Below are 144,179 nucleotides of genomic sequence, written 5' to 3'. Positions count from 1 at the left end.
ACCCCTCCGCTCCCCTAATGTCCCCCCCGCCACACCCCCAACTCTCTGCACCTCTCCCCCACCCCTCCGCTCCCCTAATGTCCCTGCCCCCACACCCCCCCAACTCTCTGCACCTCTCTCCCACCCCTCCGCTCCCCTAATGACCCCGCCCCCACCCCCCAACTCTCTGCACCTCTCCCCCACCCCTCCGCTCCCCTAATGTCCCCGCCCCCACACCCCCCAGCTCTCTGCACCTCTCCCCCACCCCTCCGCTCCCCTAATGTCCCCACCCCCACACCCCCAACTCTCTGCACCTCTCCCCCACCCCTCCGCTCCCCTAATGACCCCGCCCCCACCCCCAACTCTCTGCACCTCTCCCCCACCCCTCCGCTCCCCTAATGTCCCCGCCCCCACACCCCCCAGCTCTCTGCACCTCTCCCCCACCCCTCCGCTCCCCTAATGTCCCCACCCCCACACCCCCAACTCTCTGCACCTCTCCCCCACCCCTCCGCTCCCCTAATGTCCCCACCCCCACACCCCCCAACTCTCTGCACCTCTCCCCCACCCCTCCGCTCCCCTAATGTCCCCACCCCCACACCCCCCAACTCTCTGCACCTCTCCCCACCCCTCCGCTCCCCTAATGTCCCCACCCCCACACCCCCCAACTCTCTGCACCTCTCCCCCACCCCTCCGCTCCCCTAATGTCCCCGCCCCCACACACCCAACTCTCTGCACCTCTCCCCCACCCCTCTGCTCCCCTAATGTCCCCACCCCCACACCCCCAACTCTCTGCACCTCTCCCCCACCCCTCCGCTCCCCTAATGTCCCCACCCCCACACCCCCAACTCTCTGCACCTCTCCCCCACCCCTCCGCTCCCCTAATGTCCCCACCCCCACACCCCCAACTCTCTGCACCTCTCCCCCACCCCTCCGCTCCCCTAATGTCCCCACCCCCACACCCCCCAACTCTCTGCACCTCTCCCCCACCCCTCCGCTCCCCTAATGTCCCCACCCCCACACCCCCAACTCTCTGCACCTCTCCCCCACCCCTCCGCTCCCCTAATGTCCCCACCCCCACACCCCCAACTCTCTGCACCTCTCCCCCACCCCTCCGCTCCCCTAATGTCCCCACCCCCACACCCCCAACTCTCTGCACCTCTCCCCCACCCCTCCGCTCCCCTAATGCCCTCCACTGCACCCCTCCGCACCACTCCCCTACCATACCCTCCCCCTCAGGTGAAGCAGAAAATGTGAACAATGTTTACTCCAAGGCATCTGTAACCAGCAGTTTTTAAGAAAGAAAAGAACTTGCCTTTATATAGCAACTCACAACCTCAGGAAGTCCCAAAGTGCTTCACAGCCAATGAAGTACTTTTGAAGTGTAGTCACTGTTATAACGTAGGAAACACGGCAGCCAATTTTTGCACAGCAAGGTCCCACAAAGAGCAATGAGATACTGAACTGAGCAGATAACCTGTTTTTAGGTGTTACTTGAGGGGTAAATATTGGCTAGCACAACACGGGAAGCTGCCCTGCTCTTCTTCAAATAGTGCCATGCGATCTTCGGGCCTCGGTTTAACATCTCATCTGAAATACGGCACCTCCTACAGTGCAACATTCCCTCCATACCACACTGATGTGTCAGGCTAGATTCTATGCTCAAATCTCTGGAGTGGGCCTTGAACCCATAACCTTCTGACTTCGAGATGAGAATGATACCAAATGAGTCACAGCTGAGGAGAAACAAAATGTGATTCAGAGATAATAAATGAAAATGCTAGAAATACTCAGCTGGTCAGGTGAGAGAAACTGAGTTAACATTTCAGGTCAATTACCTTTTCTCAGAACTGGAAAAAGTTAGATATGCAAGAGATTTTATGCAAGTGTAGGGGGCAGGGGAAGGGGGAGGGGAGGAAAGAACAAAAGGAAAGGTCTGTGATAGGGTGGAAGGCAGGAGTGATTAAATGTTGAAAAGTACAAAGCAAAATGAGATGGTAATGGGACAACTAAAGAAACAAAACATGAGTGTAGAAGAGGTGTAAATGGGAATGGCAGAATCATCAACAGCTGCCATGGGAAAAAATAGGGGCGGAGGTTATGGTCAAAATTGTTCAAATCTATTTTGAGTCCAGAAGGCTGTAAAGTTACTAATCGAAAGGTGAGGTGCTATTCCTCGAGCTTACGTTGAACTTCGTTGGAATAGTGTAAGAGGCCGAGGACCAAGAGGTCAGAGCAGGAGTGGAGCGGAGAATTAAAGTGACAGGCGACTGGAAACTTGGGGTCATGCTTACAGACTGAATGGAGGTGTTCTGCAAATCAGTCACCCAATCTGCGTTTGGTCTCCCCAGTGTAGAGGAGACCGCATCGTGAGCAGCGAATACAGTATACTAAATGGCAAGAAGTACAAGTAAATCGCTGTTTCACCTGGGAGGTGTGTTTGGGGCGCTGGACAGTGGGCAGGGAGGAGGTAAAAGGGCAGGTGTTGCATCTCCTGCGCTTGCACCAGAAGGTGCCGTGGAAAGGGGAGGGGGTATTGGGGGTGACTGAGCAGTGGACCAGGGTGTCGTGGAGGGAGTGGTACCTTCAGAATGCTGAAAGGGGAGGGATGGGGAAGATGTGTTTGGTGGTGGAGATGGCGGAGGCTGGTGGGGTGAAAGGTGAGGACAAGGGGAACCCTATCATGGTTCTGGGAGGGAGGGGAAGGGGTGAGGGCAGAAGTGCGGGAAATGGAACGGACACGGCCGAGGGCCATGTCAACCACAGTAGAGGGGAATCCTTGTTTGAGGAAAAAGGAAGACATGTCGGAAGCACTAATATGGAAAGTGGCATCGTCAGAACAGATGCGGCTGAGATGAAGAAACTGGGAAAATGGAATAGAGTCCTTACAGGAAGCGAGGTGGGAGGAAGTGTAGTCTAGGTAGCTGTGGGAGTCAGTGGGCTTATAGTGAATATTTGTCAATAGCCTATCCCCAGAAATGGAAACAGAGAAGTCGAGGAAGGGAAGGGAAGAGTCGGAGATTGACCATGTGAAGGTAAGGGAAGGGTGGAAATTGGAAGCAAAGTGAATTAAATTTTCTAGTTCAGGGCAAGAGCAGGAGACAGCACCGATACAGTCATCAATGTACCGGAAAAAGAGGTGAGGGAGGGGACCTGAGTAGGACTGAAACAAAGAATGTTCCATGTATCGCACGAAAAGGCAGGCGTTGCTAGGATCCATGCAGGTTCCCATAGCAACAGCTTTAATTTGGAGGAAGTGAGTGGAGTCAAAGGAGAAGTTCAATGTGAGAACAAGCTCGGCCAGGCAGAGGAGGGTGGCGGTGGTGGATGGGGACTGGATGGGCCTCTGTTCAATTAAGAAGCGGAGCGCCCTCAGGCCATCCTGGTGGGGGATGGAGGTGTAGAGGGATTGGACGTCCATAGTGAAAAAATAGACAACCAGTAAACTAAGAAAAGAATATATATAAACAATGCGAAGGTATATTTATACACTCAGGGATATACCTGTTTATACAATGTATGAATAGAACTGCGTTTATGTGCTAAACCATAAATGTATTTTGATGCTTTGGCAACATAAGATGTAACTTATCATGCCAATAAAGCGATTTGAATTGTGAATTGTGAATTGTGAAAGGGAGATGGGGCCAGGAAACTGGAAACTGTTAAAGTGGCGGAGGGCGTCGGCAGAATCGCGGATGTAGGTGCGACAAGACTGGACAAGGGGAGGAAAAATAGATTTCAGATAGGAAGAAATAGGAACACTCAGAGATGCTGTTAAGTAAACAAGGAGCGTTTAACCAATTATTAACCATTTTAGCAACTTAAGAATTCCAGACCCATTGCCAATGATCTGGGAGGAGATTCCAGGGTAGATCTTCTGCTTCTGCACTCTCTGTATACGGCGGAAGCAGATATAGTGAGAGAGGAAGTATTAAGGGGTTCAGCAGCTTTAAAAGTGGATAAATCCCCAGGCCTGGATGAAATGTATCCCAGGCTGTTAAGCGAAGCAAAAGAGGAAATAGTAGAGGCCCTGACCATCATTTTTCAATCCTCTCTGGCTTCAGGTGTGGTGCCGGAGGACTGCTAATGTGGTACCCTTGTTTAAAAAGGGAGAACAAGATAGACCGAGTAATTACAGGTCAGTCAGCCTAACCTCGGTGGTAGGAAAATTATTGGAAAGAATCCTGAAGGACAGGATAAATCTTCATTTAGAAAGACACGGATTAATCAAGGATAGTCAGGACGGATTTGTTAAGGGAAGGTCGTGTCTGACAAACTTGATTGAATTTTTTGAGGAGGTAATAAGGAGGGTAGATGAGGGTAGTGCGTTTGATGTAGTGTATATGGACTTTAGCAAGGCTTTTGATAAGGTTCCACATGGCAGACTGGTCACGAAGTTAAAAGCCCATGGGATCCAGGGATGGAGATGGATTCAAAACTGGCTCAGAGACAGGAAGCAGAGGGAATGGTTGATGGGTGTTTTTGTGACTGGAAGGCTGTTTCCAGTGGGGTTCTGCAGGGCTCAGTACTAGGTCCCTTGCTTTTTGTGGAATATATCAACGATCTTGACTTGAATATAGGGGGTATGATTAAGAAGTTTGCAGATAATACTAAAATCAGCTGTGTGGTTGATACTGAAGAAGGAAGCTGTAGACTGCAGGAAGATATCAATAAATTGGTCAGGTGGGCAGAACAGTGGCAAATGGAATTCAATCTGGAAAAGTGTGAGGTAATGCATTTGGAAAGGGCTAACAAGGAAAGGGAATACACATTAAATGGTAGGTCACTGAGTAGTGTAGAGCAACAAAGGGACCTTGGAGTGCATGTCCACAGATCCCTGAAGGTAGCAGGCCAAGTAGATAAGGTGGTTAAGAAGGCGTACAGAATGCTTAACTTTATTAGCCGTGGCATAGAATACAAGAGCAGGGGGGTTATGCTTCAACTGTATAAAACACTAGTTAGGCCTCAGCTAGAGTACTACGTGCAGTTCTGGTCACCACATTACAGGAAAGATGTGATTGCACTAGAGAGGATACAGATGTTGCCGGAAGTAGAGAATCTTAGCTATGAGGAAAGACTGGATAGGCTGGGTTTGTTTTCCTTGGAACAGAGGAGGCTAGGGGGAGACCTTATTGAGGTGTATAAAATTATGAGGGGCATAGATAAAGTGGATAGATAGGACCTATTTCCCTCAGCAGAGGGGTCAAAAACCAGGGGGCACAGATTTAAAGTAATTGGTGGAAGGTTTAGAGGGGATTTGAGGGGAAATTTCTTCACCCGGAGGGTTGTGGGGGTCTGGAACTCACTGCCTGAAAGAGTGGCAGAGGCAGAAACCCTAACCACATTTAAAAAGTACTTGGATGTGCACTTGGGATGCTCTAACCTGCAGGGCTACGGACCAAGAGCTGGGAAGTGGGATTAGGCTGGGTAGCGCTTTGTTGGCCGACGCGGACACGATGGGCCGAAATGGCCTCCTTCTGTGCTGTAACTTTCTATGATTCTATGCTATCGGAATATCGTGCACCTTTTTCCATCCATTAATATTAATAAAAAATATATATGAACCAATGAAAAAGGACAGGAATCGACCAGCTGGTCCACCAAGTCTGCCCCATCCCACGTGGTGCAACCTACGCACACCATTAAACTCACCTCCAAACCCCCCACGCCCACTCCACCTCTCCCTCCGCAGCCCTCCTGGAGTGGCAAAAAAGAAACAATGAGACCAATTTAGGAAAAAGAAAATTCCGCTCCGACCCCCACAGCTAATCAAGCAAATATTAAGCGATCAATTCATCCTTAAATCTGGAAGTAAGTTTAGGGTTGGTTCAGTGAAAAAAGAAAGAATTTGCATTTATACGGCATCTTTCACGACCTCAGGACATCTCAAAGTGCTTTACAGCCAATGTAGTACTTTTGACGTGTTAGTCACTGTTGTAATGTAGGAAACATTCTGAACATTTCTGGTAAGCTGTGGCTTAGTTGGCAGCGCACTCGCCTCTGAGTCAGAAGGTTGTGGATTAATAGTCCCACTCCAGGGACTTGAGCACAAAAAGCTAGGCTGACACCCCAGTGCAGTGCTGAGGGAGTGCTGCCCTGTCGGAGGTGCCGTCTTTCGGATGAGACTTTAAACCGAGGCCCCATCTGCTGTCTCATAGTGGACATAAAAGATCCCAAGGCACTATTTCGAAGAAGAGCAGGAGAGTTCTCCCCGGTCTCCTGGGCCAATATTTATCCCTCAATCGACATAACAAAAACAGATTATCTGGTCTTTATCACATTGCTTTTTGTGGGAGCTTGCTGTGCGCAAATTAGCTGCTGCGTTTCCCACATTACAAAAGTGACTCCACTTCAAAAGTGCTTCATTGGCTGTAAAGCGCTTTGAGACGTTCGGTGGTTGTGAAAGGCGCTATATAAATGCAATTTCTTTCTTTTTAAAAGGAAGTTGCAAAGTCAGCCAAAAAATGAGGAACTGTGTAAGGAGCAATGTGGAAAAGCAACATTTTAGCTAAGTCTGTCGGAATATGTATGATGAGATTCATAAGGGTTTTAGCTGCAGAAGATGCAAGAGGATTATCTAAAAGGAGAATTATTTAAGGAGCAAATTGAAAACAGGATTGTGGGCAAGATTTGAAGTGCGCATCAGTAAAAATGTTTTTACACAGACTGTATCACAAGAGTTGCCACAACTGCACCTCAAGGTACTACATCAATACAGGAAATGCCAGCAGCAAAAACTGACTTATCTCTTCTAATCTTCTCACAGACAGTGTTGGGAAATTCTGTCTCTTGTCACAGCGCGCCGAGTATAGACTTAGCCATCAGTTGTGAAACGAGGGCTGTCTCTGCCGCGCCTCAGCTCGTCCGCTGCTGAAACACTCATCCATGCTTTCGTTACCTCTAGACCCAACTATTCCAAGCTCTCCTGGCTGGCCTCCCACCTTGCACCCTCTATAACCTTCAGTTCATCCACAACACTGCTGCCCGTATCCGAACTCGCACCATCCCCTTCACTCATCACCCCCTGTGCTCACTGACCTACATTGGCTCCCGGTTAAGCAACGCCTCGATTTTAAAATTCTCATCCTTGTTTTCAAATCCCTCCATGTGCTCGCTCCTCTCTATCTCTGTAATCTCCTCCAGCCCCACTACTCTGCGCTCCTCCAAATCTGGCCACTTGAGCATCCCCGATTTTAATGGCTCCACCATTGGAAGCCGTGCCTTCAGCTGCCGAGGCCCTCAGCTCTGGAATTCCCTCCCTAAACCTCCCCACCTCTCTACCTCTCTTCCCTTAAGACACTCACAGAATCACAGAAACCCCACAGTGCAGATAGAGGCCATTTCGGCCCATCGAGCCAGCACCGACACATATCCCACCCGATCCCTGTAACCCCTACACCAACACATATCCCACCCTATCCCTGTAACCCCACGTATTTAATCCCCCTAACACTAAGGGTTAATTTATCATAACCAATCAACCTAACCCGCACATCTTTGGACTGTGGGAGGAAACCGGAGCACCCGGAGGAAACCCACGCAAACATGGGGAGAATGTGCAAACTCCACACAGACAGTCACCCGAGGCCGGATTCGAACCCGGGTCCCTGGCGCTGTGAGGCAACAGTGCTAACCACTATGCCACCCTGCTGCCCTCCTTAAAACCCACCTCTTCATCTGCCCTAATATGTGGCTCAGTGTCAAATTTTGTTTGATACCGCTCCTGTGAAGCGCTTTGTTACATTTTACTATGTTAAAGGCTCTATATAAATGCAAGTTGTTGTTGTTCCAGCATGTATTCAGTTCCTCTCTTCCATTTCACTGCACGTTCTCCAGGTCTTTCTGTGATCCCAGCAACAAACAAGGTGGATTTTGTGGGGCGTATGCAAAACAATACAAATCAATCAGACTAATGAAAGAATGATCCCATTTATAGGGGAAGGATGGGTTGGGTATGTTATGTTACACAAGATATTTACAGGACAAAAGGAGGCCGGCTTTTTACTAGAGCAATTCAAAGCTAATCCCACTGCCCTGCTCTCTCCCCATAGCCCTGTATCTTCCTCTGTTTCAAATATTTATCCAACTTTCCTTTGAAAGGTGTAATCGTTTCTGCCTCAGCCCCTCCCTGTGGCAAAACATTCCAAGCTCCATTTTTAAAAAATGCTTATTCATTCTCGGGATGTGGCCGTTGCTAATAATATTTTATTGCCCGTCTCTAGTTTCCTTGACAAGGTGGTGGTGGGCCTTCTTCTTGGGACTGCTGTAGCCTGTATGGTGAAAGTGCTCACACGGTACTGTTTGGTAGGGAGTTCCAGGATTTAAAACCATCATTGCACCCGACCCCGTCAGTTTCCCGATGGGCGGGTTAAGCTAAATTTTGCCCCCTCAATGCAAGGTGCAGACAAACATAGAGAACAAAAGGTTCAAACAGATAATTCCCTGAAAGTGCAGGCAGATCAAGTCATAAAAGAAGCCAAGAGGACTTTATAAAAAAGGGCATAGAATATAAGCGTAAAGAAGTTTTTAAAAATTCATTCACGGGATGCGGGCGTCGCTGGCCAGCCCAGCATTTATTGACCCTCCCTAATTGCCTTTGAGTGGTTTGTTCGGCCATTTCAGAGGGCAGTTAAGAGCCAACCACATTGCTGTGGGTCTGGAGTCACATATAGGCCAAACCGGGTAAGGACGGCAGATTTCTTTCCCTAAAGGACATCAGTGAACCAGATGGGTTTTTCTGACAATCCGGTAGTTTCATGGTCACCATTATTGATACTAACTTTTTATTCCAGATTTATTTAACTAACAGAATTTAAATTCCCCAGCTGCTGTGGTGGGATTTAAACTCACATTTCCGGATCATTAGTCCAGGTTTCTGGATTACTCCAGTAACATAACCACTATGCTACCGTTCCCGATAAATATGTACAAAAGGCTGGTTAGGCCACAGTTAGAGTACCGGGTGCTGTTTCAGGCATGCTATTACAGAAAGGACATTAAAGTCACAGGCAGCTTACAGCGTAGATTCACCAGGGTGATGCCAAGTCTGGAAAACCATATGAGGACAAAACTTGAGATACTGCGACTGAGAGAAGGTTTGATAGAGCTCTTTAAAATGATGAAGGGTCTGACAGAGTTAACAGGGAGAAATCTATTTCCTCTGCTTGGGGAGTCAATGATCAGGGGTCATCAATTAAACATTGTCACTAAGACAATGAGGAGGAGGTCAGGAGAAATTTCTTCATGCAGATGTTTGTTGGAGTTCAGAATGTGTTGCCACAGGGAGCAGCTGAGGCAAAAACAATGACATCTTTCAAGGGAAAATTGGATAAATCTTTGAAACAGAGGAAGATATGGGAAGAGAGCAGGGCAGTGGGGTTAGTTTTGGATTGCCCTGGTAACCGGCCTCCTTCTGTACTGTAAACATCTGGGAGGTCTACAACTAAATTCAAGCAAAGTATTTGGGAGTTTCTGATCCAATAACTAGTCTTGACTATTTCAACGCACTCCTGGCTGGCTTCCCACATTCTACCCTCCGTAAACTTGAGGTCATCCAAAACTCTGCTGCCCGTATCCCAACTCACACAAGTCCTGTTCACCCTTTTTTTCAAATCCCTCCATGGCCTCGCCCCTCCCTATCACTGTAATCTCCTCCAGCCCCACAACGCCACCCCACCCCACCCCCCACCCCCCGAGATATCTGCACTCTTCCAATTCTGGCCTCTTGAGCATCCCTGATTCTAATCGCTCCACCATTGGCGGCCGTGCCTTCAGTTGCCAAGGCTCTAAGCTCTGGAATTCCCTCCCTGAACTACTCCGCCTCTCTACCTCTCGTTCCTCCTTTAAGACGCTCCTTAAAACCTACATCTTTGACCTATCTGCCCTTATGTGGCTCGGTGCTAAATTTTGTTTGATAACTGGTGACTGGTTGGTGAGTACTTTCACAAACTTATTCTAAGTAGAATTCAATAATTAAGCTAAATCGTTGTAAATAAAAGGGTATTGTAAGGGTTAAGTCATGGAAGGGCAGCTCGGACCCGTGTCATGCTCCTCCTGTGCCATGTGGGAAATCAGGGACACTGTCCCTGACAACTATGTGTGCAGGAAGTGTGTCCAGCTGCAGCTCCTAGCGGACCGCATGGCGGCGCTGGAGCTGGGAATGGACTCACTCTGGAGCATACGCGATGCTGAGGATGTTGTGGATAGCACATTCAGTGAGTTGGTCACACCGCAGGTAAAGGCTAGCTCAGACAGTAAATGGGTGACCAAAAGGCAGGGTAAAGGCAGGAAGGTAGTGCAGGAGTCACCTGCGGTCATCTCCCTCCAAAACAGGTTTACCGTTTTGGGTACTGTTGGGGGAGATGACTTATCAGGGGAAGGCACCAGCAGCCAGGTTCAGGGCACCATGACTGGCTCTGCTGCACAGAAGGGCGGGAAAAAGAGGGATAGGGCTATAGTGATAGGGGATTCAATTGTAAGGGGGATAGATAGGAGTTTCTGTGGCCGAGACCGAGACTCCAAGATGGTATGTTGCCTCCCTGGTGCAAGGGTCAAGGATGTCTCGGAGCGGGTGCAGAGCATTCTGAAGGGGAGTGGGGGATCAGTCAGTTGTCATGGTACATGTAGGTACCAGACGATGTAGTAAAAGAGGGAGGAGGTCCTACAAGCTGAATTTAGGGAGTTAGGAGCTAAATTGAAAGTAGGACCTCAAAGGTAGTAATCTCTGGATTGCTACCAGTGCCACGAGCTAATAAGTTTAGAGAGAGTAAGATAGATAAGCTAAATACGTGGCTTGAGCAGTGGTGCAAGGGAGAGGGATTTAAATTATTGAGGCATTGGAACCAGTTCTTGGGGAGGAGTGACCTGTACCAAGGGGACGGTCTACACCTGAACTGTGAGGGAGCCGATGTCCTCGGGGCTAATAATTTCTAGGGCGGTTCGGGAGGATTTAAACTAATTTGGCAGGGGGATGGGAACCTAGGTAGTGGAAAAGAGGGAAGTCATATGAAGTCAGAAATAGATGGTAGAAAGGTGAGAAGCAATAAGCAAAGGAGAGAAACACAAAGGGCCAAACTAATTCATAATGAGAGTGTGAAAAAAGCAAGCCTGAAGGCTTTGTATCTTAATGCTAGAAGCATTAGGAACAAGGTGGATGAATTAGTTGTGGAAATAGAGGTAAACAAGTATGATTTGATTGGGATTACAGAAACGTGGCTGCAGGGTGGGCAAGGCTGGGAACTTAACATCCAGGGATATACAATATTTAGGAAGGATCGGCAAAAAGGTAGGGGAGGTGGGGTAGCATTGCTGGTAAAGGAGGGGATTAATGCAATGGAAAGGAAGGATATTAACTCGGATGAAACGGAATCTGTATGGGTAGAAATGAGAAATAGCAAGGGGAGGAAAACGTTAGTGGGTGTGATATATAGGCCTCCAAATAGTAATATGAGGTGAGGGAAGGCATAAAAAGGGAAATTAGAGAAGCGTGCGATAAGAGCACAGCTGTCATCATGGGTGACTTTAATTTACATATTGATTGGACTACCCAAATTAGTAAAAATTCTGAGGAGGAGGAATTCCTGGAATGTTTTCGGGACGGTTATCTGGACCAATATGTCGAGGAGCCGACTCGAGATCAGGCCATTTTAGACTGGGTATTGTGCAATGAGAAGGGACTTATCAGCAATCTTCTTGTACGAGGCCCCTTGGGTCAGAGCGATCATAATATGATCGAGCTCTCAGTCGAGATGGAGAGTGAGGAAATTGAATCAGAGACTAAGGTCCAGAACTTAAATAAAGGGAATTACGAGGGTATGAGACGGGAATTGGGTAAGATTGATTGGGTGGTGTTTCTGGGGGGATTGACAGTGGATAGACAATGGCAAGCATTCAAAGATAGAATGGAAGAATTCCAGAACATGTTTATACCAGTTTGGCATAAAAATAAACCTAAAAAGGTGACTCAACCGTGGATAACGAGGGAAATTAGGGACAGCATAAAATCAAAAAAAAGGGCATATCAACTGGCAAAAAAAAGCACCAGACCGGAAGATTGGGGGCAGTACAGGATACAGCAAAAGAGGACAAAGGGATTAATCAGGAAGGGGAAAATAGAATACGAAAGTAAACTTGCAGCAAACATAAAGACAGACTGCAAAAGCTTTTATCGGTATATCAGGAGGAAAAGACTGGTAAAATCCCAAGTCGGTCCCTTGCAGTCCGATTCGGGAGAATATATAATGGAGAATAAGGAAATGGCAGACCAATTAAACTCATACTTTGGTTCTGTATTCACAAAGGAGGACACAAATAACCTCCCAGGAATATCGGCAAACATAGGGACTAATGAGAGGGAGGAGCTGACAGAAATTAGTATCTCTAGGGATATGGTGTTGGGTAAGTTGAGGGGACTGAAGGCCGACAAATCCCCGGGGCCTGATAAACTACATCCTAGGGTACTTAAGGCGGTGGCCCTGGAGATAGCAGATGCTCTAAGGATCATCTTCCGGAACTCCATTGACTCGGGAACAGTACCCGTGGATTGGAGGGTAGCTAATGTTACCCCAATATTTAAAAAGGGGGGTAGAGAGAAAGCAGGGAATTATAGACCAGTAAGCCTTACATCGGTTGTGGGCAAAATGCTAGAGTCCATTATTAAGGATAAAATAGCGGAGCACTTGACAAATGGGGAAAGGATCGGACAGAGTCAACATGGATTTACAAAGGGTAAATCGTGTTTGACTAATCTGCTGGAATTTTTTGAGGAAGTAACTGGTAAAATAGATGGGGGAGAGCCAGTGGATGTGGTGTACCTTGACTTCCAGAAAGCCTTCGATAAGGTTCCACACAAAAGATTATCATGCAAAATTAAGGCTCATGGGATTGGGGGCAAAGTATTAACGTGGATAGAGAACTGGCTGGCGGATAGAAAACAGAGAGTTGGAATAAACGGCTCGTTTTCGGAGTGGCAGGCAGTGACCAGCGGGGTGCCGCAAGGATCTGTCCTGGGACCCCAGCTGTTCACAATATATATAAATGATCTGGATCAGGGAATTGGATGCAATATTTCCAAATTCGCTGACGACACTAAACTAGGAGGAGGGGTGGGCTCTGATGAGGATGTCAGGAGGCTACAGTGCGATTTGGACAGGTTGGGGGAATGGGCGGATACGTGGCAGATGCACTATAATGTGGATAAATGCGAGGTTATCCACTTTGGGGGTAAAAACAGGAGGGTAGATTATTATCTAAATGGCAATAGATTGGGAGATGGGGAAGTGCAGAGGGACCTGGGTGTTCTTCTGCACCAGTCACTGAAGGAGAGCATGCAGGTGCAACAGGCGATTAAGAAGGCAAATGGTATGTTGGCCTTCATATCAAGGGGGTTCGAGTATAGGAATAGGGATACCTTACTACAGCTGTACAAGGTGCTGGTGAGACCGCATCTGGAGTATTGTGTACAGTTTTGGTCGCCCCATCTGCGGAAGGATGTTCTTGCCATGGAAAGAGTGCAACGGCGATTCACCAGGCTGATACCTGGAATGGCAGGAATGACCTACGAAGAGAGATTAAATAGTTTGGGCTTGTACTCACTGGAGTTTAGAAGATTGAGAGGGGATCTCATCGAAACATATAAAATTATGGCAGGCCTGGACAGGCTGAATTCAGAGAGAATGTTTCCAATGGCCGGGGAGCACAGAACCAGGGGCCACAGTCTAAAAATAGCGGGCAAATCATTTAAAACAGAGATGAGGAAGAATTTCTTCACTCAAAGAGTGGTGAGCCTGTGGAATTCCCTGCCACAGAGGGCTGTGAAGGCTAATTCAATAAATATTTTCAAGAGAGAATTGGATATATTTCTGAAGGCTAAGGGGATTAAGGGTTACGGGGAAAAGGCGGGGACGGGGTACTGAACTGGTAAGATCAGCTATGATCTCAGACGAAGATCAGCCATGATCTCATTGAATGGCGGAGCAGGCTCGAAGGGCCGAATGGCCTACTCCTGTTCCTATCTCTATGTTTCTATGTTTCTATAACGCTCCTGTGAAGCGCCTCGGGACTGTTTACTACATTAACGGCTCTATATGAATACAAGTTGTTATTGTTTTAATGATTAATCATGTTATACAAATAAGCAAGTATGATGAAGAGTAAATGAGTAATCAGACACCAATGCAGACATGACATTGTTTTGGATATACCCCCTGTAGTAAAACACAAAGGGAAACTGCAAATGTTGGAAATCTAAAATAAAACCAGACGAGAAAGATAGGTGGTTGGGTGTAACCCTTCATCGGAACTCAAAACTGAAAGACAGAAAGCATTTTAGTAAGGTTAGAGACGTTCGGTGGTTGTGAAAGGCGCTATATAAATGCAATTTCTTTCTTTTTAAAAGGAAGTTGCAAAGTCAGCCAAAAAATGAGGAACTGTGTAAGGAGCAATGTGGAAAAGCAACATTTTAGCTAAGTCTGTCGGAATATGTATGTGGTAAACCACTGTATTGTATATTGCCACCTCTGGGTGGCGCTGTGTATGGAGGCATGCCTCAGCTGACTCCACCCACCACTGTGTGGGTTTCGTTCAGACTTGTTCAGTCACTCACGAAGAAGCATGGTCTCTTCTTAGCTAATAAAAGCCTTATTCATCTCTTCTTTCGACTCATCATCTCTTCTTCGACTCATCACCTTTTATGAAGTAATTGATAAGCGTATCAATTTTATTAGCTAAAAGTTAAATGGCGACACCTGAGGAGCAACAACAGCAACGGATACAGCAGACATTGCTGAGAGCCCTCAGACCACCACGCCTGGACCTCGACCCTCAAGATGTGGGTGCATCAGCCAAGTTTGAACACTGGCTGAGCTGCTTTGAATCCTTCCTCGCAATCTCACAGGTTACAGAGGAGGATCACAAACTGAAAATTTTGACCGCCCAGGTGAGCCATCAAGTATATATGCTAATCCGGGACTCTAATACGTACGTGGCGGCCCTCGAGCTACTAAAAGGGCAATATACGCGCCCAGTGAACACAATTTACGCCCGACACCTCTTGGGATCCCGCAGGCAGCAACCGGGAGAATCGGTAGGGGCATTTGCACGGGCGCTACTGGCACTCTGCAGAGACTGCGATTGTAAAGCGGTAACGGCTGTGGAGCACGCGCAGGGACTCGCCTGTGATGCCTTCGTCAGGGGCCTCCAGTCAGACCACACCCGGCAGAGACTGCTAGAAAGCAAGGAACCCGACCTGAAGATGGCCATTGCCCTTGCGCTCTCGTTAGAGGAGGACCACCGAAACCTCGAGGCATACCCCCGTAACGGCGCCGAGACATGGCAATCGAAACCGTGGGACACGGGACCGCCGCCCCCGGCACCAACCGCTGCAGCGACCCAACCGAGACAGCAGCCTCCGGTAAGAACTGCTTCGATGCCCAGTAACCAGGCCCAAAACTGCTATTTCTGTGGCCAGTTAAAACATCCCAGAGCGCACTGCCCAGCTAAGACAGCTACCTGCTCGGGCTGCGGGAAGAAAGGCCATTACGCTAACGCCTGCAAGGGGAAGCCAGCCAGCAGCGCAGCGTGCGGGCCGTGGGAGCAGCCATCTTATCCGCCATTTTGTGTACCCCCGGCCGCATGGCATCCGCCGCCATCGTATCCAACGCACTCAACCGCCATTTCGTCACCGGAACCGACCACCGTCTCGGCGGATGACTATAGTGACTCACTAAGCCACATACTGGCCTCCGTGACGCTGGATCAAGGCCACCCTCACCATCTATCCAGCTCCATGATGGATATCGCGGTAAACGGCCGCGCCACCAGTTGCCTGATCGACAGCGGGAGCACAGAGAGTTTCGTCCACCCCGACACGGTACGTAGCCACTCCCTCACGATTCTGCCAACGCACCATCGCATTTCTATGGCGTCCAAGTCCCAGTCAATGGACATCAGCGGCTACTGTGTGGTGACCCTGTCAGTAGGGGGCACTGAATATCAAAAATTTAAACTGCTAGTCCTGCCCCGTCTTTGCGCTGCCGTCCTGCTAGGGTTGGATTTTCAGTGCCACCTTAAGAGTGTCACACTAGCATACGGTGGACCCCTCCCCCCACTCACAGTCTGCAACCAACAACTTTTAAATCGCCCGCTGCAAACCACCTGCAGCCTTTCCACATTAAAAGTCCCCCCCCCTCCCCTGTTCGCTAACCTCACCCGCGACTGTAAACCCATCGCTACCAAAAGCAGGCGGTACAGTGCCGGGGACAGAGCTTTTATCAGCTCTGAGGTGGAGCGGCTCTTGAAGGAGGGCATTATCGAAGGTAGCACTAGCCCCTGGCGAGCCCAGGTTGTAGTCGTTAAAACCACTGCAAAACGCCGCATGGTAATCGACTACAGCCAAACCATAAACCGGTACACCCAGCTGGACGCGTACCCCCTCCCTCGCATATCTGATATGGTCAATCAGATTGCGCAATACAAAGTATTCTCCACCATCGACCTTAAGTCAGCGTACCACCAGCTGCCCATCCGCCATGAGGACCGCCAGTATACTGCCTTCGAGGCAAACGGCCGCCTCTACCACTTCCTTAGGGTCCCCTTCGGCGTCACCAACGGGGTTTCGGTCTTCCAAAGGGAGATGGACCGAATGGTTGACCAGAACGCGCTGCGGGCAACCTTCCCCTATTTGGATAACGTCACCATCTGCGGCCACGACCAGCAGGACCACGACGTTAATCTAGCAAATTTCCTCCGTACGGCCCAACGGCTGAACCTAACGTACAATAAGGAAAAATGTATGTTTCACACCAAGCGCCTGGCCATCCTCGGCTGCGTGGTGGAGAACGGAGTCATCGGGCCCGACCCCGACAGAATGCGCCCCCTAATGGAGCTACCCCTTCCCCACTGCCAAAAAGCACTGAAGAGATGCCTGGGGTTTTTCTCCTACTACGCCCAGTGGGTGCCCCTCTATGCAGACAAAGCCAGGCCCCTCATCAAAGCCACCTCCTTCCCCCTGACACCAGAGGCGTGTGCAGCCTTCACTCTTATCAAGAACGATATCGCGAAGGCCGCAATGCACGCGGTGGATGAGTCCATCCCCTTCCAAGTGGAGAGCGATGCCTCCGACTTCGCCCTAGCCGCGACCCTTAACCAGGCGGGCAGACCCGTGGCCTTTTTCTCAAGGACCCTCCAGGGCCCCGAGACGAGACACTCCTCCGTCGAAAAGGAGGCCCAGGCTATTGTAGAAGCGGTGCGTCACTGGAGGCATTACCTGGCCGGGAAATGATTTACCCTGCTCACTGACCAGCGTTCAGTAGCTTTTATGTTTAATAATAAGCAGAGGGGTAAAATCAAGAATGACAAGATCTTGAGGTGGAGAATCGAACTCTCCACCTACAATTATGATATCTTGTATCGGCCAGGGAAACTCAATGAGCCCCCAGATGCCCTATCACGTGGTACATGCGCCAACGCGCAGAGTGATAGGCTGCAGTCCCTCCACAATGACCTCTGCCACCCGGGGGTCACCAGGTTTTTCCATTTTATCAAATCCCGTAACCTGCCCTACTCCATCGAGGAGGTCAGGACCATGACCAAGAGCTGCCAAATCTGCGCCGAGTGCAAACCGCACTTCTATAGGCCGGACAGAGCAAGCCTGATCAAGGCCACCCGCCCCTTCGAACGCCTGAGCGTCGATTTTAAAGGGCCCCTCCCCTCCGCTGACCGCAATGTGTACTTCCTCAACATAGTTGATGAGTACTCCCGTTTCCCCTTTGCCATCCCTTGCCCAGACATGACCAGTACCACGGTCATCAAGTGTCTGAATGACATCTTCGCTCTGTTCGGGTTCCCCAGCTATATACATAGCGACAGGGGCTCATCGTTCATGAGCGACGAACTTCGGCAGTACCTGCTAACAAGAGGTATCGCCACGAGCAGGACCACCAGTTACAACCCCCGGGGGAACGGCCAGGTGGAAAGGGAGAACGCGACGGTTTGGAAGGCAGTCCTCTTAGCACTAAAATCTAAGGGCCTTCCGACCTCCCGCTGGCAGGAGGTCCTCCCTGCAGCGCTTCACTCCATTCGGTCACTGCTTTGTACTGCCACTAATGCGACCCCTCATGAGAAAATGTTCGTTTTCCCCCGGAAGTCTACATCGGGAACCTCGCTACCGGCATGGTTGACTTCTCCTGGGCCCGTCCTACTGCGGAGGCACGTGAGGACGCATAAAACGGACCCCCTGGTCGAGCGGGTGCACCTCCTACACGCCAACCCCCAGTATGCCTGGGTGACATACCCAGACGGGCGGGAGGACACGGTCTCCATACGAGATCTCGCACCCTCGGGTACCCCTGAATTACCACCGTTATCCCCCTTACCACCGTTATCCCCCTTACCACTGTTATCCCCCACCACCCCTCCCAACCCAACCCCTGCAGACGGCATGCCAAAGCCCCAGGAATCTTCGCCAACCACCCAGACACCAGACCCGACGTCGGATGCTGCAACACCACCGCCGCACCACGACGATCAGGACGTCAGACAAGGCCTCCTGATAGACTTAACTTGTAGTACCCTTCACCCCGCCGGACTTCACATTAAACAAGGGGTGAATGTGGTAAACCACTGTATTGTATATTGCCACCTCTGGGTGGCGCTGTGTATGGAGGCATGCCTCAGCTGACTCCACCCACCACTGTGTGGGTTTCGTTCAGACTTGTTCAGTCACTCACGAAGAAGCATGGTCTCTTCTTAGCTAATAAAAGCCTTATTCATCTCTTCTTTCGACTCATCATCTCTTCTTCGACTCATCACCTTTTATGAAGTAATTGATAAGCGTATCAATGTATGATGAGATTCATAAGGGTTTTAGCTGCAGAAGATGCAAGAGGATTATCTAAAAGGAGAATTATTTAAGGAGCAAATTGAAAACAGGATTGTGGGCAAGATTTGAAGTGCGCATCAGTAAAAATGTTTTTACACAGACTGGCCTAGAAATTCAGTTGCGTTTGCGCCCACTTATTGGCTATAAAGTGGTTTGCGCCTAAAGTTTGTTATCGCCCGAAATTCAGATGGACCCTAACATCGGTGTTAGCCGGTAGCGCCGCTCCGGCATCGATGACGTCATCGGTGTGCGCAGTGCCCCGGTTGCAATGCTATTCCGGCCCGATGGCCAAATTCAGTTGCAGCCGCCTCGCCCGTGGCAGCCGCAAACAGCGTTTGTGAAACGGGGTCTTGCAGCTCCGAAAGGCCGGCGCATAAAGGTGGAGCGGCGGCCGGCCGCTTTCCCGGCGGCCGCCTGCCCGCACCTCCCTCCCCGGACTCCTGCACCACCCCCCCGCGGCATTGATGTCTGAGTCCCGCGAGCCCGGCACTTCTCCGTGGTGCCGGGCTCATTTGCCGGGGGAATCCACCGGCGATCAGACGGCTGCAGGCAGCTCCTCCTTAAGAGAAGGAGGAGGCCTGCAGTACCCCAGCCTGCCGCACCGCATCGGGTGCCGCAGCGGGAGCTGGACGCCTGAAAGTGACATTCATCGCCCCTAGCGAGGCGGCCAAACCCTGCAGTAGCGCCCGCCGCCGTCTTGGCCCGTCGCAACTGAATTTTAGGCGGGCGCTACGGGAATCCTGGCGAGTGCTAAATTTCGGGCGCAAAACACCTGGCGGGGCCATACCGAATTTCTAGGCCACTGTATCACAAGAGTTGCCGCAACTGCACCTCAAGGTACTACATCAATACAGGAAATGCCAGCAGCAAAAACTGACTTCTTATCTCTTCTAATCTTCTCACAGACAGTGTTGGGAAATTCTGTCTCTTGTCACAGTGCTCCGAGTATAGACTTAGCCATCAGTTGTGAAACCAGGGCTGTCTCTGCCGCGCCTCAGCTTGTCTGCTGCTGAAACACTCATCCATGTTTCGTTACCTCTAGACCCAACTATTCCAAGCTCTCCTGGCTGGCCTCCCACCTTGCACCCTCTATAACCTTCAGTTCATCCACAACACTGCTGCCCGTATCCGAACTCGCACCACCCCGTTCACTCATCACCCCCTGTGCTCACTGACCTACATTGGCTCCCGGTTAAGCAACGCCTCGATTTTAAAATTCTCATCCTTGTTTTCAAATCCCTCCATGTGCTCGCTCCTCTCTATCTCTGTAATCTCCTCCAGCCCCACTACTCTGCGCTCCTCCAAATCTGGCCACTTGAGCATCCCCGATTTTAATGGCTCCACCATTGGAAGCCATGCCTTCAGCTGCCGAGGCCCTCAGCTCTGGAATTCCCTCCCTAAACCTCCCCGCCTCGCTACCTCTCTTCCCTTAAGACACTCACAGAATCACAGAATCACAGAAACTCCACAGTGCAGATAGAGGCCATTTCGGCCCATCGAGCCAGCACCGACACATATCCCACCCGATCCCTGTAACCCCTACACCAACACATATCCCACCCTATCCCTGTAACCCCACGTATTTAATCCCCCTAACACTAAGGGTTAATTTATCATAACCAATCAACCTAACCCGCACATCTTTGGACTGTGGGAGGAAACCGGAGCACCTGGAGGAAACCCACGCAAACACGGGGAGAATGTGCAAACTCCACACAGACAGTCACCCGAGGCCGGATTCGAACCCGGGTCCCTGGCGCTGTGAGGCAACAGTGCTAACCACTATGCCACCCTGCTGCCCTCCTTAAAACCCACCTCTTCATCTGCCCTAATATGTGGCTCAGTGTCAAATTTTGTTTGATACCGCTCCTGTGAAGCGCTTTGTTACATTTTACTATGTTAAAGGCTCTATATAAATGCAAGTTGTTGTTGTTCCAGCATGTATTCAGTTCCTCTCTTCCATTTCACTGCACGTTCTCCAGGTCTTTCTGTGATCCCAGCAACAAACAAGGTGGATTTTGTGGGGCGTATGCAAAACAATACAAATTAATCAGACTAATGAAAGAATGATCCCATTTATAGGGGAAGGATGGGTTGGGTATGTTATGTTACACAAGATATTTACAGGACAAAAGGAGGCCGGCTTTTTACTAGAGCAATTCAAAGCTAATCCCACTGCCCTGCTCTCTCCCCATAGCCCTGTATCTTCCTCTGTTTCAAATATTTATCCAACTTTCCTTTGAAAGGTGTAATCGTTTCTGCCTCAGCCCCTCCCTGTGGCAAAACATTCCAAGCTCCATTTTTTAAAAATGCTTATTCATTCTCGGGATGTGGCCGTTGCTAATAATATTTTATTGCCCATCTCTAGTTTCCTTGACAAGGTGGTGGTGGGCCTTCTTCTTGGGACTGCTGTAGCCTGTATGGTGAAAGTGCTCACATGGTACTGTTAGGTAGGGAGTTCCAGGATTTAAAACCATCATTGCACCCGACCCCGTCAGTTTCCCGATGGGCGGGTTAAGCTAAATTTTGCCCCCTCAAAGCAAGGTGCAGACAAACATAGAGAACAAAAGGTTCAAACAGATAATTCCCTGAAAGTGCAGGCAGATCAAGTCATAAAAGAAGCCAAGAGGACTTTATAAAAAAGGGCATAGAATATAAGCGTAAAGAAGTTTTTAAAAATTCATTCACGGGATGCGGGCGTCGCTGGCCAGCCCAGCATTTATTGACCCTCCCTAATTGCCTTTGAGTGGTTTGTTCGGCCATTTCAGAGGGCAGTTAAGAGTCAACCACATTGCTGTGGGTCTGGAGTCACATAAAGGCCAAACCGGGTAAGGACGGCAGATTTCTTTCCCTAAAGGACATCAGTGAACCAGATGGGTTTTTCTGACAATCCAGTAGTTTCATGGTCACCATTATTGATACTAGCTTTTTATTCCAGATTTATTTAACTAACTGCATTTAAATTCCCCAGCTGCTGTGGTGGGATTTAAACTCACATTTCCGGATCATTAGTCCAGGTTTCTGGATTACTCCAGTAACATAACCACTATGCTACCGTTCCCGATAAATATGTACAAAAGGCTGGTTAGGCCACAGTTAGAGTACCGGGTGCTGTTTCAGGCATGCTATTACAGAAAGGACATTAAAGTCACAGGCAGCTTACAGCGTAGATTCACCAGGGTGATGCCAAGTCTGGAAAACCATATGAGGACAAAACTTGAGATACTGCGACTGAGAGAAGGTTTAATAGAGCTCTTTAAAATGATGAAGGGTCTGATAGAGTTAACAGGGAGAAATCTATTTCCTCTGCTTGGGGAGTCAATGATCAGGGGTCATCAATTAAACATTGTCACTAAGACAATGAGGAGGAGGTCAGGAGAAATTTCTTCATGCAGATGTTTGTTGGAGTTTGGAATGTTTTGCCACAGGGAGCAGTTGAGGCAAAAACAATGACATCTTTCAAGGGAAAATTGGATAAATCTTTGAAACAGAGGAAGATATGGGAAGAGAGCAGGGCAGTGGGGTTAGTTTTGGATTGCCCTGGTAACCGCCCTCCTTCTGTACTGTAAACATCTGGGAGGTCTACAACTAAATTCAAGCAAAGTATTTGGGAGTTTCTGATCCAATAACTAGTCTTGACTATTTCAACGCACTCCTGGCTGGCTTCCCACATTCTACCCTCCGTAAACTTGAGGTCATCCAAAACTCTGCTGCCCGTATCCCAACTCACACAAGTCCTGTTCACCCTTTTTTTCAAATCCCTCCATGGCCTCGCCCCTCCCTATCACTGTAATCTCCTCCAGCTCCACAACGCCACCCCAACCCCCCCCCCCCCCACCCCCCGAGATATCTGCACTCTTCCAATTCTGGCCTCTTGAGCATCCCTGATTCTAATCGCTCCACCACTGGCGGCCGTGCCTTCAGTTGCCAAGGCTCTAAGCTCTGGAATTCCCTCCCTGAACTACTACGCCTCTCTACCTCTCTTTCCTCCTTTAAGACGCTCCTTAAAACCTACATCTTTGACCAATCTGCCCTTATGTGGCTCGGTGCTAAATTTTGTTTGATAACGCTCCTGTGAAGCGCCTCAGGACTGTTTACTACATTAACGGCTCTATATGAATACAAGTTGTTATTGTTTTAATGATTAATCATGTTATACAAATAAGCAAGTATGATGAAGAGTAAATGAGTAATCAGACACCAATGCAGACATGACATTGTTTTGGATATACCCCCTGTAGTAAAACACAAAGGGAAACTGCAAATGTTGGAAATCTAAAATAAAACCAGACGAGAAAGATAGGTGGTTGGGTGTAACCCTTCATCGGAACTCAAAACTGAAAGACAGAAAGCATTTTAGTAAGGTTAGATAGAAAGAATTGCATTTATATAGCACCTTTCATGACCACAGGACGTCCAAAGCTTTCCAGCCAACAAAGTACTTTTAAAGTGTAGTCACTGCTGTAATGTAGGAAACACAGCAGCCAATTGTGCACAGCAAGCTCCCACAAGCAGCAATGTGATAATGACCAGATGATCTGTTTTTAGGTGTTGGTTGAGTGATAAATATTAGGGCACTGTGGAGAACTCCCCTGCTCTTCTTCAAAATAGTTCCCTGGGAACTTTTACATCCACCTAAGAGGGAAGTCGGGGCCCCCGTTTAACATTTTATCCGAAAGACAGCACCTAGGACATGTTCAAGTTTCTGGAGTGGGACTTGAACCCACAACTTTCTGACCATGAGGCGAGAGTGCTACCACTGCGCATCGACTGATACTAGTAATAAAATGAAGAGAGAAAAGAGGGGAGGAGGAGAAGGTAAGCAATGACTTCCCCACCCCGGATTGGTTCTCTCCCCCGCCCGCATTATGATATGCAATTTCCCAAGTATGATAAATGAGCATTGGACACCAGTTAAATTGCATATGACAATAATTGCCATGGTGGAAACATAGAAGATAGGAGCAGGAGTAGTCCATTCGGCCCCTCGAGCCTGTTCCGCCATTTAATGAGATCATGGCTGATCATCCAAATTCAGTACCCTGTCCCTGCTTTCTCCCCATATCCCTTGATCCCTTTAGCCTTAAGAAATATATCTAACTCCTTCTTGAATATATTTAATGAATTGTCCTCAATTGCCTTCTGTGGTAGAGAATTCCACAGGTTCACAACCTATGCGTAAAGCATGATGAACCTTGCAGATGCAGTTGCTCATAATCTGTTTCCTCCTTGCAAGTACAATATTGCAGAAGTTGGTCTCACAATCTAAATTCCAGGTTTATAACTAATTGTCACCTTGCATGGCATAAACTCAGTTAATCCCTGACACTAATAGATCCTGCAAATAACTGGTGTTGTTCTGTACAACTGAGCTGAGATAAAGAACAGCATTGTACATGCTGTAACTGAAGTTATAGCTCCCAAGCAAATCATTTTGCTTAATCGCCAAAACTGGATCAGTTTCCAATTTTTTTTCAACTTTCACTTCTTTATAACATATGCATGTTTATTGCAGAAACCGAAGGGCAAATTATGAGCTGAAATAATTACAGGAAAAGAATAACTTGCTCCATTCACCCCCCAGCACATATATGACCCTGGTGTAATGTCAATATTATCAAAGACAAAGGTTGTGCTTGTAATAAGTCAACTTGTCTTCCTTGTAAAGGGTCTTTGATCATTAACAATCTTACCAATCCTCTGTGATGTTTTTCTATGTTTAAGGTGCTGTTGAAAGGTTTGTAATCATGAGGAGTGTCAAATCTGGTGACATGCTAGAGGACTATACCTCACATGTGGCGGCCATTCGTCATGTGTCTGCCATGATCATGGGTGCTGGGAGGCTTTTCAACTGTGGTGGATAATGCAGCCAAGCCCTTATCTAATGTGCAAACATGTGTTTTCTAGCAGGGTAGTCTGGAAGGGTGGAAACAGTGGGCTGGTTGTGCCTTTTCCTAGAGAGAGAGAGAGATAAAGGAAGAAAGAAATAATCTATATAGCGCCTTTTATGACTTCAGGACGCCCCAAAGCTCTTTCCAGCCAATAAGCACTCTCGCCTCTGAAGGTTGTGGGTTCAAATCCCACTCCAGAGACTTGAGCACAAAATCTAGGCTGACACTTCAGTGCTGTACTGAGGGAGTGCTGCACTGTCGGAGTTGCCGTCTTTCGGATGAGACGTTAAACTGAGTCAGCCATCTCGGGAGCACGTAAAAGTTCACATGGCACTACTTTGAAGAACAGGGGCGTTCTGGTCAGTATTTATCCTTCAACCAACATCGCTAAAACAGATTATCTGGTCATTATCACATTGCTGTTTGTGGGAGCTTACTGTGCGCAAATTGGTTGCCGTGATTCTTACAATACAACAATGACTATGCTTCAGAAAGTACTTCATTGACTGTAAAGCGCTTTAGGACATCCTGAAGTCATCAAAACCGTCTCAGTCTTGAAAGCTCCAATTGCCCTCCAGCATCCACAGCCTTTTGGGGGAGAGAATTCCAGATTTCTACCACCCTTTGTGTAAAAAAGTGCTTCCTGCTTTCGCTTCTGAATGGCCTCGCTCTAATTTTAAGTTTATGTCCCATCATTCTGGATTCTCCGGATCTACCCTACCGAGTCCTTTTAACATTTTAAACACCTCAATCAAATCACCCCTCAATCTACTATAATCAAGGGAATACAACCCAAGTTTATGCAACCTGTCCTTATACATTAAACCCCTAAGCACTCGTATAATTCTGGTGAATCTGCACTACACCCCCTCAGAGGCCAACATATCCTTCCTGAGGTGCGTTGCCCAGAACTGAATGCAGTACTCCAGATAGGGTCTGACCAAGGCTCTGTACAACTGAAGCATAACTTCCCTTTGTATTGCAGCCTCCTTGAAATAAAGATGTGTGGGATATGAAGCTACAATTCGGATCGCATTCATAACGCAAATGAGACAGCCTTTGTTTCGTAAGTGCACCCCGGACAACACACTACATCGAGGGACATCCGTGTACTGGGGGTGCACAATATAGACCGTGCTTAATTCTTTTCACCACCAACATGACTGGAGCAGATGAGCTACAGTTGCTTGTAAGTCAAAAAACCAATGATACACTTACATCGACAGAATTAGTGGTCCTAGCCTGTCGACACAAGTGGGTCGGACTGTACATTAAGTGATAAACATCACAGGGTAACTTTTCAGCTTGCACACTACCATTGTGGTGGGGCACCCGACTGGAGCACAGACTGAGAAACCACACTTGCATAACCCATAGTTTCCCAACCTTGAACTTTACCCTCATCTCTTCCAACCCCCTAATGACATAGAGAACATGTTTCCACTTGTGGGCAGAGTCCAAAACTAGGGGCCATAAATACAAGATAGTCACTAATAAATCCAATAACGAATTCAGGAGAAATCTTTTTATTCAGAGAGTGGTGGGAATGTGGAACTCACTATCACAGGGAGTAGTTGAGGCGAATAACATAGATGCATTTAAGGGAAAGCTAGATAAGTATGTGAGGGAGGCAGGAATAGATATGTTGAAAGAATGAGATGAAGTAAATAGAGTGGGAGGAGGCTCATGTGTAGCATAAACACAGGCATAGACAGAATGGCCTGTTTCTGTGCTGTAAATGTTATTCTGTTTAATCTTTTAAGGTCGGCCATTTAAATATGTGGTTTTTTTTGTGTATTGGCAGGAGAACTACCTACAGTGAAGGATAAAGGATCTATTGTACTGTTCTGGTGTTGTAGAAACCCATTGTTGAGTCAGTATCGGCCATGGTAACAAAGGTAAAACATTTTATGAGACTGTAAAATCACAAAACTGCCTCACACCAGCTTGTGACTATCTGTCCAAAAAACGATAAACGGAAAATCCCCGGCTGGGTGGGAGTGGAGGGACCACAGTTTCCAGATTTGAGCTCCCGGTGAGTGCAGGGAGTGAGAAAGCCGAAAACCCCCCTTTCGTGTGGAGCTGTAACGACTCCTAATGTGACCCATAGGCTGTGATATTCCGCTCCACCTCCTGCGACGCATAGCGGGGAATTCCACACCCCACAACCTGCGAATTTGTGACCATTAATTTAAAGAGAGGGATATCCCAGTCATTGGGGTAACTTTGGGCGCTGGTATGAAACTGCTGATATTGAACTAGCCTCCCATTGTACACCATGCCGTTATAATTTAGACGAGCAACCGCTTATACAGCAGTAACCATGTAAAATACATGAAGTGCTTAAATCATAATTATGCACACACTGTACTGCACAGACATATTCAATGAATAAACAAGCCATCTTAAACAATGTTCCATTGGGCTTTATTTTATAAATATTTCATAGAGGTTAAAATCTTGCTGAGCCTGCTTCAGACCACGGCGTGCTGGGATTTCCCAACAGTTTGCAGTGGAATTTTTACCACATTGCTGCATTATTCCTTTAATTTGCAAAAATATTTGTACCTATGGGCACTGCAACCCTGAGCCTGGATTTCCGGGTTAGCGTGTTAACACTGGCATCAAAAGAATGGCCCTGGTAAAATCCAGTCTTTAGCGTGTGCTCTGTTACACGAATGGACCAAGTTTAGGCTTCTCTGCCAATGGTGCTGGAGAGACATTTGCCCAACATTGCGTCCAACTACCTGCTGTATGCAACAGTTATTAGGTTAGTCTCCTACTCAAGGCAGCGTTAGCCTTGTGCCAAGAGCCAACCAAAATAGGGGATATGGAAAATCTTGACAGCAGCTCAAATTTAATGGGATGTGCAGTTACAGGTAAGTGGTTACATAGGTGGACACATTTTGTTGCAGCCTTTATCATGCTTCAAAATGAATTAAATATTTTTGTCAGTCTCTGCCAAATCTGGGGGCAGGGGAGGATAGTGCCCAATAAGAATGGTGTGAAAGGAAGTCTAAGGCAGAGGCATGAAATGGATTCTATGGGTAAGTGATGGAGTGGCCCAGTGTCAATCTCATTGTTTGATGGCTGGCAATGTGAACATGTAGCCACATGTTTTGATGTGAGGCGGGCTGCCAGGAAGGCATATATTCTTTGCAATCTGATTGCATTCACATTATTTTCTGAGCAACACCTGCCCAGTCTTCTATTCACTGTGCCCAGGCGATCCAATTGCCCCGTGCACATTGCAGGAAAATCTACTTCCATATTTCTCACACAGTTTTGTTATTTAATAAGGCACATACCAGCAGCAGAGGAGCAGAAAATCTCCTTCTTTCATCCAAATACAACATATTTACACAGAAACACACGTTTTTTTGTCCCATTCCCGTCATACTAAGCTTCTACCCACACAATGGTCGCAGCATTTTACCAACTGTAGAAGTTGGTAGTGCAAAGCAGGAGTAAGGAATTATTGTCAGTGAAAGGAGGCTGAGATTTATATAAAATGAAGCAGAAACAGAATAGAGGGATGAAAGGATGGTTCCTTCCTGGCGATAGTGTTTCTTTTTGCGATGGTTCCTGCCTGGCGACAGTGCTTCTAGATTTGTGTTGGTTCCTTCCTGGCGCGACTGCTCCTAGGTTTGGGGTTCTTCTTCCTTGGATGTTTCTTCCTGCATTTGAGATGGTTCTTCCTCATCAACAGACTTTCTACAGAAGTAAGATAAAAGTGAAGTGAACAGCTAAAAACACAACAACAACTTGTATTTATATGGCGCCTTTAACGTAGTAAAACGTTCCAAGGCACTGCACGGGAGTAACATAAGGCAAAAAATTTGACACGAGCCATATAAGGAGAAATTAGGGCAGGTGACCAAAAGCTTGGTCAAAGATGTAGGTTTTAAGGAGTGTCTTGAAGGAGGACAGAGAGGTAGCAAGGCGGAGAGGTTTAAGTAGGGAACTCCAGAGCTTAGGGCCTAGGCAAGAGAAGGCACGGCCACCAATGGTTGAGCAATTATAATCAGAGATGCTCAGGATAGCAGAATTAGAGGAGTGCAGATATCTCGGGGGGTTGTGGGGCTGAAGGAGATTACAGAGGTAGGGAGGGGCAAGGCCATGGAGGGATTTGAAAACTAGGATGAAAATTTTGAAATCGAGGCGCTGCTTAACCGGGAGCCAATGTAGGTCAGTGAGCACAGGGGTGATGGGTGAACGGAACTTGGTGCGGGTTAGGAGACAGGCAGCCGAGTTTTGGATTACCACAAGTTTACGTAGGATAGAAAGTGGGAGGCCAGCCAGGACTGCGTTGGAATAGTCAAGTCTAGAGGTAACAAAGGCATGGATGAGGGTTTCAGCAGCGGAAGAGCTGAGGCAAGGGCGGAGACGGGCGATGTTACAGAGGTGGAAGTAGGCGGTCTTTGTTATGCTGCGGATAGGTGGTCGGGTTGCGAACAATGTGGTTCAGCCTCAGACAGATCTTAGGGAGAGGGACGGAGTCGGTGGCTAGGGAACAGTTTGTGGCGGGGACTGAAAACAATGGCTTCAGTCTTCCCAATCTTTAATTGGAGAAAATTTCTGCTCATCCAGAACTGTATGTCAGACAAGCAGTCTGACAATTTAGAGACCGTGGAGGGTCGAGAGAAGAGGTAGTGAGACAAAGCTGGGTGTCGTCCGCGTACATGTGGAAACTAACGCTGTGTTTTCGGATGATGTCGCCAAGGGGCAACATGTAGATGAGAAATAGGAGGGGGCCAAGGATAGATCCTTGGGGGACACCAGAGGTAACGATGCGGGAGCGGGAAGAGAAGCCATTGCAGGTGATTCTCTGGTTACGATTAGATAGATAAGAATGGAACCAGGCGAGTGCAGTCCCACCCAGCTGGAGGATGGTGGAGAGGCGTTTGGAGAAGGATGGAGTGGTCAAAAGTGTCAAAGGCTGCAGACAGGTCAAGAAGGATGAGAAGGGATAGTTTACCTTTGTCACAGTCACAAAGGATGTCCTTTGTGAGTTTGATGAGAGCGTTTTCGGTACTGTGGCAAGGGCAGAAACCTGATTGCAGTGATTCAAACATGGGATTGCGGGAAAGGTGGGCACGGATTTGGGAGGCGACAACACGTTCAAGGACTTTAGCGAGGAAAGGGAGGTTGGAGATGGGGCGGTAGTTTGCAAGGACGGAGGGACCAAGGGTTGGTTTTTTGAGGAGAGGGTTGCAGTACCTGAGGAGAGAGAAATGTTAACAATGTCAGCTAACATGGGAGCCAGAAAAGGAAGTTGGGTGGTCAGCAGTTTGATGGGAATAGGGTCGAGGGAGCAGGAGGTGGGTCTCATGGACAAGATAAGCACAGAGAGGTCATGAGGGGAGATCGGAAAGAAACTAGAAAAAAATGTGAGTTCAGGGCTAGGGCAGGGGGGAACCTTAGAGGAAGTTGGCCCGGTGGGCCACGGGAAGGAAGGGAAGTGGCAGAGGTGAGAGGGGTGGAATAAGGTGAGTTGCTCAAAGGAGGAGAAACTGCCAGAGGAATAGGGGGACAGACCAAGGTGTGATTTGGTGATGAGAGCCACACCGCCACCACAGCGGTCTGAGCAGGGCAAGTGGTGGAAGGTATAGCCAGGCGGGGAGGTTTAATTTAAGGGTAAGGTGTTATCACCCCTCAACCAAGTTTCCGTCAGGGCCATGATGTCGATGCAATCATCCATGATAAGCTTATGGATGGCAAGGGCCTTGTTCACAAGTGAACAGACATTCTGGAGGGAGATGCGGAGAGGGTCGGTGATGGCTGCCCCACTGCCAGCATCCACAGGGTCAGCGCTGGTGGGGCTGAGTTGGATTGGGAGGAGGTTGGTAAGATTTTCCCCCAGTGGGCGCGCTGGGCGGGAAGGTCGGCGAGGGAGTAGGATGGGACAGTTGGGGTTGCTGCTCGTATGGCAGCAGCGACGAGTGCCTCGATGGGCCCTTTGTAGGATGCCAAGAGAGTCACAGAGGGAAGCTGTAGGCTAATCTAAGAGGGTGTCAAGCCTGGGACGGCGACAGGAGAGTAGGAAGGTCGAAGAGTAATGAAGGATTGGGGTAGGGATTTGGGAGGGCAGTGTATCCGAGAGAGGAGCAATGAAAGGAGGCATGACGACAGTAGAGAGCGGTTAGGGGGGGAATAGAGAGAAAAGGAAAATAGGGGGAAAAAGTGGAATGGCTTGGGTTCAGAGTGGCAGCCAAAGTTGCCACGCGAATGGACACGGGAAAACCTCAGGTTACATCGGCATGTTTAAATGTAACAATTAATGGAATACATATTTCCTGGTAGCAGGGAATAGGTTGAGGGCAATAGTAGGGAGACCAAGGTCAAAGTCAGAGGTTCCCTGGAAGGACAAAGCTGATGTAGGCAGGATGGGACCGGTATGAAGCATCGATGAACCACTATCCAAAGCAGGTGAGTGAAGTCCAGAAGCTATTTGAAGAGTAGAGAGTTTGAGGATGGAGGTTGTTGCTGTAGGAATGAGAGTCGGTAGCGATGCAGAAAGATGATGGCTAAATTGACGCAAGTTGGAGGTCACCGTAGATCAATGTGATGGAGAAAAATTAAAACCACAAGCCAGTGACCAGCAAAGCTGAAAACCGGTAGAACGAGTCACCAGACAGCAAGTGGAGCAACAGCTACTAGCTAGAGGCCAGCAAAGCTGAAAGACCAGTAGAACCAGTTCAGCAGAGACACAGCCGCAGTTTAAAGGTAAAAATCTTTTTGCAGCAGAGATAGAGTCACAGCAGGTAAGTCTTACAGTGTAATCCAGTGCAGAAATGTATTGTAATCCAAAATAACAACAGAAAACGCTGGAAAAACTCAGCAGGCCAGGCAACATCCGTGGAGAGAGAAACAGAGTCAACGCTTCGGGTCGAAGACCCTTCGTCAGGACTGAGAAAAAAAGGGCAGGAAATGAAAAGATTAAGAAGCAAGTTTGGGGGCTGGGAAATGGGGGAGGGGATGAAAGAACAAAAGGGAAGGTCTGGGAGAGGTGAAGAGACATTAAGAGATATTCAAGGCGAGACGAGGTGGTAATAGGACAGGTAAAGAGACAAAGGATGGCTCTAGATGAAGTGTGAAATGTGCTGGCAGAGTGAGAGACAGCTGCCATGTGGGAGAGAAAAACAAAAGGAAAAGTCACAAACCAAAGCCCGAGGAACAGCACCTCATCTTCCGATTAGGCACTTTACAGCCTTCCGGACTCAATGTCGAGTTCAACAATTTCAGACCATAACCTCGGCCCCTATTATATTTTTATATATTTTTTATCCACACTTTCAGTCTGTGACTTTTCCTTTATTTTCTCTCCCACATGGCAGCTGTCTCTCACTCTGCCAGCACATTTCACACTTCATCTAGAGCCATCCTTTGTCTCTTTACCTGTCCTATTACCACCTCGTCTCGCCTTGAATATCTCTTAATGTCTCTTCACCTCTCCCAGACCTTCCCTTTTGTTCTTTCATCCCCTCCCCCATTTCCCAGCCCCAAACTTGCTTCTTAATCTTTTCATTTCCTGCTTTTTTCTCAGTCCTGACGAAGGGTCTTCGACCTGAAACGTTGACTCTGTTTCTCTCTCCACGGATGCTAACTTGGCCTGCTGAGTTTTTCCAGCGTTTTCTGTTGTTATTTCAGATTTGCAGCATCCGCAGTATTTTGCTATCATAGTAGTGTAATCCAATGTAGTTCAAAGCAGGGGCCTGGAAATTCCGCAGGGTTTGCCTGGCCTCCAGCCGTGACTTCATTGGGAAGCCAGTGGAATCCCCACGGGAGATTGGGAAAGCCCAGGCTTATTTTTTTTTAAAAGCACAAAAATATAGAATCAATGATCAGTAACAATTGGTACCTTGAAGTTGACCCCTCTTCTGCAGATGCTGCTTGCAGTTGCACCTCTTCCTTCAGATATCAATAAGAAACTTTATTAGTCAAATCTTTCAACAAATATCTCCACCTTTCTGAGTGATGTAATGATGGAAGGGGACTGGGTTCACGAGGAACCTCCCGCCTGTCAGAATTTTCCAACAGACATGAAAGGGGGTGGGGTGGGGAGGGTGGTGGGGAGACCCAGTGGAACTGAGCCCCACCCCGAATCCCAACCCCCACTGGACTTGAGTCTATCACCTGCCCTCGCAGGCTCAGGAATTTCTGGGTTGGACAATGAGGGGCAGATTTTCCTCTTCCTGCGCCTGGTCCTATTGGATTCCCTGGATTCAGCAGATATGGGGAAATCAGCACACATCCGTAATGGTGTCTGCCCGGGTCGCCATCCACTGTGGACATGCGCTCCTCGCGGGATGATTTTCCTGTACAGGTAGACTATCCTTTACCCGAAAACCTCGGGACCAGCCGTGTTTCGGTTTTCGGAAAATTTCGGATTTCGGAAGGTTTTTTATAAGACTGGGAAATTTGGCGGGGGTCCGCAGGGGGGTCGGGGTCGGCGGGGGTCCGCGGGGGGGGGTCGGCGGGAGTCGGGGTTGGCGGGGGGGTCCGCGGGGGGTCGTCGGCGGGGGTCGGGGTCGTGTGCATGACTTACGCTGACCCTCTGCTCAGCGTAAGTCGTGCGCCACTCTGGTCATGTCGTGCGCACGACTTACACTGAACGAAAAAACCTTCGGTTTTTAGAGGGTTTCGGTTTTCGGAAGTTCGGATAAAAGGTAGTCTACCTGTATTCGCTGCACAGGGGCAGGAACAGGAAAATGTGCCCCTAAATGTGTTCACTATGGGCCACACAATAATATATGGACAGTAATTCAAATCATCTCTATATATAGTATTAACACATTCAGTACTCAAATATCTTCTACAGTTCCTGCTCTTTTCAATAGAGCCAACATTTACTGCTGTTTGATAAAGGTTCTTTTTTTTTGTAAATATTCACCCTTATCCTTTTCTGATCGCACCAACGATTTTGATTTGTGATATTTTTAAAAAAGATATGGTTTAATCTCTTTTATTTAGAGGAATATGCTGTTACAAAAAAAGGTAATCTGAAATAGGTCTGAACTCTTAGCCAGGCAAGTTTAGAAGGGAATTGTAAGGTATGAGACTCCTGGTGCCCCGCACCGCTTCCAGAAGTTCAAGGGAGGGGAGAGGGAGTCGGGGTCGGGGGTGGAGCTTCAGGCTGCTAATTTGATCAGATGATGACGGTCTCCCAAAACCTGGGGATGAGGTGATTTGCATGAAAGGGGAGGGCGTCCATGGCATTTACAGGACTGTGCGGGCACTGCCATGTAGGATGATGGGGGCAAAAATATCAGAGCGGCACCATGCCACTTTGTCTAGGGGGTGAAGGACAGGGATGTGGCCATAGTGGAAAAGTACTGCTGCAAATAATGGTAGTTGATCACTCTGCGATGAACAGTTCAGAGCAATGGCTTTATTTCTACCTCCTGACTCCCCAAAGCCCTTCCACCATCTACAAGGCACAAGGAAGGAGTGTGATGGAATACTCTCCACTTGCCTGGATGAGTGCAGCTCCAACAATGCTCAAGAAGCTCGACACCATTCAGGACAAAGCAGCCCACTTGATTGGCACCCCATCCACCACCTTAAACATTCACTCCCTCCACCACTGGCAAGATGCACTGCAGCAACTCACCAAGGCATCTTTGGCAGCATCTCCCAAACCCGCAACCTCTTCCACCTAGAAGGACAAGGGCAGCAGACGCATGGGAACACCACCACCTCCAAGTCACGCACCATCCTGACTTAGAAGTATGTCGCCATTCCTTCATCGTTGCTGGGTCAAAATCCTGGAACTCCCTCCCTAACAGCACTGTGGGAGTTACAGCAGGCAGCGCAAGGAGCGCACGTCAACCCAAGCACCCCACCCATCCGCCCCTTCAACCACCGTCTGCCCCACCTGTGAAAGAGAATGTAGGTCCCGCATTGGACTCATCAGTCACCTGCAAACTCATTTTTAATGTGGAAGCAAGTCATCCTCGGTTCCGAGGGACTGCCTAAGAAGAAGTGGGAGTACCTTCACCACACGGACTGCAGTGGTTCAAGAAGGCAGCTCACCACCACCTTCTCAAGGGCAATTAGGGAAGGGCAATAAATGCTGGCCTTGCCAGCGACACCCACATCCCATGAATGAATAAAAACAAAACTTGTCTCTTTATCCCACTACTTACTGGCCTGAGAGGTTGATCAAGATCTTCTTCACTTTGACATGCAGATGGGGTTCTAGTTGTCTGCTTTTTCCTTTGTTTTATGTCTGTTGATGTGAACACACTTTGAGTTGCATCAATCCACGAATGAGCTGAATAACATTTTGACCACTGAATGATTTGAGTGATCAGTTCAGAAGTAGTTAGGGCAGAATTTCCTGTTCCTACTCCTATTGGATCGCCTGGGAATACACAAAATCGGGTGAGGAGGAGCGTGCGGTTTCGGAGTGGGAGCCCGCCCAACTTTCCTTCTGCTGAAAGGTCATCGACCTGAAACGTTAACTCTGCTTCTCTCTCTCCACAGATGCTGCCTGACCTGCTGAGCATTCCCAGCATTTTTTGTTTTTATTGCAGATTTCCAGCATCTGCAGTGTTTTCAATTTCCCTTGTATTTGCTGCACCCTGAACTGGAAAATCTGCTCCAATTGCTCTTTTCCAATACACTCTGACCTTGAAATCCCACCATACAAAATCATGTACCAAGAGTTAACAGCCTCTTATGAAACTCCCTTGTCCGTTATTTTAACTGGCCTGTTTATATTAATTAGCAGACAAAGCTATTCCATGTTACACTCAGTGGAATTTCAATGCTTTTATCACAAGATAAATACAGATAAGGAGTCATTCATGCATCCAGAGAGACCTGAATGTCCTCTGATTCAACATTGAATCATTTCTTAACTGATTCCAGGGTTGTCACCTCCACTATTCTATCCAGAGTCCATTCCATGTGTTGGTCACTCTTTGTGTGATGGAGACCTTCTGGATATCAGCCTTAAATTTACTGTTTACTAGTTTAAACCAGTGCCCTATTGTCCTACTCTGGTATTGTAAGGCAATGTTCCTGATTTACCTCTTCCATTCCCTTACTATCTATTAGATCACCTCTCAGACCCTTCCTTTCCAGGCTGAAAAGCCCAAGGGGGAGAAATTCAATATCGCCCCATTTGGGGCGCGATTATCGGCCGGGCGCAAGTTTAGCGCGTGGCGCTAATTATCGCCTCCGACTGCAATCTTGGCTTTTATCGCCCCTGGAGGTGATTGGAGCGCTAAATCAGGTGCTGCACACCTGTCTTAAGGCGCAAAGCCTGAGGAGCGAGGCACTAACTCAGAGCGCGGGTGCAGCGCAGGTGATGTCAGTTAGCAATGGAGCACATACAAACTGGCACCGGACAGTTCTTAAAAGGGAGGGTCGATCTTGCTCTCCAGCCACACCCTGCTCATTGGAGCCTTGAATCTCGGCCTGGAGAGACCTGTGACTACATTTTCCAGCCAAGGACTATGGAGTGAGAGAACGAGCTCAGCGCTTCAGCGAGCGGGCCTTGGAGACTCTGGTTGGCGCGGTAGAGCGCAGAAGATCTATACTCTACCCAGAGAGTGGCAGGAGGCCTTTGCCTCGTGACTACAGAAGAGTGTGGAGGGAGGTGGCTCAGCAAGTCTCATCCAGGAGCATGGTGCCCAGGACCCATACTCAATGTCGCAAAAAGTTCAACGACCTCACTCGGGTCGTCAGGGTGAGTGGCTTTTTTTCAATACCTCTGCATCCCACCATCTCAACCTCACTATGGCCAGAGGGTCTTAAAAGCCCCAATGCCCAACACTCATCCAACACCTATGGCCCTCTCATGAAACACACACGCACATTCCACACTTTGCATACAGTAAGGGCTATTCAACTACGGGAGGCACATCAGGCAAGACCATGGCTGCATACATTAAGGGCTATTCAATTATGAGAGGCACATCAGGCAAGACCATGGCTGTATATTTACTCAGACGCCGTCCTTTTTCTTGCAGGCCAAGCTATCTCATAATAGGAGACAGCAGCAATGGACAGGTGGAGGATGGCCTCAGCTGCAACCCCTCAGTGATCTTGAGGTGTGCGTCCACAGGATTATGGCAAGCCAGGTGATCGGTCCCGTCACCCCTGGAGAGGCCGATCCCGTTCGGGACAACAATGGTAAGGTCATCACCTTTTTCTCCCCTCTCATTCCACTTGTCCCTCACAACACCAGCCTTTGACACTTTCAATCCACCTTACTAAATCGCTGCACTCCTTCCTCCCTTACTGCCCCCCTGTCCTCATGCTAAAGCCACTCTTGTACCTCCCTGCTTTCAGATGGTGATTCACCAGCTGAGGAGACGGGCCCTCAAGCAGCCAGTGGGAGCGACGCTGCAGGCGAGGAGGAAGAGGAAGCCGCAGCCTCAGCGCCACCCCCTCCCGAGGAAGCCCATGCCCACATTGGGAACAAGTCTTCCCTGGAGGGGAGCAGGGGGGGAAGGATGTGATGAGGGTGAAGCTCCAGGATCCAGCGCGCTGCAGCAACACGATGTGGCTAGGGAAGCTCGGGGGCCTTCTCCCTGGAGGGAGAGTGGGCCAGTGAGTCCTGCTGCACTGGACGCAAAGGAGGAGTGGCCCATCGCTGAAATGAACACCCAGGCAGTGGACATGCACACTCAGCTCATGGGTGCAGTGGGAAGGGTGCCCGAATGCATTGATGCACTGGCAAGGAGTGTGGAGCACTTTGCAGCAGCACAGGCGGATGCCACGCTAAAGCTTAGTGCTGCAATTCAGTCACTGGCTGCCGTGATCCCTCCAAGCCCAGAGCTGGTTGAGACCATCCTTCAAGGGCATCTGTAGTCTCAGGTTCTGACAATCAGCAGCCTTCCACCAGCCTTGCTGCAGCCACTGAGGCCCCATTACAGAGGAGCAGTAGGGTGGGAAGGGGGGAAGTGCGCAAGGGAAGGAGATCACCCTCGAAGGGCAAAAAGTAGGAGGTGTGACAAAATGTTGGTCAATTTTTTATTAAAGGCTGAGGTTCGTGTTCAAACTTTGGTTTAGTGTTTCGGACATTATCTCCAGGTTGTGAGAACCAGTTATGTTAATAAATGATTTTTTGTGTTTGTTTCTATTAGTTTGTCATGAAGAAATGACACACACAGAGTTTGTAAAATAAAAATGTTTTTGTATTCAAAATGTACAGGTTTGGCCTTTGGAATCATTGCTGCCTTGGCCGGCTTAGGGGTTGCGGGTTAGTTTCATTCATGTTGTTCTCCATGCCAGAAGCCATTTCCTCAGTGGGGGCCTAGAAGCGGCTTGTTATCAGCCGTTGATGGACGGCCCTTGCAGTTTCAACATTGTGGGCCTCCCTCCCGCCTTGGTGCTGCTGCTGATCATCCTCCTCTTCTTCTTCCTCTTCCTCCTCCGGTGATACTCCAAGGCCTGGTGGCATTGGCTGGGTCCTGAGGATTGCCAGGTTATGCAGCATGCAGCACACAACTATGAAGAGGGAGACTCGCGAGTACTGCAGGGCTCCTCCTGAGTGGTCCAGACAGCGGAACCATTGCTTGAGCACGCCGATCATCTGCTCAATGATGTTCCTGGTGGCGAGATGGCTCTCGTTGTACTGCAGCTCTGCAGGGGTGTTGGGGTTATGGAGCAGTGTCATCAGCCAGGTGCACAGCGGATAACCCTTGTCCCTGAGGAGCCAACCACTTGGGTGATGCGGTGCCTGGAAAAGTTCTGCCACAGCAGTCTGGCGCAGGATGAAAGCATCATGGCTGCTGCCAGGATAGCGGGCATTGACAGCGAGTATCAGCTGTCTGTGGTCACACACCAACTGGACGTTTAAGGAGTGGAACTCCTTGCGGTTTCAGAAAACCTCTGCATTCTCATGCGGTGCCCGCAATGCCACATGCATGCAGTCAATGGCACCCTGCGCCATGGGGAAGCCCGCTATCCTCGCAAAGCCCAATGCGCGTTCATGCTGTTTGGCCCGGGTCATCAGGAAAGAGATGTACAGGCGTCTCCTTTTATAGAGGGCATTTATGACCTGACGGATACAGCAATGGACCGCGAACTGGGAGATATTGGCGATGTCCCCAGTAGCTGCTTGAAAGGTGCCGGTGGCATAAAAGTTCAGAGCCACTGTGACCTTCACTGCCTCCGACAGAGACGTCCTGGTCCTCAGTAGAGGCTGCAGATCTGGCTGCAGCAGGTGGCAGAGCTCAGTGATCACCTCCTTGCTGAAGCGCAGCCTGCACAAACACTGCTCCTCAGACAAATTAATGTAGGAGAATTGTTGCCGAAATACCCTGGGAGGCTAAGGTCTCCTGTACAGAGGCCTGTTGGCCCTCCTCCATCTGGCCATGATTGCCACTATCTCTCTGTGTCTCTGTTGCCTCCGATTTTGCAGGCACAGGATGACGCCCCGAATCAGTGCAGCCCCCATAGTCTCTTGGTAATTGAAGTAATAAGGTCAAATCCAAAAGTACCTGCAAAGTGATGCTCAGTAGCCAAAACTACCTCACACAACGTTAACTCTATGCAGAAGTCTCTCCTTCTCTCTCTCAGAATCTCTCTCTCTGTCAGAATGAGTGGTGCAAAAATGTCTACCACAGAAAAAGCCAGGAAGAGGCCGCCTTTAAATAGCGCCCCCACCCCCCCATGGGAAATGTTCCAGTCTCCCTGTCGTTGCTTGCGCCAGGTGGAAAGGAGGGGGGCGCCACTCAATACCCGGTCTGGTGCGCCACAAGGGCGTTGCACGCTCGACTGACGTCAAGATCTGCGGGCACAGGAGATCGGGGCGGTAGTGTTTAGTGCCGCCGCAAAATGTCTGGTCAATTTCGCGAGCGGCGCTGACATCGCCACGCCCGGGCGCTAGTTGCTTTGTGCCCCATTAGCACCCTCTTAAGGCGCTAACAGGAGGCGCAAACCTACTGAATTTTCCCCCCCCGAAGTCTTTCTAGACTTTCCGCGTCACTCAGGCCTCCAGACACTAAATATGAACCTTGTGGCTCCTCGCTGCACTGCCTCCAGTGCTTGAACGTCTCCTTTGTGTCGCAGCGACCAGAACTGGACAAAGTATTCAAGGTGCAGTCTGACCAGAGCCCTGTACAATTTGATCATGACTTCCTCTGACCTGTATCCTATTTTGGCTGTGCAGTCATACGTAGTCTTGTGTTAAGTGGCCATTATATAACTGACTTATTCCCGTTTGTCAGTAAAGCCTGATGATGAGGTAGGAATGGTGCCCAAGTACATTAACGGGCATTGGAAATACTAAGTGAGCTGAAATGCCACTCAGGACATAAAGTAACAGAATGAAGAAATGTATGAAAATTACTGGCATACACCAAGGGAAGGTCATTCAAAGACCCTGCAAGAACTTTTAAACTCATTCATTTTCTCTTTTAGTTTCTGGGAGAAATGAGCATTTAACCAATGGGTCTCAGCAGAGACTAAAGAGAATTCAAACAAGGAAACTGGGGACAGATCAGGAAGTAACTAAAGAGAACTAGGGATCCCAGTGAGGAAGAGAGAATCAGGAACCTGTCAGCCTCAAGTTACACAGGCAGCAGGAAGCTGGCTTGAATGGAAACTCAGACAATGCCACCACAGCACATTGAGCTAATACAGGGAATCAGTGTTATGCTGAATCGTTGAAAGCTTTCGGTGAAATTCAGTATAAAAACAACGCAAATTATGATCATTCTAAACATCAGTCAGCAGTTTTAAATAGAAACCGTGATCTCTCCAACTCGTGCATCAGTTCTGAAATCACTATTCTAAAGGGGATCTGGCAATACAATACAATACAATACAAATCGCTTTATTGGCATGATAAGGTACATCTTATGTTGCCAAAGCATCAAAATACATTTATGGTTGAACACATAAACGCGGTTCCATTCATACAGTGTATAAACAGGTATATCCCTGAGTTTATAAATATATTTTCGCCTTGTTTATATATACTCTTGTCTTAGTTTACTGGTTGTCCCTCTGTTCATGGCAAGCTGTAACATAGTGTGCCGCCAGTGTTACACAGCTTCTCTCCTCCCCCAGTAGGAATGGGAGTTTTTGGTTGTCAGTCAGATTTCTGAATTCAGGGCATATTTGTGAGAATTTTTGATAGAAATTCTCTCTGATGCCCTGATATTTTCCACAGGCTGTGAGGAAGTGCATCTCTGTCTCAACTACTCCCTGACTGCAGTGAGAGCATATCCTGTCTTCTCTTGGCAGCCTGGTCTGCCTGTGTCTGCCTTTTTCGATCGCTAGGCTATGTTCGCTAAGTCTGTACCTTGTCAAGGTTCTTCTCAGTTTGTTATCCTTTACCATGGTCAGGTAATCAGCTATGTTGTATTGTCTGTTTAGGGCCAAGTAGCAATTGAGTTTGCTTTGGGTTTTTGTTGTTTCTGCCCAATATGACAGATATTTTTCCTTTTGCTTAGCGACGATTGTGTTGGGTCGAATTCTTTGTGTTACCCTGTCACTGTCCTGGGGCTGGTTATTGTTAGTATTGTTATTAGTTACTTTATTGAGTCCCAGGACTAGTTGACTGAGGGTATTCTTCTTTATGGTCAGCTCTTGGCATTTCAGGGCGTGGTAGTGATAGCATTGGGGGTTGCTCATTTGTAGGTGATTCCAAAATTTGGTGGCTCTTTTTTGGATAGTGATTATTAATGGGTATTGGCCTAGTTCCCCAGACCTCACTGCCATAGAGTGCAATTGGTTCAATTACTGATTTGAAAATTTTGAGCCAAATGCTAATTGGGATTTCTATTTGGATTGATTTTTTGATGGCATAGAAAGCCCTTCTTGCTTTCTCTTTCAGTTCATTCACAGCCAGTTTGAAGTTTCCCGTAGAACTGATTTTTAAGCCCAAGTATGTGTAGTGAGTGGTTTGTTCAATTTTGGTTGTTCCTACTGTGAAATTTATTGTGGGTCCATGTTGTTTGGATCTTTGCTGGAACACAAGGACTTTGGTTTTTTGGGGATTTATTGTCAGGGCCCAAGTCTGGCAGTACGACTCCAGCAGGTCCAGGTTCTGCTGTAGACCCTCCTTAGTTGGTGACAGCAGAACCAGGTCGTCGGCATAGAGGAGGAATTTAACCTTGGATTCATATAGGGTGAGGCCGGGTGCTGTAGATTGTTCAAGTAGTTTTGCCAATCCATTAATGTAAATATTAAAGAGTGTCGGTGAGATTGGCGAGCCCTGCGTCACCCCCCGCCCCTGTGGGAAGTATTTTGTTTGTTTGTCTCCAATTTTAACTGCACATTTATTGTTTGTATACATTGATTTAATTACATCATATGTTTTACCTCCTACCCCGCTTTCGATAAGTTTCAGGAATAAACCGTCATGCCAGATGGAGTCGAAAGCCTTCTGGAAATCTACAAAGCATGCATAGATTTTGCTTTTGTTATGGTGAACGTGTTTGTCAATTAGGGTCTGTAGGGTGAAGATATGATCGGATGTTCTATAGTTTGGCAGGAATCCAATTTGGCTTTTACTCAAGACATTGTGCTCTTCAAGGAAGTTTATAAGTCTTTTGTTTATGATGCTACAGAATACCTTCCCCAGGTTACTGTTTACACAGATGCCTCGATAGTTGTTTGGGTCGATTTTGTCCCCACTTTTGTATATGGGTGTTATGAGTCCTTTGTTCCAGATGTCAGGGAAATAACCGACACTCAGAACCAAGTTGAAGAGTTTTAGGATAGCCAGTTTCAGTTTGTCGTCTGCGTGTTTAATCATCTCGTTTAGTATGCCGTCTGTCCCGCAAGCTTTTCCTGGTCGCAGGTCCTTGAGTTTTTCAAGAAGTTCTTTTTCTGTTATTATGGCGTCTAGCGGGTTTTGGTTATCTTTTATGGCCATTTCAAGCTTTTCAAGTTTTTTGCGTATTTGGTGTTGCTCTGGTCCTAGTGTGTTTTTCTGGTATAATTTTTCAAAGTGGTTTACCCATGTGTCCCCATTTTGAATGGACAAATCGTCGTGTTGTTTTTTGTGTAGTGTTTTCAAGTTGTCCCAGAAACAATTCGACTCAATGGATTCCTCCATGGAGCTGAGTGTATTCTTAATAAATTGCTCTTTTTTGGTCCTGAGTGTGTTTCTGTATTGTGTTAGCGTCTGACAATAAGTAAGGCGTAATTCCTCGTTTTCTGGATGTCTGTGTTTTTGGTTTGATAGTTTTCTAAGTTTTTTCCTCATGTTATGGCAATCATGGTCAAACCATTTTTCATAGTTTTTTGTTTTGGGTTTGTTCTTGCGAGCTTTCAAGTTTGCATTTGTTGCCAAATTATCAAAAATATTGTTTCGTTTACTAACTGCCCGGTTTACGCTTTCTTTATTGTGAGTGTATATGTTATCCAGAAAGGTGTCTAAGAGAGCTTGAGTTGATGCATTGCTAATTGTTTTCTGGTATTTTTCCGTGTCGTTTTTGGCCCATCTGTACGATTTTTTGGTGTTGTACAGTTTACTGGGTTGTGTTACTGGCTCAGGAGAAAAAGGAAGAAAGACTTGCATTCACACAGTGCCTTTCATGACCTCAGGACATCCCAAAGCACTTTTATGTGGCTTGGTGTCAAATTTTGTTTGATAATGCTCCTGTGAAGCGCCTTGGGACGTCTTACTACATTAAATACAAGTATTTACTACATTAAATACTTGTTATATGAATACAAGTTGTTATTGTTGTAATTGAGTAATCATGTAATAAAAATAAGCAAGTATGAAGAAGAGTAAATGAGTAATCAGACACCAATGCAGACATGACATTGTTTTCCATATAGGTAAATACAAATGGAAACTGCAAATGTTGGAAATCTAAAATAAAACCAGAAGAGAAAGATAGGTGGTGCGGTGTAACCCTTCATCGGAACTCAAAACTGAAAGACAGAAAAGCATTTTTAGTAAGGTTAGATAGAGAGAAAGACTTGTATTTATATAGCACCTTTCGTGACCACAGGACATCCCAAAGCTTTCCAGTCAACAAAGTACTTTTGAAGTGTAGTCACTGAAATGTAGGAAGTGCGGCAGCCAATTTGCGCACAGCATGCTCCCAGACACAGCAATGTGATAATGACCAGATAATCTGTTTTAGTGATGTTGGTTGAGGGATAAATATTGGCCAGGACATCTGGCAGAACTCACTACTCTTCTTCGAGATAGTGCCATGTGAACTTTTCTGACTACCTGAGATGGTTTAATGTCTCATCCAAATAACAGCACCTCCGGCACCGCAGCACTGCCTCAGTACTGCACTGGGGCTGTCAGCCTGGATTTTGTGCTCAAGTCACTGGAGCGGGACTGGAACCCACAATCTTCTAACTCAGAGGTGGGCGTACTACCAATCGAGCCTCAGCTGATATTTAGACCTGGCTTCTGTGAAAGAAATGAGCCGTAAAACACCTATCTTGTAGCATAAGCAACGCTTGAGCTTAGTGAGTGCCCACTAATCCCAAGAACCCAGATTGTGTTGACAGGCGCCTTAATACTCTTGCTCAATGAATATTCCGCTGTGCCTGGTTTGACGATTGCACCTCACACTGTAGTGTATGTACTTTGCAGAAGGAACTATATTCTGCAGCCCCTGTATACTGCAGTACCAGTAGTGACCACCCCTGTATATAAGCCTGTGTAGTAACTTTTGCACAGTAGTTCCAGGTTGTCTCCACTCAGGAAAGACCTGTTATAACCAACTCCTGCAGTCCATGTCTCAATTACACACGGACATAATACTGGCGACGAGCAGATCCGAACTTACCTACAGTCTGCACCACCTCATGGGAATCCATCCCTGAAGCGAAGTTATCAGAGGTCGAGGCCAGAAGAAAGAAGAAAAAACCAAACAAACAGAAGAAACGGGCGTCGACCGTGGGCATCCGCCTCTGATTCATCGGAGTTGAAGAATTGCAGGAGAGGCTGTTGAGAGCGGGGCTTGGTTATCCTGTCGATGGTGTTTCAGCTAATCGGGCTGGTGGCAGGTAGTACACTGATCCTTCCTGGGCTGCAGCGGTCTAGAGCTCGATCGGGTGGCTTTTCAATGGGGCCGAGCAGCGTTGTCGGGAAGAGAGAGAGGGTGGAGCACACAGGGCGCAGCCGGTGCTACGAAGCCGGGCAGCGTACAGACCCGAGAAGAGGGAGGCAAGTGTTCCGCAGGGTTGCTCCGACGACGGGGAAATAATAAAAAAAAACAAAAATTGGAAGCGCAGAAAGCCGCGAGGAGCTGCAGTTTGCTACGGGAACCACGGAGAGCGGTGTTAGCAGCAGCGCGGGGGGAAGTGCGCGAAGACCATAGGGCGTCGCCATCAAGGCATAAAATGCCAGCAACAGTGCTAGCAGCAGCGGAGAAGGCAGAAAGCGCGGGAGGCGCCATCTTAATCCAGCGGGGAAGAAGGCAAAGCGTGGGAGGTGCCATTTTGTAAATCGGGGAAGAAGGCAAAGCGCGGGAGGCGCCATCTTAGATTTCCAAGATGACGAAGACTGGCGATATCACTGCCTTCGATAATGCAATAGAAGACTGGACCACGTATGTGGAAAGAGTCGAGGTATATTGCGAGGCAAACGAAGTAGCCGATGAGAAAAAGGCATCGGTGCTACTAAACTTAATGGGCGCAAGAACGTACGGCCTATTGCGGAACCTGATTACTCCAGCCAAACCGAAGGCGAAGAGTTTTATCAAAATTGTTGATATCCTACAGGAACACCTAAATCCTACGCCGCTGCTGATAGCAGAAAGATTTAAATTCCACAGGAGAAATCAGCATAAAGATGAGAGCAATGCTGATTACCTTACGGAACTACGCAAGCTATCAAAGCACTGCCAGTTCGGAGCAGGACTGGCAGATACCCTACGGGACAAATTTGTCTGTGGACTCCTGAGTGAAGGAACCCAGAAGAGGTTACTCTCAAAGAGCTGACGCTAGACAAGGCTTTCAGCGTGGCAGTATCGTACGAAGCAGCAGCAAGGGGAGCTGCGGAAATACAGCAAAAGCCACAGGAATACGGCACCCACGAAATGGCACGGGGATTTGAAAAATGTTATCGCTGTGGCAGAACAACCCATGACCAGAAGGACTGCTGGTCCAAGGACAAAATATGCAGGCAATGCGGAAAGATGGGACACATTGCACGAGTTTGCAGGTCTGGGAAGAAGACTAACGACAACAAAAAGGCTACTAAGGAACAGTACAGGAAAGTACAAAAGATGACGGACAGTAGTTCCGAAGACCAAATGAGCGACAGTGAATCCGGGAACAAGAGACTAAGCTGTCTCAAACTTCACAACGTAATCGCAAAAGAGGATCACCGAACCATTTGGGTCACCCTCACGATAGCAGGGTCCCAAGTCAAAATGGAATTGGATACAGGATCAGCTCTGACCGTCATGAATCGACGAGACTACGAGCGGCTATTCTCACACATACCCTTGAAAGAGACATCCATTGTCTTGAAGATGTATACGGGGCAAAAAGTATACCCCAGAGGAAAAATAAGGGTGCCTGTCGAATACAACGGCAAGGAAATACAGAAATTGTATCTGTACATACTGCAAGATGGTGGACCACCGTTATTGGGACATGAATGGATCAGAAAGATAAGTTTAGACTGGCACTCCATTCAGGCACTGACGGTGGCTGGTAAAAAGGATGACGACGTCACTCCTGGACGATTGTCAACAATCTTAGCCAAAGCCAAAGAGGTATTTCAACAAGAACTGGGAACTCTTAAAGGCGTAACCGCCTCGATAAAAATAGAAGAGAATGCAATTCCCAAGTTTTTCAAAGCAAGACCGGTACCATATGCAATTCGCCCAGCCGTCGAGGCAGAGCTGGAGAATCTGGAGAATGCAGGCGTGTTATCTAAGGTAGACTGGAGCGAGTGGGCGACACCCATCATTCCTGTCATGAAGAAAACGTTAAACAATAAGTCTGAGGAGCCAAGGAAGGTTCGCATCTGTGGGGACTTCAAGGTGACGGTGAACCCAGTCCTTCACACAGTACAATATCCTCTTCCGAGGATAGAAGATATTTTCGCCTCACTATCTGGAGGGAAGCGTTTTACAAAAATTGACCTAGCACAAGCATATTTGCAGATGGAGGTTGATGAATCCTCTAGGAAGTATCTCACGATAAACACTCACAAAGGTCTTTATCAGTATCATCGACTGGTATTCGGAGTAGCATCAGCTCCGGCGATATGGCAAAGAGTGATGGAACAAGTCCTGCAAGGGATTCCGGGGACTCAGTGTTACTTGGACGACATCCTAGTGACAGGTGAATTTAACAGTGAACACCTTGCCAACCTAGAGCAGGTGCTCACTAGACTAAGAGAACATGGGCTACGAGCCAATCGCCCCAAGTGCGAGTTTTTTAAGAAACAGATATTGTATTGTGGCCACGTGATTGATGAAGAGGAGTTACATAAGTCCCCTGACAAAATTGAAGCGGTAGTTAAGGCTCCAGCGCCTGAAAATGTGTCGCAACTGAGGTCATTCCTCAGATTGGTGAATTACTACCGTAAATTTTTGCCGAATTTGTCCACAATTCTGCACCCACTGAACGCCCTACTACAAACATGGAAATGAAGTGATGAATGTAAGCGGGCCTTTCAGAAGAGTAAGGACCTCATCACTTCAAGGGAAGTATTGGCTCACTACAACCCATCACTACCGATAAGACTGGCGTGTGATGCGTCTCCCTACGGCATTGGAGCGGTACTGTCACATAAATTCCTTGATGGTTCAGAGAGGCTGATAGCTTTTGCGTCACGCTCGTTAACTTCAGCCGAGCGTAACTATGCCCAGATTGACAGAAAGGCCCTCAGCCTGGTGTGGGCGGTGAAGAAGTTCAATCACTTCCTGCACGGTCAGAAATGTACTCTACTAACTGATCGTCAACCTCTTGTCTCCATTTTCAACCCTCAGAAGTGCATGCCGATAATGACAGCACAACGGCTACAGGGGTGGTCCCTTTTCCTAGGGGCACACCAATATGACATCGAGTACAAAGGAACTAAACAGCATGGGAATGCTGATGGATTGTCGCGCCTACCGTTGCCGACGGTGGAAGAAGCACCTGCAGTGGATCCAGTGGAGATATTCCACTCGACCATAGTCGAATGTCTCCCTGTGACGAATGCAAACATAGAAAAGGAAACACGAAATGACCCGACACTCTCCTGGGTCTATGATTTAACGGTGAAGGGATGGCCAGCACATGGCGAACCACTGCTGCCAGCATTCTTGCCGAGAAGAGAACAGCTGTCAGTGTGCAGAGGAACCTTGATGTGTGGATCCAGAGTAGTAATTCCACCCAAATTGAAGGATAGAGTGCTCAATGAGCTTCATGAGGGTCATCTGGGAGGGGTAAAAATGAAGAACTTAGCCAGAGCGTTTGTGTGGTGGCCGGGAATCGATAGAGAAATCAAAGAGATGACCAAGAGCTGTGCAGGATGCCAGAAGGTCCAAAACGCCCCACCACAAGCCCCTCTACATCCTTGGGAGTGGCCCTCATCTCCATGGCAAAGGGTGCAAATTGATTTTGCTGGTATATTTATGGACTCGATGTTTTTTGATTGCGGTGGATGCACAAAGTGGCCAGAGGTAATAAAAATGTCCTCAACCACCACAGAAAAAACTATCACAGTCTTACGAACCATATTCGCCAGAAATGGGCTGCCTGAACAGATTTGCTCCGACAATGGACCACAGTTTGTGTCTGAAGAGTTCCGGAGGTTCTTAAAGAACAATGGTGTTAAACATTACACATCCACCCCATATCATCCAGCCACCAATGGATTGGCAGAGCAGTTCGTTCAAACATTCAAGAAGGCTATCAAGGCAATGTGTAATGAAGACATACCCCTACAACACAAGGTGGACAACTTCTTGTTTGCCTACCGGAATGCGACACATGCGGTTACCAACCAAACTCCAGCCATGATGTTCTTCAATCGAAGACTACGATGCCGCTTGGATTTGGTTAAGCCAAACATCAGAAGAGATGTGGAGAACAGGCAGTTTCAGAATATGAATGAAAGGCCGACCAGGAGTTTTAAGATAGGTCAACCAGTTTTGGCCCGGGACTACCGCACAGAGAAATGGCAGCCAGGAACGATCTGTACACGGCAAGGACCTTTAATGTATACCGTGGACGTTGGAGAGAGCATTGTAAGATGCCATGCTGACCAGATTCTAGAGTCACTGGAAAACGTCAATTCCACACCACGATCCGATACCCTTGGTGATGAAACCGAAGTACCAATTGCATCTACCGCAGAATCGGTGATATTGGAAGCAGACAAACCAAACAACGACGTTGATCCCGAATCAACTTTGCCAGAAGAACCTGATACTCCAAAGAGGCGTTATCCAGACAGAATCAGGAAGCCTCCTCAAAGACTGAACTTATAATTGCTTAACTTCAACTAATGTATTTAGCAACTGTAATTGTAAATATGTTATTTAATTATTAATCGAATGTTATGTACTGTTTAGCTAAAAGGGGAGGAATTGTAGTGTATGTACTTTGCAGAAGGAACTATATTCTGCAGCCCCTGTATACTGCAGTACCAGTAGTGACCACCACTGTATATAAGCCTGTGTAGTAACTTTTGCATAATAGTTCCAGGTTGTCTCCACTCAGTAAAGACCTGTTATAACCAACTCCTGCAGTCCGTGTCTCAATTACACATGGACATAATACACACCTATTAATTTTTATGGTGTAAAATCACAGGCTGAGGTTGCAGAATTTTCCAGATAAATGCTACTGGTCTGTGCCAGGATTGCTGCATTGGAAAATCTGTATATGCATTGGTAAAATACCACCGCGCATTACTTGACCTCTCATGACTGGAGTGTTCTGGTGAGGTCAGATTATTCTGTTATTCCTCATTAAACTTGCTTCTCCGTGAAAGTAAGAACAAGGTCGCAAGCAATTTACAGATGAGGAAGGCCATTCGGCCCATCTCAGCTGATCCATCCAGAATGACCCAAAAGCCCACCTTGAATGATTCAATGAGCCACGGCTTAAGTGCAGGTGCTCAATGAGGTTCTGACCATGGTACGTCAATGAAAGAAGATCCGAATCCCATATGCCTGGTGCTGGCTGCCTCAGACTGTAGTAGAACCACTAACAGAGCACATTATAAACAGAGCACCAGAACTTCTTTGGAGAGGGCTGTCATGGGCTGGCCAGCGCATGTGCGGAAAATGCCAGCCCATAAGTTACAGTCAGGCTTAGTTCTAGTATGAAAACTTTCCTCGAAAAATGCCAAAAAGCTGGAAGGAGAATTCCCACTCTCAAGGTTAAGTGCTGAACCGTAAGGAGTAATATTAACATAACCCGCCCGGTGTGAAACTGACCGCTGCCGATGAGCAGCCAATTACATTCCCTGCTATACTTTACTTTCCATTGACTTCTAAACGAGCAGACAGTCCACACCAATCAGGGTCCCACCGTCTGGTTTTCTAAAATGACCCCCTCCACCCCACCACACCCCACCCCGCAACTTCCCCATACTGGTAGACAACCACATCTCATCCTGCATTGCAACAGGCCTCATTTACACCCTGCTAATTGACAGACAAGTGGCAGCAATGGGCAGTTGCCAATGGTGGAAATCTTAAATTTAAAAGCTACCATACCTGGCCTATGCCATAATATTTCACTGTGAAGAAGGCCAGAGCTCTAATGTATACACCAGTAGTATCCTAGAAAAAAAGTCTTCTTTCACCGATTTAAAAAGTTTCCAATGACAAAAGCAAGACGTACTGTCATAACATCATGACCTGGAGGTACGGAATTTCCCAATATGCACTCCTGGTGTGCGCCAGGAGTGACCAAAACCGAGAATCCCAGCCACGGAATCCAACCCATTATGTGTCCATTACAATAGCCTCCATTTTAAAATTCTCATCAGTGTGTTCAAATCCCTCCATGGGCTTGCCTCTCCCTATCTCTAACCACCTCCAGCCCTTCAATCCTCTGAGAAATCTGAGTTCCTCCAGCTCTGGCCTCTTGTGCATCACCCACTTCCTTCGCCCTACCATTGGAGGCCATGCCTTCAGCTGCCTGGGCCCTAAGCTCTGGAATTCCCCTTCTACCTCCCCCACCAAAAAAAGCCTCTGCTCCTCTCTACCTCTCTCTCATCCTTTAAGGCGCTCCTTAAAACCTACTGCTTTGACTAAGCAATTGGTCACCTGTCCTAATGTCTCTTTCTTTGGCTCTGTCAATTTTTATCTGATTACGTGCCTGCAAAGCACCTTTTAACATTTTACTTCATTAAAGGATGCTATATAAATGCAAGTTGTTGTTGTTTTGGAACAACCTGTACCTGTACCATCATTACTTACAATATGTGACGTAAACTGCAAAGACTGGAAGAAGAATAACTAATGGCACCACCACAGCAGGAATTATACTTGATTGTAGATTGGCTGCTGGTTCACATCCTTTACCTGCCAAGAGAGCATCATGTCAATATACGAAATGCAGTTCGAATCAGCACATTAGTTGGAAGTCCGAAGTAATGTAAAAAGAGCCAAAACAAATCTATTATATATTATTAAAAATCTTGTGTATGTGCACACTTTCTGTCCAACTTCCTGTTGTCATGATTTTTGATCACACTTTTATGTCAACATTTAATGTGCTGTCTTTCTTTAGGAATTTATGTAAGTTTTCCAGTTAATTCAGGGGTTTGAGTAATTTGGGTCGATTCCCATTGTGTGCCGCCACCTAGTGGATATTTGGTACCTAGCAATTGCAGTAAAAGCGCAGTAAAGTGCAGTAAAGCACAGTAAGTGCAGTAAAGTAAACTACTGTATATCACAGACCTACAGCCACACATGGTCTGGGAAGTTATATTGTTGCCACGCTTGAGTCTTGGATACTATTTGTCTGTAAGTACTTGAGAATGTTATAGATGATTAGTGTACACTATATTTTGCAGAAAATGTTTAGTTTGTAACTTTTCTCTGTAAGCAAACTTACACAGCTAGCCGTGAAGTGCTCGCTCTCTGTCTAGCTGGTTAACTTGTAGCTGTATTTTGATGCACTATGTACAGGGCTAATTTAAAGAGAATGCCTTCCAGTTTGCTAAATGTATATTCACAGTAAGCTGTGTTTCCACGTGTTTGGTAATTTACATGCCAAATGTACTGTGTTGCTCAGGCGTACCTAAATTTGTGTATGCATATCAGTTATGTGCTTGTATACTAATGTGTGCTTCCATTTCTGTATTGTATTTCAGTTTCACAATAAGAATCTTTCAGTAAAGTTTACAAGAAAAGTCAAGCCTTGTGATTTTTATGGGAAGATATCAAGTTGTTAGCTACCTGTCTAGCTCTGCATAGGAACGCGCTGCAAGGGCAGAAAATTTAACATTAAGATTGCCTATGTAAACATTTATAAAAGAAATCTGTAACAATGTGGTTACAAGTTCTGGCCAATAGGTGGCACTGTGGGTGGAGTTTCTTAAGTTTCTCTCCTAACACCGTCACCATCTTGTATCTACAAAAAATATATATTCATCAGCTGATTACAGGCTGCATCAGAGACAATTTACTAGTACAACAACAACAACTTGATTTTATATAGTGCCTTTAATGTAGTAAAACGTCCCAAGGCACTTCACAGGAATATTAAAAGACAAAAAAATTTGACACCAAGCTACATAAGGAGAAATTGGGGCAGGTGACCAAAAACTTGGTCAAAGAGGTAGGTTTAAAGGGGCATCTTAAAGGAGGAAAGAGAGGTAGCAAGATGGATAGGTTTAGGCAGGGAATTCCAGAGCTTAGGGCCGAGGCAACAGAAGGCACGGCCACCAATGGTTGAGCGATTATAATCAGGGATGCTCAAGAGGGCAGAATTAGAGGAGCACAGGTATCACGGGTTGGGGGGGGTGGTGGTGGTGGTGGTTGTGGGGCTGAAGGAGATTACAGAGATAGGTAGGGGCGAGACTATGGAGAGATTTGAAAACAAGGATGAGAATTGTGAAATCATGGCATTGCTTAACCGGGAGACAATGTAGGTCAGCAAGCACAGGGATGATGGGTGAACGGGACTTGGTGCGAGTTAGGACACAGGCAGCCAAGTTTTGGATGACCAAGTTTACGTAGGATGGAAAGTGGGAGGCCAGCAAGGAGTGCGTTGGAATAGTCAAGTCTAGAGGAAACAAAGGCATGGATGAGGGTTTCAGCAGCGGATGAGCTGAGGCAAGGGCGGAAACAGACGATGTTAGGGAGGTGGAAATAGGAGTTCTTAGTTATGCTGCGGATATGTGGTCAGAAGCTCATTTCAGGGTCAAATATGATACCAAGGTTGCGAACAGTGTGGTTCGGCCTCAGACAGATGTTAGGGAGAGGGATGGAGTCACTGGTTAGAGTACGGAGTCTGTGGCAAAAACAATGGCTTTGGTCTTCCCAATATTTAATTGAATAAAATTTCTGCTCATCCAGAACTGGATGTCGGACAAGCAGTCTGACAATTTAGAGACTGTGGAGGTGTTGAGAGAAGTGGTAGAGAGGTAGAGCTGGGTGTCAGTGTGCATGTGGAAACTGACGCTGTGTTTTCGGATGATGTCGCCAAGGGGCAGCATGTGGATGAGAAATAGGAGGGGGCCAAGAATAGATCCTTGGGGGACACCAGAGGTAACGCTGCAGGAGCGGGAAGAGAAGCCGTTGCAGGTGATTCTCTGGCTACTATTAGATAGAAAAGAATGGAACCAGGCGAGCGCAGTCCCACCCAGCTGGAGGATGGTATAGAGGCGTTGGAGAAGGATGGAGTGGTCAACTGTGTCAAAGGCTGCAGACAATAAATATATAAAATCATACAGCACAGAAAGAGGTAATTTGGCCCATAGTGTCTGTCCCGGCTCTTTGAAAGAGCTCTTCTTTTTAGACAGAAGAGGTATCCAATTAGTATCACTTCGCTGCTCTTTCCCCACAGCGCTGCAAATCTTTCCATTTCAAGTATATATCCAATACCCTTTTTAATGTTACTATTGAATCTGCTTCCACCATTAGTTCAGGCAGTGCATTTCAGATCACAACAAATCACCGTGTAAAAAATAAAAACTTCCCCTGGTTCTCTTCCAACCCTAGAACCCCTCTGAATCTCTACTCCTCTTACTCTCCCTTTGCCCCACCACTGGCAGCTGTGCCTTCAGCTTCCTGGATCCCATGCTCTGGAATTCCCCTCTTGAAAAGCTTCCGCCTCCTCACCTCCCTCCCCTTCTTTAAGATTCTCCATCACTTTGAGCAAAGTTTGGGTCATCCCTTCTAATATCTCCTTCGCTGGCTCAGCATCCAGTCTCCACATGCTTCTGTGAAGCACCATTGAACCTGGTTCTACATTAAAGGTGTGATGTGTATAGGTCTTCTTTCACTCTGTAGTGCCTTTACTATACAAGTGGATTCCTAATACATCATGGCAGTGAGCCTGCCTTTTATATCTATTTCCATGTATGGATCTGACTAGTGACACCAGGAAGATGCCAGGGATGGGAAACTATAGTTATGCAAAATAGAAAGTCCTGCATTTATATAGCGCCTTTCACAACCTCAGAACATCCCAAAGTGCTCTACAGCCAATAAAGTACTTTTGAAGTGTAGTCACTGTTGTAATGTAGGAAACACAGCAGCCAATCTACACACAGCAATGTGATAATGATCAGATAATAAGTTTTAGTGATGTTGTTTGAGGGATAAACATTGGCCAGGACACCTGGGATAACACCCTTGCTCTTCTTCGAAATAGTGCCATGGGATCTTTTAAGTCCACCCGAGAGAGCAGACGGGGCCTCGGTTTAGAGCCTCATCTCAAAGACAGCACCTCCGACAGTGCAGCACTCCCTCAGTACTGCACTAGTGTGTCATAAGAACATAAGACGTAGGAGCAAGAGGTCAGTTGGCCCCTCGAGCCTGCTCTGCCATTCAATAAGATCATGGTTGTTTTGATCTTGGCCTCAACTCCATTTCCCTGCCCGTTCCCCATAACTCTTGACTCCCTTGTCATTCAAAAATCTATCTCCACCTTAAATATATTCAATGACTCCGCCTCCACAGCTCTCTGGGGAAGAGAATTCCAAAGATTCACGACCCTCAGAGAAGAAATTCCTCCTCATTTCCGATTTAAAAAGGTGCCCCCTTATTCTGAAATTATGCCCCCTAGTTCTAGATTCCCCCACGAGGGGAAACATCCTCGCAGCATCTACCCTGTCAAGCCCCTTCTGAATCTTATATGTTTCAATAAGATCCCCTCTCATTCTTCTAAACTCCAATGAGTATAGGCCCAACCTGCTCAACCTTTCCTCATAAGACAACCCCTTCATCTCTGGAATCAACCTCGTGAACCTTCTCTGAACTGCCTCCAATGCAAGTATATCCTTCCTTAAATAAGGAGACCAAAACTGTACGCAGTACTCCAGGTGTGGTCTCACCAACGCCCTGTACAGTTGTAGCAGGACTTCCCTACTTTTATACTCCATTCCCTTTGCAATAAAGGCCAACATTCCATTTGCCTTCCTAATTACTTGCTGTATCCACATGCTAATATTTTGTGATTCATGTACAAGGACCCCCTGATCCCTCTGCACCTCAGCATTTTGTAATCTCTCCCCATTTAAATCATTTGCTTTTTAATTTTTCCTACCAATGTGGATAACCTTGCATTTCCCCACATTAAACTCCATCTGCCAGATTTTTGCCCACTCACTTAGCCTATCTATATCCCTTTGGAGATTCCTCCACACAACTTGCTTTCCCACCTATCTTTGTATCATCAGCAAATTTGGCTACATTACATTCGGTCCCTTCATCCAAGTCATCAATATAGATTGTAAATAGTTGAGGCCCCAGCACTGATCACTGCGGCACCCCACTAGTTACAGTTTGCCAACCTGAAAATGATCCATATATCCCGACTCTCTGTTTTTTGTTAGTTAGCCAATCCTCTATCCATGCTAATATATTACCCCCAACCCCGTGAGCTCTTATCTTGTGCAGCAACCTTTTATGTGGCACCTTATCGAATGCCTTCTGGAAATCCAAATACACGACTTCTGCTGGTTCCCCTTTATCCACCCTGCTCGTTACATCCTCAAAGAACTCCAGCAAATTTGTCAAACATGATTTCCCTTTCATAAAACCATGCTGACTCTGCTTGACTATATTGTGCTTTTCTAAATGTCCTGCTACCACTTCCTTAGTGTCAGCCTAGATTTTGTGCTCAAGTCTCTGGAGTGGGACTTGAGCCGACAACCTTCTGACTCAGAGGTGCGAGTGCTACCAACTGACACCATGATATGAGAATAGACTTGAGAGTCTGTGACTATTTCCACTGGATTTCAAAATTATGTAGGGTTTTGACAGAGTGAACAGGGAAAGACTATTTTCTCTGGCTGGAGAATCAATGACCACGGATCGTCAATTTAAAATGATCACCGAGAGGGTAATTTAAACAAAGTAATTTAAACTTTGGGCGGCAGTGTAAAACGGGTGATATTGGATCGGCCGCCCATTATACACCCGCCCAATTTTCCTTTCCATCGAAGTCAAAAGTTAAAATTACCCCCCAGAGAGTGAGGAGAAAGGCTTGAAGAAATTTCTTTACTCAAGAAATAGTGCCAGTGGGAATGGTTGAGACAGGGTCCATTGCATCTCTTGAGGGAAAATTGGATAAATATTTGAAGCAGAGGAAGATACACAGCTAAGGGGAAAGAATGGGGCAGTGGGGTTAGATTTGGATTGGTCTAGCAAAGAGCTGGCACAGACACAATGGGCCAAAGGCCCTCCTTCTGCACTGTAAAATTCAATGGTTCGATGGCTCCCCATGAAAACTGTGGCAAAAATAACTGAGCAATTAGGTCTCCTAATCACAGTTTTCCTCATGGGTTGTTACTTCAGAATTGATTTGTTGGCTACAACTTTATCATTGAACACTCACCAGCTTGTTTCATTATTTCCGCAAGTAGAATACTTGACGCACATATCACAATGATGCCACCCAATGGAGTTACTACATCCAGCGTGACACGGCAAACTAGGAACAAATAAAACAGAAAGAATCAGAGAGCACGAACACATATACACACACACACACACACACGTCTGCCTCCAGCTGTGCCTCTGGGGAATGCAACTGGTCAATAAAAGTACAGGGAAGATTTTCCTGTTCCTGCGCTTGGGATTATTGGATCATCTGGGTGCAGTGAATACAGAAAAACCGGTGGGGAGGAGCACACGCCCCGAACAGAGCCCATTCCATTCTCCATGCATTTAAATTAACGGACAGAAAATCAGGTGGCCTCCCTTATAGATGTCTGCTTCTCTCTGCCGGAGTCTCTGGGAACGGTAGTTTAGTGGTTGTGTTACTGGACTAGTAATCTAGATGCCTGGACTAATGATCTGGGTAAGACATGAGTTCAAATCCCACCATGGCAGCTGTGGAAATCAAATTCAGGTAATTCAATAAATCTGGACTTAAAAGCTAACATCAGTACTGGAGACCGTGAAACTACTGGATTGTCATAAAAACCCATCTGATTCACTAATGTCCTTTAGGGAAAGAAACCTGCCATCCTTACCTGGTCTGGCCTATACATGACTCCAGACCCACAGCAATGTGGTTGACTCTTAACTGCCCCTCTGAAATGGCTTGGCAACTCAGTTGTCAAGGAGGTGGCTCGCCACCACATTCTAAAGGACAATTAGGGATGGGCAATAAATGTTGGCCTGGCCAGCGACACCCACAGCCTGTGAATGGATTTTAAAAAATAGCTGTGCCCAGATGATCGAATAATCCCAGCAACAGGAACATTTGCCTCATTACCAAGGTTGTGGTCCCCATGTCAGTGTGTAGGTGTCAGCTGTGGCTCAGCGTTAGCACTCTCACTTCGGAGTCATAGGTTCAAGCCCCACACCAGAGATTTGAGCACATAACCTAGGCTGGCACTTCAGTGTGACACTGTTGGAGGTGCCGTCTTTTGGATGAGATCCTATTTGTCCTCTCAGTTGGATGCTAAAAGATCCCCATGCAAAACATTGGTTCGGCCTCAACTGGAGTATTATGAATATGATATGATTGGGATTACGGAAACATGGCTCCAGGGTGGCCATGGCTGGGAACTCAGCACCCAGGGGTATTCAATATTCAGGAAAGATAGGCAAAAAGGAAAAGGAGGTGGGGTAGCATTGCTGGTTAAACAGGGGATTAACACAATTGAAAGGAAGGATATGAGCTCTGATGATGTGGAATCTGTATGGGTAGAACTGAGTAATACCAAGGGGCAGAAAACGTTCGAGAGAGTGGTATATAGACCTCCAAACAGTAATGCGGAGGTCGGGGATGGCATTAAACGGGAAATTAGAGAAGCGTGCAATAAGGGCACAGCAGTTATCATGGGTGACTTTAATCTACATATAGATTGGGCTAACCAAATTAGTAACAATACTGTGGAGGAGGAATTCCTGGAGTGTATACAGGATGGTTTCCTGGACCAATATGTCGAGGAACCAACTAGAGATCAGGCCATCTTAGACTGGGTCAGAGTGATCATAATATGATAGAATTCTTCATTAAGATGGAGAGTGAAGTAGTTGACTCAGAGACTAGGGTCCTGAATTTAAATAAAGGAGACTATGATGGTCTGAGGTGCAAGTTGGGTAGGATTGATTGGGGAATGTCACTCAAAGGGTTGACGGTGGATGGGCAATGGCAAACATTCAAAGATCGCATGGATGAACTACAGAATTTGTTCATCCCAGTTTGGCACAAAAATAAAACAAAAATGGTGACTCAACCGTGGCTAACAAGGGAAATTGGGGACAGCATAAGATCCAAGGAGAGGACATATAAATTGGCCAGAAAAAGCAGTAAACCTGAGGATTGGGAGCAGTTTAGTATTCAACAAAGGAGGACAAAGGGATTAATTAAGAGGGGGAAAATAGAGTATGAGAGTAAGCTTGCGAGGAACATAAAAACTGACTGTAAAAGCTTTTATAGATACGTGAAGAGAAAAAGATTGGTGAAGTCAAGCGTAGGTCTCTTGCATTCAGAATCAGGGGAATTTATAATGGGGAACAAAGAAATGGGATGGCAATTAAATACATACTTTGGTTCTGTCTTCACAAAGGAGGACACAAATAACCTCACAAAGATGTCGGGGAACATAGGTTCTAATGAAAGGGAGGAACTGATAGAAATCAGTATTTGTAGGGAAATGGTGTTAGGGAAATTGATGGGATTGAGGGCCGATAAATCCCCAGGGCCTGATAATCTACATCCTAGGGTACTTAAGGAAGTGGCCCTAGAAATAGTAGATGCATTGCTGGTCATCTTCCAAAATTCGATAGACCTGGAACAGTACCCATGGATTGGTGGGTAGCTAATGTTACCCCACTGTTCAAAAAGGGTGGTAGAGAGAAAACGGGGAATTACAGACCGGTAAGCCCGACATCGGTAGTGGGGAAAATGCTAGAGTCCATTATAAAGGATGTAATAGCAGAGCACTTGGAAAAAAGTGACCGGATTGGACAAAGTCAACATGGATTTACAAAAGGTAAATCGTGCTTGACTAATCTACTGGAATTTTTTGAGGATGTAACTGGTAAAATAGATATGGGGGAACCAGTGGATGTGGTGTATTTGGATTTTAAAAAGGCTTTCGATAAGGTCCCGCATAAGAGATTAGCGTGTAAAATTAAGGCACATGGGATTGGGGGCAAGGTATTGACTTGGATAGAGAACTGGTTGGCAGACAGAAAGCAAAGAGTTGGAATAAACGGCTCTTTTTCCAAGTGGCAGGCAGTGACTAGTGGGGTACCGCAGGGATCAGTCCTTGGAGCCCAGCTGTTCACAATATATATTAATGATCAGGACGAGGGAACTAGATGTAATATCTCCAAGTTTGCAGACGACACAAAGCTGGGTGGGCGTGTGTGCTGTGAGGAGGATGCCGAGAAACTCCAGTATGATTTGGACAGGTTGGGTGATTGGGCAGAAGCATGGCAGATGCAATATAATGTGGATAAATGCGAGGTTATCCACTTTGGTGTCAAAAACAGGAAGGCAGACTATTATCTGAATGGCAATAGATTGGGAGAAGGGGAAGTGCAACGAGACCTGGGCGTCCTTGTGCACCAGTCGCTGAAAGTAAGCATGCAGGTGCAGCAGGCGGTTAAGAAGGCAAATGGTATGTTGGCCTTCGTAGCAAGAGGGTTTGAGTACAGGAACAAGGATGTCTTGCTGCAGTTGTACAGGGCCTTGGTGAGAACACATTTTGAGTATTGTGTGCAGTTTTGGTCGTCTGAGGAAGGATGTGCTTGCCATGGAAGGAGTGCAGTGAAGATTCACCAGACTGATACCTGGGATGGCAGGAATGACGTATGAGGAGAGATTGGGTCGATTGGGCTTGTACTCACTGGAGTTTAGAAGACTGAGAGAGGATCTCATTGAAACTTATAAAATTCTAACAGGACTAGACAGACTAGATGCTGGAAGGATGTTCCCGATGGTCGGGGAGTCCAGAACCAGGGGTCACAGTCTAAGGATAAGGGGTAAGCCATTTAGGACAGAGATGAGGAGGAATTTCTTCACCCAGAGAGTGGTGACCCTGTGGAATTCCCTACCACAGAAGGCAGTAGAGGCCAATTCATTAAATATATTCAAGAAGGATTTGGATATATTTCTTAAGGCTAAAGGGATCAAGGGATATGGAGAGGAGGCAGGGACACGGTACTGAATTTGGATGATCAGCCATGATCTCATTTAATGGCGGAGCAGGCTCGAGGGGCCGAATGGCCTACTCCCATCTTCTATGTTTCTATGTTTCTATTGTGTCTAATTCTGAGCACCGCACTTTAGGAAGGATGTGAAGACCTTAAAGAGGGTGCAGAAAAGATTGAAGAGAATGATTTCAAGGATGAAGGACTTCAGTTACGTGGATAGACGAGAGAAGGCTGTTCTCCTTAGAGCAGCGAAGGTTGAGAGGAGATTTGATAGAGGTGTTCAAAATCACGATGGGTCGAGACAAACTGTTCCCATCGGCGGAAGGGTCGAGAACCAGAGGACACAGATTTAAGGTGATTGGCAAAAGAACCAAAGGTGACATGAGGAAAAACATTTTTATGCAGCGAGTGGTTAAGACCTGAAATGCACTGCCTGAAAGGGTGGTCGATGCAGACTCAATCGTGGCTTTCAAAAGGGAATAGGATAAGTACCTGAAGGAAAATATTTGCAGGGTTATAGGGAAAGGGCAGCGGAGTGGGACTAGCTGAAGTGCTCTTGCAGAGAGCCGGCACGGGCTCGACGGGCCGAATGTCCTCCTTCTGTGCTGTAATCATTCTACGATTCTATGAATATTCGAAGAGGAGCAGGGAAGTTCTCCCTGATGTCCTGGTTAATATTTATCCCTCAACCAACAACTAAAATCAGACAGCCTGGTCATTTCCTTCATTGCTGTTTGTGGGACCTTGCTGTGTGCAAATTGCCTACCAAATTTCCTTCATTGCAGCAACAACAACAACTTGTATTCATATAGCGCCTTTAATGTAATAAAACGTCCCAAAGCGCTGCACAGGAGTATTTTAAGACAAAAATTTGACAACAGTGACTACACTTGAGAAAGTACTTCATTGGCTGTAAAGCGCTTTGGGACGTCCTGAGGTTGTGAAATGTGCTGTAGAAACGCATGTACTTGCAGTGCACAGAATTCTCAGCCTAATTTCTGTAAGGTATAGAAGATAATCACTAATACACTTTTAAAAATCCACTCAAATTACAAAAATAATAATGAATTTTAAAAATGTTATTTCTCTCCGTTCTTGCTCCCAGTTTGTTCCTGGTCTCCCAAGTGAAATTAAAAGTGACAATGTTACTGTTTTAGGGCTTTCCTCTCGGAGTTAATTGGAAAACCTTGCACTGGCCCTCTCTGAACTTTCTTCACGCTCTGTCAGTCCGTTTATCTCGGTCATTATTTGTTTCCCAAGTACAGCACAGCTGGAGGCCATTCGGCCCATTGTGCCTGTGCCGGTGACAGTTCATTGTCTGGAGCTATCAGCAAAGAAACTCTGCACATTGCTCTGACTCCCTCTGACCCTTGACCCCAATCCCGAGGAGGGGAAAGGGGTGGTTATTAATATATAGGGGACAGGCGCCTGAGCTAGCGATGCCCACCCAGCATAAGCAGTGAAATCTGAGAGCAGCAGCCTGCCACTGGGAGACGGGGAGCCACAGGCTGACCCAACTAATAACAATAACTTGCATTTATATAGCCTCTTTAATGGAGTAAAACATCCCAAGGTGCATCGCATGAGCGTAATCAAAAATAATTTGACCCTGAGCCACATAAGGACAGGTGACCAAAAGCTTGGTCAAAGAGGTTGGTTTTAAGGAGCGTCTTTAAAGGAGGAGAGAGAGGTAGAGAGGTTTAGGGAGGGAATTCCAGAGCTTAGGGCCTAGACAGCTGAAGGCATGGCCGCCAATGGTGGAGCGATTAAAATCGGGGTGCGCAAGAAGTCAGAATTGGAGGAGCGCAGAGATTTTGGAGAGCTATAGGGCTGGAGGAGATTATACAGATAGGGAGGGGTAAGGCCAGGGAGGGATTTGAAAACAAGGTTGAGAATTTTAAAATTGAGGTGTTACCAGACTGGGAGCCAATGTAGGTCAGCGAGCGATGGGCGAACGGGACTTGGTGCGAGTTAGGATACGAACAGCTGAGTTTGGATGAGCTCAAGTGTAATGACGGGAATCGGTGGGAATCGCGGACTGAGCAGCTGTATAAAGGCTCCCGAGACCCAGGTACGGTTTACCAATCTCCAATCTTGGAACTCAGAGGGAAGGAGAGAGGTAAAAAGTAATCCAAGTGTGACGTCACCAGAAAGCGGGTAAGTGATTGGTTGGTGAGTATTTCTCTCTTTTTTAAGCTTAAACTCTGTGGTTTATAGTTTCTAAGGTGCGATATTCATCATCTAGAATCGGGGCAGAGGGTATTTAAGAATAATATTAATAAATTTAATTAATTACATAGAATGGGAGATCAGGTGATGTGTTGCTGCTGCAATATGTGGGAGCTGCTGGACACCATTGATGCTCATGGTGATCACATTTGCAGTAAGTCCTAATTGCAGTGTGCGAACTGAATGGCAGTATAACTGGGCTCTCCTGTCTCATGTCTGTCTTACACAAGCAGCAGTATAACTGGGCTCTCCTGTCTCATGTCTGTCTTACACAAGCAGCAGTATAACTGGGCTCTCCTGCCTCATGTCTGTCTTACACAAGCAAAAATATAACACGGCTTCTTGAAAAAAAGATGGATGGGAGACTAGGAAAGAAGATCAAGTTGCAAGAGAGAAAAATAAGGACAAATGCACACTCTGTTGCAGTAAAGGGATCATGGAAATAATTTGCTCAGTGACGAGGCCATAAATGTATTTGTAGTGTATGTACCTTTAAGGGGAGAACTACTTTTTACAGCTCCTGTATACTGTAGTACCGGCAGTGACCACACCTGTATATAAACCCTGAGTAGGGATCTGTACTTTTAGTTTTAGAGCAACCCTCATCCAGTAAACACCTGTTGATTGTTCCTCTGCAGTCTCTGTCGATTTATTGAAGGACACTCTACCTAAAGATACCCAGATTTAACATTGGCGACGAGTCGTTTCGAACCTACCTGCAACTCTGAAGAAGGCCGATTCCACCAGTGCGGGTGTCGACCATCCAGGGAGGACTTGAGCATCGCAGAGGAGGCTGTGGAGAGCTGGGCTTGGTTCTCCAGTCGCGATGATCCAGCACAGCGGGCTGGCAGCAGGTACGGCGCAGACCCTTCCCAGACAGCAGCGGCGGGAGCCGACCGACAGCACAGAAAAAGGCCGAGCAGCGTCGATGGGTAAGAGAGAGGGTAAAGCGCACAGGGCGCAGCCGGGGTTGAAGACCGAGCGGCGTCAACGAGAGAGGGTAAAGTGCACAGGGCGCAGCCGGGGTTGAAGACCGAGTGGCGTCGACGGAAAAAAGAGAGGGTAAAGCGCACAGGGCGCAGCCGGGGTTCTGGACCGAGCGGCGTCAATGAGAGGCGCGCAGGAAAACGCGCAGAGTGCAGCCGGTGTTCAAGGGCTGAGCAGCGTCCGCGGGGGAAGAAAGGAAAGTGCGGGAGACGCCATTTGGGCCGCAGCGGAGAAGAAGGGAGAGCTCGGGAAGAAAGGAAAGCGCGGGAGGCGCCATTTTGAGCCAGCGGAGAAGAAGGGAGAGCGCGGGAGACACCATTTTTAGCCAGTCTAACCACACCCAGGGATGCCGAAGAGTGGCAGTGTCACGGCGTTCGACAATGAAGTCAAAGATTGGGTGACATATGTAGAACGCATAGAAGTGTACTGCAAGGCAAATGAAGTGCCAGATGCCAGGAAAGCACTGGTATTGTTGAATTCCATGGGTGCAAAAACATACGGCTTACTGCGAAACCTAGTAACCCCAGAGAAGCCAGTGGAAAAGGATTTTGAAAGCATAGTGGCAATCCTACAGGACCACTTAAACCCCACACCGCTGCTGATAGCAGAAAGTTTTAAGTTTCACAAAAGGAACCAGCATAAAGACGAAAGTAATGCTGAGTATTTAACGGAACTGCGCAAGCTATCGAAACACTGCCAGTTTGGAACGGGACTAGCAGATACTTTAAGGGACAAGTTTGTGTGTGGGCATCAAAGTGAAGGAACCCAGAAACGGCTTCTATCAGAAAAGGATCTTACGCTGGACAAGGCTTTCAGCATGGCAGTATCACACGAAGCAGCCGCACAGGGCGCTGCAGAGATACAACGGAGACCGCAAGAATATGGCACAAATAAAATGTCATATGGAGCAGTGAAGTGTTATCGCTGCGGCAGAACAACACATGACCATAAGGATTGTTGGTTCAAGAACCAAGTGTGCAGACAGTGTGGAAAAGTAGGACACATAGCAAGAGTCTGCAGGTCGGGAAAGAAAACCAGCAGCAAGAAATCTCCACAGGAGAAGTACAAAAAGGTACATAAGGTGACGGAGAGTAGTTCAGACGAACAGAAAAGTGATACAGACTCCGGAAGCAAGGAGCTGGGTTGTCTGAAACTACATAATGTAATCAAAATGGAGGATCACCAAACTATCTGGGTCACGCTCAAGATAGACGGAGTCCAAGTGAAAATGGAATTGGACACAGGATCAGCCCTAACAGTCATAAACCGAAGGGACTACAAGCGGCTATTCTCACATATACCCTTGAGAGATACAGAGATTGTCTTGAAGACGTACACGGGGCAAAAAGTCTACCCCAAAGGAAAAATAAGGGTGAACGTGATATACAACGGCAAGGAAACACCAAAAATTGACCTATATGTATTGCCAGATGGAGGACCACCACTACTAGGACGTGAATGGATCCGGAAGATACAGTTAGATTGGTATTCCATACAAGCACTGACGGTAGATGCCAAAAAGGATGACGACGTCACACCTGGACGACTGTCAAAAATGCTAACTGATGCACAAGAAGTGTTCCAGGAGGGACTCAGAACACTAAAAGGCATAACAGCGACGATCAAAATAGAGGAAAATGCAAGCCCAAAGTTTTTTAAGGCCTTATGCGATCCGCCCAGCCGTCGAAGCAGAGCTGGAAGGGTTGGAATGTTCTGGAGTACTGTCCAAAGTGGACTGGAGCGAGTGGGCTACACCCATCGTTCCTGTAATGAAGAGGTCATTGAGTAATACGCCTGGGGAACCAAAGAAGGTTCGCATCTGTGGGGACTTTAAGGTGACAGTGAACCCAGTCCTTCACACGGCACAATATCCGCTTCCGCGAATTGAAGATATTTTCTGTAGTGTCTGAGTATAAATAATACACAGACTGCAGGAGAACAATAATAACAGGTATTTACTGAACAGAGGGTAACTTAAGACTGAAGTACAGAAGCCTGCTATGGCTTTATATACAGGGGTGGTCACTGCCGGTACTGCAGTATAGAATCAGTTCTTCTTTTAAAGGTACATACACAACATTTTCGACTCACTATCTGGAGGAAAACGCTTCACTAAGATTGATCTGGCCCAGACGTACCTGCAAATGGAGGTAGAAGAAGCCTCGAAACAGTACCTCACGATCAACACTCACAAAGGTCTCTACCAATACAACCGGCTGGTGTTCGGGGTAGCATCAGCTCCGGCTATTTGGCAAAGGGCAATGGATCAAGTCCTGCAAGGGATTCCAGGGACGCAGTGTTATTTGGACGACATCCTGGTCACAGGCGAAAATGACAGTGATCACCTCGCCAACCTGGAGCACGTGCTCACTAGATTGAAGGAATATGGGCTATGAGCTAATCGCCACAAATGCGAGTTTTTCCAGAAGCAGATCTCGTATTGTGGCCACGTTATTGACGAAGAGGGGTTACATAAGTCCCCTGAAAAGATTGAGGCAGTAGTCAAGGCTCCAGCACCGGAAAATGTGTCACAACTGAGGTCTTTCCTCGGGCTGGTGAACTATTACCATAATTCTTGCCGAATTTGTCTACAGTACTACACCCACTGAACACCCTAATGCAAACGGGGGTACCATGGAAGTGGAATGACGAATGTAAACGAGCTTTCCAGAAGTGCAAAGAATTGATCACATCAAAAGAGGTGTTGGCTCATTTCAACCCAGCACTACCAATTTGGTTGGCGTGTGATGCATCACCCTATGGTATTGGTGCGGTGCTGTCGCACAAATTCCTGGACGGCTTGGAGAGGCCAGTAGCCTTTGCGTCTCGGTCACTAACCTCAGCCGAGCGTAACTACGCCCAGATTGACAGGGAGGCCCTTAGCCTAGTGTGGGGAGTAAAAAAGTTCAACCACTATCTGCACGGGCAGAAATTCACCTTGCTGACTGACCACCAACCACTTGTCTCCATCTTTAATCCAAAGAAGGGCGTTCCGGTGATGACTGCGCAACGGCTACAAAGATGGTCCCTTTTTCTAGGGGCGAACCAATATGAAATAGACTATAAGGGCACGAAACAGCATGGAAACGCTGATGGGCTATCACGCCTGCCACTGCCTACTGTGGAGGAAGCACCAGCAGTGGACACTGTCAAAATATTTTATTCGATTATAATTGAACGCTTGCCAGTAACTAACGCGGATATAGAGAGGGAGACCCGAAATGACCCGACACTGTCTCGGGTATATGATTTGACGGTGAAGGGATGGCCAACACATGGCGACTCACTGTTGCCAGCATTCTCATCCAGAAGACAACAGCTGTCAGTATGCCAGGGCACCTTGGTGTGTGGATCCCGAGTGGTAATTCCACCCAAGTTAAGGGAGAGAGTGCTCAATGAGCTTCACGAAGGCCATCTGGGAGGGGTGAAAATGAAAAGCCTTGCTAGGGCTTATGTGTGGTGGCCAGGGATCGATCAGCAAATCGAGGACCTGACAAAGAGCTGCTCAGGATGCCAGAAGGTCCAAAATGCACCACCACATGCCCCTCTACACCCATGGGAGTGGCCCTCATCTCCATGGCAACGGGTGCATATTGATTTTGTTGGTCCATTCATGGACTCAATGTTCTTAATAGCCGTGGATGTGCACTCGAAATGGCCTGAGGTGATCAAAATGTCCTCCACCACCACGGAGAAAACGATTGCAGTCCTACGGACCATATTTGCCAGGAACGGCTTGCCAGAGCAGATTTGCTCTGATAACGGACCACAGTTTGTGTCTGAAGAGTTTCGGAAATTTATGAGAAGGAATGGGGTAAGGCATTACACATCTGCCCCGTATCATCCAGCCACAAATGGATTCGTACAAACCTTTAAAAAGGCAGTAAGGGCCATGTGCGATGACGACATTCCACTGCAGCATAAGGTGGACAATTTCCTGTTAGCCTACAGAAATGCGACACATGCAGTTACCAACCAGACCCCGGCCATGATGTTCTTTAACCGAAGGTTGAGATCTCGTCTGGATTTGCTCAGACCAAATGTACGAAGAAATGTTGAGAATAAGCAATTCCAGCACATCAAATGAGAAGCCGACAAGGAGCTTCAATGTAGGGCAACCAGTCTTGGCCCACGACTACCGAACAGAGAAATGGCAACCAGGAACGATATGCACACGGCAGGGGCCACTAATGTACAGTGGATGTTGGGGAGAACATTGTGAGACGCCGTGTCGACCAGATCCTAGCGTCACAGGAACGAGTCAAACCCATATCTCGCGTACCTGGTGATGAACCCGATATACAGGTAGCATCTACCCCAGAAACAGTAGCATCGGAAGCTGATGAACCAACCGACGACAGGGGGCCAGAATCGCCTCCGCACCAAGAGCAAGGCACTCAGGAAAGGCACTATCTGGAAAGGATCAGGAAGCTGCCCCAAAGACTGAATTTATAAATGGACTATTTTCAGTTAATGTTGCATGTTAAAAGTGTTAACTGTTAAATGAATGTTATGGTACTGTTAATCTAAAAGGGGAGGAATTGTAGTGTATGTACCTTTAAGGGGAGAACTACTTTTTACAGCTCCTGTATACTGTAGTACTGGCAGTGACCACACCTGTATATAAACCCTGAGTAGGGATCTGTACTTTTAGTTTTAGAGCAACCCTCATCCAGTAAACACCTGTTGATTGTTCCTCTGCAGTCTCTGTCGATTTATTGAAGGACACTCTACCTAAAGATACCTAGATTTAACAGTATTCACCAACACTCGCGCTTGTTTTGGGAGCCAGTGGCCAATTACATAGCAACGGCAGGACTTATAGAAAGGGCATTAAAGCCACAGAGAATGTACAATGTAGATTAGCAGGATGAGGTTAATGGGTTTCTTTAAATGGAGCAGAGATTGCTAAGAGGAAATTTAATATAGGGTATTAAAAGAATGATGCAAATAAGAATGCAACTCATGTTTGAACTTACGTTTGGTCGACCAAATCTTATTTAACCTTTTCGAGTCGCAGCCCACCATACTCCAAGATGATAATATGTTTAATATTAGCAGGATAAATAAAAGCACCAACATAAACCGGGTGATTCCGGAATGTCCTATTAAAAGAACAAAAGATGAATAAAATTACACACATTCACAGGTTAGATAAGAAATACAACAAAACGAGATATACCTTAAGGGAATTCTTTAATTATAGATCATAGATATTTACAGCACAGGAGGCAGCTGTTTGGTCTATTAGGCCTGTGCCGGCTTGTTGCTCGAGTGATCCACAACTAATTGCACTGCCCCGCTCACTCCCCATAGGCTCCCCAATTTTCCCTTAAAAGATGCAATGGTCTCTGCCTCAACCGCTCCCGATAACAGAGCATTCCATGCTCCAAAAGCCCTCAAAGTAAAGGGATTCTTGCTACTCTCTCTCCTCACTCTGTGACAAATTTAAATTGATGCAGTCGTGTTTCCTACATTACAACAGTGACCACACTTCAAAAGTACTTCATTGGCTGTAAAGCGCTTTGGGATGTCCCGAGGTTGCGAAAGATGCTGTATAAATGCAAGTCTCTCTTGTTTGGGCTCTCAGACTAGCACCATAACCACTACACTACCACACCCACTGGATGACATAGTGGGCCAGAAATTTGTGAACGGGGCTTGCCGCGCGTGCAAGGTCCCGATTTGCACTTACCCGACGCGCCTGCCGATCACCTCCAGGGACGCCTGGAATTCCATTTTGAATCTGAAGAATCCCGGGCAGCGTTTGACGTCACGCCGCCCAGGAGTGCAGCCAACGCGAAGCCTGGAGCGCGCTGTGCAACTGAGACACGCCCCTTGAGGTCTCAGTTTAACAGGACACGCCCCCAATGTTTCTGCCAAGCTGCTAAGCATTTTTACATGCAAAGCAGCAGTTTAAATAGGTTTTTGGAAGTTTTTTGAAGCTTTTGGTAACTTTTATAAACTTTTAAAAACGTTTACATTATTTTGAAGAATCTGAAGTAGTTTTAAACAGAATTAAAGCAATTTAAAGACTTTTAAAAGCCCTAAAAGAATTTTTTAAATTCCATTTATTTATTTAGCAATGTCGTCGTCATACGTGTCTTCACACTGTTCCCTTTGGGGAACTGTATGAAGTAGTGGAAGGATTTATGGCCGTGATTAACGCTCATTCCGTGACCGTAACCATCTTTGAACCAGCCATTAGGGCGGTTAGTCCTATGGCGGGAGGGTTTTACGGGCTCCCACAAGCTATACAAGGAGGGGGGTCCACCCACACCCACGGACGCAAATATCCCACTGGATGTCAACCCAGAATTTAGAGCCGGAGCTCCGACTCCACTTGCCGGGACTGTCTGGAGCGGGGTTCGAAACCCTACCCTGATCTGGCCCAGCGGCGGGGATCCTACCGCTATGCCAAAGGCCCAATCCGATTAGCAACGTGAAATGGCTGGAATGAGCACAATTCACGGCATTAAAAGAACTCACAATTGAACTGATGATGACCTCAGCAATCTCCTCAAGGAGGTGGAGGCGCAGCGCCTGCTCATCATTGGTAATGAGAAGTCAAAGGCGCCGCAAAAAGGGCAGATGATAGCTTGGTCTTTCAAGTGGCAGCATAGGGCTCCAGTCACGGAGAGGGAAAAGGCGCAGGAAACGTATGGGTGTCACCTTTTGTGCGGAGTGGGCCTTTTGCGTAGCAGTAAGCATCCCCGCCGCTGGGCCAGAAGGAGTAGGGTTTCGAACCCCACTCCAGACAGTCCCGGCAAGTGGAGTCGGAGCTCCAACTATAAATTCTGGGTGGACATCCAGCGGGATACTTGCGTCCGTGGGTGTGGGTGGCCCCCCCCCTCAGATGGGTTGTGGGAGCCTGTAAAACCCTCACGCCATAGGGCTAACCACCCTAATGGCTGGTTCAAAGATGGTTACGGTCACGGAATGAGCGTTAATCACGGCCATAAATCCTTCCACCACTTCATACAGTTCCTGAAAGGGAACAGTGTGAGGATACGTACGACGATGATCTCTTGCGCAATGCACCTCCTTGGACCCTCAGTCGCAGATGCGAGGGGGCAAATCGTGCAATTGTTAAATTTTTCATTTTATTGACATGTAAAATGTTGGCCCAGTAATTCCCTTCCAAATGCGCGAGTACGGTCGGGGTACTTACGCGTCTGGCCGGAGGAAATGCCGGTTTTCAGCATGCACAGCGCATGCGGGGAAAACCGGCATTTCCTGTCCTCTGAACGAAGGGGTTCAGAGGCAGAACGCGTGCGCAGTAAAATTCGCCGCTTTCATTCATGCTTTCAGTGAGGTCAAGTCCTTACAACTTACACATGAAAAAAACATGGGTACAGTTGCTCCAGAGGCTGTGGAGGAAGATATTTCTTATCGTGGAGCTTCTGAAAGTATGTATGTCTGTATATATTCCTTTGCGTGTTATGTATATATTCCTTTACTTATGTGTATGAATGTATTATTTAATTATGACTTTCAGAGAAAGTAACTTATTGGAAAATCATAATTAAAAACATACATTCATACACATAAGTAAAGGAATATAAAACATACATACATATACGTAAAGGAATATATGCGGACATACATACATAATTACTTATTACTGATGAAAAGTTTCTTTCTTAAAAGTGCTGGAAATGTTACATTACTCATTTTAGAACACTCATTTTCACATTCAATTCACACAGCCACAATTGCTCCTTCTACCTACCGTTCTGAAAACCCGTTTAAAAAAAAAAATTTAAACTTTAAAACTTACTTAAAATTTTTTAAAATAACTTCCCTCCCTTTCCCAAACAAAAATATTGCCTTTCAGAAGCTCCACGATAAAATATATCTTCCTCCGCAGCCTTGGAACAACTTTACACATGCTTTTTTCAAGTGTAACTTGTAAAGGCTTACCCGCACTGAATCCATGAATGAAATCAACAAAGTTCACTGCGCAAGCGCTGCCTGTGCTGTCGCACGCGCTGTGCCTATGAACCCCTTCGTTCTGAGGACTGGCAATGCCGGCGTTCCCCGCATGCGCTGTGCATGCTGAACGCCGGCATTTCCAACGGCCAGATGCGTGAGTACCCAAACCGTACTCACGCATTTGGTCACGAATTTCTGGCCCATTATGTCAGAAGTATTGTAGAAATGCAATTACCAACTGAGAGAGAAAACAAACAGGAACACATGCAATACCTTCAGCCTGTTCCCAACACACAAAGGCAGCAAAAAGGATGATAAACGAAAGCATTGTGGCAAACTGCAAGAATAGTAGCATGTTTCGTTGAAACTGAAGACCTGGAAAAATAAGCAAATGGATATCAACATTACTCATAGAATCATAGAATGTTACAACACAGAACGAGGCCATTCGGCCCATTGTGCCTGTGTCGGCTCTTTGAAAGAGCGATCCAATTATCCCACTTCTCCGCTCTTTCCCCACAGCCCTTCACTTTTGCCCCCTTCAAGTATTTATCCAATTCCCTTTTGAAAGTTACTATTGAATCTGCTTCCACCACCCTTTCAGGCAGATAATATTCATACTTTTGAATTAATCACTACATACATTGAGGACCAGAATTTAAGATGACTTAGGCATCACATTTAAATGTTTCACAGTATCTCAATTATTAAATTGTAACAGTTTTAAACAAATATCTTTCTTACTTATTGTTTTGCTGTCCTCATGCAAACATGAAATTATTAGATAATTCAAGACTAGAGCAGCAGAAATCAGTGCAGCAATGGACAATCCCAGTGTGTGGTGATACAGAGGTGGAAGACCTGAAATAGAAATTATTATATTAAACTTATACTATTTTCAAACCATTTTACAAATTGCAAACAAGGATTTTTTTCCCTTAAATGTGTAGTTATTGCTTGGTAGCCTTGGAGAGAGTGCAGAGGAGATTAACTTGAATGATACCAGGGATGAGGGACTTCAGTTCTGTGGAGAGACTAGAGAAACTGGGGTTGTTCTCCTTAGAGCAGCAAAGGTTAAAGAATTGTTCAAAATCATGAGGGGTCAAAATTGCACCTTGATAACTTAAATGGTGATTTTGCACTTTGGCGTGCCTGGTAAATGCCAGGAGCCTATGTCGGGAAATTGTGCACTGCCAGTCTGTGATTTTCCATCCTACTCCTTTGTCCTGCCATGGAAATATCTGGGTCAATTGTGGTACAGTCCATATAAAAATGGAGAATAACAATACACAATGTTATTCCCACATTAACACCCTTAGTGAGGCTGAGTGCAAGGGATATCAGTGGAATATTGTTTTAACTAATAAATGCAATTCACTGGCTGGCTTGACTCACCATAAACAGAAAGAGAATACGAATTGTTCTTCTTGCTAACAGGGTTTTCCACGGTGCAAGTGTATTTCCCACAGTCTGATTTTATGGCTTTAGAAATAATCAACTTGCTGTTGTTTTGTGCTAACTGATAATGTTGGCCATTCGTTATCGTATCGTCATCTTTCGTCCACAGAATGGAACTCGCATTGCCCACCGACACTTGACAGATCAGTTCAATGGTGGTATCCACATCGGTAGAATTACTGCTGATCAGAGGCTCAGGCAGTGGTTCTATGGAGACAATGCATGAACAGTTAAACAGGTCTGAGCGTTAAGGTAACATCATTGCTGCACATTGCGTTAGTGCAGTTAACTAACAAAAGTTCCGTCCTTCACATGTACCTCACAATACTTCTGTCTGTTAGGAGACTGATTCTTGGATATATAGTAAAGCTACTTATTGCCATTGTACATGTAAAGTCATATGATTTACAGAGTTTGGACAGAATTTCTTGTCTGATAGCAATAGTGTCTCATCAAGTCTCAGTAACAGATACAAGGACTGAATTGATCAAAGAATCCTGCTACTGATCTCACGATAAACTAGTACAGAAAGGTAAGGGCTGAATTTCTTTGACCTTTATGGGTTTTTTTATTCATTCAAATTTGCTAGAGTTTTTTGAGGATGTAACAAACAGGGTGGATAAAGGGAAACCAGTGGATGTGGTGTATTTGGATTTCCAGAAGGCATTCAATAAGGTGCCACATAAAAGGTTACTGCACAAGATAAGAGCGCATGTGTCGGGAGGAGCAGAGAGCGGCGGTACAGTGAGTACTTAAACTCACTTTCGTGGGCTTTTTTACAGTGGCTGGTGTCAGGAGGAGCAGAGAGCGGTGGTACAGTGAGTACTTAAACTCACTTTCGTGGGCTTTTTCTTTTTATACAGAGGCCAGTGTTGGGAGGAGCAGAGAGCGGCAGTACAGTGAGTACTTAAACTCACTTTCATGGGCTTTTTTACAGAGGCTTACCAGTCTCACAGACCAGCGGCGGCGTTCCGGAGCCACGTCACGATTCAAAAAGTGACACGGGCAATAGGAAGCAGCTGATTGGGTGAGTACGGCCAGGTAAGTATTTATACTACTCTATAGTTTGACAGTTAAGATTAATAGTTTATAAAATTTAGAAGGTCTTAATTTTTGTGGTTATAGTTTCTAAGATCTCTGTTGTGTATCGGGGCGTGCTAGTAACCAAGGGCACTTGAGTATATCATTTAATTGTAGGGTAATTAGTGGTATTGATTTGATTTAATTTAATTTCAATGAATTAAAGGGTAAGTCATGGCAGGACAGCTCGGCCCCATGGCATGCTCTTCCTGCGCTATGTTGGAAATCAGGGACACTTCCTGTGTCCCTGATGACCGTGTGCGGGAAGTGTATCCAGCTGCAACTACTGGCAGACAGTATTGCGGTGCTGGAGCTGCAAATGGATACATACTGGAGCATTCGCGATGCTGAGGACATCATGGATAGCACATTTAGTGAGTTGGTCACATCGCAGGTAAAGGCTGCACAGGCAGGAAGGGAATGGGTGACCACCAGGCAGAGTAGTAGGCGCAGGCAGGTAGTGCGGGGGTCCCCTGTGGCCATTCCCCTCTCAAACAGATATACCACTTTGGATATTGTTGAGGGAGATAGCTTATCGGGGGAAGGCAGCAGCAGCCAACTTCCTGGCACCAGGGGTGGTTCTGCTGCACAGGACGGGAGGAAAGAGTGGGAGAGCTATAGTAATAGGGGATTCTATTGTAAAGGGAATAGATAGGCATTTCTGCGGCCGCAAATGAGACTCCGGGATGGTATGTGGCTTCCCTGGTGCAAGAGTCAAGGATGTCTCGGGGCGGCTGCAGGGCATTCTTGAGGGAGAGGGTGAACAACCAGTTGTCGTGGTGCATATAGGTACCAACGATATAGGTAAAAAACGGGATGAGGTCCTAAAAGCTGAATATAGGGAGTTAGGAGGTAAATTAAGAAATAGGGCCTCAAAGGTAGTAATCTCAGGATTGCTACCAGTGCCACGTGCTAGTCAGAGTAGAAATAGAAGGATATTTCAGATGAATATGTGGCTAGAGGAATGGTGCAAGGGGGAGGGATTCAAATTCCTGGGACATTGGAACCAGTTGTGGGAGAGGTGGGACCAGTACAAACTGGACGGTTTGCACCTGGGAGGGACCGGGACCGGGACTGATGTCCTAGGGGGAGTGTTTGCTAGTGCTGTTGGGGAGGGTTTAAACTAAAATGGCAGGGGGTTGGGAACCTGCGCAGGGAGACAGAGGAAAGGGAAGAAAGGATAGAAACAAAAGACAGGAAGGAGAAAAGCAAAAGTGGAAGGCAGAGAAATCAAGGGTGTAAATCAAACAGGGCTACAGTAAATAACAATTCTAAAAGGATTAAGTGCTAAAAAAACAAGCCTGAAGGCTTTGTGTCTTAATGCGAGGAGCATTCGTAATAAGGTGGATGAATTAGCTGCACAAATAGATGTAAATGGCTATGATGTTATTGCAATTACGGAGACATGGCTCCAGGGTGACCAAGGCTGGGAATTCAACATCCAGGGGTATTCAATATTCCAGGAAGGACAGGCAAAAAGGAAAATGAGGTGGGGTAGCATTGCTGGTTAAAGAGGAGATTAACACAATAGTAAGGAAGGATATTAGCACTGATGATGCAGAATCTGTATGGGTAGAGCTGAGAAATACCAAGGGGCAGAAAACGTTAGTGGGAGTGGTATACAGACCCCCAAACAGTAATGCTGAGGTTAGGGATGGCATTAAATGGGAAATTAGAGACACGTGCAATAAGGGCACAGCAGTTACCATGGGTGACTTTAATCTACATATAGATTGGGCTAACCAAATTAGTAACAATACTGTGGAGGAGGAATTCCTAGAGTGTATACGGGATGGTTTCCTGGACCAATATGTCGAGGAACCAGTTAGAGATCGGGCCATCTTAGGCTGGGTATTATGTAACGAGAAAGGATTAATTAGCACGTTGTTGTGCGAGGCCCCTTGGGTAGGAGCGATCCTAATGTGATAGAATTCTTCATTAAGTTGGAGAGTGAAGTAGTTGACTCAGAGACTAGGGTCCTGAATTTAAATAAAGGAAACTACGATGGTATGAAGCACGAGTTGGCTAGGATGGAGTGGGGAACGTTACTTAAAGGGTTGACAGTGGATAGGCAATGGCAAACATTTAAAGATCACATGGATGAACTACAGAATTTGCTCATCCCTGTTTGGCATAAAAATAAAACAAAAAAGGTGACTCAACCGTGGCTAACAAGGAAAATTAGGGATAGCATAAGATCCAAGGAGAGGACAAATAAATTGGCCAGAAAAAGCAGCAAACCTGAGGATTGGGAGCAGTTTAGGATTCAGCAAAGGAGGACAAAGGGATTAATTAAGAGGGGGAAAATAGAATATGAGAGTAAGCTTATAGGGAATATAAAAACTGACTGTAAAAGCTTCTATATATATGTGAAGTGAAAAAGATTGGTGAAGTCAAGTGTAGGTCCCTTGCAGTCGGAATCAGGTGAATTTATAATGGGGAACAAAGAAATGGCATACATACTTTGGTTCAGTCTTCACAAAGGAAGACACAAATAACCTCCCAGAGATGTCAGAGAACATAGGGTCTAATGAGAGGGAGGAATTGAATGAAATCAGTATTTGTGGGCAAATGGTGTTAGGGAAATTGACGGCATTGAAGGCCAATAAATCACCAGGGCCTGATAATCTACATCCTAGGGTACTTAAGGAAGTGGCCCTAGAAATACTAGATGCATTGCTGGTCATCTTCCCAAATTCTATAGACTCTGGAACAGTTCCCATGGATTGGAGGGTAGCTAATGTTACCCCACTATTTAAAAATGGTGGGAGAGAGAAAACAGGGAATTATAGACCGGTAAGCCTGACATCGGTAGTGGGGAAAATGCTAGAGTCCATTATAAAAGATGTAATAGCAGAGCACTTGGAAAGCAGTGACAGGATCGGACAAAGTCAACATGGATTTACAAAAGGTAAATCATGCTCGGCTAATCTACTGGAATTTTTTGAGGATGTAGCTGGTAAAATAGATAAGGGAGAACCAGTGGATGTGGTGTATTTGGACTTTCAGAAGGCTTTCGATAAGGTCCTGCATAAGAGATTAGCATGCAAAGTTAAAGCACATGGGTTGGGGGTAAGGTATTGACTTGGGTAGAGAACTGGTTGGTAGACAGGAAGCAAAGAGTTGGAATAAACGGGTCTTTTTCCGAGTGGCAGGCAGTGACTAGTGGGGTACCGCAGGAATTGGTGCTCGGACCCCAGCTATTTACAAAAGATATTAATGATCTAGGCGAGGGAACTAGATGTAATATCTCCAAGTTTGCAGATGACACAAAGCTTGGTGGGTGTGTGTGCTGTGAGGAGGATGCAGAGAAAGTCCAGTATGATTTGGGTGGTTATACTGCATCTGCCATGCATCTGCCCAATGTGGATAAATGCGAGGTTATCCACTTTGGTGACAAAAACAGGAAGACAGATTATTATCTGAACGGCAATAGATTGGGAGAAGGGGAAGTGCAACGAGACCTGGGTGTCCTTGTGCACCAGTTGCTGAAGGTAAGCATGCAGGTGCAGCAGGCGGTTAAGAAGGCAAATGGTATGTTGGCCTTCATAGCGAGAGGATTCGAGTACAGGAGCAAGGATGTCTTGCTGCAGTTGTACAGGGCCTTGGTGAGACCACACCTTGAGTATTATGTGCAGTTTTGGTCGCCTTATCTGAGGAAGGATGTTCTTGCCATGGAGGGAGTGCAGCGAATATTCACCAGACTGATACCTGGGATGGCAGGAATGACGTGTGAAAAGAGATTGGGTCGATTGGGCTTATATTCGCTAGAGTTTAGAAGAATGAGAGGGGATCTCATTGAAACTTATAAAATTCTAACAGGACTAGACAGACTAGATGCAGGAAGGATGTTGCAGATGACAGGTGAGTCCAGAACCAGGGGTCATAGTCTAATGATAAGGGGTAAGCCATTTAGGACTGAGATGAGGAGGAATTTCTTCACCCAGAGAGTGGTGAATCTGTGGAATTCTCTACCACACAAGGCAGTTGAGGCCAATTTATTAAATATATTCAAGACAGAGTTAGATATACTTCTTAAGGCTAAAGGGATCAAGGGATATGGGGAGAAAGCAGGGACAGGGTACTGAATTTGGATGATCAGCCATGATCTCATTAAATGGCAGAATAGGCTTGAGGGGCCAAATAGCCTTCTCCTGCTTCTATCTTCTATGTTTCTATGGGGTTGGAGGCAATATATTAGCTTGGATAGAGGATTAGCTAACTAACAGAAAAGAGTGTCGGGATAAATGGGTCATTTTCAGATTGACAATCAGTAACTAGTGGGGTGCCACAGGGATCAGTGCTGGGGCCTCAACTATTTACAATCTATATTAATGACTTGGATGAAGGATACCGTAGCCAAATTTGCTGATGATACAAAGATAGGTGGGTTAGCAAGTTGTGAGGAGGACACAGAGAGCCTGCAAAGGGATGTACACAGGCTAAGTGAGTGGGCAAACATTTGGCAGATGGAGTATAATGTGGGAAAATGTGAGGTTATCCACTTTGGAAGGAAGAATGAAAAAGCAAATTATTATTTAAGTGGAGAGAGACTACAAAGTGCTGCGGTACAGAGGGATCTGGGGGTCCTAGTACATGAAACACAAAAAGTTAGCATGCAGGTACAGCAAATAATTAGAAAGGCTAATGGCATGTTGGCCTTTATTGCAAGGGGGATAGAGTATAAAAGTAGGGAAGTTTTGATGCAACTTTACAGGGTGCTGGTGAGACCACACCTGGAGTACTGCGTACAGTTTTGGTCTCCATATTTAATGATATACTTGCATTGGAGGCAGTGCAGGGAAGGTTCACTAGGTTGATTCCTGGGTTGAAGGGGTTGGCGTATGATGAAAGGTTGAGCAGGTTAGGCCTATACTCGGAGTTTAGAAGAATGAGAGGTGATCTTATTGAAACATATAAAATTCTGAGGAGGATTGACAGGGTGGATGCTGAGAGAATGTTTCCCCTAGTGGGGGTATCTAGAACTAGGGGGCATAGTTTCAGAATAAGGGGTCGCCCATTTAAGATGGAGATGAGGAGGAATTTCTTCTCTGAGGGTCGTGAATCTTTGGAATTCTCTACCCCAGAGAGCTGTGGAGGCGGAGTCATTAAATATATTCAAGGCAGAGATTGACAGACATTTGAACTACAAGGGAGTCAAGGGGTATGGGGAGAGAGCGGGAAAGTGGAGTTGAGGCCAAGATTGGATCAGCCATGATCTTATTGAATGGTGGAGCAGGCTCAAGGGGCCGATTGGCCGACTCCTGCTTCTTATGTTCTTATTCTTGGGATCTGGGCGTCACTGGCAAGGCCAGCATTTATTGCCCATCCCTAAATGCCCTTGAGAAGATGGTGGTGAGCCGCCGTCTTGAACCGCTGCAGTCGTGTGTTGAAGGTGCTCCCACAGTGCTGTTAGGGAGTTCGTTCCAGGATTTTGACCCAGCGACGATGAAGGAACGGTGATATATTCCCAAGTTGGAGGGGAACTTGGAGGTGATGGTGTTCTCATGAGCCTGCTGCCTTTGTCCTACTAGGTGTAGAGGTTGCGGATTTGGGAGGTGCTGTTGAAGAAACCTTGGCAAGTTGCTGCAGTGCATCTTGTAGATAGTGCTCATTGTAGCCACAGTACGCCGGTGGTGGAGGGAGTGAATGTTTAAGGTGGTGGATGGGGTGCCAATCAAGCGGGCTGCTTTGTCCTGGATGGTGTCGAGCTTCGAGTGTTGTTAGGGCTGCACTCATCCAGGCAAGTGGAGAGTATTCCGTCACACTCCTTACTTGTGCCTTGTAGATGGTGGAAAGGCTTTGACACTCTACACAGAATACGCAGCCTAACCTGTTCTTGTAGTCACTGTATTTATGTGGCTGGTCCAGTTAAGTTTCTGGTTAATGGTGACTCCCAGGATATTGATGGTGGGGATGTTGAGAATAGTGATAGACTTCAAGAGGACATAGACAGGCTGGTGGAATGTGAGGACACGTGGCAGATGAAATTTAACGCAGAAAAAGTGCGAAGTGATACATTTTGGCAGGGAGGCAATATAAACTAAAGGGTACAATTCTAAAGTGGGTACAGGAACAGAGAAACCTAGCAGTATATGTGTACAAATCATTGAATGTGGCAGGGCAGGTTGAGAAAGAGGTTAAAAAAGCATATGAGATCCTGGGCTTTACAAATAGAGGCATAGAGTACAAAAGCAAAGAAGTTATGATGAACCTTTCTAAAATACTGGTTCGGCCTCAACTGGAGTATTGTGTCCAATTCTAGGCACCTCACTTTAGGAAGGATGTGAAGGCTGTAGAGAGGTTGCAGAAAAGATTTACAAGAATGGTTCCAGGAATGAGGGACTTCAGTTATGTGGATAGACTGGAGAAGCTGGGGTTGTTCTCCTTGGAGCAGCGAAGGTTGAGAGGAGATTTGATAGAATCATAGAATGGTTACAGCATGGAAGAAGGCCATTCAGCCCGTTGAGCCCGTCCCGACTCTCAGCTAGTCCCACTCCCCTGCCTTTTCCCCGTAGTCCTGCAGAATTTTTTCCTTCAGATAATTATGAAACTCCCTTTTGAAAGATAAGATGGAGTCTGCCTCCACCACCCTTTCAGGCAGTGTATTCCAGATCTTAACCACTCACTGCGTAAAAAAGTTTTTTCTTACGTCGCCTTTGGTTCTTTTGCCAATCACCTTAAATCTGTGTCCTCTGGTTCTCGACCCTTCTGCCAAATCTACTCTGTCCAGAACCCTCATGATTTTGAGCAGCTCTATCAAATCTCCTTGCTCCACTTGACCTACCTCATTCCCCAGAACCAGATCCAGCAATGTCTCCTCCCTCGTCGGGCCGGAAACATACTGATCAACAAAGTTCTCCTGAACCTCTTGTCTGCCCTTTACACTATTACGATCCCAGTCTATATTAAGATTGTTGAAGTCCCCCATTATTACTACTCTATAGTTCTTGCACCTCACTGTAATTTCTCTGCAAATTTGCTCCTCCATATCTTTCCCACTATTTGGTGGTCTATAGAATACACCTAGTAGTGTAATGGGACCTCTTATTTCTTAACTCTATCCATATAGATTCTGTCCTTGACCCCTCCAGGATATCCTCCCTCTCCAGCACTGTAACATTCTCCTTAACCAATACTGCCACACCACCGCCTATCTTTCCTTCCCTATCTTTCCTGAACACCCTATATCCAGGTATATTTAATACCCAATCCTGCCCTTTTTTGAGCCAGGTTTCAGTTATTGCCACATCATATTCCCATATGGCTATTTGTGCCTGCAGCTCACTTACCTTGTTTACTGCACTTCGTGCATTCACATACATACACTGTAAACCCATCTTAGACCATCCTGTATTCTCTCTTAGTTGGATCCCACCTAATACCTTGCTATTTCTTACTTTGGTGCTCTCTGCCTCTCACGATCCTTTGAGCACTTTATTTTCCCTTTCTAATGTTACATCCTGGTGCCCATCCCCCTGCCAAATTAGTTTAAACCCTCCCAACTGCACTAGCAAACCTCCTCATGAGGATTTTGGTTTCAGCCCAACCTGGCCGGCCTGTACAGGTCCCACCTGCCCCAGAACCGGTCCCAATGCCCCAGGAATCTGAAGCCCTCCCTCCTGCACCATCTCTCCAGCCACGCATTCATCTGCTCGATCCTCCTATTTCTATACTCACTTGCGCATGGCACCAGAAGTAATCCGGAGATTACTACCTTTGAGTTCCTGCTTTTTAATCTCTTTCCTAGCCCCCTGAAATCTGCCTGCAGGACCTCATCCCTCTTTCTACCTATGTCATTGGTACCAATATGGACCACAACCTCTGGCTGTTCACCCTCCCCCCTCAATGTTCTGCAGCCGCTCAGTTATATCAGATAGAGGTGTTCAAAATCATGAGGGGTCTAGAGAGTAGATAGAGGGAAACTGTTCCCATTGGCAGAAGGGTCGAGAATCAGAGGACACAGATTTAAGGTGATTGGCAGAAGAACCAAAGATGGCATAAGGAAAAACGTTTGTACACAGCTAGTGGTTATGATCTGGAATGCACTGCCACAAAGGGTGGTGGAGGCAGATTCAATCGCTTTCAAAAGGGAATTGGATAAGTACCTGAATGAAAAAAATTTGCAGGGCTGCAGGTAGAGGGCGGGGGAATGGGACTAGCTGAAGTGCTCTTGTAGAGATCCGGCATGGGCTTGATGGGCTGAATGGCCTCCTTCTGTGCTGTAACCATTCTATGATTCAGCGATGGTAGTCCCGTTGAATGTCAAGGGGAGATTGTTAGATTCTCTCTTGTTGGAGATGGTCATTGCCTGGCACTTTAGTGGCACGAATGTTACTTGCCATTTATCAACCCAAGCCTGAATATCGTCCAGGTCTTGCTGGAATGCATTCGAGACAGTTTTCTAGAACAATATGTCATAGAACCAACCAGGGAACAGGCTATTTTAGATCTTGTATTGTGTAATGAGACAGTGTTAATTAGTAATCTCATAGTAAAAGATCCTCGGGGAAGAGTGATCATAATATATTAGAATTTCACATTGAGCTTGAGAGTGAAATACTTAAATCTGAAGCGAGAGTCTTAAACTTAAATAAACATGGGTATGATTGGGAAATTAGGTTAAAAGGTATGACGGTAGATAAGCAGACATTTAAAGAAATATTCCAAAACTCTCAGCAAATACACATTCCACTGAGAAATAAAACTCCATGGGAAAAGTGATCCATCCGTGGCTAACTAAAAAAGTTAAGGATAGTATTAGATTAAAAGAAGAGGTTTATAATGTTGCGATGATTAGTAGTAAGCTTGAGAATTGGGAACCAGCAAAGACTGACCAAAAAATAGATAAAAAGGGAGAAAATAGAATGAGAGTAAATTACCAAGAAATATAAAAACAGAATGCAAGAGCTTCTACAAGTATGTAAAAAGGAAGAGAGTAGCAAAAGTAAGTGTTGGTCCCTTAGAGGCTGAAACAGGTGAAATTATAATGGGGAATAATGCAATGGCAGATTTTAAACAAATATTTTGTATCTGTCTTCACAGTAGAAGACACAAAAGGTATTGCCAAAATTAATGGGGAACCAAGGGGCTAACGAGAGTGAGGCACTTAAAGTAATTAATATCAGTAGAGAAGAAGTACTACAGAAACTAATGGGACTAAAAGCCAACAAATCCCCTGGATCAGATGGCCTACATCCTAGCGTTCTAAAAGGGGTGGCTGCAGAAATATTGGATGCATTGGTTATGATCTTCCAAAATTCGCTAGATTCTAGAATGGTCCCAGTGGATTGGAAGGTACCAAATGTAAGCCTGTTATTCAAGGGGTACAGTAGCATTGTTACTGGACTAGTAATCCAGAGGCCTGGACTAATGATCTGGAGACGTGAGTTCAAATCCCGCCGTGGCAGCTGGGGCATTTAAATTCAGTTAATTAAAAGCTAGCATCAGTAATGGCGACAATGAAACTTCCAGATTGTTGTAAAAACCCATCTGATTCACTAATGTCCTTTAGGGAAGGAAAGCTGCTGTCTTTACCCGGTCTGGCCTATATGTGACTCAAGTCTCACAGCAATGTGATTGACTCTTAACTGCCCTCTGAAGTGGCCGAGTAAGGCACTCAATTATATCAAAGCTCCACAAAGAAGCATGGACTGCAGCAGTTGAAGCTCAGCACCACCTCAAGGGCAATTAGGGATGGACAATAAATGCTAGCCTCGACAACGACACCCACATTCCTTAAACAAATAAAAAAAAGAAAGGAGTGAGAGAGAAAACTCTCTGCTACAGGCCAGTTAGTCTGACATCAGTCATCAGGAAAATGCTGGAATCCATTATCAAGGAAGTGGTAACAGGGCACTTAGAAAATCATAATTTGATCAGACAGAGCCAACATGGTTTTAGTTTTGCTGAGAGGTTGTTTGCCCTGGCTGGAGAGTCTAGAATGGGGGCGCATCGTCTCTGGATAAGGGGTCAGCCATTTAAGACTGAGATGAGGAGGAATTTCTTCACTCAGAGGGTTGTGAATCTTTGGAGTTCTCTACCCCAGAGGGTTGTGAATGCTGGGTCCTTGAGTATACCCAAATCTGCCCAGGATGAGTGCGTTCCTTGCATTCCGCCCAGCAATGTTCTCGCGCACTGGTGCCGCTGTTTGGCGGGCCTCTGCAGGATGCTCGTTTCCGTCCTCCTCCTCCTCCTCCTCCTCAGCATCATCGTCATCCGAGGCGGCTCTGTGAGGAGCCTCTTGGTTCTGCGGAATCGGCAAGCCACGACGCTGTGCCATGTCGTGAAGCACACCACGATGATTTTGGAGACCCTGGCTGATGAGTACTGTAGGGCTCCACCTGATCTATCGAGGCATCTGAAGAGCATCTTCAGCAATCCGATGGTTTGCTCGATAATGCTTCTGGTGGTAATGTGGCTGGAGTTGTAGCGCTCCTCAGCTTCGCTGGCTGGTCTCCTCAACGGCGTCATTAGCCAAGAGCGCAGGGGAAATCCCTTGTCTCCAAGTAGCCATCCTTGAAGTTCGCTTGGCGGACTGAATAGCGGAGGTACAGTAGACTGGCGCAGTATGAAGGAGTCATGGCAGCTGCCAGGGAACCTGGCACAAACATGCAAAATCACCTTCTTTTGGTCACACACCAGCTGAACGTTAAGGGAATGGAAGCCCTTGCGGTTGACAAAAACTCCTGGATTGCGGTGGGGTGCCCCAAGGGCCACATGTGTGCAGTCAATGACGCCCTGCACCCTTGGAAAGTCTGCCAGCTGAGCTAATCCAAGTGCCCGCGCCGTCACACTTGCGCAATCCCTGGTGAAATGGATGTGATTGTGCGCGAGGGCAAAGGTTACCTGCGTGATGCAAGTGTGTGCGGCCGCCTGGGAGATGCCGCTGATGTCTGCTGCTGATCACTGGAAGGAGCCTGAGGCATAAAAGTTGAGCGCGGTGGTTACTTTGATGGCCACTGGTAAGTAGTGTGGACCTGGTGCTCTGGGCTCCAGGTCTTGCTGCAGCATTGCGCAGATGTCAGTCACAACCTCTCGCGAAAGTCGGAGCCGCCTCTGGCACTGCTGCTCAGTCATGTTGAGGTAGCTGACCCTGTGTCTGTAGACCCTGTTTGGGGGGGTATCTCCTGCGCCGACAGCCTTCCATGCGCTGACCCCTTCTGGCCTGTGCTGCCCCAGGTCGCTGAGCCGCAGCCTGCCGCTCCTGCTCTTGTTGCTGGTGATGCTGGAGTTGCTCCAGCCTCGTCTGTTGTTGGAGATCCTCTAATGCCAGGAAGGGAAGGAACAAAAGGCCACACATGCTTCTGGCAGATCCCTCCGTTGAGGAGGCGCGGAGTTAGGGTGGCGAGAGGAGCTTCCCAGGCGCTCACACTGGAGAAGTGTGTGAGGCTCCAACCTTCCACAGCTGTGCCTAAGCCTTCAACAAGTTGCCCCAAGCCTTCAGCAACAAGGTCCTGCAGCCTGCAAATGCTGCCTGTTTAAATCTCTTCGGTCCTGATTGATCTGCAGCTGAAAGCAAGCAAGCCAACTCTGTTCACGCCAGGTTTCATCAGCGGTGTTCCCACTAGGCGTGTTTTGCGTGGGGAAAGCCAGAAAATTACAAGGGCCCTTGAAAATAGGATTAAACATTCTAATAATTGATTAGGCTCCCACCGACCATTCCCGCCTGTGGCGGGCGGGACTGATTCGGGTCCCGCTGAAACACGGGGGTGAAAGTCGGGCGGGGCGGGGAATCGGGCGGGGGGGGTTCGCGACCCCCTATTTCTGTGATTTTCGGCCCCCGCCTGCCTGAAAACCCGCCCAACGGCTGGGAGAAAATCGGGGCCCAAGTGTCAGTGCTTGTTCTTATGCTAATTGACCTTGAGTCGCAATACTTGTTTTTCTGGTTTGGGTGGATCTTTATGCTGGCTCTGGTCCAACGCCCTTTGAAAAGCAAACTCTCCCCGCTATTGGTGGATCTTCATGCTGGCTTTGGCCTAACGCCAATCAGGGAAGAGAGATCTGCATAGGAGATGGCGTCCAACCGAGGAGCGAGCCAGGAAGTCCGGAACACTGTCCGAATCACAGTGAAGAAGCTGGAAGGAGGAGTGCCGATCGACCGCCCACTCTTCGTGAAGAGGATCCTGACTGCACGTTGTGGATTCAAAGCCGGGGACATCTTCGCTCTGCAGGATTTCCTGACGAGTGGTTACTTTGACGTAACCTTCAGAAACGTCACTGGATGCCTGAAGCTTTTGCAAGCTTTGAAGGAGAAGAGGAGTGAATCCCTGCTGTCCATCCTGACTGCAGAGCCGCTGTTCACTCGGCCGATGCAGAGGAAGCTCACGGTGACAATGCACATGTACAACCCCCACATCCCGGTCGTTGATGTGCTGACATTCCTCGCCGGTATGTTGATGAGGTCGGCAACAGCATGGACATTAAGGACTTGTTTGGGATTTGGACGAGTAAGCGCCAGACCCCAGCAACCTTGAAGGTGGACGCCAATGGAGCCATCCTGCACGCCCCCCCCCCCCGCCTCCAGCTTCCCCATCGGAGGAAGCTGGGGATGCATGATGTACGCCGGACAACCCAGGGTATGTCGAACCTGCGGGAAATCCGGGCACATGGCGGCAAACTGCACAGTGGTCATCTGCCGGAACTGCAAGCAAGGCGGCCCCAGACAAAGGAGTGTAAGTTCTGCAACCTTTGTGGTGAGGCTGGCCATCTGTACAAGGCCTGCCCCAAGCGCAGCCTCAGCTATGCCCAGGCAGCAAAAAACAACGTGGCGCACGAGGAAGTAAGTGCAAGCCAGGTTATCGCAGAGGACACCTGTAATGTATATACCTTTAAGGGGGGAACTATCTTTTACAGCTCATGTATACTGCAGTACCGGCAGTGACCACACCTGTATATAGCAATGAGTAGTAATCTGTACAGATCAGTTCCAGTGTGAGCCACGTTGAGTAAACACCTGTTGTACCGTTCTCCGCAGTCTGTGTCTTATTATACACAGATACAACATTGGCGACAAGGCAAGTTTGAACCTACCTGCAACTCTGCATCACCTCCCGGGGATTCATTCCTGGAGTTCAGTGGATTGGAGGTCAAGGCCAGAGACTCGGGTGTCGACCACGGGCAACCGCCCAGTCATCCAGCAGAGACTCGAGAATTGCGGGGGAGGCTGTCGAGAGCCAGGCTTGGTTTTCCAGTCGCGGTGGTCCAGCGAAACGGGCTGGCAACAGGTAGTGCGCAGACCCTTCCCGGACAGCGGCGGGCAAGAGCCCGACCGAGCGGCACAGCAAAGGGCCGAGCAGCATCGATGGGGGGAGAGAGGGCAGAGTGCACAGGGCACAGCCAGTGTTCAGGGGCCGAACAGCGTCGAAGAGAGGGACGCGCAGAAACCCGCGAGGCGCCGCCATTGCCACGAGAACCGCCGGGAGCGGCGTTGGCAGCAGCGGGGGAGGAAGGAAAGCGTGGGAGACGCAATTTTAAGCCATTAGGAGACTCCATTTTAAACCACACCCAAAATGCCGAAGAGTGGCAATATCACTGCACTTGACAATGAAGTCGAAGATTGGACTACATATGTCGAACGAATAGAGGTATACTGCAAGGCAAATGAGGTGTCAGATGACAAGAAAGCATCGGTATTGTTAAATTTAATGGGTGCAAAGACGTATGGTTTATTATGAAATCTAGTAACCCCAACGAAGCCAATGGAAAAGAGTTTTGAAGACATAGTAACGATACTACAGGAACATTTAAACCCCACACCGCTGCTGATAGCAGAAAGATTCAAGTTTCACAAACGGAACCAGCATAAGGATGAAAGCAATGCTGATTATTTAACAGAACTGCGCAAACTATCGAAACACTGCCAGTTTGGAGCGGGACTGGCAGATACCTTAAGGGACAAGTTTGTGTGTGGGCTTCAAAGTGAAGGAACCCAGAAACGGCTTTTATCTGAAAAGGACCTTACGCTGGAAAAGGCTTTCAGCATTGCGGTATCATATGAAGCAGCAGCACGGGGCGCTGCAGAGATACAACAGAGACCGCAAGAATATGGCACAAACTAAATGTCATATAGAAAAGAGATGTGCTATCGCTGTGGCGGAACAACACACGACCAGAATGATTGCTGGTTCAAAGACAAAGTGTGCAGACAGTGTGGAAAAGTAGGACACATAGCACGAGTCTGCAGGTCGGGAAAGAAAACCAGCAATAAGAAACCTACCAAAGGAAAGTACAAGAAGGTACATAAGATGACGGAGAATAGTTCAGATGAACAAAAGAGTGATAACGACTCCGAAAGCAGGGAACTGAGTTGTCTGAAACTACATAATGTGATCACAACGGAGGATCACCGAACCATTTGGGTCACTCTCAAGATAGCAGGAGTCCAGGTAAAGATGGAATTGGACACAGGATCAGCCCGAACAGTCATAAACCGACGGGACTACGAGCGGCTATTCTCACACATACCCTTGAGAGACACAAAAATTATTTTGAAGACGTACACGGGGCAAAAAGTCTACCCCAAAGGAAAGATAAGGGTGACCGTTATATATAACGGTAAGGAAACACCAAAACTAGACCTGTATGTATTGCAAGATGGAGGACCACCATTACTGGGACGTGAATGGATCCGGAAAATACAACTGGATTGGCATTCCATACAGGCACTGACTGTGGCTGACAAAAAGGATGACGACGTCACACCTGGGCGACTGTCAAAGATCCTAACTGACGCGAAAGAAGTGTTCCAGCAAGGACTCGGAACACTAAAAGGCATGACAGCGATGATTAAAATTGAAGAAAACGCAAGGCCAAAATTTTTTGCGATCTGCCCAGCCGTCGAAGCAGAGCTGGAGAGTCTGGAACATTCAGGTGTACTGTCTAAGGTAGACTGGAGCGAGTGGGCTACACCCATCATCCCTGTGATGAAAAAGTCATTGAGCAGCACGCCTGGGGAACCAAGGAAGGTTCGCATCTGTGGGGACTTTAAGGTAACAGTGAACCCGGTCCTTCACACCGTACAATATCCACTTCCGCGGAGTGAAGATATTTTCGCCTCGCTATCTGGAGGGAAACGTTTCACTAAGATTGATCTGGCCCAGGCGTATCTGCAAATGGAGGTAGAAGAAGCATCAAAAAAAAAACTCACAATCAACACCCATAAAGGTCTCTACCAATATAACCGGCTGGTATTCGGGGTAGCATCAGCTCCGGCTATTTGGCAGAGGGCAATGGAACAAGTCCTGCAAGGGATCCCAGGGACCCAGTGTTATTTGGACGACATCCTGGTCACGGGTGAAAATGACAGTGACCACCTTGCCAACCTGGAGCAGTTGCTCACTAGATTGCAGGAATATGGGCTCCGAGCTAACCGCCCCAAATGCGAGTTTTTTAGAAAACAGATCTCGTATTGTGGCCACGTTATCGATAAAGAGGGGTTACATAAGTCCCCAGAGAAGATTGAGGCAGTAGTCAAGGCTCCAGCACCGGAAAATGTGTCACAACTGAGGTCGTTCCTCGGGCTGGTAAACTACTACCATAAGTTCTTGCCAAATTTGTCTACAATGCTACACCCACTGAACACCCTACTGCAAACTGGGGTGCCATGGAAGTGGAGTGACGAATGTAGATGAGCTTTCCAGAAGAGCAAAACACTAATCACATCGTAAGAGGTATTGGCCCATTACAACCCGGCATTACCAATTCGGTTGGCATGTGATGCGTCACCCTATGGCATTGGAGCGGTGCTGTCGCACAAATTCTCGGACGGCTCAGAGAGGCCAATAGCCTTTGCGTCACCATCACTAACCTCAGCCGAGCGTAACTACGCCCAGATTGACAGGGAGGCCCTCAGCCTAGTGTGGGGAGTGAAAAAGTTCAATCACTATCTGCACGGGCAGAAATTCACCTTGCTGACTGATCACCAGCCTCTTGTCTCCATTTTTAATCTGAAGAAGGGCGTTCCGGTGATGACTGCGCAATGACTACAAAGATGGTCACTTTTTCTAGGGGCGCACCACTATGAGATTGAATATAAGGGCACGAAACAGCATGGAAATGCTGATGGGCTATCACGCCTGCCACTGCCTACTGCGGAGGAAGCACCAGCAGTGGATCCTGTCAAAATATTCCATTCGACTATAGTTGAATACCTACCGGTAACTAACGCTTGTATCGAAAAGGAAACCCGAAATGACCCGACACTGTCTCGGGTATATGATTTGATGGTGAAGGGATGGCCAGCACATGGCGACTCACTGTTGCCAGCATTCTCGACAAGGAGAGAACAGCTGTCAGTGTGCCGGGGGACCTTGATGTGTGTATCCCGAGTGGTAATTCCACCCAAGTTAAGGGATAGAGTGCTCAATGAGCTTCAGGAGGGTCATCTGGGAGGGGTAAAAATGAAAAGCCTAGCCAGGGCTTATGTGTGGTGGCCGGGAATCGATAAACAAATCGAGGACCTGACCAAGAGCTGCTCAGGATGCCAGAAAGTCCAAAATGCACCACCACAGGCCCCTCTACACCCATGGGAGTGGCCCTCATCTCCATGGCAACGGGTGCATATTGATTTTGCTGGTCCATTCATGGACTCAATGTTTTTAATAGCCGTGGATGCGCACTCGAAATGGCCTGAGGTCATCAAAATGTCCTCCACCACCACGGAGAAAACTATTGCAGTCCAACGGACCATTTTTGCCAGGAATGGCTTGCCAGAACAGATTTGCTCCGACAACGGACAACAGTTTGTGTCCGAAGAGTTCCGGAGGTTCTTGAAAAAGAATGGGGTAAGGCATTACACATCCGCCCCGTATCATCCAGCCACAAATGGATTGGCTGAGAGGTTCGTACAAACCTTTAAGAAGGCAATAAAGGCTATGTACAATGACAACATTCCGCTGCAGCACAAGGTGGACAATTTCCTGTTCGCCTACCGGAATGCGACACATGCAGTCACCAACCAGGCCCCAGCCATGATGTTCTTTAACCGAAGGTTAAGATCTCGCCTGGATTTGCTCAGACCAAACGTACGAAGAGATGTTGAGTAAGCAATTCCAGCACATCCATGAGAAGCCAACAAGGAGCTTCAATGTAGGGCAACCAGTCTTGGCCCGCGACTACCGAACAGAAAAATGGCAGCCAGGAATGATATGCACATGGCAGGGCCCACTAATGTACACAGTGAGACGCCATGCTGACCAGATCCTAGAGTCACAGGAACAAGTCAACCCCATGCCTCGCCCATACGTACCTGGTGATGAACCCGACGTACAGGTTGCATCTACCCCAGAAACAGTAGCATCGGAAGCTGATGAACCAACCGACGACAGGGGGCCAGAATCGCCTCCGCACCAAGAGCAAGACACTCGGGAAAGGCGCTATCCAGAAAGGATCAGGAAGCCTCCCCAAAGACTGAATATATAAATAGACTATTTTCAGCTAATGTTGCATGTTAAAAGTGTTAATTGTAATTAGTTTGATATTTAATTGTTAAATGAGTGTTATGGTACTGTTAATCTAAAAGGGGAGGAATTGTAATGTATATACCTTTAAGGGGGGAAACTATCTTTTACAGCTCATGTATACTGCAGTACCGGCAGTGACTACACCTGTATATAACACTGAGTAGTAATCTGTACAGATCAGTTCCAGTGTGAGCCACGTTGAGTAAACACCTGTTGTACTGTTCTCCTGCAGTCTGTGTCTTATTATACAGACACAACAACACCCCTACCCCTACCAACACACCATGTGAAGCAAACACGAGCCAGGACACAGAGAGGGACAAGCAGCGAGGAAAGGGTGCCACCACAAGCTGCCAGGCCCTCAGCTCTGAGCCTCCCCGCTGTTAAATCTCAAGAGTTTAATAACCTTGCTTGTATAACAACTAAAAGAGTACGCAGGAGACAGAGTTCAGTTCACAGCCATCTTTCAAGAGCGTCTTCTCAACTCCCCTGCACTCTATTTCCCATAGTGCATTGCACATCACAACTATGGTAAGCTATCTGGGACAATTCAAATGCAACATTCAAAATACACAACACCCGCCAGCAGACCGAGTCCATGGACAAGGAGCCAACAGAGGGACAACAGGGAGACTGGCAGGTTGTAAAGAAAAAGACCCGCAGGAGTAATGCAGCCCAGAGAAACATAAGAGCCGCAGCAAACGTCGAGGCAAACGGAAAAAGACGGTTTATCTCCCAGACGGACAGCAGCGCCTGCAACTCGTCTGATGAAGAAGCACGAAGCAAAACAAGCCACGATCGCCATCAGAACAAGAGGCAAAACGCCAACGCCAAGGACGAGAGACGTGCCGACAGTATTACTGAATCACATAACTTTACATGAGTTGTGGAATCATTCTGAAGGCTGAAATTTCAGAAAAGTAAACAGTCTATACAATGAAGGGTTACAGCGAGCTTAGAAGTAATGATAGAGATTCGGGATATTGGACTCTCCTACAATGAAACATTGAAAGAGGTTTAAATTTGACTGTGTAGTTTTAAAAGGACATAAGTCTTCAGGCAGAAGACCACTCAGTGAAGTGAAGGCAGGAAAGTGAATAGTTATATATTTAATTATTTTTTGGACTATTTTAATTTTTAGGTTAATATTTTTTTTAATATTGTCCTGATCGCTAGACAGTGAGTGTCCTGATGAACCTTTTCAGGTGAAACTTTTTTTTTAATGTTTCAATTCATGCAGTGTAATGCAGACAAAGGTGAGCTGTGGATGTGTAACCCAAGAAGACTGTCTTGAACTGGAAATGTTAATGTGACTGAGTGTCTGATTAAAGCTGAAAACAATACCAAGGTGGGAGGGAAAGGGAAGCACCTTTTAATCTTAAATTAGGCTGCCATTCTACAATACAATAGAAATAGGGTCATCGACCTGAAACGTTGACTGTTTCTCTCTCCACGATGCTGCCTGACCTGCTGAGTGTTTTCAGCATTTTCTGTTGTTGCTGCCGTTCTACAAGTGCGTTTGTTCCCATGGAAAGTGGTTTTGGGTGCATTTCAATGAAGAAGTGTTGGTATAACCCAAGAGATAATTGAGGGTGCTAAAGGCATGAGGCATGAGTCCTGTACGGGTTTATGTTTGCACAGAGTGCATGTTAACTCCAGCTTTAGTTTCTCACCTCCTTCCAGCAAATGTTGGAAACAAAAGTATTGCTAATGTTTGGTGTAATAATAAGAAAATGTAACAGAACAAACCATTTGGTTCATCAGGTGTTTTCCTCCCACCAACAATATCTAGTCTATTTGTTTTTGGGAAGAGAAGTTAAATCTGCTCCTGTGGTTCAGATGAATTAATAAGGGACAGCCAGAATAGATTTGTTAAAGACAAATCCTGTAGCATGGGATGTGTGACACGTTGCCCAGAATGTATACTGAAGTGAAGTTCCTTTTCGCCAAACCTCTAGACATTGACATAATAGCCATTTTCGCCACTTCCAGCATGATCCCACCACCAAACACATCGTCCCCTCCGCACCCCCCTTTCAGCATGCCGAAGGGACTGCTCCCTCCGTGACACCCTGGTCAACACCACTATCACCCCCAACACCCCTTCGCCCAGCACCTTCCTGTGCAAGCGCAGGAGATGTAACACCTTCCCTTTTACCTTCTCCGTTCCCACTGTCCAGGACCCCAAACACCCCTTCCAGGTGAAACAGCGATTTACTTGGTATTTCTTACAGTTTAATATACTGTATTCGCTGCTCACGATGTGGTCTCCTCTACATTGGGGAGACGAAACGCAGATTGGATGACCGCTTTGCGGAACACCTCCGTTCAGTCCGCAAGGGTGACCCCGAGCTTCCGGTTGCCTGTCACTTTAATTCTCCGCTCCACTCCCACTTTGACCTCTCCGTCCTCGGCCTCTTACACTGTTCCAATGAAGCTCAACGTAAGCTCGAGGAACAGCACCTCATCTTTCGATTGGGCACTTTACAGCCTTCTGGACTTAACATCCAGTTCAACAATTTCAGACTATAACCTCGACCCCTGCATTTCTTTATATTTTTTTTCTTGTTTTCTCACACGGTAGCTGTTAATGATGCTGCCGTCGATGTAGTTTGATGTAGTGTATATGGACTTTAGCAAGGCTTTGATAAGGTTCCACATGGCAGACTGGTCACGAAGTTAAAAGCCCGTGGGGTCCAGGGCAAAGTGTCAAGTTGGATTCAAAACTGACTCAGAGGCAGGAAGCAGAGGGTAATGGTTGATGGGTGTTTTTGTGACTGGAAGGCTGTTTCCAGTGGGGTTCTGCAGGGCTCAGTACTAGGTCCCTTGCTTTTTGTGGTATATATCAACGATCTTGACTTGAATATAGGGGGTATGATTAAGAAGTTTGCAGATGATACTAAAATCGGCTGTGTGGTTGATGCTGAAGAAGGAAGCTGTAGACTGCAGGAAGATATCAATCAATTGGTCAGGTGGGCAGAGCAGTGGCAAATGGAATTCAATCCGGAGAAGTGTGAAGTAATGCATTTGGGGAGGGCCAACAAGGAAAGGGCATACACATTAAATGGTAGGACACTGAATAGCGTAGAGGAACAAAGAGACCTTGAATTGCATGTCCACAGATCCCTGAAGGTAGCAGGCCAGGTAGATAAGTTGGTTAGAAGGCATACGGAATGCTTGCCTTTATTAGCCGTGGCATAGAATACAAGAGCAGGGGGGTTATGCTTCAACTGTATAAAACACTAATTAGGCCTCAGCTAGAGTACTGCGTGCAGTTCTGGTCACCGCATTACAGGAAAGATGTGATTGCACTAGAGAGGGTGCAGAGGAGATTTACAAGGATGTTGCTGGGAGTAGAGAATCTTAGCTCTGAGGAAAGACTGGATAGGCTGGGTCTGTTTTCCTTGGAACAGAGGAGGCTGAGGGGAGACCTTATTGAGGTGTATAAAATTATGAGGGACATAGATAAAGTGGATAGAAAGGACCTATTTCCCTTAGCAGAGAGGTCAAAAACCAGGGGACACAGATTTAAAGTAATTGGTAGAAGGTTTAGAGGGGATTTGAGGAGAAATTTCTTCATCCAGAGGGTTGTGGGGGTTTGGAACTCACAGCCTGAAAGGGTGGTAGAGGCAGAAACCCTAACCACATTAAAAAAGGACTTGGATGTGCACTTGGGATGTTCGAACCTGCAGGGCTACGGACCAAGAGCTGGGAAGTGGGATTAGGCTGGATAGCTCTTTGTTGGCCGACACGGACACGATGGGCTGAAATGGCCTCCTACCGTGCTGTAACTTTCTATGATTCTATGATCATCATTAACACCTCATCTAGAGTCTTCTTTTGTTTCTTAACCTGTCCCATTACCTTTCCTTTTGCCTTGCACCATCATCCCTTTTGTCAGTCAATCTCTCCTGCCTTCCATCCTATCACAGACATTTATTCTTGGCCTGGACAATCTCAGGTAGTTAATGTGACCTTGTTAATAGTTGCTAATGGGCCAGAAATTCGGGTCCCCACGGGTGAGTACGCGCTGCGTACTCACGCGTAGGGCCAACAAAAGTGCCGGTTTTGTGCATGCACTGCACATGCGCTGGAAACCGAAACTTCCGTTCCCTTGAAGGAAGGGATTCACAGGTCAAATGCGTGTGCCAGAGAGGCAGCGCGTACGCCTGGAACTTCCGTTTTTTTTTTGCAGGTTTCTCCGGGAGGGTAAGTCTCCAGCAGCTGCGCGTTTAAAAAGCAGTCGCAAGGCCTGCTTTTAACAAGGTAAATGGTGAATTAAGTAAAATTAAAACATTATTTCCACAGGTGTATTATTTTTAAATACTTTAAAAAAAGGTAAGTTTATTTTTAGCCCCGTTAAAAACGAATTAATTTTTTCAAAAATTTAAATTATTGTTTAAAATAGTTATTTTATGTAATTTATAGTTATTTTAAAAATGTGATTAAAAAAAAAAAATTATTTGAAGTTTTAGTTAGGTTTTGGGGCCGATCTCTATTTATAGATTTAACAGGTCTTCCTGTCAGATCTATGAATAGAGATTCCCTGCTCCGATTGGCTCCTCATGGCCCACGTGATCCCAGGGGACGCTGCGAACTAACTTCGCCACTGGGATATGCAAGCACTGCACAGCGGCAGCTGGAGGAGGCCCAGGATCGGAATCCCATGCGGCCTCACAGCACAACGGCAGGCGTGCTATGCAAGTGCAGGTCAGGGGCTTCTGCCTGCGGGAAGCCTCCGACCCGAATTTCTGGCCCAGTGTATTCGATTCAGTGCCTCTATTGTTGTGGCCCAATCTGCCATTAACACTTCACAGGCGATGAGTCGCCACCTGTCTGTTATGTCCTCCACCATTGTCCTGACTAATCTCCACTATTAGCATATCCTTCCTCAGATAAGGAGACCAAAACTGTGCACGGTACTCCAGATGTGGTCTCACCAAAGCCCTGTACGATCGTAGTAAGACTTCCTTACTCTTAAGAGCAGGGATTAATTTTGTGGAGAATGTTTAAGAGCAAAACATTAGAAGCGAAATTCGTAAATTAACATCTTTACGTCACCATACGAGTAAACATTTCCAAGTCAGTCTAATTGGTTCTCCTGTCTGGGAAGAAAGAGGAATGTTTATTGCTGTGAAATCATAGCTTTTCCTGCTTTTCGTTTTTAATTTGGTAACACAAATTACCAAATGGCACAGTGGCATAGTGGTTAGCACTGTTGCCTCACAGCGCCAGGGACCCGGGTTCAAATCTGGCCTCGGGCGACTGTCTGTGTGGAGTTTGCACATTCTCCCTGTGTCTGCGTGGGTTTCCTCCGGGTGCTCCGGTTTCCTCCCACAGTCCAAAGATGTGCAGGTTAGGTTGATTTGGCTATGATAAATTGACCCTTAGTGTTAGGGGATTAAATACGTGGGGTTACGGGGATAGGGTGGGATATGTGTCGGTGCAGGCTCGATGGGCCGAAATGGCCTCTATCTGCACTGTGGTGATTCTGTGAAATTGTGTACGCGTTTTTCTGCACTTGTGAATAAGTGCTGCATTTCTGACATGTTATGTGGTGGGGGGAGGGTGCTGGTTCAAGAAGACAATATTTATTAATGGAAGTGATTGAAGTTGAAAATACCCATTTTTGTTCAATTCTGTTTAATACTGTGATCTAAAGAACTGTAGCACTTCATATTTGTTGGGTGTCTGGGTGCATTGTGAATAATATTCTAATGACTTATATGAACGAACAGCACGTCAGTGCCATAGGAAAGTTGCTGCTTGTGCAGCCATTGCTATAGTGACATGAGGGATGGACTAATATGTTGAAAACTTTAAAATTAATACAAATTGTATGAATGGATATGCCTCTTTCAGCTCACCTTGGGCTTTTGGATTGTTTGTCAATGCATAACCGTGTAACTGAGTGACGTTTCTGAAGTGTTAATGCATTATTATGCAGTTCTTTTATATCCCAGTCATTTCTGACAAGTAACTTTTTTAAATAGAGTTTGTACATGATGACCTAAAAGCTTTTAAGTAATTTTGCCGTAAACAAACTTGCAGAATGGGCATGTAAATGACAAATGAATTTCAATATAGATCAGAACCATCTTCAGCTGCTTCATCAATGACCTTCCCTCCAACACAAGGTCAGAAATGGGGATGTTCGCTGATGACTGCACAGTGTTCAGCGCCATTCACAACTCCTCAGATAACGAAGCAGTCCATGCCCGCATGCAACAAGAACTGGATGATGTTCAGGCTTGTGCTGATAAGTGGCAGGTAACATTCACGCCACAGAAGTGCCAGGCAATGACAATCTCCAACAAGCGAGAGTCTAACCACCTCCCCTTGACATTCAACGGCATTACCATCACTGAATCCCCCACCATCAACATCCTGGGGGGTCACCATTGACCAGAAACTTAACTGGACCAGCCACATAAATACTGTGGCAACAAGAGCAGGTCAGAGGCTAGGTATTCTGTAGCGAGTGTCTCACCTCCTGACTCCCCAAAGCCTTTCCACCATCTACAAGGCACAAGTAAGGGGTGTGATGGAATATTCTCCACTTGCCTGGATGAGTGCAGCTCCAACAACACTCAAGAAGCTCGACATCATGCAGGACAAAGCAGCCCGTTTGATTGGCACCCCATCCACCACCTTAAACATTCACTCCCTCCACCACTGGTGTACCGTGGCTGCAGTGTGTACCATCTACAAGATGCACTGCAGCAACTCGCCAAGGCTTCTTCGGCAGCACCTCCCAAACCCACAACCTCTTCCACCTAGAAGGACAAGGGCAGCAGGTGCATGGGAACACCTCCAACTCCAAGTTCCCCTCCAAGACACACACCATCCGGACTTAGAAATATATCGTCGTTCCTTCATTGTCGCTGGGTCAAAATCCTATAACTCCCTCCCTAACAGCACTGTGGGAGTACCATCACCACACGGACTGCAGCAGTTCAAGAAGGCGGCTCACCAGCGCCTTCTCAAGGGCAACAAATGCTGGCATTGCCAGTGATGTCCAGATCCCATAAGCGAATAAAAAAAGTGTGAGGTGGTGCATTTTGATAGGAGGAATGAGGAGGCAACCTAATCCTTGGGAAATAAGTGTCTAAATGGTGTAGAGGGGCAAAGGGATCATTAAAAGTAGCAAAGCAGGTTAAAAAAGCCATAAAAGTGCAAATAAAGGTTCATTTCTAGAGGAATAGAATTCAAAAGCAGAGATGTTAAACTTGAATAGAACCTTGTCGGATTGTCTCACGATTTGCGACGCTGGGGTGGTAATATGGCATTATTGTATATATGTTATTAAGTGGTGGCTGTTGCTGCCATTGTTGTAAAAATTGTTGTTGTAGTAAATTTGCCCACGGACAAAAAGGTCACACTCAAAGGAGTTTGTGGCCCACTCAGTGCAAAATAAATGAGAGGGTCCATTGCTAACAGTTGATCCAACAGTAACCAGACAAAGCAAAGTAATGCATGAAGTTTTCAACTTCTGAAGTAACGCTGACAAGAAAAAAATCTAACTACTGTATACTCAAGTGGGGTTGCTTGCATATACAGCTATAACGCATTACGTGCACAGATTTATTTACATATTTAACCTGTAGCAGGCAAGGAAAGCACTATTTATATACTTGATTTATTGATTCATTTAATTTTTTTCTCTGAGCAATGTGGTACATCCACATATTTAAGATTTGTGTCGGAGAAAGGCTCTTATTCTTTCAGCAGTAAAGTGTACCCTGCCTTCTCTCCCATCTCAGCACCCTCCCCTTCAATATTGGTGTCAGCCATGGCTCAGTGGATAGCACTCTCACCTCTGAGTCAGAAGGTCATGGGTTCAAGTGCCGCTCCAGAGACTTGAGCACATAATCTAGGGTGACACTCCCAGTGCAGTGTCAGAGGTGCTGTCTTTCAGATGAGATGCTCTAACGAGACCCTGACTGCCCTCTCAGGTGGACATAAAAGATCCCATGGCACTATTCGAAAAAGAGTAGGGGAGTTCTCCCTGGTGTACTGGGCAATATTTGCCCCTAAACCAACATCGCTGATATGGTCACCTGTTTGTGGAACCTTGTTGTGCACAAACCTGCTGCCTTGTTTCCTACATTACAACAGTGACTACACCTCAAAAGTACTTCATCGGCTGTAAAGCAAAAGGTGCTATATAAATGCATGTCTTTTTTTCTTTCCTCATACCCTCCGACTGCAATCAACACCATGGGAGATCTACTAGCCCCTGTTACAAGAGATTTAAATTGATTTTACGAAATAATAAATACACATAGCACTTACCAATGACATTCAGTGTTATCACTCTGCCCATGCTGTCATTTAAATTAATCTGCATTTTGTAGGCTCCTTTGTCTTCCACTTTTACATTTTCCAACAACAGTGATCCATTGGAAGAGAAGAAGGTACATCGATCCTTATACAAGTCAGTGACTTTGGGTATTTGTGTCACATCGTAATCTAGAATTCGTATTTCTGAGAATGTCCACCGGATGTATTTTACAATTTTAGCATCTTCATCATTGAATCCAGGCAACAAAATGGAAGAACCAATGGCTCCAAACAACTTCAGACTTGGCTTCCAGGTTCCTGATTGACCTGACGGACAAGAAAAGGCGTAATTATCCAAGAGGGGCAGATAATTCCTCCTCAGAACATAGCAGGTGGAAGCACAAATTCAGGCACAGGCTGCTCACAATTCCAATTAATGGATAGTAAAATCATGAGCAACTTGTGCCTGAATTGGGTGCAAGGGATGGGGGGGGGAGGGAGTTCCAAAGAGTAGTGCTGAGGTGTGTGTGAAGGTTCTGTGATGGCTATGGAGTGGGGGAGGGTCACGCACAGAATGCCAGGGACTGAGTATTCATAGCAGGTGGTCAAAATTATCAGGGGTTTTGAGAGAGTAGATAGGGAGAATTTTTTTCCACTGGCAGAAGGGTCAGTAACCAGAGAACAGAGAATAAAGGTAACTGATAAAATCTTCTCATCTCCCTTCTAATTTTATTTTACACAGCGAGTTGTTGTGATTGGAACGTGCTGCCTGAAAGGGTGTTGGAAGCAGATTCGATAGTAACTTTCAAAAGGGAATTGGATATATAATTGAAAAGGAAAAAATTATTGCGGGGCTATGGGGAAAAGGCAGGGGAGTGGGACTAATTGGATAGCTCTTTCAAAGAGCCGGCACAGGCACGATGGGCCGAATGGCCTCCTTCTGTGCTGTAAGATTCTATCACTTTTAGTAGTGGAAGCAGTATCAGTTAAAGTAGTGGTGTTAGTAGTGGAAATAGTGGGAGTAGTATTCGTCGAAGTAGGAGTACTAGTAGAAATAATACTACTGCAAGTGGTAGAAGTAGTAGAGATGGTCGTAGCAGCAGTGCTAGAGCTAGTAGTAGTAGAATTAATACTGGAAGTGGTACCAAAAGTAGTAGAAGTAGATGTTGTAGTAGACGTAGAATTACTAGAAGTAGTAATAGTAGTAGAAGCACTCCCTGCACCACCGGCGTACCGTGGCTGCAGTGTGTACCATCTACAGGATGAATTGCAGCAACTCGCCAAGGCTTCTTCGGCAGCACCTCCCAAACCCGCGACCTCTTCCACCTAGAAGGACAAGGGCAGCAGGCGCATGGGAACACCACCACCTCCAAGTTCCCCTCCAAGTCACACACCATCCTGAATATATCGCCGTTCCCTCATCGTCGCTGGGTCAAAATCCTGGAACTCCCTCCCTAACAGCACCGTGGGAGTACCTTCACCACATGGACTGCAGTGGTTCAAGAAGGCGGCTCACCGCCACCTTCTCAAGGGCAATTAGGAATGGGCATAAAATTCTGGCCTTGCCAGCGATGCCCACATCCCATGAACAGGTTTAAAAAAAGGTAGTTGAAGTAAAGGTATTACATAGCAGTATTAGAGATATAATACTAGAAGTAGTCGTAAAATTAGTACCAGAAATAATAGAAGTAATAATAGATGTAATGCCACTAGTAGTAGAAGGAATAGAATACTAGTAGTAATAATAGAATAGTAGTAGTAGAGGTAGTAATAATAGACAGAGGGAGTGCCAGACGTGGCTCAGTGGGCAGCACTCTCACTTCTGAGTCAGAGGTTTGTGGGTTTAAGTCCCACTCCAGAGGCTTAAGCACAAAAATCTAGGCTGACACGCCAGTGAGCAGGAGAGTTCTCCCGGGTGTCCTGGCCAATATTTATCCCTCAATCAACATTAAAAAACAGATTAATTTGCTCATTATCACATTGCTGTTTGTGGGCTCTTGCTGTGCAGATTGGCTGTCACTTTTTCTGCATTGCAACAGTGACTACACTCCAAAAGTACTTCATTGACTGTAAAGCACTTTGGGACATCCTGAGATCATGAAAGGCGCTATATAAATGCAAGTCTTTCTTTAGCAGTATTGGTAGAAATAATAGAAGTCGGGAGAACTCCACAGCTCTTCTTCGAAAGAGTGCCGTGGAGTCTTTTACAGCCACCTGAGAGGTGGACCCGTGTGGTTTAATGTCTCATCCGAAAGAGTTCTTTCCACGACATAACTTTGCCAGAAGCACGGCACAAAATCCCGTTTATAGGGCCAAACCGGGCTTCCGCTGCTCTTCCAGTGAAATGGGTAATAACAGTGAACGATCAGCGTTCTCTGTCATTCTTACCACTCTTTGGGTAAAGAAGTTTCTCCTGAACTCCCTATTGGATTTATTAGTGACTATCTTATATTTATGGTCCCTAGTTCTGGTCTCCCCCACAAGTGGAAACATCGCTACATCTACCCTATCAAACCCCTTCATAATTTTAAAGACCTCTATCAGGTCACCTAACAGCCTTTTCTTTTCCAGAGTGAAGAGTCTCAGCCTCTTCAGCTTTCCTGATACATAGAACCTCTCAGTTCTGGTATCATCCTTGTAAATCTTTTTTTTTGCACCTTCTCCCAGCCTCTATATACGTTTTTATAATATGGAGAACTGTGCACAGTACTTTGGTCTAACCAAGGTTCAATATATAGAAGTAGCAGGCCAAGTAGAATAGTAGATGTAGCAATAATAATCGGTGTCAGCCTTGGCTCGGGGGTGTTATTCTCACCTGAGTCAGTAGGCTGTGGGTTGAAGACCTGCTTCAGCGAACTGAGCACATGGCAGGATCGACTACCCGTTCCACAATCCGCCCCATTGAAGTCAACTATAAGGAAAATCGCGAGAGGCGTATGACCGATCGATAGCGCCCGTTTTACACTATCGCCCAAAGTTAATAATTACCCCCATGATCTCTCGGCTAACATTGCACTGCAGCACTGCTAGACTATCAGAAGTGCCTTCATTCTGGCGAGAGAGCCCCGCCTGCCCCCTCAGGGGCATGTCAGAGATTCCCATACACTTGGAAAAAGAGCAGAGGTGGGCGCGTCGCTGGAATGTAACTTCCAGTGTCCCAATGAATGAAATAAATGACAAGGTGGCCCGCCCGGTGGTATTGGAGCTCTGGGAAGATGCTAGGCAGGGGATTAGCAGAGTTGGAAACGAAGGGAATCAGAGAGCAGCTAAAAGAGTGAAACAACCAAACTGAAATGACGCAGACCTGACGGGCATTCGGACAGATGAATTTAACCGGAGCTGCCCTCCTGAATAAGCATTTCCCTTCCTGCGCAAACATCCCTGCACCGCGAAAGACAAGCGGCAGACGCCCTGCAAACTATTCTTTTAGCACCGATCGGACTCACTTCTCAAGCAACTATTCCGAACGGTAGAGTTTGCACAAAAGTCTCGTTCTCCTTACCTGTGGCGACAAGAAGTTGAAAAGAGAGAGCGAATTGAACAAACGTGCAGAGGTTGGAGGCGAACATCATTAAAACAGCCTCTGCGTTTCCAACAACTCCTTCCAGTTTTGAAACTGACGGGAGGGAACCAATGAAAGGAGCCTGTTAATATGACTGGCTGTTGCAATCATCATTATTAGAAAAGAAAGATTTGTATTTCTATTGCGCCTTTCACAACCACCCAAAGCGCTTTACAGCCAATGAAGTACTTTTTGAAGTGTAGTCACTTGTATCTAATGTGGGAAACGCAGCAGCCAATTTGCGCACATTGCCCACAAAGAGCAATGTGATAATGGCCAGATAATCTGTTGTTAGTGATGTTGATTGAAGGATAAATATTGGCCAGGACACCGGGGATAACGCCTCTGCTCTTCTTTGAAATAGTGGCCATGGGATCTTTTACATCCACCTGAGAGGGCAGAGGGGGCCTAGATTTAACGTCTCATCCGAAAGATGTCACCTCCAACAGTGCAGCACTCCCTCAGCAGTGCACTGGAGTGTTAGCTGGATTTTTGTGCTCAAGTCCCTGGAGGGAGGACTATGAACCCACAACCTTCTGACTCAGAGGCAAGGGTGTTACCCACTGGGCCACTGGCTGACACATTAATGGAACTACATACATTACAATGACCCTGCTCTGTTTAGGGGCTAGTTTAATACAGCTCTTGACAACTGGAATGGCATTGCTGTTTTACTAACTTTATTGTCTGTAATGAAGAATAGTTCTCAGCTTATTCTTTGATGCCCCTCCCCTCCCATGCCCCCTGTTTCACCTTCCTATCAGATAATCAATCTTTAAAGTTAAAATCAGTGAATGTGGTGCTCTAATAGGATTTCCAATTACTGGCCTGTAATGCTCTGTCTAACATTTGAAAGAAAGAAAGACTTGCATTTATTGAGCTCCTTTCACAACCTCAGGATGTCCCAAAATGCTTTACAGCCAATGAAATAATTTTGATGTGTAGTGACTGTTGTAGGAAACGCAGCAGCCAATTTGTGCACAGTAAGCTCCCACAAATAACAATGTGCTATTGACCAGATAATCTGCTTTCAGGTGTTGTTTGAGGGCTAACTATTGGCTGGGACACTCGGGAGAACTCCACAGCTCTTCTTCGAAATAGTGCCATGGAATCTTTTATGTCCAGCTGAGAAGTGAACCTGTCTGGTTTAATGTCTCACCCGAAAGAGCTATTTCCACCGCATAACTTTGCCAGAAGTGTGGTACAAAACCCTGTCTTTATGGGCAAACAGGGTTTCTGCTGCTCTTCCAGTGAAATTACAATGACCTGGAGTTTGTAGTGTCAAATTCCAGGCAGCTTTCGCTGTCATTCCCCCTCTGATACTGACCGTAACTTCAGGATAAACACGGAAATCCTGAAGTTGCAGTCAGTCATTCACTGCTCCGACACAGGCTGCGCTATGCCCCCCTCCTCCCCCCATAGTCAGTAATCAGTGTAACCTGTCAAATCAGGGAAACTGACAAAAGCCTTGGCTCTTCTGCGGTAATACCACTGTTAAATTCTCCATTAAAAGTTAGACCCTTTTTGGATTAGGTGTAACTGGGGTTTTAATAGCATATTGACTGCTGAACAAATGTTACGGCCCTGAAAAACTAATTTTCATTTTGTGGAGTGTCAAATTTATCCTTGTTAATAAAAATTAACATTTTTAAGAAACTTAAAAAAAAAGTTTAATTAAAAAAAAATTGTTCACCTTTATTTCAGGTTTGCTTTTTCCCCATGTGAGAGCCCCAATCTTTGTTTTGCTCTCTCTAACATTTTAAGAAAGTTAGATTCAAAGGAGCTTACTCACTTCTCGGTTCTCGGTCCATGAGAATTCTGCATTGTGATTGGCTGCTTAGGCAGCCTGTTGACGTCGCAGCAGCCCGCGTTAGGGATTCCCCATTAACTTGCATTGATTTCAATTACGCATCAGAAAAGCTGAACTTCTCGCCACAGAGATTGCGAGATCTTTGTGAGAAGCTTACTTCGGGGCCAGCGGCGAATGTCTTGCTTCGCCGCTGACCGTTAATTCCGGGCCCATGTAGCAAATCACTGACAATGCTTTGAGATTCATGTTGCAGGCCTCCCAACATGGGTGGCGCTGTGGTGAGCACCCCAGGTGTAACCACCATGATACAAAAGCAAAATTACTGCAGATGCTGGAAATCTGAAATATTAACTCTGTTTTCCTCTCCACAGATGCTGCCTGACCTGTTGTGTATTTCCAGCATTTTCTGTTTTTGTAATCACCATGATGTTTTGACTTGATTTGCCTGCAGGTAAGTTTCATTTTTCATTATATCCCTTTCTTTGAGCTTTTAATTTTATATATCTATTTTGATTTATTTTAGTCACAAAGTTTGTTGGGGTTGGTTCGTCAAACAGCAGCATCTGCAAAGACCAGTGTTCTTTAGTTGCTCTACATCAGAGGATCAAATACTTAAGTCATCACTGTGCTGAGCATGTTCCTTCTCAGCCTCCTGGTTGTCGCTGTAAATATGACATCGCCTGTTAGCAGCATCACCGCTCCTGAAGTTTGGACAGGCTCGGAAGCTCCCGGTTACTTTAACCAATATGGAGCCTTCAGGTGTGTTTCACCAAAGTGACACTGAGGTGTCCTGTCTTGCGCATTCAATTTTCACGCATGCGCCATTATTTCCATTGAAAAGCCAGTGAGTGGCCTGCGCGGGACCTCCAGACTGCTGTGCGGCCGGACAGCTTAGTGGGAACGTTACTGAGGGGGTAATTTTAACCAAACTCACCGGGCGGGAATCCCACGGGATCGGGTGGAACGTCAGTTTTACACCCCGCCCCCCGATATTAATCTTCACTGACTTCAACGGAGAGTAAATTCGGGTGGATTGTAAAACCAGCATCGCACCCGATCCCGTCCGTATCCTGACAAGCAGGTTAGGTTGAAATTTCCCCCTAGAAGGGACAGGTAGGGGCACTCAATCCGCTCCCATCTATCAGCCTTTTCTGATTCTATTACTGCCAGCAATTTTGTCCCTCACCCACCCTCAGGATCCTCCTACCTACCACTGCCAGCTCTCCCTCCCGCCAGCAGTGAATGCATTCTGCATTTGATTACATAACGCTCCTGTCCTCCCACAATAAAGGGGCGATGAGGAGAATTTTATTTACACAGCAAGTTGTTATGATTTGGAATGCACTGCCTGAATTGGTAGTGGAAGCAGATTCAATAGTAAATTCAAAAAGGAATTGGATAGATCGGCGGCGGAGGGGGGGGGTTGTGGGAGGGTGGTGGGATTAACTGGATCGTTATTTTAAAGAGCCGGCACAGACACACTGGGCTGAATGGCCTCCTCCTGTGCTGTATGATTCTACGATTCGCCCGCACTGGTGGAAATACTGCAGGGAGACTGCCAGAAAGCCGGCTAAAAAGGTGAACTCCCCTAAAACCCACTTACCAGCCATGGTTGGGTGCCAACCTCTCCCCGCCACAGTTCCACCAGAACTACTGCCGAAAAGGAAAATCTATGGCCACTGTGATTGGGATACTTCTGAGAACCCTGGTGAAACGGGGCCTGTAGATACAGCAAAATGGCCGGCTTCCTAACAGTAATTGACTACCCCTCTATGCCAAGAACATCCATCACTAGTAGGAGCCTGGATCAGACAGTCGCAGCAGATTGATGGCCCAAAGTCCCACTCTACTCTGCTCTGCCCACCCCACCATACGTCTGGGAAAGTTGTTATGACTCTCTTTTGAATGATAAGGGAGTCAAGGGTTATGGGCAGCGGGCAGGGAAGTGGAGTTGACGCCAAGATCAGATCAGCCATGATCTTATTGAATGGAGGAGCAGGCTCGAGGGGCCAAATGACCTACTCCTGCTCCTATGTCTTATGTTCTTCTGGAAAGGGCAGAGCCATTTCACAAGGTAGAGTGAACTGAAAGAGACTGGGCACTCTTGTCGAAGGTGGAGCCTTGGCTAGGCTGCAGGAAATCTAACAAAGAATCAAACTCATTCCGTCTGTCTGGATCTTCCTTTGAGGATTTATGTTAGCTCTGGATTGTGAACATATGCTCCTGCAGATCCTGCATCTCTGAGTTTGATGATGTTTCCTGTTCTCTGAGTTGCAATTCCAAGATCAATGTTTTATTGGATCCCGGTCCACCAATGCCTCGGTTTAGAAATTCTAGTCCTTGTTTTCAAATCATGGCCTCACTCCTCCCTATCTCTATAATCTCCTCCAAGAATTCTGCGCTCCTTCAATTCTGGCATCTTGTCCATTCCCCACTTCCTTCACCACAACATTGGCAGCTGTGTGTTCAGCTGTCCAGGCCCGAACCTCTGGAATTCCCTCCCTAACCACATCTGCCTCTCTCCTCCTTTAAGACCCTCCTTCAAACCAGGGCTCCCAGGGTTAGATTATGGGGAGAGATTGCACAAACTAGGCTTGTATTTCCTGGAATATAGAAGGTTAAGGGGTGATTTGATTGAGGTTTTTAGGATTTTGAAAGGAATTGATAGGGTAGATAGAAAGAATCATTTTCCGCTGGTGGGGCTCTAGGACAAGGGGACATTAGCCTTAAAATCAGAGCCGGGCCATTCAGGAGAGAAGTTACGAAACACTTCTTCAAGCAAAGCATAGTAGAAGTGTGGAACTCCCTCCTACAAAAAGCAATAGAGGCTGGCTCAATTAATAATTTAAAATCTGAGAACGATAGATTTTTGCTAGCCAAGGATATAAAAGGATATGGAGCCAAAGTGGGTGGATGGATGATCTCATTAAATGGTGGAACAGGCTCAAAGGGCTGAATGGCCTTCTCCTGTTCCTATGTTAACTCTTTGACCAAGCTTTTGGTCATCTGCCCTAATATCTCCTTATATAGCTCAGTGTTCTGTTGTTTGATTACGCCCTTGTGAAGCGCCTTGAGACGTTTTACTATGTTAAAGGCACTATGTAAATGCAAGTTGTTGTTGTTGCTATAATGGTTAAGAAAGCATCCCACATTACATGTCCTTAGTGCCATAGCAACGCTGGGCAGTAGGAACGTTGCACTCAGTCAGCAATGTTCAGTGATCTCCTTCACTCCTGGCAGTGGCCCACACTCTGCTGTCACTGGTGCCTGAGGCCTTTATCAGCGGTGTTCCTACTCCCTCCGCCCCCACCACCCTATCCAGTGGGGAAATAAGAACATAAGAAATAGGAGCAGCAGTAGGCCATTTGCCCCCGTGAGCCTGCTCCGCCATTCAATAAGATCATGGCTTATCTTCTACCTCATCTCCACTTTCCTACACTATCCCCATAGCCCTTGATTCCCATAATATTCAAAAATCTATCGATCTCTGTCTTGAATATACTCAATGATTGAGCCTCCACAGCCCTGTGGGGTCGAGAATTCCAAAGATTCACCACCCTCTGAGTGAAGACATTTCTCCTCATCTCAGTCCTAAATGGCCGACCCCTTATTCTGAGACTGTGACCCCTGGTTCTAGACTCCCCAGCCAGAGGAAACATCCTCCCGGCATCTACCCTGTCAAGTCCTGTAAGAATTTTACATGTTTAAATGCGATCACCTCTCATTCTTCTAAACTCCAGAGAATATAGGTCTAGTCTACTCAATCTCTCCTCATAGGACAATCCCCCCATCCCAGGAACCAGTCTGGTGAACCTTCGTTGCACTCCCTCTATGGCAAGTATATCCTTCCTTAGGTAAGGAGACCAAAACTGTACACAATACTCCAGGTGTGGTCTCACAAGGGCCCTATATAATTGCAGTAAGAAATGAGGAGAAGTTTTCTTTACACAACGAGTTGTTATGACCTGGAGTTCACTGCGTGAAAGGGTGGTGGAAGCAGATTCAATTGTAACTTTCGAAAGGGAATTGGATATAAACTCAAAAAGGAAAACATTTACAGGGCTATGGGGAAAGAGCAGGGAGAGTGGGACTAATCGGATAGCTCTTTCAAAGAGCCGGCGCAGGCACGGTGGGCCAAACAACCTCCTTCCCTGCTGTAAGATTCTAATCTGACTGCTCCACAGCCACAGAAAGGTTAGATGGTAAGCTGGCTGCTTTCACTTCATGCCTGGGGAACTCCGATCCTTTTACGAAAGAGGCCGAACGGGAAGTGGGAAATCCATGCACAGGATGTGGAATTCCAGCGGGTGGCACTGGCCTGTCCGATTGTAGCCCTGGTGATTCGCCAATGGCTGTAGAACAGACTGGTGGAGTCCTGGTAACAGGCGAGGAGCCTGACTGGCAATGAGTGACCCCTGCGGGGAGAGATGAATTCCAATGGCACCAGGTGACAATAGCAATCCAAGATATGAGGTGGAAAAGATTGGGTGGGAAGGGGCTGTCACAGGGGAGGAAGGGATAGTTGGGTTGAGCCCCAAGGCTGTCGATCCAGGCTGCAGGGCTTCAACGGTAGGCTAGATTTGGAGAACTGAGCCACTATATTTGGACTTTGCAGTTAAAGGCAATAATCATTCAAGGCCTGAGTGGGAGTCTTGGCTGCAGTAGCATGTCGGAGAGGCAAAGAAGGTCAAGTGAGAGCCTTGTTACTTTGCGCTAAAAACAGGGCCAACCACAACCTGGGGTGGAGTGGGGTTGGGCGCGGGGGGCAGGGGGGGGGGGCGGAGAGATAATACTCTTATATCATTATATAAAACTGAAAACACAAAAATCTCAAATGTAAAGCCTCAGAATAAATCTGATTCATCTGACAGGAAAATTCAGTTCCAAAAAATAAATGAAGCTGACATTGGACCTGGCAGAAAGAGTTCGATAATTTGTGTTCCAGAGCCACCCAGTGTTCCAATTATGCAGTTACAAATCCTGACAGGTTTATATCACCAAATCCCATCATCAATGTGGACATAGGAACTTACAATGGGAAAAAGACGGTGCAAAAGTGAGACAAAAATGGGACAACTCGTGAAATTTTATAGACAGCAAGGCCTAGAAATTCAGTATAGCCACTTTTGGGGTGGTAAAGTCGGGCGGCCACTGAAGTTTGCGCCCGGCGCAAAGTCGAGCCCACTTCACCGATATTCAGTAGCATCGCCCTAAGAGGTTGCTGCTGTGCTAAAACTGGCGATGCACGACTATCTTTAGGCGCTAAGCCGGCGGTGCTGAGCGATACCGCCGAGGCCGGGCGCAGCGCAGGTGCAGTGATTTTTTGATTGACGGCAGACACGCTGGCGCCGGCCAGCTCTTAAAGGGGGAAGGGTCGATTTGTTTGCCTGCAATGCCCTGGACACTGCAGCCCTCCACCTAGGCCTGAGCACTGCTGCTGCAACTCTTTAACACCCAGGACGATGCAGAAGGCCCGGGAGAGAGCGCAGCGCTTTAGCGAAGGTGACCTGAGGCTGCTGGTTAGCTCAGTGGAGCGAAGACGCCATGTTTTGTTTCCTGACAGTGGCAAGAAGCCGCTGCCCAGCGTCTACCACAAAGCCTGGAGGGAGGTTTCCAACAGGGTGACATCCAACAGCGTGGTTGCCAGGAATCCTGTACAATGCAGGAAGAAGTTCAACGACCTCACTCGGATTGTCAGGGTGAGTACCCTTTCCAGTGTCCTCCTCATCCTTGCATGTGCACCTCACATTATGGACAAAGGGACCTGAAAGCCCTAATGGCCAGCCCTCATCCAGCAGCTATGGGACTGGCATGACCATCAGTTGCACATTCTGCACGTTACACACTGTCCAAGCTATTCGACCATGGGAGGCAGTGCAGACAAGATCAGGGCTACACAATGTCCAAGCTATTCGACCATGGGAGGCAGTGCAGGCAAGATCAGGGCTACACACTGTCCAAGCTATTCGACCATGGGAGGCAGTGCAGACACAATCAGGGCTACACACCGTACTTAGAGGCCGTCCTTTCTCTTGCAGGCCAAGCTGGCTAACAACAAGCGTAGTCAGATTGCGACCGGGGGAGGCCGACCTCAGCTCCAAGAGCTCATCGACCTCGACCAGCACGTGGAGCACATTATGGGAGTCCGGCTGATTGGTCCCGTTGCCACTGGAGATGCTGACCCTGTTCTGGGCACCAATGGTAAGGACATCACCTTTTGGACCTCTCTCGTTCCACTTGCGCATCAGATCAACATCCTTTGCCACTGTCCGACCAATGCGGTGAATGGCACCACTCATGCCTCCCTCGCTGACGCCCTGTCCTCACTCTAAAGCTACTCTTGTGCCTTCCTGCTTTCAGATGGTGACTCATCAGGTGAGGAGGAGGTCCCTCAAGCTGCCAGTGTCAGCCCCTCGGAAGAGGAGGAGGAGGAAGAGGAAGCCGGCCCATCAGTGGCACCCTCAGCCGCGCCAGCCCATGGTGATGTAGGGGACACGTCTTCCCTGGAGGGGAGCCTGGGGGAAGGGTCGGAGGAGAGTCAAGTTCCGGGGCCCAGCGGCCTGCAGCAATGCGGGAGGGGTGGGGAAGCTCGGCAGCCTTCTCCCCAGAGGGTGAGTGCGGCCTCCAGTCCTGCGACGGTCAGCGCAGAGGAGGTGCACCTCCTAGAGGAGATGGCCGTCAACTCTGAGCGCAGGCACACTGAGCTCATGGTGGTAGTGGCACGGATGCCTGACTCCATAGAGTCACTGGCTAAGAGTGTCCAGGAATTGGGGGCAGCACAGGCCAGGAGTCTGCAGGAATTCGGGGCAGCACAGGCAGCTAGTACCCAAATGCTCAGTCGTGCCGTCCAGCCACTGGCTGGTCTCATGCGGTCACAGACCAGGGCAACATGGGCACTAACTGCTGCCACACTCGCTGCGTCAGCCAGGCATCACCAGGGCACCCGCCGCGCTGCAGCAGCACAGCGGTCTGTCCTTCAGCAGATTGCTGTGCATGCTGCAGTGCTGGCCCGGGCGAGTGCCACTGTATCAGGCGACCAGCGAGCGCCTGCGATCAGCCAGCTTGCCCCCATTCCTGCAACCGCCACTGCCACTCCACCAGTGCAGCTGCCACGAGCTGCTGGACAGACTGATGCCGCCCAGCCACAGCTGCAGCAGTCACCAGCCGGCCCCTCGAGGGCCAGAGCTCGTGCAGGCCGACCCCCAAGGGCATCTGCCGTCACGCCATGTGCCCCTCAGGAGCCTTCCCCCAGCCTTGCTGCAGCCACTGGGCTCACATTGAGGAGGAGCAGCAGGGCGGCCAGGGGCCACACAAAGATGCGGAAGGCATCGCCCTCGCGGGGCAAAAAGTAGAATGTGTGGGCAGTTGTGTTTGTTTGTTATGAAGGCCGAGGATGTTGTGTTTGGTTTTTATGAAGGCTGAAAATGTTATGTTTGTTTTTTATGAAGGCCGAGGATCACGGTCATTTTTGTTTCACTGTTTTGATCATCCTCTCCAGGTTGTGGGAGCCAGTTATGTGTCTGACTGTTTTTTGGTTTTTTTTTCTGTTGTTGTTTGTCATGCGGGAAGGGCACAGAGTTTGTGAAATAAACAATTTTCTTTATTCAGATTGTCCATGTTTGAACTTTGAAGTCTTTGTTGCCTTGACCGGCTGAGGGCTTGCGGAGCGGCTCCATTCATCTTCTTTCATTGGCACAAGCCATTCTCTGAGAGGGGGCCTAGAACCTACGTTCAATAAGCCGCCGACGGGCGGCCCTTGGACCTTGTGCCTCCCTCCTGTGCTGGTCCTCCTCCTCCTCCTGCTCCTCCTGCTCCTCCTCCTGATGTGGTGCTCCAATCTGTGGTGGCAGTGCCTGAGTCCTGCGGATAGCCAGGTTGTGCAGCATGCAGCAAACGACCATGAAATGGGAGACTCGCTCCGGCGAATACTGCAGGGCTCCGCCGGAACGATCCAGGCAGCGGAACCGTTGCTTCAGGACGCCGATTGTTTGTTCGATGATGTTCTTGGTCGCTTGATGGCTCTCGTTGTATGCCTCTTCAGCAGGGGTCCTGGGCGCGCGGAGCGGGGTCATGAGCCAGGTACACAAAGGATAGCCTTTGTCCCCGATAAGCCATCCTCGTGGCTGAGGCTGTGCCTGGAACATGTCAGCCACAGTAGTCTGTCGCAGGATGAAGGCATCGTGGCTGCTGCCTGGAAAGCGGGCATTGACAGCTAGGATGAGCTGCCTGTGGTCACACACCAGCTGGACGTTGAGGGAATGGTAGCCCTTCCGGTTGCGGTAATCCTCGGCATTCTCCACAGGTGCCTGCAAAGCCACATGCATGCAGTCAATGGCGCCCTGCACCATGGGGAAGCCCGCTATTCTTGCAAATCCCATTGCACGCTGTTGCTGCTTGTCCAGGGTCATGGGGAAGGAGATGAACTGGGGGTAATATTCTGGCATGGGTGGAGGATTGGCTCTCTAACAGAAAGCAGAGAGTTGGGATAAATGGTTCGTTCTCAGATTGGCAACCAGTAACTAGTGGTGTTCCGCAGGGGTCAGTGCTGGGTCCCCAACTCTTTACAATCTATATTAACGATTTGGAGGAGGGGACCGAGTGTAACATATCAAAGTTTGCAGATGATACAAAGATGGGACGGAAAGTAGTGAGTGAGGAGGACATAAAAAACCTGCAAAGGGACATAGACAGGCTAAGTAAGTGGGCAGAGATTTGGCAGATGGAATACAATACTGGAAAGTGTGAAGTTATGCACTTTGGCAGGAAAAATCATAGAGCAAGTTATTATCTTAATGGCAAGAAACTGGAAAGTACTGTAGTACAAAGGGATCTGGGGGTCCTGGTGCACGAAACTCAAAAAGTTAGTATGCAGGTGCAGCAAGTGATCAAGAAGGCCAATGGAATGTTGGCTTTTATTGCTAGGGGGTTGGAATATAAAAACAGGGAGGTATTGCTGCAGTTGTACAAGGTATTGGTGAGGCCGCACCTGGAATACTGCATACAGTTTTGGTGTCCATACTTAAGAAAAGACATACTTGCTCTCGAGTCAGTACAAAGAAGGTTCACTCGGTTAATCCCGGGGATGAGGGGGTGGTCATATGAGGAGAGGTTGAGTAGATTGGGACTCTACTCATTGGAGTTCAGAAGAATGAGAGGCGATCTTATTGAAACATATAAGATTGTGAAGGGGCTTGATCGGGTGGATGCGGTGAGGATGTTCCCAATGATGGGTGAAACTGGAACTAGGGGGCATAATCTTAAAATAAGGGGCTGCTCATTCAAAACTGAGATGAGGAGAAACTTCTTCACTCAGAGGGTGGTAGGTTTGTGGAATTTGCTGCCCCAGAAAGCTGTGGAAGCTACATCATTAAATAAATTTAAAACAGAAATAGATAGTTTCCTAGAAGTAAAGGGAATAAAGGGTTACGGGGAGCGGGCAGGAAATTGGACATGAGTCTGGGTTCGGAATGGTCATGGCCCTGTGGGTAGTGGAGCGGGCCCAGGGGCCGTGTAGCCTTGTTTTGCTCCTACTGTGTTCTAATTCTGTTAGATTTCAGGAGATGGTTTTATTCCTGTTCCTGGCTGGGGTGGAGATCGCCTTTACAGAAGGTAAGTACTGTAGAAAATATAGGGACAGAGTGATCTCCTGGAAGAATTTCGATCGCCTAGATGGGTCGGAGAGGAATTTCCCAGATTTTTTTTCTCCCAAATTGGCCATTGGGTCTTTATCTGGTTTTTCGCCTCTCCCGGGAGATCACATGGGTTCGGGTGGATGCAGAGTGATAGAAGATTTGAGGTTAGGATCAGATCAGCCATGATCTTATTGAATGGTGGAGCAGACTCGAGGGGCCGATTGGCCTACTCCTGCTCCTATTTCTTCTGTTCTTATGTTCTTATGTCTCCTTCTGAAAAGGGCATTGGTCACCTGGCGGATGCAGCAATGCACGGCGAACTGGGAGATGTTGGCAATGTCCCCAGCACCGTCACCTTCACTGCCACCGACAGAGACGTCCTGCACCTCAGCTGTGGCTGCAGATCTCTCTGAAGCAGCTGGCAGATCTCTGTGACCACCTCCCTTCGGAATCGCAGCCTCCTAACACACTGCTCGTCAGACATGTTGAGATAGGAGAACTGCTGGCGGTATACCCTGGGTGGGTAAGGCCTCCCTTGCTGACGCCTGTTGCCCCCTCTCCGTCTAGCCAGGGCTGCCACTCTCTCACGGCGTCTGTGAGCCCTTTGGATGTAATGCAGAAAGCCAGCGTTGACACCCATTGCAGCCCCCATAATATGCTGGCAAACAATGAGATATCAATGAAGGCAAAGACAATTGCAAAGCTGTGGCCTGAAGCCAGAAGTACCTGTCCTAGTGTTGGGCCAAAGCAGTAAGCTCTCTACCTTGGTCTCTCTCCAAAGATCCGTTTCACAAGAATGAGTGCTGCAAAATGGCAGCCTTTTATAGTGCAGGGGAAGTGCCCTTTAATTTGCGCTCCCCGCGGCCCGCATCGGCTGAGCACCGTTCCACTCAACAGTCGCTAGGGCCGCCAGGCGCACAATGGGGCGGCGCGACTGAAGATCCGGTTGGGGGCGCACAAAGGGCGTTGCACGAGGAAATTACGTCATGATCTGCGCGCGCAGCTGAGCGCGCGTAAAAACTTTGCGCCGGCGCTAAATGTCTACTGAAGTTGGGGTGAGGCGCAGATCGCACTGCGCCCGGGCGCTAAGCGCCTAGCGCTCGACATCTACTCCTCCTAAGGCGCTAACGGCTGGCGCAACCAACTGAATTTCTAGCCCCAAGTGTGCAGAAAGCAGATGTAAGATTTTTAATAAATTGTCGATATTTGATAAGAGCAAATACCTGGAAACAACATTCTTATAACATACACTTCATAAAATCTTCAAAGGAGAAGGCCCCATGCCCACTGCTTGCCCCTTTCTTACCTGCATTCGTGTCTTCAATTTTATATTTGAGCTTCGCAGTGCACTAAACATTTAAACACCTGGATTCTCTGCTTTCGGATGGCCAGGAGCACACATCAGGAATTGGTGAACCCCAGCCTATGATATTAATGTTAGTGGTGACAAATCATGGGCTGGGGGGAGGAGAGAGGGGTGCGGAATTTCCCGGTGAGCACATATTGAGGTGGGGGTAGAGTTTCCCCTTCAGTGCCGGGAGAAATTCGGAAACACACCGTCCATGATTCTCCGTGCGTTAAAACTAATTGATGGAAAACCAGGAACAACTCCTGTCCGAATTTCTCATAATTACTTTGGAACATAGTAATTAAATGAGGAGAACATTCAGCTCCTCGAGCCTGTTCTGCCATTCAATTAGATCATGGCTGGTCTGTATCTCAACTCCATTTACCCACCTTGGTTTTGTCACCCTTAATACCCTTACCTAACAAAAATCTATCAATCTCAGTTTTGAAATTTTCACTTGACCCTGAACCTCACAGCTTTTTGGGGAAGACAATTCCAGATTTCCACTAATCTTTGTGTGAAGACACGACCCTTGTGTCTGACAAGCTTGTGTGCCTGGGCCTTGTGATTTTCAGCACTTCCTTTATTCCCAAATTCTTCTGTAATAAGGGGAGAGGGTTCACTGTCTCCCCATCACAGGCAATGCAGTGGCCTTATGATAATTAAATGTTTATTACCTCTGTAAGGGGAGCAGTTTCAGTGATGCCCCATTACAGGCACTGCGGGTGTCTGATAATATTCCTTATCACAGTATTGGAAGCAGCTTCAGGGACTCCCCTGGATTGCTTGTTAACAGAAAAGGACAGAGTTTCTCAGTGAATGTATCAGTGAAAGTGTACAGATGAGACATGTCATCAGCATTGTCCAGTGACACCTGTCCTTTCTCACAGTCCAGGTAAACTCCCAGCTTCCGCGGTTTCGCTCTCAGGGAGAGGGCGGTACGAGGTGTGGTCATAGCTTTATATCGCCCTTCCGACTTTATCACAGCCCAGATTCCAGCCTTAGGTTGCACGATGAATTTTTCCTTCCTCGGCACAGACTCTGTGGCCACTCCCACAACCCAGGCTGTGCTCTTCCCCACCTCCACCTCCCAGTACTGTCTCCCTGATGTGAATCCCTCAGACCCCAGGACACACGGCCAGTGATTGAATCTCTTCGGGTTGTCAGACACCAGCTGTTCTTTGTTATTGCATGTCACCCGGGTCCAGTTGTCAGACAGGGTGAGACGAGGATGTGCTGCTTTTGGATCCAGAGTCAGAGGAACTGGAACTGTAACAAAGAGAATGTTAATGCTGCTACTTGTGAGTTGAATCAGTTTGACAGACATTTAATTTCTACAGGTTCAGTTCCGACTGCAAATCGGGGCAGTTTTATAAACAGGGCCTCCTGTAAAGTCCTACTCAGTGGTCCTGCTGTGATGATGTCTTCCATCTAAGGTGACTTCTCTAGACCCAGGAAAGAGTCACAGGTATTGACCTCAGAGCAGAATCGTTGAAACCTCCCCATTGTTGGCTCATTATTTAAGATAGAGAAGAAATCAGATCCTGGGAGTTATAGTCCCATCATTTTGGCTGCTGGTTTTAGGGAAGTTGCTGGAAGGCATTACACGGGATGGGATTTTTGATCAAAGAGTTCTGTGCTTATTAAGGATTCCCAGCATGGCTTCAGGAAGGAGAGGTCCTCCCTTACTAAACTGACTGTGCTCTTTGAGGAAGTGACCAGACAAGTGAACAATGGCACCTTTTTTGTGGTTTAAGCCCCAAGCTCTGGAATTCCCTCCCTAAACCTCTTCGCCCATTTCTCTTCCTTAAACACGCTCTTGAAAACTTACCTCTTTGACCAATCTTTTGGTCACCTGTCCTAATATCTCCTTATGTAGCTCGGTGCCAAACATTGTTTGATAACACTCCTGTGAAGCGCCTTGGGATGTTTTTCTAAATTAAAGGCGCTATATAAATGCAAATTGCTAATACTTACATTCCAAAAAGCCTTGGACAGAGTGCTGCAGATAATATTATAGGAACAGATCAGAGCATATCAGTCAAAATCCTGGAACTCCCTCCCTAACAGCACGGTGGGAGCGCCTTCAGCACACGGACTGCAGCGGTTCAAGAAGGCGGCTCACCACCACCTTCTCAAGGGCAACTAGGGATGGGTAATAAATGCCGGTCTTGCCAGTGACGCCCACATCCCAGGAACGAGTAAAAAAAAGTTACAGAAGAGGTATCAACCTGGACAGGGAAATGGTTAAAATCTGAAAGGGAGAGGTTAACTGTCAGAACAGGTTGCCTAAACTTGGCTTGTACTCAGTTGAGTTTAGAAGGTTGAGGGGTGATCTGATCAAGGTGTTTAAAATTATTAAGTGATTCAATAGGATGGATACATAAAAGCTCTGGTGGGGGAATCCACTAACAAGAGAGCATAATCTTAAAATTAGAGGTTCCTCAGGAACATGAATGAGAAAACCTGTACCCCACCCTGGATAACAGCAGGGTGAGGGGTCCGGTAGTGTAGTGGTTATGTTACTGGGCTAATAACCCAGTCGGACCTCGATTTAACTAATCTTGAGATACGTCAGTTCAAATCCCACCATGGTAGGTTGAGAATTTTAATTGAGTTTTAAAAATCTGGTGTCAGTAAAAGTAACTATAAAGCTGCTGATTGTCCCAATTGGTTCACGAATGTCCTCCAGGGAAGGAAACCTGCTGTCATTACCTGTAAGATTCGAAATTTTCAGCAATAATCACGCAAGAAAACAGGATAAAATAAGACAGTTTATTGACCAAAGTAAGCTTGCACAGAAAAACCTTTGATAAAAGGGCATACAAAATGGCCGCCGGGCCTCGTGATCAGTTTCTGGACCATTTGATTTCTGTTACTGCAAGCCAGACAGGCTTGTGGATTGAAGACAGTGAGCCCGCGAAAGCCAGTATCGGGAAACCGAAACTCAGGGAAACAGCATACATATTCAATGGATTCTAAGCACAAGACAGTTTCAGGCAAGCAGGATGGGGCCCATCAAGATATGGGCGGACAATGCATGAACACTTAAACCCATTTAATGTACAAAGGAGAAACCGTTTAACAGCCATCAAGGGAAATCTCCAGACCGATCAATATGCGAACCGAGTCACGGTGACAATGTAAAAGACATTAAAAGACATTATCGGCCAGGAAGGCCAGTTAAGTTATCACCGGCTCCCGTTACAAGACAAAGCGCCCCTGCAGAGATTTCTGCCCGCCAAAATCTTACAAAGACTGGACTATGATCTGGCGGGAGATAAGGCTGGCCCAAAAAGGGTATAAATATGGATTTTGAAAAGTCCATCAGCGCCTCTTCTACCTCGGTAGCTTCGGAATCGATCAAGACGCTTCTTCTTTTTAAAGACGCTTCGGACGGACAATTTCGGTGAAAAGACAACGTGGTCGGTGTTCAGCCAGACAAGGCTCGGCCACGACAGGAAGACAACGAGGGTGGCCCGGGTGCTGTTGTCGGGAGATCATCGACGACCCAGGCCGAAGGAGAAGACACCCTCGGGAAAACGACGATCCAGGCCAGAAAAAAAGGACACTCCGGGCCTAGCACTTCCGTGCCTCAACATCCCATCGAGGTGTTGTTCTGTTCCATGAACCCAAATCCACAACAGACTTAGTGGATTTCAGCCATGACGAGCGCTCACCGAGGCTGTGTCCACTGCCTCATCGCCTGAGAGAGAGAGAAAAACAAGCTGCGCCAGAAGTTTCCAAATCCACGTGACGATGGAAAGCTGTGCCAGAAAGGCTGCGAACCCCTCCTTTTGCGATTCTGATAGTGGTGAGCATGATCCCGAGTTCCTCAAGTCGAAACTTAGTGTAGGTGTTAGGGGAGGGAGTAAGGTTAAATCGTAATGTGTTCCCCCTTTTTCGACGTGCCGTGTGTTCCCCATTTCCATAGAGTCAAGTTCATAAATTTGTGCATGATTGTAGTTACTTTAATCTGTGCCTATGACATGTATTTTGTAATGCTTCAAACTGTTTAAAAATAAAAGCATCCATTTCGTGCTATTCAACCTGGTCTATTGAGTCCTTTTCTCTGCACTACAGTTCTCTGCATCTAAGTCCAAGGTCTAGAACCGTAGGGGAGAGTGGGTCGAACCACTCAAGGGTAATTATTGCACAAAGCCTGGCAGGAGACCAGAACGAGCAAGAGAAACCCCCTACACCTGGTCTGGCCGATATGTGACTCCAGTCCCACAGCAACGATGCTGATTCTTAACTGTCCTCTGAAATGGCTGAGTGAGCCACTCAGTTGTACCAAATCGCTACAGTCAGTGGTTCAAGAAGAAGGCCCCTCACCACCTTCTCGGGGTGAAGAGGGATGGGCAATAATTGCCGGCCTTGCCACATCCTGAAATTTCTTTTTTAAATGAAGGTGTTGCCCGATAATAATACACAGGGAATGATACCTGGTGAAATCACTGCTCTCGTTTCCCTCCACACCTTGACGTATTTGAATGGTCCACCAACTATATCCACAGGTAGCTCAGTGGAGACAGCTCCAGGATTGTGAACCTCAATCTCACACCTGTAAAAACAGGGCTGGGAATCAATCAGTGTTAGAGAGAGAGCAGTGATCAGATCACAGAACGGCTTCTTTAAATCTGCTTACCTGGTCAAAAGGGCATCAATATCCTGAGGGGGAAAAGGAACAGAAGAAACATTACTGAAACAGATTAAAGAGCTGCTGCTACAAATCTCTCCATGGACCTTTAACAAGGGACAGGATCGAGATACCAAGGAATCAGTCAGGAAATGACTTGCCAACTTTAACAAACTGTTAGATTTATTTCCAGCTGTTCCTGAGTACCTTCTTGCAAAGTAACTTTGAATTCAACAGGATGAGGGATGTCAATCAATGCTGGGCAGTGGAAGGTTATGGTTGATTCCCAAACCGAGCTCTCTCGGTGCAGAGTGGCATGAGGAAAGAGCGAAGTATTAAAATTGCAGGCCCACAGGCACTGATGTCAGCACATTAGAAGTTGGCTTGTGATTTCCTGACCAGTGCTCCCTGGGAACGCTCCTTCCCATTCCTCACACAATCTGACCTCTTACCATTTACAGTTCTGGCCCTCAGTGTCAACATCAAGCGATCCCAGGGTCAGGAACAGCAGAACCAGCAATGGAGCAAAGTCCCTCCTCTACTTCTCCCCAACAATGCACCTTATTTCAGAAGAGCCCCACCTGCACTAAGATGAACTTTCCCACACCAGCACATCCGTAGCCTCTTTCAGTCTGATTGACAAAAGTGGTGGTTTATGCTGTGAGATCATGCCCAGTAGGATCTGCACTGACATTTCCACAAACTAATTTCCTACTGGGCCCTTAATGATAGAGGTCAAACCCAAGCCCAGAGATGAAAGGTCATTGTGTTAACCCATTGCCCCCCAGTCCCCTGAATGCTGCAGTTGACCTGATCTCACTGAGGGGGCTGGTTTGATCCCATTTACCCTTTAGATCAATCCCACTGACAGGTATTTTACTGTCCGTTTAGATTCCCAGTACAAGGAGGAGAGACATTTTGTACCTTGAGGATCTTTGGGGCTTCTTGTACCTCCAGCCTCGCTTTTAGATCTCTTATCGCTCCTTCAAGAGAAGACATTTCATCGAAGCTGCTCATTAAATTGTTCTTTATTTTTTCTAGTATTTTATCTGCTTGTTGTTCCAGCTCTGCTTTCATCAGCTCTTCCTTCGCAGACAGGAACTTGTGCATCTTTTCAAATTCAGTCTTGATTTCACTTCTCAGTGTATTAACTTGGGCCTGGAACAGATTGAATAGCGAATGGAACAAACAATATTCATAATCCCAGTGTCCCTGGGCTCCGTGTGTCTTCTATAGAATAAAATTCTTGTATCCATCGCACATGCAAAAAGGGTTTGTCATATTCTTTGTCACACTGTAAGTCGCACTGTCTGTCAGACTCCTTTGATTTCCTAATTATATTAATAAAAGATCAACAATTCCCAATAAGTCACTGTCAACAGAACAATTTAACTAAATATTGGATACCTGGGAGTGAGTTACAGGCTGGAATCTAATCGAGGGGTTCAGGTCATTTATATAAAGAATATTGGATACCTGAGAGTGAGTTGCAGGCTGCAATCTAATTGTCGGGTATTTAATAACTGATGCATAAAACTAAATGAGTGAATCTATTCAAGAGTTTTAAATCATTATGGGAAAATAAAGAAAGATTGGTTTTCTGAGTGTTTCAAGAGGTGAACTGAGGAATGGTAGCAGCTCACCGACTCTGTAATTTCTGCTTCGAATTTAGGGTCTGGCTAGTTAGGGACCAACCTAATTCTCAGAGTTGATACCAGACTGGAAGATATTCAGCTGGAACAGGGGATCGTTGTCACAAGTACGCTTTGTTTGGGTTCTGTAATGATATCATCAAATAGTGATGGTATTTGCCTGTTTGATTATGATGCCTTACCAGCATATTTGCCTGTTTGATTATTTATGCCTTACCAGCAGAGGGCATGTGACAGAGGCAGAGTTTAGTTTTAGTTTTGTTTTAGATGGATCACTAAGATGGTGTCTCCTGTAATGCTGTTAACTGAGTTGAACAAACTTTAGATTAAAAGACATTCTCTTTCATAAATGTCTCATCATTGAACCCACAAAGAAATCAATACATGGTGTCAGAAGTGATTGAAAGAGATGAAGAGGAAAAATCTGAAGTTAAATCAGCTCTCCACATATTAGCAAGCCAAAAGAGGACATCGTTACTTACCATTGGAGAATAGCTAACGAAGTGAAAAATGGAAGGTTTACACCCACCGGCGAAGCTTCAGTTGACAGGTAATGTGGCTGAAAATTGGAGGAGGTTCAAACAACGTTTGGAGTTGTATATAGCGAAAATGGAGCTGACGAGAAAAGTGATAAAATGAAAGCGTCAGTGTTCTTAAATGTCGTGGGTGATGAAGCGCTGGAGGTGCATAATAACTTCACATTCACTGCTGATGGAGACAAAATGAAGCTGGATAAAATAATGGAACAGTTTGAGGCCAACTGCATACCTAAACATAACGTGATGTTTGAGAGGCACAGATTTTTCACATGTGTACAGAAAACGGGTGAGACTATTGATCAGTATGTGACTGAACTGAGAAACCGAAGCAAAACGTGTGAATTTGGGGGACTGACAGACTCGCTGATAAAAGACAGACTGGTATGTGGTATTCCAGATAATGGTGTAAGAGAAAGACTGCTAAGAGAGCAAAATCTAGACCTGGGAAAAGCCATAGCACTGTGTAGGGCTACAGAGACCGTGAAGTCGCAGGCAAAGGAGCTGTTCAGTGACAGTAGCTGCAACGTGTATGCAGTGAGAAAGAACGGACACAAACCGTTTAACAAAAAGAGCGCCAATGTGAAAAAAGAGGCGTGGCCAGCGAACAAAAATGAAAGGAGCAATCGAAAGTCATGTAGTTGATGTGGTACACAGCATCCACCAAGAAAGTGTCCAGCACATGGTAAAACATGCAACAGTTGCAACAAAAACAACCATTATGCCCGTTGCTGTAAGAACCAAGCGCAGCAAAGCAAGGTCCATGAAGTAGATGAAAGCGAGATAGAGGAGTTCTATGTAGATGTTGTGTCTGAAAACAAAAAAGAAAAAAGAGACTGGATGTTGACACTAAAAGTGAATGACATACACATTCCATTTAAATTGGATACTGGAGCACAAGTTAGTGTGATATCAGAGACTGATTTTAAGAAAATTAGACCCAGACCAAAGATACATGGAATAAAAGTGAAAGTGACAGGATACTCAGGTACTGATATACCAGTGAAAGGAAGATGCATTGTCAAAGTGACACACAAGGACAGAGAGCACACGCTAGCATTAATCGTGGTGCCAAAGGATGTGCAGGCCATACTAGGTTTAATAGCCTGTGAGAGACTGAACCTGGTAAAGAGAGTCCTCATTGTGGAAAGCGAAGGAGAGACAGTCCATGATGAACTCATGAAAGAGTACAATGACCTATTTCAGGGTCTAGGCTGCCTTCCAGGAGAACACACGATCAGAGTAGATAAAAGTATGCCAACGGTCATACATCCATGCAGAAAAGTTCCGTTTGCTCTTCAAAAGCAACTGAAGGCAGAGTTGGACAGGATGGAAAGCCTAAACGTGATTCAGAAGATAGATGAGCCAACTGAGTGGGTGAGTTCCCTCGTCGTTGTGGACAAAAAGAATGGAAAGCTCAGAATTTGCCTGGATCCAAGAGATCTAAACAGAGCAATAAAGAGAGAGCACTTCAAGCTTCCTACACGTGAGGAAATCATGTCACAGTTTGCAAATGCAAAGTATTTCAGCAAGTTAGATGCATCATCAGGATTTTGGCAGATGAAACTGGACGAGGCAAGTTCAAGACTGTGCACGTTCAACAGTCCATTTGGCAGATACAGATTCCTAAGGTTACCATTTGGCATTGCCTCAGCTCCTGAAGTGTATCACAAAACTATCCATATGATCTATGAGCACCTGAAGGGAGTTGATACCTCAATGGATGACATCATAGTATGGGGAACCACGAGAACTGAGCATGACGAGAGACTGAAAAAAGTGCTGGAAGCAACAAGGAAAACAAACCTGAAGCTGAATAGAGAGAAATGCCAGCTCGGGGTGACGGAACTGACATTCGTGGGAGATATCCTTAGCAGTGAGGGCATCAGACCAGATCCCAGAAAGGTGTCCGCCATTGAGAATATGCCAAAGCCACAATGCAAAAAGGCCGTGCAGAGGTTTAATGGAATGATCAACTACATGGGTAAATTCATATCCAACCTCTCAGAAAAGATGGCGCCACTGAGACGACTAACTGAAAAGAACATAGAATGGGAATGGAATCATGAGCATGAGAAGTCATGGAGCGATCTAAAGAAACTGCTCACAGAGGAACCAGTTCTGAGGTTTTATGACCCAGCGAGACCCATCAAGATATCATCAGATGCATCACAGAGTGGGCTCGGTGCGGTTCTTCTGCAAAAATATGACTACTGGCAACCTATTGCATATGCATCGCGCTCAATGACAGACGCGGAGACGCAATATGCTCAAATAGAAAAGGAGCTGCTCAGCATCACATACGCCTGTGAAAGATTTCACCAGTTTGTGTCAGGACAAGCAATCAGTGTAGAGACTGACCATAAGCCCTTGATTGCATTGTTCCAAAAGCCACTAAATGGATGTCCGCTTAGAATACAAAGAATGATGATCAGGCTGCAACGCTATACACTGAATGTTGCGTACACTCCGGGTAAGCTGATGTATACAGCAGACACGTTGTCCAGAGCTGTTGACCCAGGAGAGCCCGCAAACACCAAAATGGATGAAAAAGTGAACGCCTACGTGGACATGATCACAAGTGCACTGCCCATAGCAGATGCAAAAATGGAGCTCATAAAGACTGAGACAAACAAAGATGAAACAATGAGACGACTGAGGAAAAGCATCTTGAATGGATGGCCCAACATAAAGCAAGACTGCTCACCTGACATGGCAGAGTACTGGAACTGCAGGGCGGAACTATCACTGGTCGAAGACATCATCTAGAAAGGAAATAAAATAGTTATCCCAAAGAGTCTGAGAAAAGAGATGCTAAAAAGGATCCATGGAGGACATCTGGGAATCGAAAAGTGTAAGAAAAGAGCACGAGAGGTGATGTACTGGCCATGAATCAACCAAGATGTGACAAATGAGGTGTCAAACTGTACAATATGCCTGAAATATCGAGCAAGCAATCCGGTAGAACCACTAAAGCCACACCCAGCGCCAGACAGACCTTACCAGAAGGTAGGCGCTGACCTATTCGTATGTCAAGGGAAGGACTATCTTGTAGTCACAGACTATTACTCCCTGTATCCAGAGGTTTGTAGACTGTACACCACCACTGCAGATGCTGTGATAACATGTATGAAAGCCATATTCTCCAGACATGGCGTGGCAAGCGAGGTCTTCACAGACAACGGACCCCAGTTTTACAATGCAAGTTTCCGACACTTTGCCAAAGAGTGGGACTTTGTCCACACAACGTCAAGTCCTCACTTTCCACAGTCCAATGGACTAGTGGAAAAATCGGTCCAGACAGTGAAAAGACTGATGTACAAGGCAAAAGACAGTGGAACTGACTTCTACCAGAGCATGCTTGTATACCGCACAACACCGCTCGAGTGTGGTATGTCACCAGCCCAACTCCTTATGGGATGTCTGCTAAGGTCAAACCTACCCATCCCGGAGAACCTCCTGAAAACAAAAGAGGGGGAGAAAGTGAGGAAGTTCAAAGAGCAACAGAAAGAAAAGCAAAAGTACTACTATGACAGAGGAACACAAAACCTACCTGAACTCCACACTGGTGACCAAGTAAGGTTCAAAGACAAAACAAACATATGGACTCAGAAGGGAACCGTCCTGAGTGAAGTTCAACCAAGATCATACACCATTCAGACAGATGAGGGTGCTGTTCTGCGAAGAAATCGTCGGGATCTTCTCATGGGACCAGCCACAGCAGGTCAAAAGACTGATACTGTTGAACAACCTGATCACACAGCAGGTCAAAAGACTGATACTGTTGAACAACCTGATCACACAGCTGAGAAACCATCATCTGAGGCAACAACTCAGGTTCAAGGACAATCAATCAGAAAATCCTCAAGACACGTGAAGCCTCCTGAGAGACTCATTGAGCAAGTTTAAGGACTATTGTTATAGAAGGAAGTAATGTTACCTTATTCTCTCTTCAAGTTCTAGTGTATTTACATATTTCATGTGAACACACAAAACAAGGTTAAAAAACCTTGATAATGATAATGATAATGTAAGTTCATTAAGTGTTACAGTTAAAATGCAGAGTAATACAAAGAATACATGTTGTTAGATAAAAGTAAAATACTTTTGTTTTAAGAAAGGGAGATGTAATGATATCAGCAAATAGTGATGGTATTTGCCTGTTTGATTATGATGCCTTACCAGCATATTTGCCTGTTTGATTATTTATGCCTTACCAGCAGAGGGCATGTGACAGAGGCAGAGTTTAGTTTTAGTTTCGTTTTAGATGGATCACTAAGATGGTGTCTCCTGTAATGCTGTTAACTGAGTTGAACAAACTTTAGATTAAAAGACATTCTCTTTCATAAATGTCTCGTCATTGAACCCACAAAGAAATCAATACAGGTTCCAGCAGAACCACTCTGCTCTAGATATCATTACAGCCTTGGTCCAAACATGGACAAAAGAGCTGAATTCAGGAGGTGAGGTGGGACTGATTGCCCTTGACATCAAGACAGCATTTGACCGAGTGTGGCATCAAGGAGCCCTCGTAAAACTTAAGTCAATAGGAATCGGGGGAAATCTTTCCTCTGGCTGGAGTCATACCGAGCACAAAGGAAGATGGTTGTGGTTGTTGGAGGCCAATCATCCCAACCCCAGGGCATCTCAGGGCAGTGTCCTAGGCCCAACCATCTCCAGCTGCTTCATCAATGACTTTCCCTCCAACATAAGATCAGAAGTGGGGATGTTCACTGATGACTGCACAGTGTTCAGTGCCATTCACAACTTCTCAGATAATGAAGCAGTCGGTGCCTGTATGCAACAAGACCTGGACAACATTCAGGCTTGGGCTGATAAGTGGCAAGTATCAGTCACACCACACAAGTGCCAACCAATGACCATCTCCAAAAAACAAGTGTCTAACCACCACCCCATGACATTCAATGGCATTACCATCGCCAAATCTCCAACCATCAACATCCTGGGGGTCATGTTGACTAGCCACATAAATACTGTGGTTACAAGTGCAGGTCAGAGGCTGGGTATTCTGCAGCGAGTGTCTCACCTTCTGACTCCCCAAAGCCTTTCCACCATCTACAAGGCACAAGTCAGGAGCGTGATGGAATATGTTCCACTTGCTTGGATAAGTGCAGCTCCAACAACACTCAAGAAGCTTGACACCATCCAGGACAAAGCAGCCTGCTTGATTGGCACCCCATCCACCACCTTAAACATTCCCTCCCTCCACCACTGGCGTACCGTGGCTGCAGTGTGTACCATCTACAAGATGCACTGCAGCAACTCGCCAAGGCTTGTTCGACAGCACCTCCCAAACCCGCAACCTCTTCCACCTAGAAGGACAAGGGCAGCAGGCGCATGGGAACACCACCACCGACAAGTTCCCCTCCGAGTCACACACCATCCGGACTTGGAAATATATCGCCGTTCCTTCATCGTCACTGGGTCAAAATCCTGGAACTCCCTCCCTAACAGCACTGTGGGAGTACCTTCACCACACGGACTGCAGCGGTTCAAGAAGGCGGCTCACCACCACCTTCTCAAGGGCAACTAAGGATGGGCAATAAATGCCAGCCTTACCAGTGATGCCCACATCCCATGCATGAATTAAAAAAATCTTTGGCACTTAGAAAGGTATCAACTGCCAGGGTTGGTTGCAGTCAGCATTTGGAATAGGATGGGAATCCAAAACACTTTCTACATTTTTAAAAACATTTTCCGTTTACAGACGGTCCCTCATACTGCAGTTCAGGAAGCAGCCTGCAGTGTGCTGGGACAGAACACATTTTATTCAGTAAAACTCTCTTTCACTGTGTTACGACACAAACCCCTAAAGGACACTCCTATATCTTTATCTGAAATAGCCCATTCTCCTGTCTTCTTGACACAAACTCCAAAGGACACTACAACAACAACTTGCATTTATATAGCACCTATAATATAGTAAGGTGCTTCACAGGAGCGTAATCAGAGAAACACTTATCACATGAGGAGATATTAGGGCAGGTAACCAAAAGCTTGGTCAAAAAGGTAGGTTTTAAAGAGCGTCTTCAAGGAGGAATGTGTGGCGGAGAGTTTAGGGAGGGAATTCCAGAGCTTAGGGCCTCAGCAGCTGAAGGCACGACCGCCACCTGCTTTTATCAGTATAATCCCATCCTCCCCGTCTGTTTTACTTTGAACAGCGAGAGCCAGTTGCTTGTGCAGTGACTCCAGTGATGTTTTAATTTTTTCCTAAAAGACAAAAGCACATCAAGTTTGGAAAAGGAAACATTCCTTGTGTCCCTGACAGTGATACACAATGTTAGCACATTGAGTGGGAAACATTCCCTGTGTCTCTGACAGTGATACAAAGTGTTAGAACAGGGAGTGGGAAACATTAGTACGATAGCAAAATACTGCAGATGTTGGAAATCCGAAATAACAACAGAAAATGCTGGAAAAACTCAGCAAGTCAGGCAACATCCATGGAGAGAAATTTGAGTTGCCTTCGATCTAGTTCCTTTTCTCTCCAGTTTTGAAGAAGGGTCAAACCCGAAACGTCAACTCAAATTTCTCTCCACGGATGTTGCCTGACTTGCTGAGTTTTTCCAGCATTTTCTGTTGTTATTTTTGAGTGGGAAACATTCCCTGTGTCTCTGTCAGTGATGTTAGAACAGGGAGTGGGAAACATTCCCTGTGTCCCTGACAGTGATGTTAGAACAGGGAGTGGGAAACATTCCCTGTGTCTCTGACAGTGATGTTAGAACAGGGAGCGGGAAACATTCCCTGTGTTCCTGACAGTGAAACACAATGGGATACACAGGGAGTAGGAAATATTAGAACAGGGCAGGGAGGTGCCGAATGTGAGTTATTCACAAACAACGAGTACGGGCCGTCCAACTGTTCTAAAAGAAAGGACTTACATTTATACAGCGCCTTTCACGACCATTGAATGTCTCAAAGCGCTTTACAGCCAATGAAGTAGTTTTGAAGTGTAGTCACTGTTGTAATGTAGGAAACGCAGCAGCCAATTTGCACACAGCAAGCTCCCACAAACAGCAATGTGATAATGACCAGATAATCTGTTTTCTATTATGTTGATTGAGGGATAAATATTGACCAGGACCCCGGGGATATATCCCCTGTTCCTCTTTGAAATAGTGCCATGGGATCTTTTACGTCCACCTGAGAGAGCACACGGGGCCTTGGTTTAACGTCTCATCTGAAAGACGGCACCTCCGACAGTGCAGCACTCCCTCAGCACTGCACTGGAATGTAAGCCTAGCTTTGTGTGCTCAAGTCCATGGAGTGGGATTTCAACCCACAACCTTCTGACTCAGGCGAGTGTGCTCCCCACTTTTTAAAAATATATTATTTATTGAAAATTAAAAACATTTACAACATCATGATCATTCCATTGTATCATGCAAATACATTCCGCTGCTCTGCAAGCCATTCCTCCACCACATATTAACATCAAAACCTGAAGTTTAAGTTGTCTCCCATAACCTATACTAAGCTATTGTACTTTAAAAAATTGATCAGTAATCATGGCTCCAAATAAGGCCAGTGTGCCTGATAATCCCCCCATCATATAACCTGCGGCCCTTCCCTCCCCTCATGCTCCTTCCCAACTTTTCGGGCAGCTGTTGCTTTCTCCTGCAGGCTCGGCTCTTTATCACTTCCTGTTTGAACCTTCCCTGCAGTTTCAGCCTCTTCCTTACATTAGGTTTGGGCTGAGGAGCTGCCCCTTCTCCCTCCTTCTGCCCCTCACTAACCTTTCCCTTTCCACATAATGCCACCCCACCCCCCACTTCCATGTCTCTGTCCCCCTCTGACTCCTCACTCTCGAGCTCTTCTGTAACCTCCCGTCCTTGCTCCCCGTCAGATAAATAATCTCCCTTAGAGAGTCTTCCTGCTATCACGGTTTCTCCAACAGTGCCACTCCCTTCGGCCTCATCTCCACCATTGACCCTTGCTCCCCGTTTCTTCTCTCTCTGGGACAATGGCGCATCTGCACCTATCTTGCTCCCTTCTGGCGTCTTTGTCTCCCCTCTCCTGTCCTGATTCCCCTTTAAGGCTACTGCCTCTTGCACCCTCTCCTTGTTTTGCCCCCTCCTGTTCCCTGAGATATCCGACTCCCTGTCTTTCTTTAGAGTACTTACACTTACCCTGCAAACCACTCCCACATCCTCGCCCCCCGGACACCAGATTCTTCAGGGAGAGCTGAGCCGTTTTATGGCTCAACTCTGCCCTAGACCCATGCTGCCCGCTGCTGTCTTTGTCCATTTCCACCATATTTGGTGCGTTTTCCTCCATCTCCATCCTGTTTACTGCCTCTTCCTGTGTACTTTTCTCCTTCCATTCACCAGCTGTGTCCTCCGCCTGCTCTGCTCCTCCAGCCACTCCACTCACACCTCCTGCTCCTTCTCCTTCTCCCATCTCCCATCTCCTCATTATTCAAAGGGCTTCCTTCTGCCTCACACTCACAGCGGGTGGGGTCTTTGTGACATACCCCACAGCACTCCGCCTTGCTGCTCCGAGTAATGTGTCCAGACTCGCCGCAGTTATAACAGTACATAGAAACATAGAAGATAGGAGCAGGAGTAGGCCATTCGGCCCCTCGAGCCTGCTCCGCCATTCAATGAGATCATGGCTGATCATCCAAATTCAGTACCCTGTCCCTGTCTTCTCCCCATATCCCATGATCCCTTTAGCCTTAAGAAATATATCTAACTCCTTGAATATATTTAATGAATTGGCCTCAACTGCCTTCTGTGGTAGAGAATTCCACAGGTTCACCACTCTTTGGGTGAAGAAATTCCTCCTCATCTCTGTCCTAAATGGCTTACCCCTTATCCTTAGGCTGTGACACCTGGTTCTGGACTCCCCGGCCATCGGGAACATCCTTCCTGCATCAAGACTGTCTAGTCCTGTTAGAATTTTATAAGTTTCAATGAGATCCCCTCTCATTCTTCTAAACTCCAGCGTGTATAAGCCCAATCGACCCTATTATGTCCGTGTATAATTGAGACACGGACAGCAGGAGTTGATTATAACAAGTCTTTACTGAATGGAGTCAATCGGGAAACTGAAACTACAGAAGGCTGCTAGCGCCTTTTATACAGGGGTGGTGACTGCCGGTACTGCAGTCTGAGACCAGTTATTCCCTTAAAGGCACATACACAACAATTCCTCCCCTTTTAGATAAACAGTACATAACATTCATTTAACAACTAAATGATAACTAATTACAATCACAATTATGGTTGCTAGGTACATTGGTTGAGGTTAAGCAATTATAAGTTCAGTCTTTGAGGAGGCTTCCTGATTCTGTCTGGATAATGCCTCTTTGGGGTATCAGGTTCTTCTGGCAAGGTTGAGTCAGGATCAATGTCGTTGTTTGGTTCATCTGCTTCCAATATCACCGATTCTGCGGTAGATGCAATTGGTACGTCGGTTTCATCGCCAGGTGTATCAGATCGTGGTGTGGAGTTGACGTTTTCCAGTGACTCTAGAATCTGGTCAGCATGGCATCTTACAATGCTCTCTCCAATGTCCACGGTATACATGAGAGGTCCTTGCCATGTACAAATCGTTCCTGGCTGCCATTTCTCTGTGCGGTAGTCCCGGGCCAAAACTGGTTGACTATCTTAAAACTCCTGGTCGGTCTTTCATTCATGTTCTGAAACTGCCTGTTCTCCACATCTCTTCTGATGTTTGGCTTAACCAAATCCAAGCGGCATCGTAGTCTTCGATTGAAGAACATCATGGCTGGAGTTTGGTTGGTAACCGCATGTGTCGCATTCCGGTAGGCAAACAAGAAGTTCTCCACCTTGTGTTGTAGGTGTATATCTTCATTACACATTGCCTTGATAGCCTTCTTGAATGTTTGAACAAACCTCTCGGCCAATCCATTAGTGGCTGGATGATATGGGGCAGATGTGTAATGCTTAACACCATTGTTCTTTAAGAACCTCCGGAACTCTTCAGACACAAACTGTGGTCCATTGTCAGAGCAAATCTGTTCAGGCAGCCCATTCCTGGCGAATATGGTTCGTAAGACAGTGATAGTTTTTTCTGTGGTGGTTGAGGACATTTTTATTACCTCTGGCCACTTTGAATGTGCATCCACCGCAATTAAAAACATCGAGTCCATGAAGGGACCAGCAAAATCAATGTGCACCCTTTGCCATGGAGATGAGGGCCACTCCCATGGATGTAGAGGGGCTTGTGGTGGGGCGTTTTGGACCTTCTGGCATCCTGTACAGCTTTTGGTCATCTCTTCGATTTCTCTATTGATTCCCGGCCACCACACAAACGCTCTGGCTAAGTTCTTCATTTTTACCCCTCCCAGATGACCCTCATGAAGCTCATTGAGCACTCTATCCTTCAACTTGGGTGGAATTACTACTCTGGATCCACACATCAAGGTTCCTCTGCACACTGACAGCTGTTCTCGTCTCAGCGAGAATGCTGGCAGCAGTGGTTCGCCATGTGCTGGCCATCCCTTCACCATTAAATCATAGGCCCTGGAGAGTGTCGGGTCATTTCGTGTTTCCTTTTCTATGTTTGCATTCGTCACAGGGAGACATTTGACTATGGTCGAGTGGAATATCTCCATTGGATCCACTGCAAGTTCTTCTTCCACCGTCGGCAACGGTAGGCGCGACAATCCATCAGCATTCCCATGCTGTTTAGTTCCTTTGTACTCGATGTCATATTGGTGTGCCACTAGGAAAAGGGACCACCTCTGTAGCCATTGTACCGTCATTATCGGTACACCCTTCTGAGGGTTGAAAATGGAGACGAGAGGTTGATGATCAGTTAGTAGAGTAAATTTTTGACCGTGCAGGTAGTGATTGAACTTCTTCACCCCCCACACTAGGCTGAGGGCCTCTCTGTCAATCTAGGCGTAGTTACACTCGGCTGAAGTTAACGAGCGTGACGCAAAAGCTATCGGCCTCTCTGAACCATCAAGGGATTTATGTGACAGTACCGCCCCAATGCCGTAGGGAGATGCATCACACGCCAGTCTTATCGGTAGTGATGGGTTGTAGTGAGCCAATACTTCTCTTGAAGTGATTAAGTCCTTACTCTTCTGAAAGGCCCGCTTACAGTCATTGCTCCATTTCCATGCTACTCCCGTTCGCAGTAGGGCGTTCAGTGGGTGCAGAATTGTGGATAAATTCGGTAAAACTTATGGTAGTAATTCACCAATCCAAGGAATGACCTCAGTTGCGACACATTTTCAGGCGCTGGGGCCTTAACAACCGCTTCAATTTTGTCAGGGGACTTATGTAACCCCTCTTCATCAATCCCATGGCCACAATACGATATCTGTTTCATAAAAAATTTGCACTTGGGGCGGTTGGCTCGTAGCCCATGTTCACGTAGTCTAGTGAGCACCTGTTCTAGGTTGTTAAGATGTTCACTGTCATCTTCACCTGTCACTAGGATGTCGTCCAAGTAACACTGAGTCCCCGGAATCCCTTGCAGGACTTGTTCCATCGCTCTTTGCCATATCGCCGGAGCTGATGCTACTCCGAATACCAATCGATGATACTGGTAAAGACATTTGTGAGTGTTTATCGTGAGATACTTCCTAGAGGATTCTTCAACCTCCATCTGCAAATACGCTTCTGCTAGGTCAATTTTTGTAAAACGCTTCCCTCCAGATAGTGAGGCGAAGATGTCTTCTATCCTTGGAAGAGGATATTGTACTGTGTGAAGGACTGGGTTCACCGTCACCTTGAAGTCCCCACAGATGCGAACTTTCCTTGGCTCCTCAGACTTATTGTTTAACGTTTTCTTCATGACAGGAATGATGGGTGTCGCCCACTTGCTCCAGTCTACTTAGACAACACGCCTGCTTTCTCCAGATTCTCCAGCTCTGCCTCGACAGCTGGGCGAATTGCATATGGTACCGGTCTTGCTTTGAAAAACTTGGGAATTGCATTCTCCTCTATTTTTATCGAGGCGGTTACAGCTTTAAGAGTGCCCAGTTCTTGTTGAAATACCTCTTTGGCGTTAGCTAAGATTGTTGACAATCATCCAGGAGAGACGTCGTCATCTTTTTTACCAGCCACCGTCATTGCCTGAATGGAGTGCCAGTCTAAGCTTATCTTTCTGATCTATTCACGTCCCAATAACGGTGGTCCACCATCTTGCAGTATGTAGAGATACAATTTCTGTGTTTTCTTGCCGTTGTATTCGACAGGCACCCTTATTTTTCCTCTGGGGTACACTTTTTGCCCCGTATACGTCGTCAAGACGATGGATGTCTCTCTCAAGGGTATGTGTGAGAATAGCCGCTCATAGTCTTGTCGATTCATGACGGTTAGCGCTGATCCTGTATCCAATTCCATTTTAACTTTGGACCCTGCTATCGTGAGGGTGACCCAAATGGTGTGGTGATCCTTTTTTGTGACTACATTGTGAAGTTTGAGACAGCTTAGTCTCTTGTTCCCGGATTCACTATCACTCATCTGGTCTTCGGAACTACTGTCCGTCATCTTTTGTACTTTCTTGTACGGTTCCTTAGTAGCCTTTTTGTTGTTGTTGGTCTTCTTCCCAGACCTGCAAACTCGTGCAATGTGACCCATCTTTCCGCATTGCCTGCATATTTTGCCCTTGGACCAGCAGTCCTTCTGGTCATGGGTTGTTCTGCCGCAGCGATAACATTTTGCAAATCCCCGTGTCATTTTGTGGGTGCCATATTCCTGTGGCTTTTGTTGTATTTCCGCTGCTCCCCTGGCTGCTGCTTCGTGCGATACTGCCATGCTGAAAGCCTTATCTAGCGTCAGCTCTTTCTCTGAGAGTAACCTCTTCTGGGTTCCTTCAATCAGGAGTCCACAGACAAATTTGTCCCGTAAGGTATCTGCCAGTCCTGCTCCGAACTGGCAGTGCGCTGATAGCTTGCGTAGTTCCGTAAGGTAATCAGCATTGCTCTGATCTTTATACTGAGTTCTCCTGTGGAATTTAAATCTTTCTGCTATCAGCAGCGGTGCAGGGTTTAGGTGTTCCTGTAGGATAGCAACAATTTCATTAAAACTCTTCGCCTTCGGTTTGGCTGGAGTAATCAGGTCCCGCAATAGGCCGTACGTTCTTGCGCCCATTAAATTTAGCAGTACTGATGCCTTTTTCTCATCGGCTATTTCGTTTGCCTCGCAATATACCTCGACTCTTTCCACATACGTGGTCCAGTCTTCTATTGCATTATCAAAGGCAGTGATATAGCCAGTCTTCGGCATCTTGGAAATCTAAAATGGCGCCTCCCGCGCTTTGCCTTCTTCCCCGATTTAACAAAATGCTGCCTCCTGCGCTTTGCCTTCTTCCCCGCTGGATTAAGATGGCGCCTCCCGCGCTTTGCCTTCTTCCCTGCTGTTGTTAGTGCTGCTTTCCGCGGTTTCCGTGGCAACCTGCAGCTCCTCGCAGCTTTCTGCGCGTTTAATATTTTTTTATTTCATTATTTTCCCGTCGTGGAACAACCCTGTGGGACTCTTGCCTCCCTCTTCTCGGGTCTGTACGCTACCGGCTTCGTAGCACCGGCCGCGCCCTGTGTGCTCCACCCTCTCTCTCTCTCCTCTTCCCGACAACGCTGCTCGGCCCCGTTGCAAGCCACCCGCTCGAGTTCTAGACCGCCGCAGCCCAGGAAGGATCAGTGTACTACCTGCCACCAGCCCGATTAGCTGAAGCACCATCGACAGGAACCAAGCCCCGCTCTCGACAGCCTCTCCTGCAAATCTTCAACTCCGCTGACTCAGGGGCGGATGCCCACGGTCGACGCCCATTTCTACTGCTTCTTTCTTCCTTCTGGCCTTGACCTCTGCTCACTTTGCTTCAGGAATGGATCCCATGAGGTGGTGCAGACTGTAGGTAAGTTTGTATCTGCTCGTCGCCAATATTATGTCCATGTATAATTGAGACACGGACAGCAGGAGTTGATTATAACAAGTCTTTACTGAATGGAGTCAATCGGGAAACTGAAACTACAGAAGGCTGCTAGCGCCTTTTATACAGGGGTGGTGACTGCCGGTACTGCAGTCTGAGACCAGTTATTCCCTTAAAGGCACATACACAACAGACCCAATCTCTCCTCATACGTCATTCCTGCCATCCCAGGTATCAGTTTGGTGAATCTTCCCTGCACTCCCCCCATGGCAAAAAACATCCTTCCTCAGATAAGGCAACCAAAACTGCACACAATACTCAAGATGTGGTCTCACCAAGGCCCTGTACAACTGCAGCAAGACATCCTTGTTCCTGTACTCGAACCCTTTCGCTACGAAGGCCAACATACCATTTGCTTTCTTAACCGCCTGCTGCACCTGCATGCTTACCTTCAGCGACTGGTGCACAAGGACGCCCAGGTCTCATTGCACTTCTCCTTCTCCCAATCTATTGCCATTCAGATAATAATCTGCCTTCAGATAATAATCTGCCTTCCTGTTTTTGCCACCAAAGTGGATAACCTCGCATTTATCCACATTTAACTGCATCTGCCATGCATCTGCCCAATCCCCCAACCTGTCCAAATCATACTGGAGTTTCTCAGCATCCTCCTCACATCACACACGCCCACCCAGCTTTGTGTCATCTGAAAACTTGGAGATATGACATCTAGTTCCCTCGTCTAGATCATTAATATATATGGTGAATAGCTGGGGTCCTAGGACCGATCCCTGCGGTACCCCACTAGTCACTGCCCACCACTCGAAAAAAGACCCATTTATTCCAAATCTTTGCTTCCTTTCTGCCAACCAGTTCTCTATCCAAGTCAGTACCTTGCCCCCAATCCCATGTGCCTTAACTTTACACGCTAATCTCTTATACGGGACCTTATCGAAAGCCTTCTGAAAGTCCAAATACACCACATCCACTGGTTCTCCCATATCTATTTTACCAGTTGCATCCTCAAAAAATTCCAGTAGATTAGTCAAGCACGATTTACCTTTTGTAAATCCATGTTGACTTTGTCCGATCCTGTCACTGTTTTCCAAGTGCTCTGCTATAACATCTTTCATAATAGACTCTAGCATTTTCCACACTTCCGATGTCAGGCTTACCGGTCTATAATTCCCCGTTTTCTCTCTACCACCTTTTTTGAATAGTGGGGTAAGATTAGTTGCCCTCTATTATGTCCGTGTATAATTGAGACACGGACTGCAGGAGTAGATTATAACAAGTCTTTACTGAATGGAGACAACCTGCAAACTGAAACTACAGAAGCCTGCTAGGGCCTTTTATACAGGGGTGGTCACTGCCGGTACTGCAGTCTGAGACCAGTTATTCCCTTAAAGGTACATACACAACACCTCCTTGGAAGAGGATATTGTACTGTGTGAAGGACTGGGTTCACCGTCACCTTAAAGTCCCCACAGATGCGAACCTTCCTTGGCTCCTCAGACTTATTGTTTAACGTTTTCTTCATGACAGGAACGATGGGTGTCGCCCACTCGCTCCAGTCTACCTTAGATAACATGCCTGCAGTCTCCAGATTCTCCAGCTCTGCCTCAACGGCTGGGCGAATTGCATATGGTACCGGTCTTGCTTTGAAAAACTTGGGAATTGCATTCACTTCTATTTTTATCGAGGCGGTTACGCCTTTAAGAGTGCCCAGTTCTTGTTGAAATACCTCTTTGGCGTTAGTTAAGATTGTTGACAATCGTCCAGGAGTGACGTCGTCATCCTTTTTACCAGCCACCGTCAGTGCCTGAATGGAGTGCCAGTCTAAGCTTATCTTTCTGATCTATTCACGTCCCAATAACGGTGGTCCACCATCTTGCAGTATGTAGAGATACAATTTCCCTATTTTCTTGCCGTTGTATTCGACAGGCACCCTTATTTTTCCTCTGGGGTATACTTTTTGCCCCATATACATCCTCAAGACGATGGATGTCTCTCTCTCTCAAGGGTATGTGTGAGAATAGCCGCTCGTAGTCTCGTCGATTCATGACGGTTAGAGCTGATCCTGTATCCAATTCCATTTTGACTTGGGACCCTGCTATCGTGAGGGTGACCCAAATGGTTCGGTGATCCTCTTTTGCGATTACGTTGTGAAGTTTGAGACAGCTTAGTCTCTTGTTCCCAGATTCACTATCGCTCATCTGGTCTTCGGAACTACTGTCCGTCATCTTTTGTACTTTCCTCTACGGTTCCTTAGTAGCCTTTTTGTTGTCGTTGGTCTTCTTCCCAGACCTGCAAACTCGTGCAATGTGTCCCATCTTTCTGCATTGCCTGCATATATTGTCCTTGGACCAGCAGTCCTTCTGGTCATGGGTTGCTCTGCCGCAGCGATAACATTTTGCAAATCCCCGTGTCATTTCGTGGGTGCCGTATTCCTGTGGCTTTTGTTGTATTTCCGCAGATCCCCTGGCTGCTGCTTCGTACGATACTGCCACGCTGAAAGCTTTATCTAGCATCAGCTCTTTCTCTGAGAGTAACTTTTTCTGGGTTCCTTCACTCAGGAGTCCACAGACAAATTTGTCCCGTAGGGTATCTGCCAGTCCTGCTCTGAACTGGCAGTGCTTTGATAGCTTGCGTAGTTCCGTAAGGTAATCAGCATTGCTCTCATCTTGATGCTGAGTTCTCCTGTGGAATTTAAATCTTTCTGCTATCAGCAGCGGTGCAGGGTTTAGGTGTTCCTGTAGGGTAGCAACAATTTCGTTAAAACTCTTCGCCTTCGGTTTGGCTGGAGTAATCAGGTCCCGCAATAGGCCATATGTTCTTGCGCCCATTAAGTTTAGCAGTACCGATGCCTTTTTCTCATCGGCTATTTCGTTTGCCTCGCAATATACCTCGACTCTTTCCACATACGTGGTCCAGTCTTCTATTGTATTATCGAAGGCAGTGATATAGCCAGTCTTCGGCATCTTGGAAATCTAAAATGGCGCCTCCCGTGCTTTGCCTTCTTCCCCGATTTAACAAAATGGCGCCTCCCGCGCTTTGCCTTCTTCCCCGCTGGATTAAGATGGCGCCTCCCGCGCTTTGCCTTCTTCCCCGCTGTTGCTAGCGCTGCTCTCCGCGGTTTCCGTGGCAAACTGCAGCTACTCACGGCTTTCTGCACGTTTAATATTTTTTTATTTTATTATTTTCCCATTGTCGGAACAACCCTGCGGGACTCTTGCCTCCCTCTTCTCGGGTCTGTACGCTGCCCGGCTTCGTAGCACCGGCCGCGCCCTGTGTGCTCCACCCTCTCTCTCTCTCCTCTTCCCGACAACGCTGCTCAGCCCCGTTGCAAGCCACCCGCTCGAGTTCTAGACTGCCGCAGCCCAGGAAGGATCAGTGTACTACCTGCCACCAGCCCGATTAGCTGAAGCACCATCGACAGAATAACCAAGCCCCGCTCTCGACAGCCTTTCCTGCAAATCTTCAACTCCGTTGACTCAGGGGCGGATGCCCACAGTCGACGCCTGTTTCTACTGTTTCTTTCTTCCTTCTGGCCTCGACCTCTGCTAACTTCGCTTCAGGGATGGATCCCCATGAGGTGGTGCAGACTGTAGGTAAGTTCGTATCTGCTCGTCGCCAGTATTATGTCCGTGTATCATTGAGACACGGACTGCAGGAGTTGATTATAACAAGTCTTTACTGAATGGAGACAACCTGGAAACTGAAACTACAGAAGCCTGCTAGGGCCTTTTATACAGGGGTGGTCACTGCCGGTACTGCAGTCTGAGACCAGTTATTCCCTTAAAGGTACATACACAACACCCTCCAATCCATGGGAACTGTTCCAGAGTCTATAGAATTTGGGACGATGACCAGCAATGCATCTACTATTTCTAAGGCCGCTTCCGTAAGTACCCTAGGATGTAGATTATCAGGCCCTGGGGATTTATCGGCCTTCAATCCCGTCAATTTCCCTAACACCATTTCCCTACAAATACTGATTTCTTTCAGTTCCTCCCTCTCATTAGACCCTATGTTCCCGACATCTCTGGGAGGTTATTTGTGTCCTCTTTTGTGAAGACAGAACCAAAGTATGTATTTAATTGGTCAGCCAATTCTTTGTTCCCCATTATAAATTCCCCTGATTCTGACTGCAAGGGACCTACGCTTGACTTCACCAATCTTTTTCTCTTCACATATCTATAAAAGCATTTACAGGCAGTTTTTATGTTCCCTGAAAGCTTACTCTCATATTCTATTTTCCCTTTCTTAATTAATCCCTTTGTCCTCCTTTGTTGAATCCTAAACTGCTCCCAATCCTCAGGATTATTGCTTTTTCTGGCCAATTTATATGTCCTCTCCTTGGATCTTATGCTATCCCTAATTTCCCTTGTTAGCCACGGTTCAATCACCTTTTTTGTTTTATTTTTATGCCAAATTGGGATGAACAAATTTTGTAGTTCATCCATGCGATCTTTAAATATTTGCCATTGACTATCCACCGTCAATCCTTTGAGTAACATTCCCCAATCAATCCTACCCAACTCGTGCCTCATACCATCGTAGTTTCCTTTATTTAAATTCAGGACCCTAGTCTCTGAATCAAATACTTCACTCTCCATTTTAATGAAGAATTGTATCATATTATGATCGCTCCACCCCAAGGGGCCTCACACAACAAGATTGCTAATTATTCCTTTCTCATTACATAATACCCAGTCTAAGATGGCCTGATCTCTAGTTGGTTCCTCGACATATTGGTCCAGGAAACCATCCCGTATACACTCCAGGAATTCCTCCTCCACAGTATTGTTACTAATTTGGTTCACCCAATCTATATGTAGATTAAAGTCACCCATGGTAACTGCTGTGCCCTTATTGCACGCATCTCTAATTTCCCATTTAATGCCATCCCCAACCTCCGTATACAACTCCCACTAACATTTTCTGTCCCTTGGTATTTCTCAGCTCTACCCACAGAGATTCTACATCATCAGAGCTAATATCCTTCCTTACAATTGTGTTAATCTCCTCTTTAACCAGCAATGCTACCCCAACTCCTTTTCCTTTTTGCCTGTCTTTCTTGAACATTGAATACCCCTGGATGTTGAGTTCCCAGCCCTGGTCACCCTGGAGCCATGTTTCCGTAATCCCAATCATATCATATCCGTTTACATCTATTTGCGCAGCTAATTCATCCACCTTATTATGAATGCTCCTCGCATTAAGACACAAAGCCTTCAGGTCTGGACAGCTTCTTACAAGATGGTCGTGTCCAAGACAATAATAACAAACCTTCACCTGGTTATCATGCAGTATCCGGAAGTACTGCACTCCTTCCATTGTCTCGAATTTCATGCTATATGGCAATGACTTCACCCCCACTGGGAACCACACCTTTACGTAACAGGTTCCATCTGCTACCCACGTTCCTGGATAGTATCTCTTTATTGCCAAGCAAATTTTAACGTCCCACGACTCCAACTTTTTGATTAGCACATCGTCCTCAATATAAACTGGCAGGTTTAAGAATGAGACCACCACCTCTTCAGTATATAGCAGAGATACCTCCTAGGAATTATCTCCAACCTTCAAACTCAGAAAAGCCTTTTCACCTCCTCTCGGCCACTGACCGTCACCTCGAACCCAACATTCAACTTTGGTTGGCAGGCAAAGCAGCTTCCCTCGCCGCAGTCCTCATGTACCACCTGGATAATATTCCAAGCTCGTATCTCCTTATCCTCGCACTGAAAAGGTTTCTTTTCCAAACCTCCAGGGTTCCCGGCCCAAGTCTTTGGGCCTTTTTTTCTCTCTTCCCCCAACATTTTCTCCCCTGATTAAGTTCATCCTGGGAACATTGTCCTCTGAGGGGCCCGGCACTGCAGGCCCCTCAGCAGCCAGATGGCTGTTGTTTCAGGACCAAAAAGGTCTTAAAACCTGAAAAAACCACCACCAACTTTTTACAAACTCACTCCAACTCCCTGCAGTAATCAAGCACCCAGCAACACCTGCTGACTCCTAGCCCCTCCCACCTAGAGAGTGCTACCCACTGAGCCACAGCTGCCAGGGTAACTAAACTTTCACAGATAAAGCTGCAATACAGTCAGTGGATAATTATAATTGTAATTTACATTTTGGTAATCTGTGCTGAATTTAGGGCGTAAGATCTTCCTGTTGTATGTGTATAAAATTAATTAAATTCAATATCCAGCAGTCATTACCGGAGGGTCAGGTGTGTTTCAAGGTGATACAGGTACAGATTGTATTTCAAACTAAATCACTGCCGGACATGCAGAGAGTTCAGTGACCCAGTACCTGGTATTTCTGAATGGCCTCCTTTATAGGGATCACATTGTGAGTTTGATGCTCTGAGCTCCAGCAGTCCACACAGCTCACTTTCTGCTTGTTTTCACAGAACATCTTCAGCTTCTCCCCGTGTTCCTCACATTAAAACTCCTCCTCCCGCTGTGTCACCTTCACCTTCAGCAGTCTGAGCTCCATCATGATATTGCCCAACACTGGGGGCAGGAGACATCTCCCAGGACCTTCTCCTGACTCTGAGACACCGGGTCGGTGAACATCTCCAGGCAGATGGGACAGGTCAGTTCATGTGTTAGATCTGCAGATGCCATCTCGGTGCTCACAGTCCCTCTCCTTCCCTGTCCAGTGCTTTCACTGTCAACTCTTGGTCTTTGCTTCACTGCCTGGCTTTCACTTCACGCGGCCAGGGACAAACTCAGACTAAACAGTCTCAACTGTCACTGCAAGAATTTAAAACAGCCCTATCGAATCCATTTAAAACAAATTGTTTAAATAATATTCATAATTAGTCATGTCCAGTATTGTATATTTTACAATTAAATCAAATGACAATTTATTGTGGGCACTTGTCAGGTTTTTTTATTCTTGTGATGTGGGCGTCGCTGACAAGGCCAGGATTAATTACCCACCACGAGTTGCCCTTGAGAAGGTGGTGGTGAACCGCTTCTTGAACCGCTGCAGTCCGTGTGGTGAAGGTACTCCCACAGTGCTGTTAGGTAGGGAGTTCCAGGAATTTGACCCAGCGACGATGAAGGAACGGCGATATATTTACAAGTCAGGATGGTGTGTATAATCCTAGTGTCCGTGTGTCTTCTAGAGGATTAAAGATTTGTATCCAATATGGATTTGTCACACTTCAAAGTGTAACATGTGTGTCAAATGTGTTCGTCATACTGTGTGTCACTCCTAATGTCACACAGATTGCCA

At 46.8% G+C, this 144,179-nt stretch overlaps 1 protein-coding gene and 1 pseudogene across 3 annotated transcripts; both read right to left on the bottom strand.

Moving 5' to 3' along the window:
- Positions 1–27,152: 27,152 nt before the first annotated feature.
- Positions 27,153–103,594, bottom strand: LOC147095816 (uncharacterized). 3 transcript variants are annotated; one of them, XM_085974815.1, is made up of 11 exons: positions 103,386–103,594; positions 99,896–100,210; positions 72,996–73,265; positions 72,345–72,461; positions 71,874–71,975; positions 68,645–68,770; positions 56,668–56,763; positions 51,075–51,179; positions 34,896–34,978; positions 32,609–32,658; positions 27,153–28,461 (listed from the first exon to the last, which is right to left on the bottom strand). In XM_085974815.1, exons 1-11 carry the CDS (start codon positions 103,453–103,455, stop codon positions 28,389–28,391), a joined length of 1,407 nt encoding a protein of 468 aa, XP_085830941.1. In that variant the 5' UTR covers positions 103,456–103,594; the 3' UTR covers positions 27,153–28,388. The 3 variants fall into 3 exon arrangements, with proteins under 3 accessions (XP_085830941.1, XP_085830942.1, XP_085830943.1); XM_085974816.1 differs by lacking the exon at positions 32,609–32,658; XM_085974817.1 differs by lacking the exons at positions 27,153–28,461; positions 32,609–32,658; positions 34,896–34,978 and adding an exon at positions 42,422–43,602.
- Positions 103,595–116,980: 13,386 nt separating this feature from the next.
- LOC147095815 (nuclear factor 7, ovary-like) lies at positions 116,981–143,563 on the bottom strand (annotated as a pseudogene).
- Positions 143,564–144,179: the final 616 nt, after the last annotated feature.

This window comes from Somniosus microcephalus, unplaced genomic scaffold (assembly GCF_052327205.1).
Source record: "Somniosus microcephalus isolate GS21.2 unplaced genomic scaffold, FLI_Smic_1.0 unresolved_chr1, whole genome shotgun sequence".
Lineage (NCBI taxonomy): Eukaryota > Metazoa > Chordata > Chondrichthyes > Squaliformes > Somniosidae > Somniosus > Somniosus microcephalus.
This window is presented reverse-complemented; position numbering and strand designations above follow the sequence as displayed.

Coding starts and splice junctions, on each gene's coding strand:
- LOC147095816 (XM_085974815.1), bottom strand. CDS start 103,455: ATGATGTTCGCCTCCAACCTCTGCACGTTTGTTCAATTCGCTCTCTCT. Junction 56,764..68,644: donor TAAGATTTGGTCGACCAAAC/GTAAGTTCAAAC, acceptor ATTTGTTCCTAG/TTTGCCGTGTCACGCTGGAT. Junction 34,979..51,074: donor TGCAGTTTACGTCACATATT/GTAAGTAATGAT, acceptor TCACATCAACAG/ACATAAAACAAAGGAAAAAG.